The 140,233-nt window shown below is 43.6% G+C and overlaps 10 protein-coding genes, 1 long non-coding RNA gene and 2 pseudogenes across 19 annotated transcripts; 5 read left to right on the plus strand and 8 right to left on the minus strand.

The window, feature by feature from the left end:
• The first annotated feature begins 14,676 nt into the window (after positions 1–14,676).
• Positions 14,677–15,940, plus strand: LOC143683232 (17S U2 SnRNP complex component HTATSF1 pseudogene; annotated as a pseudogene).
• A 7,199-nt stretch (positions 15,941–23,139) lies between these two features.
• LOC143684487 (uncharacterized) lies at positions 23,140–51,536 on the plus strand. The gene is made up of 3 exons (XR_013176046.1): positions 23,140–23,395; positions 24,370–24,674; positions 51,270–51,536. It is a non-coding gene; the product is annotated as an uncharacterized LOC143684487 (long non-coding RNA).
• Positions 25,139–59,759, minus strand: VPS52 (VPS52 subunit of GARP complex). Its single transcript, XM_077161481.1, has 20 exons — positions 59,382–59,759; positions 58,487–58,571; positions 58,271–58,323; positions 58,009–58,084; positions 57,753–57,820; positions 57,303–57,478; positions 56,795–56,945; positions 56,474–56,574; positions 56,228–56,360; positions 56,023–56,080; positions 55,526–55,659; positions 54,908–55,063; positions 54,322–54,440; positions 53,917–54,040; positions 53,523–53,618; positions 53,305–53,412; positions 53,013–53,078; positions 26,125–26,236; positions 25,791–25,909; positions 25,139–25,601 (listed from the first exon to the last, which is right to left on the minus strand). The coding sequence occupies exons 1-20, from the start codon at positions 59,469–59,471 to the stop codon at positions 25,455–25,457; spliced, it is 2,172 nt and encodes a 723-aa protein (XP_077017596.1). The 5' UTR covers positions 59,472–59,759; the 3' UTR covers positions 25,139–25,454.
• A 27-nt stretch (positions 59,760–59,786) lies between these two features.
• On the plus strand, positions 59,787–65,679 carry RPS18 (ribosomal protein S18). Its single transcript, XM_077161488.1, has 6 exons — positions 59,787–59,916; positions 60,377–60,475; positions 64,981–65,067; positions 65,148–65,249; positions 65,362–65,453; positions 65,564–65,679. Exons 1-6 carry the CDS (start codon positions 59,914–59,916, stop codon positions 65,637–65,639), a joined length of 459 nt encoding a protein of 152 aa, XP_077017603.1. The 5' UTR covers positions 59,787–59,913; the 3' UTR covers positions 65,640–65,679.
• Positions 65,680–66,091: 412 nt separating this feature from the next.
• B3GALT4 (beta-1,3-galactosyltransferase 4) lies at positions 66,092–68,172 on the plus strand. The gene is made up of 2 exons (XM_077161487.1): positions 66,092–66,357; positions 66,542–68,172. Exon 2 carries the CDS (start codon positions 66,565–66,567, stop codon positions 67,720–67,722), a length of 1,158 nt encoding a protein of 385 aa, XP_077017602.1. The 5' UTR covers positions 66,092–66,357; positions 66,542–66,564; the 3' UTR covers positions 67,723–68,172.
• Positions 68,173–68,290: 118 nt separating this feature from the next.
• WDR46 (WD repeat domain 46) lies at positions 68,291–78,787 on the minus strand. The gene is made up of 15 exons (XM_077161485.1): positions 78,339–78,787; positions 78,024–78,221; positions 77,834–77,914; positions 77,584–77,696; positions 77,374–77,461; positions 77,158–77,219; positions 76,785–76,889; positions 75,898–76,048; positions 75,640–75,775; positions 75,349–75,448; positions 69,444–69,757; positions 69,225–69,319; positions 68,957–69,052; positions 68,688–68,801; positions 68,291–68,569 (listed from the first exon to the last, which is right to left on the minus strand). The coding sequence occupies exons 1-15, from the start codon at positions 78,405–78,407 to the stop codon at positions 68,459–68,461; spliced, it is 1,833 nt and encodes a 610-aa protein (XP_077017600.1). The 5' UTR covers positions 78,408–78,787; the 3' UTR covers positions 68,291–68,458.
• PFDN6 (prefoldin subunit 6) lies at positions 78,551–80,313 on the plus strand. The gene is made up of 5 exons (XM_077161489.1): positions 78,551–78,867; positions 79,089–79,167; positions 79,425–79,495; positions 79,574–79,698; positions 79,931–80,313. The coding sequence occupies exons 2-5, from the start codon at positions 79,104–79,106 to the stop codon at positions 80,058–80,060; spliced, it is 390 nt and encodes a 129-aa protein (XP_077017604.1). The 5' UTR covers positions 78,551–78,867; positions 79,089–79,103; the 3' UTR covers positions 80,061–80,313.
• A 5,649-nt stretch (positions 80,314–85,962) lies between these two features.
• On the minus strand, positions 85,963–93,532 carry RGL2 (ral guanine nucleotide dissociation stimulator like 2). Of its 4 annotated transcripts, XM_077161476.1 has the most exons (18): positions 93,016–93,532; positions 92,583–92,784; positions 91,184–91,267; positions 90,773–90,951; positions 90,592–90,642; positions 90,207–90,504; positions 89,689–89,940; positions 89,486–89,589; positions 89,292–89,376; positions 89,136–89,204; positions 88,884–88,958; positions 88,256–88,288; positions 88,031–88,152; positions 87,838–87,933; positions 87,646–87,757; positions 87,253–87,543; positions 86,723–86,837; positions 85,963–86,611 (listed from the first exon to the last, which is right to left on the minus strand). In XM_077161476.1, exons 2-18 carry the CDS (start codon positions 92,742–92,744, stop codon positions 86,400–86,402), a joined length of 2,340 nt encoding a protein of 779 aa, XP_077017591.1. In that variant the 5' UTR covers positions 92,745–92,784; positions 93,016–93,532; the 3' UTR covers positions 85,963–86,399. The 4 variants fall into 4 exon arrangements, with proteins under 4 accessions (XP_077017591.1, XP_077017594.1, XP_077017592.1 ...); XM_077161479.1 differs by lacking the exons at positions 92,583–92,784; positions 93,016–93,532 and adding an exon at positions 92,131–92,164; XM_077161477.1 differs by lacking the exons at positions 92,583–92,784; positions 93,016–93,532 and adding an exon at positions 91,954–92,075.
• A 344-nt stretch (positions 93,533–93,876) lies between these two features.
• Positions 93,877–103,356, minus strand: TAPBP (TAP binding protein). The gene is made up of 8 exons (XM_077161486.1): positions 103,064–103,356; positions 102,743–102,907; positions 102,248–102,508; positions 96,675–97,070; positions 95,974–96,315; positions 95,810–95,899; positions 95,628–95,665; positions 93,877–94,916 (listed from the first exon to the last, which is right to left on the minus strand). The coding sequence occupies exons 1-8, from the start codon at positions 103,098–103,100 to the stop codon at positions 94,905–94,907; spliced, it is 1,341 nt and encodes a 446-aa protein (XP_077017601.1). The 5' UTR covers positions 103,101–103,356; the 3' UTR covers positions 93,877–94,904.
• ZBTB22 (zinc finger and BTB domain containing 22) lies at positions 103,101–107,107 on the minus strand. Of its 3 annotated transcripts, XM_077161483.1 has the most exons (3): positions 107,003–107,107; positions 104,092–106,016; positions 103,101–103,181 (listed from the first exon to the last, which is right to left on the minus strand). In XM_077161483.1, the coding sequence occupies exons 1-3, from the start codon at positions 107,037–107,039 to the stop codon at positions 103,152–103,154; spliced, it is 1,992 nt and encodes a 663-aa protein (XP_077017598.1). In that variant the 5' UTR covers positions 107,040–107,107; the 3' UTR covers positions 103,101–103,151. The 3 variants fall into 3 exon arrangements, with proteins under 3 accessions (XP_077017598.1, XP_077017597.1, XP_077017599.1); XM_077161482.1 differs by lacking the exon at positions 103,101–103,181 and having other exon boundaries at positions 103,438–106,016; XM_077161484.1 differs by lacking the exons at positions 103,101–103,181; positions 107,003–107,107 and adding an exon at positions 106,664–106,753 and having other exon boundaries at positions 103,438–106,016.
• Positions 107,108–107,377: 270 nt separating this feature from the next.
• DAXX (death domain associated protein) lies at positions 107,378–111,770 on the minus strand. Of its 4 annotated transcripts, none has more exons than XM_077161493.1 (8): positions 111,665–111,770; positions 110,542–110,800; positions 109,557–110,388; positions 109,216–109,430; positions 108,905–109,061; positions 108,229–108,700; positions 107,830–108,052; positions 107,378–107,618 (listed from the first exon to the last, which is right to left on the minus strand). In XM_077161493.1, the coding sequence occupies exons 2-8, from the start codon at positions 110,746–110,748 to the stop codon at positions 107,559–107,561; spliced, it is 2,166 nt and encodes a 721-aa protein (XP_077017608.1). In that variant the 5' UTR covers positions 110,749–110,800; positions 111,665–111,770; the 3' UTR covers positions 107,378–107,558. The 4 variants fall into 4 exon arrangements, with proteins under 4 accessions (XP_077017608.1, XP_077017605.1, XP_077017606.1 ...); XM_077161490.1 differs by having other exon boundaries at positions 108,866–109,061; XM_077161491.1 differs by having other exon boundaries at positions 108,866–109,061; positions 110,542–110,797; positions 111,665–111,755.
• A 2,284-nt stretch (positions 111,771–114,054) lies between these two features.
• Positions 114,055–114,297, minus strand: SMIM40 (small integral membrane protein 40). Its single transcript, XM_077159202.1, has one exon. The coding sequence runs from the start codon at positions 114,295–114,297 to the stop codon at positions 114,055–114,057; it is 243 nt and encodes an 80-aa protein (XP_077015317.1).
• Positions 114,298–132,486: 18,189 nt separating this feature from the next.
• LOC143682612 (6-pyruvoyl tetrahydrobiopterin synthase pseudogene) lies at positions 132,487–132,891 on the minus strand (annotated as a pseudogene).
• Between the last annotated feature and the right edge of the window lie 7,342 nt (positions 132,892–140,233).

The raw sequence follows: 140,233 nt of genomic DNA on the forward strand, positions 1-140,233 counted from the left end.
CAAGTTTTAATTTGCTAATGCTGCCATAAATGCAGTATACCAAAAATGGTTTGGCTTTTATAAAGGGAATTTGTTAAATTACAAGTTTACAGTTCCAAGGCTGTATCAAAATGTGCAATCTAAGGCATTCAGAGAAAGATACCTTGCTTGACTCAAGAAAGGGTGGATGATGTTCAGTGTTTTTCTATCAGCTAGGAAGGCACATGGTGCCTTTTGCTAGCTTTCTCTCCTGGCTTCTCCTTTTAAATGACTTCCTGGGGGCCTTTTCTTTCTGCATCTCCAAATGCCTTGGTCTTGTTTTGGCTCTGAAGCTTTTTCCAAAATGGTTCCTTCTTAAAAGACTCCAGTAAGTGGATTGACACCCACCTCAGGTTGATGGAGACACTTCTCCATGGAAACCACCTAATCAAAAGGTCTCAGCCACAATTGGGTGGGTCACAACTCCATGGAAACACCTTAATAAACAAGATACCCACCATGTATGAACTGTGTGTGTGTGTAGATCTGTCAATAAAAATATTTTAAAAATAAAAAAATTAAAAATTAAAAATAAATAATTTTTAAAAAAGATCCCACCCTACAATATTAAATCAAGATTAAACAACATAGCTTTTCTAGGGTACACAACAGTTTCAAACCAGCACAATGCCTAACTATGTGATTATACCAAGAGCCCCTGATTGTACACTTAGGATGGATTGTATGGTGTGTGACTAAATTGTTTTTAAAAAATAAATGGAAAATTACAAGTGCTGGAGAAGAAAAAAAAGTACAAATATAAATGAAAACATTGTCTATATAACAATCTTCTGTAAGACAGGAGACATTGTAAACAAACCAATGGAGAATATTTGCGACCCATGTAACCAACAAAGAATTGGTATCCAGGACTTATAAGGAACTCCTACAGACTAATAAGAAAAGGACACAGTGTGAGAAAAATAAGCGAAAGCTATGAACAGGCGAGTCACAAAAGAGGAAACCTGAATGACCAATACACTTTTGAAAAGATGAGAAACTTCATCAGTAATGGAGAAACCCAAAACAAAACCATGAGATACTATCTTTTTAACATTTTTATTGTAAAATATAACATATTTACAAGGCAAAGAAAGGAAAAAAAAGCAATACTTTTCAAAGTGCACTTCTGTAATTACAGAACAGATCCCAGAGTCTGTTGTGGGCTACCATTCCACTATCTCGGATTTTTTTTCTTCTAGTTACTCCAAAACACAGGAAGCTAGAAGGAATATTAATATAGTGATTCAGCAGTCATACTTGTTAAATTCTATTTTCTCTGTTATACTTCCTCCTTCTCCTTTGATTCTTCTCCCAATCCATAGGGATCTTTGGGCAATGCCCATTCTGACTTTTTCATGCTGAGAACAGGATCAATACTAAGGATAGAGGGATGTAATTAATTGATAATGTAGGAGAGGCTGGTCCCTCTAGGTTTCAGGATTTATTTGACCTAGAGCCCTCTGGGAATTACAGGTTCTAGGAAAGCAAACTTGGTCATGAAACCTTCATAGAATTTCAGTTCAAGCCCTAGGTGTTAAGAGTCAACAGGAATGATGTTGGTTGGGGGTTAGTAAACCAGGGCAATTAGCACTATCTAACTGAAGTTTGCATAATAGTAGCCTCCAGAATAGTCTCTGGACTCTCTGATCTCTCTTGGCCACTGATGCCTTATTTTATTATACTTCTTTTGCTCCTTTTGGTCCAGAAGGGGTTGTCGATCCCAAGGTGCCAGGACTAGGCTCAGCCCCAGAAGTCACGCTCCACATTGTCAGGGAAATGTTCATCCCCGAATGTCCTGTCCCACGTCAGGGGTGCGGTGGTGGTGGTAATGATTTTCCTTGCAAAGTTGGGCTTAGAGAGAGAAAGGCCACATCTGAGCAACAAAGAGGTTTCCTGGAAGCAACTTTTAGGCTTTGTTTTGGGGAGTCTTAGCTTCACCCCTACAGAAATAAGTTTCATAAGGGCAAGCCTCAAAATCAAGGACTTGACCTGTTTTCTTGGGAGTCACCAATGGTTGAGAGGGTACCCAGGTGTTTCCAGATGGGAAAGTTTAAAAGTTCCATATATATTTTTTTCCTTTTGGACTCTCAAGGGACTCTACATATATATATATATATATAACTTTTTTTTCTTTTTGCATGGGTAGGCACCGGAAATTGAACCCGAGTCTCTGGCATGGCAGGCAAGAACTCTGCCTACTGAACCACCACAGCCCGCCCTCTACCAATACTTTTAATTATCTGTCCACCATAGTCTGAGATGTATGCTGGTATTACATTAAGCTGTAGAGAATTACAAGGCCTTGTTCCCGTTCTGGACTTCAGGAGTTTGGGTTGTTAAATGAGCTATCCAGATAGGCTGATTTAGATTATGTGTTCCAGAAAAGTTAGGTTCTAGACATAATAAACTTCTCTGCCTTTGATCTCATATAGTAAGTGACTGTCTAGAGTAAATCCATTATCATCGTTGACCCTGTATTCTATTTTAGCTTAACTCGGTCAAATTGGCTTTGTTTTAACTCTAATTGACGTCTGATCTTTCTCAGTAACTTTTAATTGTTATTATATATAGCCATGCTAACTTTCAGGGCTGCAGCACTCCATTTATGGGTCTTAAGTGTCACAGAGTTACTCAAAGTCCCAGGGAAATACCAGGTGATACACATACAGCTCAGGGTCTCAGAATCCAGAAATACATTTACAACTTCAGACTAAGTGTAGCTGCTATAAGGGTTTACAATCTCGGCTCCTATTTTCTTATACGTATTATATGAGAGAGACCCTAGCATATGTGTTCTTTTGTTTCTGGCTTACTTTGCACAGCACGTTGTCCCCAAGGTTTATCTAGTTCATTGCATGTCTCTAGACGTCCTTCTTTTTTGTAGCTGCACCATATTCTATCATATAAATGCATCACAATTTACCATTCTGCTTCTCAGTCATTGTATCCTGTGGTTCCCTCCATGAGATACTATTTTACACATTTAAAAATTAAAATAATTCTGATAACACCAAGTGCGGACAAAAATGTGGTACAATAAGAAGTCATACTTTGTTGATTAAAGTTTGAACAGATACAACAAAATCAAAGAATTATTTAGCTGTACTTAATGCTGAAAATGCACATACCCTATGTTTTAGCAATCCTGCTCCCAGATATGTACCTCAGAAAAATACTTCCACATGTGAACAAGGAGATAAGGATAAGAACGATCATTGCAACATCATTTGAGTGTGAACAAAAGTGGAAATGACCTAACTGTTGGAATGGATAAATAAGGTATGGTTTATTCTTCCAATGGAATACAGTACAGCAGTTAAAATAAATGAACTACAGCCATCTTTATCAATGTAATGAGTAAAAGAAAGTGGCAAAAATGGATGCTGTAAGATATAATTTATATAAATTTCAAAAGACACAAAGCAATGGTATATATTGTTAGGAAAATGAACATGTTCGTTAAAGTATAAAAAAAATGCATGGAAATAATTCACAACTTCAAAATCATTATTACCTCTGAAGAAAGAGAGAAATGGGATGCCTTAGCTATATCTGTAATGCCTTGAAAGAAAGAAAAAAAGAAAGAAAGAAGTGGAGCGGGGCGGGGGGGGGAGGGAGGAAGTAAGGAAAAGAAAGAGAGAAATGTGGGAGGGAAGGAGGGAGAGAGAGAAGAACCACAAAGCAAAAGAGGTGATAAAAAGGTGAGGATTCCAGGGCGGGCCAGGGTGGCTCAGCAGGCAAGAATGCTTGCCTGCCATGCCAGAGGACCCAGGTTCAGTTCCCGGTGACTGCCCACGTAAAAAAAAAGAAAAGAAAAAAGTATTATTATTTCACATTGTGAAATATCAGAAACAAATGACAAGTATCATGCCACACTCATATAGACTAACTATAATATACAAACTTGGAAAACTGAAATCAAGAACATGGGTTATCAGGTTGGGGCCTATTGTAAAGGGTCCTAGATTATAAGCTTTTTACGCAGTCACATGTATTCTGGAGTTGTAATGGTTATTTCTAAATTCTGAGATGCCGAGCTATTTCTGTATAACCTAGTCATTACCTGGAACTTCAGGTATTTGTGTGACACCTGAGACTCAGAGTTAGAGCCCTGAAGCTATGAAAGCCAGCAGTACCCAACACAGGAACTATTAAAAAAGTTGAAAAGTGATCAGACTTCAAGTAGAGACATGAATAAAGCTGATCTGGATAGGACTAAGGTAAATCAGAATACAGGGTAAAGGATGATCTGGTTTATATTTTAAAACTTTAACTTCTGTGTGAGCCCAAAGGAAGAGATGTTTATTTAGTGCAATTTTTTGTCTTTGGTAGTACAATATCCACTTTAACTTGCATGGTCAGTTTATTCGGACATCATAATTACATGGAATCTTGAATAGGGAGTGAGATCTTGTTGGTTTGTCCAGGCTAGTGTGACGCCCCGCCTGATATATCCCACAGTAGTTTGGGTAGAGAATAAAAAAGTATTTGCAAAGCCCTCCTGGAGGAACTGGGGAGAAAAGAGGAAATATTAAACTTCTTCACCTGGGGAATTCCTGATATTCTCACAAGCATTGGGGACAACATGTTTAATAGGCTGAGTCCTCGATCTTGGGGCCTGCCCCTATGAAACTCATTACTGCAAGAAAGCTATGCCCACTTATACTTATACCTAAGAGTTACTCCAGAGAACCTCTTTTGTTGCTCAGATGTGGCCTCTCTCTAAGCCAACTTGGCAGGTGAACTCACTAGCTTAACACCCCCCCCCCCCCAATGTGGGACATGATTCCCAGGAGTATAAATCTCCCTGGCAATATAGGACTGAAATCCTGGGATAAGCCAGGACCCAGCATCATGGGATTGAAAAAGCCTTCTTAAGCAAAAGGGGGAAGAGAGAAATGAGGCAAAATAAAGTTTCAGTGACTGAGAGATTTCAAACAGAGTCAAAAGATTATCCTGGAGGCTTTTCTTATCCAGAATATAAATATCCCTTTTTAGTTTATGGTGTATTGGAGTGGCTGGAGGGAAATACCTGAAATTGTTGAGCTGTGTTCCAGTAGCCTTGATCCTTGAAGATGATTGTTTAGAGATAAGCTTTTACAATGTGACTGTGTGATTGTGAAAATTTTGTGTCTGCTGCTCCTTTTCTCCAGGATATGGACAGATGACTAAAAAAAGTAAGGATAAAAAAATAAATACATAATGGGGGGAATAAAGGGTAAAAAAAATGAGTAGATTGAAATATTAGTGGTCTGATAGAACATGGGTTATCAGGTTGGGGCCTATTGTAAAGGGTCCTAGATTATAAGCTTTTTACGCAGTCACATGTATTCTGGAGTTGTAATGGTTATTTCTAAATTCTGAGATGCTGAGCTATTTCTGTATAACCTAGTCATTACCTGGAACTTCAGGTATTTGTGTGACACCTGAGACTCAGAGTTAGAGCCCTGAAGCTATGAAAGCCAGCAGTACCCCATACAGGAACTGTTCAAAAAGTTGAAAAAGTGATCAGACTTCAAGTAGAGCTATGAATAAAGCTGATCTGGATAGGACTAAGGTAAATCAGAATACAGGGTAAAGGACGGTTAAGGGGTATGGGATATATGAATTTTTTCTTTTTTTCTGGAGGGATGCAAATGTTCTTTAAAAATGCTCATGGTGATGAATATACAGCTATGTCATGATATTGTGGGCCATTGATTGTACACCTTGTATGGACTGTATGTGTGGGAAGATTTCCAAATAAAAATATTTAAAAAAAAGATTCTGCCCTAAGAGGTCTGTAGCTTCTACTTTTGCCACTTGGAACACCTGACCGCAGTCATCATGCTGTGAGAAAGCCCAAGCAGCCAGGCGAGAGGCCCCGACAGCAGCAGTGGCTGAACTTCCAGCTGGTAGCCAATATCAAAAGCCTGCCAAGAGGGTGAGGCTGTTTTGGACCATTCAACCATTCCAATGCCCTGGCCAACATTATGTGAAGCAGAGCTGCTAAGTCAACCTGCAAAATTGTGAGAAATAATAAATTGCTGCTATTTTGAGCAGTGATAGCTCACCACAACAGGCAGCATTAGTAAAAGGGTTCTTGTGCTACCTAGAAGAGTCAGAGGTAGTTTCATAGGAGTTCAGGTTTGGGCTGATTCTTGAAAAAGGTATACGTTGTTTTGTTTTTGTATTTTGGAGGGGAGTCATTAACTTTCCAGATGGAGTGAAAAATATGCACATAATATGGATAATGAAAAGTGTGATGTGCTCAAGGATCCCCAAGTCAGTCAATTTTGTCAATTGGAACCTGAAGTACAAAGATGGGAGGGCTGGGGGATAATCTCTAACATTTCTCATGTGCTTACTATGTGCTAGACACTGTGCCATATAAGCATATAAATTACTAATTCTCTGTCTCATTTTATGCATGAGAAAGCTGAGGGCCAGAGAAATTAAATAACTTGCCTAAGGTCACAAGCCAACGAATGGCAGAGCTGAGCTTTGAAGCAGCTCTGTAAGGCCTGTGCTCTTTCCACTATGTATAGTGACGTTACAGCTTCATATCCTGAAAAACCTTGTGTGCTGTGCAACAAGTGTAGATTTCCCCTGAAGGAAGAGGCAGCCATTAAGGAATTGTGACTTGGTGAGTGAGATGCTCTAATTTTCACTTCAGAAGCATCCTTCTGGTGGTTGTGAGGAACCTGGGCTGAAGAAGGGGCCATGAGATGAAGCAGAGGACCAGAAAGGAGGAGGCATCTCCAGAGGTCCAGGAAGGAGGTATCTGAGCAGTGCTGGGTTCGCTTCTCCTGGAAGCCAACACAGGTTTCCAAATGACCAGCACTGGGAGTTAGGTTCAGGGTTGAGAACCAGGATAAAGAGTCTCTCTGAAGTAGATGGAGCATTGAGAGCTGTGTCATATCCTGGCAGGAAAAACAGATTCCAACCTTAGGACCCAAAGGTCCAGAAACAAGATTCAGGTCAGGGTCATTGAACCAAGAATTGGGAGCTGGAAGGAAGCAGGACCACAAGAGGAGCTCGGGAATGCGGAGGATAGATCCTGGGCAATGGGTCAAAACACCGGGGAGGGTTTGTGGTTCGCTTTATGAAGTTGGTGGTGGGGACTGGGAGGAAAGGGTCAGAAGCATATGGGCAGGCAGCAGCAGCGAGGCTGGGGAAGGGTTCAGACATGGTAAGGAGCTGGAAAGTAAAATCTCCAGGATTTGGCCATTAGAGCTTGGGGGAAGAGCAAGAGAATGCCCTGGGATGGCTCCCACGTTTCCAGGTAGGGCAACTGTTTTGTAAGCCCATCACTGGAATCTGGAAGAGTGGGAAAGATGCAGGTTTGAGGGAAAGGATGAATTCAAATTTGGGAATAGTCATTGCTTACTTGATAGGTTTACATAGAAATATTACATTTGAAGTGGCTGAGGGACATTCAGCTGGAAAGATTCATGAAGCAGATTATCTGACAGTGGAGGTTAAGAGAGAAATACTACTAGAATTTAGGAGTCACCAGCCAGGAGACACATTTAGGAGTCACCAGCACAGCGTACCCAAGAAAAATGTGTGGGTGAGGAGCAGAGGTGCATGGACCTAATCAAGGATGCAGCCAATTTAAGAGCCTGAGAAGCATCAACCGGAGAAGTAGGAAGAGAAATGTGAGGGTGGCTTCACAAAACTCCAGAGAGAAAAGACCTTCAAAAGGGTAGTCAAAAGGGTCAAATGGGTGGGCCACGTGGCTCAGCAGGCAGAGTTGTCACCTGCCATGCCCGGGTTCGATTTCTAGTGCCTACTCGAAAAAAAGGGTCAAATGCTCCAGAGAAGAAAAGTGAAATGAAAACTAATAAGTGCTGTTCAAATATGGCAATAAGATCCACTCATATTTACTTTAGTGAGAGCAGTTCCACTGCAAAGAGTAGTTGAGACAGAGACTTGATTGCAGTGAATTTTGAATTGAGGAAGTGTTTTAGTTATCTGTTGCTGTGCAACAAACCAACCCAAACTTACTAGCTCAAAACAACTATTTACTATCTCATGGTTTCTGTAGGTTAGGAATTTAGGCAGGTCACAGCTAGGACCTCTTCTCTCTTCTCTACAATATCTATTGAAAATGAACCAGAAAATTATTTTTGCCAAATCTTGAACTTGAATAGGTTCAGTTAAATCTCTGCAACTTCATATTCTTCATTAATTTAACTCCTCTTCAAACCATTGAGAATGTATGTGGTCTCTGTTTATACTTTCCCCAGTTTTAAAAAAATTAAGTAGACTGTTTCTTTGAATATATTCTATTTCTTTTTTATTTTTAGCCTATTTCTTTGAGCCTATTTTCAATCTATTCTATGTTCCTATTTTCTATTTCTATCATGATCTCAATTTTTACTCATCCTTAATGATCTAGGATTAAATCATTGTAGTCAAAATGTACAAAAGTTAAGTGTTTTTTCACCAAAATATGTGAAGTAAATGTAAAAAAATTAAAACTTTAACAATTTTTCACATACATTTGCCCAGTTATTTCTCTTCTAAAATCTTCAGTTATCTATTAAAATTAAAAGGAAAAAATAAATTACAGTTAATAAATATTTTAAACCAAACTAATTAAAGAAAGCTGAAAGTTTTACTTAATTTTTGAAATTTTTATTAAATTTTGTTAGTTTTTAAAAAATCAAACTATTCTCAATTAGCATTCTACATCCATCTAATCACCAATACAGAAAATCAGTAACATACTTCAAGTTATGTCTAGACCTACACGCATACAAATTAGAAAAATTTTATTAGAGTGGTTGAAGGTTGAGAGAAAAATCGTGCAGAAAGTTCAGAGTTTCCATATACCTCCTGTTCTAGTTTGCCAGCTACCGGAATGCAAGATACCAGAAACAGAATGGCTTCTAAAAAGAGGAATTTAATAAGTTGCAAGTTTACAGTAGTTCTAAGACTGAAAAAAATGTCCAAGTTAAAGCAAGTCAATAAAAATGTCCAAATTAAGGCACCAAGAGGAGGTTACCTTTACTCAAAAAAGGCCAATGAAGTTCAGGGTTTCTGTCTCAACTGGAAAGGCTCATGGCGAACATGGCGGCATCTGCTAGCTTTCTCTCCTGGCTTCTGGTTTCATGAAGTTTCACCAAGGGTGTTTTCCTTCTTCATCTCCAAAGGTCTCTGGCTGTGTGGGCTCTGGTAGTTCTCGTGTCTATCTTGCCATTCTCAGGCTCTCTCCAAAATGCTTCCTCTTTTAAAGGATTCCAGTAAACTAATCAAGACCCACCTGGAATGAGTGGAGTCACATCTCCCTCTAATGAAATGTTAATACCCACAAGTGGGTGAGTCGCATCTCTGTGGAGATAACTTAAATTCCCAACCTACATTATTGAATAGGGATTAAAAGGAAAGACTGCTTCTACAAATGGATCAGGATTAAAACATTGTTTTTCTATGGTACATGATCCTTTCAAACCAGCACACCTCCCTACATACAGTAATAGGAATGTAATAGTAATAAGAATTATTTAATGTTGAAAAATGTTTTCTCAACCATCATGTGCAACTGTTGTGAATGCAGCACTAATTTCTAAGTATTTGGGGATCATGAAATGATACCTCTAGAACATGAATAGAAGCTGTACGAAAAATGGATATTCAACAGTATTGGGAAATGATGCTTTATCATGCTACTATGAGGTAAGTATTTTCTCTTACCTAAACGCTTTCATTGCTTAAATCCTCCTCACACTCCAAAGCAGTGGGTGGCTCAGAAGTTGGCAGAAACACAACTTCAAACTTTCACGGCATTAGATTGTAGTCACTTTTGTTTCCAAGATACAGGGCAAGGGATGGCAAAATATTTTCCCCTGGGGCTTGAGTGGTGTTAATGATGAGAGCAGATGTTTAGGGTTTCAGGTTGTGCTGTGCCAGTACTGAGGGCTAGATCCCAGGTGGCATAAGCACCCAGGTGTCCCTTAATAAATGTGCATGACAAGCTGTTTTGCGATAGATGGAGCCCCCCAAGCATGTGGACCTGGCCAGCGCCTCCCCCATCCATATCATCAGAGGATGAGAGTGCTTATGAAGGGAGATCATGATGTCAGTTTTAAATATGCTAAGTTTGTGGCACCTTTGTGACACCCAAATAGGGATGCCTGGTAGGTGGTTAGATATACAAATCTGTAGATTGGAGGAAAGACATAAATTTGAGAGCAATTAATGGATAGAAACTAAAGCCTTGATACAGGTGTGATCCCCTGAGGGGACTGTGGAGTGAGAAGAGGACGGTGTCAAGGCTAACCTTAATGAACTCCGTATGGCCTGATAGAGCAGGACGAGCCAATGAAGGAGAGATGGAGCAGCCAAAGGGTGGGGGAAAGCAGAGGCCGAGTCTCTGTGGCCAGAATAAGTGCTTCAAGAAAGAATAGTTCAACAACACTGACTATTGGTGGGAGGTCAAGTAAGAGTGGGGTCTAGACAAGAAGGCTGGGTTCTCCGGGGTCACTGAGAACCTCACTGCTGCATCTCAGGCCAGTTAGGGCTTCTCTAATGAGAGTGTGCCTCATTCTGCACCAAGAGCACAAGATGTCCATGCTAGGAATGCAGAGCAACCTCCACAGAGAACCCCCCTGAATCCACTGATTCCAGAAAGAGGGGAGAAAAAGGAAAGGCAGAATCAGGGTGTCTTCAAGTGGAGGAAGACAACATACAAATGCATATGTGTCCGGTTTGCCTCCAGACATTATGATGGATGAACTTACACAACCTATGACCAAATGTGGCGTTATTATGACAGATTTTCAGCCAGAAGAATTTAAGGTCAAGCTATACAGAGATAATCAAGGAAATCTTAAAGGAGATGGGATTTGTTCTTACTTGAAGAGAACTGTTGTCTGTGAATAATACACTTGAAGAGGGCTGTTATCTGTGAATCTTGCATTAAAACTTTTAGATGAAGATGAAATTAGAGGCTACAAGTTGCCACGTTGAGGTGGCAAAGTTTCAATTCAAGGGGGAACATGACACCTCCAAAAAAGAAGTGCAAAAGATCACAAGAAGCAGCTCTCTCTACAAGGAAAGAGTTGGATTGGAAATCTTACAGGAGAGCTGGGCCATCCCAAATGTGCTATGAGTGAGTTGTTATCATCAAACGTCTGTTTCATCCTATGGATTTTGAGGGGCAGGGAGTGGAGATATACATAGTTGGAAGTGAATCAGAGAGAGGCTTGCTTTTGCTTGTTTTTTTTAATTATTTTCTTATTTATTAATTTTTAAATTTTTTTAAAATTTAACAACAAACATAAACATTCGTAAAATATGATCATTCCATTCTACATATATAATCAGTAATTCACAATATCATTGCATAGTTGCATATTCATCAACATGATCATTTCTTAGGACATTTGCATCAATTCAGAAAAAGAAATAGAAAGAAAACAGAAAAAAATTCATACATACCATACCCCTTATCTGTCCCTTTCATTGATCACTAGCATTTCAAACTGCTGAATTTATTTCAACATTTGTTCCCCTATTGTTTATTTTTATTCCGTATGTTTTACTGGTCTGTCAAGAAGATAGATAAAAGGGGCATCAGACACAAGGTTTTCACAATCACACAGTCACATTGTGAAAGCTGTATCATTATACAATCATCTTCAAGAAACATGGCTACAGGAGCACAGCTCCACATTTTCAGGCAGTCCCCTGCAGCCTCTCCATTACACCTTAACTAAACAGTTGATATCTCTTTAACGCGTAAGAATAACTTCCAGGATAACCTCTTGACTCTGGAATCTCTCAGCCATTGACACTTTATTTTGTCTCATTTTGCTACTTTTGTTTTCCTTTGTTAAGAGGAAGAGGCTTGAATGGGCTTAAATATTGATGTCAAGAATATAGAGTGAGAGAGGAGGAGAAATGTTTATCAATCAAGTAAGTGTCTTGAGAAGGCAACAGGAAATGGGATGCAGAAAGTGGGTGGAGGGCCTGACCTCCGGCAGGAGGAGGGCAGTCTTCTACTTCAGAGGTTCTCTAAGTGGGGTCTCAAACCAGCAGCACCAGACGTCACCTAGAAAGTGGTTAGAAATGAAAATCCTTGGGTACCTCTCCAGACCTACTGAATCAAAAACTTGTTTTCGCACACCTTCTTGGCAATTATGATGCACACCAAAATCAGAGAACCATTTATTCTAGCATGAAGAAACAAAGAGAGGGTGAGCCCAGATGCAGACAGGGTGTGGATTTGGAGGTGGAGAAGGGAGGAGCTCCCCTCTGATGGCTTCAGTTTTCTCTGTGACATAAGAAATGAGATCATCAACTGCAGATGAGGGGAGAGGCAGAGAGAAGAGCCTCATAGCTGCAAGGATCATGCAGATTTAAAACAGCCATCAAGCAGAGTAATATGGTTGGATTGCTCAGCAATGCTGGGAGCCTTGTTAGGGCTGATGACCCAGAATGAGGAGTGGGAACCATTTCCTAGTTGTGTGACTTCCTCTAACTCATTTTAGATGTGAGAGCAAAATCGCACGAAAAAAAAAAAGATCATTGGGCTTATCCAAGATTGTGGTCTTGCCACATAGGTGCGAAAGATGAAAATACAGAGGGGTGCAGGAGTTTGGGATATCGTTGTTGAAATGAAGGACTAAGGAGTCGAAGTTGGCTAGAGAGGGGAGTAAACACAGGAAGGGGCAGGTGGGTGGGAAGAAGGGGGGCATCATTGTTCTGGAGGTCCCAGATCAGTCTAAACAATGGTTGTGAGGGGAGGATATAGACAGGTGGAAGATTAGGACACGGAACTAAGAGCAGGATGCTTGAATGAATGATTCTCGAGGAGGGGCAACTTCAGGTGACAAGGTTCAGGATGTGACAATGGAGTGGATGGCAGGGCCCTCCTGAAGTCATCAAGTTGCTGGGAGGGCAAGTGAGGAATGGGTCTCTTCCATGTGGACCATGAAGTCTCCCAGTGAGAGGACTCGCTGGGAAGAGAGAAAGTCAGCGGGTGCCAGGGTCCTCCTGGAGTGGTCTGACAGCAGCAATGAGAAAGGGAAATGATAGTCCATCCCCAATGGCCGACCCTTGGAGGAAGAGGGTTATTTGAAGCTAGAAATTGGGGATAGGGGAGAATAGTCTAGAAGCAGCAAGGAAAGAATCCTCACCTCTAAGAAAATAAACAGCTCTCATTTCAGAAGGCTGCAGGGGAGGGGTGCCCTCCAGGGAGAGTTGAATTTCAGTTAAGGCCGGGCAGTGAAGAGAGTGTTCCAAGAAGATGTTCCGGGGATGAGGGAGCTTGCAGTTCATTAGAGGGCATGAAGGCAGGTTAGGGAAGGGGCAAACGGAGGATTGGGGCAGGGTCAGAAATTACAAAGAGGGTGATGTGGGGACCACGGCGCAATAGAGTAGAAGCAATAGGGAGTTTCCATTTTCACCACTAAATGATAAAAACAGGGATGGGAGGCAGGCTGGATTTAGTTAGGTCTCTTGGAGACTGTCATGTAAAAAGTGGTGGTTAGGGCAGGCCACGGTGGCTCAGCAGGCAAGAATGCTTGCCTGCCATGCCAGAGGACCTGGGTTTGATTCCCGGTGCCTGCCCATGAAAAAAAAAAAAAAAAGTGTTGGTTAAGGATGTAGTCCCTGGCACCAGACCTGCCAAATTTAATCCCCTGTTTTTCATGTCTATAATCTTGGGCAAGAGTCTCAGGGCCTCAATTTCCTCTTCTGTAAAGGAGCATACTTATCTCATAGGTCTGCTGTGAGGATTCAATGACTTAGTGTGTTAAACATTTAATATGGAGCCTGAATAATCAACTCAGGTATGTGGCAGTGGCAGCCTGGACATAGCAGCAGCTCTGTGACCTGTGAGAGAGAACCAGTGCCACCTTGGCTCCTTTACTCCCCTGGATCCTGCCCCTGTGCTGGGCAGGACACACAAGCAGCAACAATTGGGATGGGAATAATAAGATTGATGGGCAGTTACAAATGCAAAAATTGTACAGAAACATCAAGGAACAAAACACCCAGGAAGAACCCGGTGGAGAATATGACTTTTTTTTTTTCAGGTTTTTTTTTATTAATTAAATAAAAAAAGAAATTAACACAACATTTAGAAATCATTCCATTCTACATATGCAATCAGTAATTCTTAACATCATCACATAGATGCATGATCATCATTTCTTAGTACATTTGCATCGATTTAGGAAAAGAACTAGCAAAACAACAGAAAAAGATATAGAATGTTAATATAGAGAAAAAGATAAAAATAATAATAATAGTAAAAAAAAGACACAAACAAACAAACAGACAAACAAACAAACAAAAAACCTATAGCTCAGATGCAGCTTCATTCAGTGTTTTAACATGATTACTTTACAATTAGGTATTATTGTGCTGTCCATTTTTGAGTTTTTGTATCTAGTCCTGTTGCACAGTCTGTATCCCTTCAGCTCCAATTACCTATTATCTTACCCTGTTTCTAACTCCTGCTGGTCTCTGTTACCAATGACATATTCCAAGTTTATTCTCTAATGTCGGTTCACATCAGTGGGACCATACAGTATTTGTCCTTTAGTTTTTGGCTAGACTCACTCAGCATAATGTTCTCTAGGTCCATCCATGTTATTACATCCTTCATAAGTTTATCCTGTCTTAAAGCTGCATAATATTCCATGAATATGACTTTTTGAGATGCAGGCGGCTGACACCTTCTACGAGAAGGATCTAGACAAGAAGGCTGGGTTCTCCAGGGTCACTGAGAATCTCATTGCTGCATCTCAGGCCAGTTAGGGCTTCTCTAATGAGAGTGTGCCTCACTCTGCACCAAGAGCACAAGATGTCCATGCTAGGAATGCAGAGCAACCTCCACAAAGAGAACCCCCCTGAACCCACTGATTCCAAAAAGAGGAGAGAAAAAAGAACGGCAGAATCGGGGTGTCTTCATGTGGAGGAAGACAACAGTACAAGTGCATTTGTGTCCAGTTTGCCTCCAGACATTATGATGGATGAACTTATACAACCTATGACCAAATGTGGCATTATTATGACAGATTTTCAGCCAGAAGAATTTAAGGTCCAGCTATACAAAGATAATTAGGACTGGGTTCCGGTGTCAAGATGAGGTATGAGATCTAGTTCATCCTCCAGAACAGCTAGGAAATAGCCAGGAAAGGTACAGGACAATTGCTGGGGCCACATCAGTGACCAAAGATAATCAAGGAAATCTTAAAAGAGATGGGTTTTGCTGTTACTTGAAGAGGGCTGTTATCTGTGAATCTTGCATTAAAACTTTTAGATGAAGATGAAATTAGAGGCTACAAATTGCACGTCAAGGTGGCAAAGTTTCAATTCAAGGGGGAACGTGACACCTCCAAAAAGAAGTGCAAAAGACCACAAGAAGCAGCTCTCTCTACAACAAAAGAGTTGGCTTAGAAGCCTGGTGGGAAAGCTGGGCCATCCAGAATGTGCTATGAGCACATCGAGTATCTGTTTCATCCTATGGATTTAGAGATATCCATTGGTACTGGATAAGATCAGAGAAGATGGATCTCATTTGAGTAGTGTGAAAGTTTGGACAAATCAGGAAGATCTTGCTCTGTGGTGCAGCCTCTGTGTCCTTTAGGAACACAGAAGCCTCTGATTATTGTATTCAACCCTCTGTGGAAGGTACTCTGGTGGTCATTAGATCACTGCCCAAGCATGAGGTGGAATTACAATGATCAGGTTGAGAAGACCTCAAGAGAAAGGGAGGAAAGGCTGAAAGGATAGGAGGCTTTCAGTGTCCCTGAGGCCTTGAGAGGTTTTCCACCTTCAAATTCCATCTGCACTTTATAAATGCTTCTAGAGGAAGACATTGACCACTGTTTCACCCTCAAAGCTGAAGTCTACTCTCTCTCTCCATAACTCTCCATTTATGTCACTCTTCCCAAGTCGGAAACACTCATCAGAGGTCAAACTCAAAGGACATGGCTTGGATCCGTTGACCTGAATTCAAGCAATGACTTTGGAAGGGAAGGATTCATTTGTAGGAGCATAACAACCTCTCTTATCACAGTTGGGAATATGGAGACTAGAGAATCACTGCCCTAGTTGATTTCTAACACATCCCCTCAGTTATTCAGCCAAACTCTAGCTTAGGTGCTGCTGTGAAGGGATTTTGCAGATGTAATTTAAGTCCCAAATTGGTTGGTCTTGAACTAAGTACAAGGTAGACTGGTGTGGGTCTGACGCATTCACATCTGAGGCCTATAACAATGGTTAACCCTCCACCTGGTACAGAGATTGCAAGATGTACAGAGGAAAAAACACATTTCTACAGTTGGAGACCGCTGTACTCACCAGAAATCCAGCAGCTTAGACTAAGTGCCAGCAGTCTGCAGACACTTTTTGCAAGAGAAAACTCAGAAATAAAAATGAAGATGGTAACACTTCAAAGCAAAATTATTAGAAGTCCTTGAAAAGTAAAGGAGGAAAAAGAAACTCAGGGCCCAGAGAAGCCTTCATGCCAGGTAATTAAACACTGGAGTGACCAAGAAATCCAGAGTTTTCTTGAAGAATGGGAATTCCTTAAGCATGCAGGGCATCTGGGGATGAGGAACAGGAATAATTACCAAAAGCAATTCTCAAGGTGCTGAAGCACATAACGCGTGAAGAGCTGGTGGCAATGACTACAGAGGCTAATAAGTTTGTAGAACTTATACTGAACTAGTAATGAGGCTTACTAGAGGCCAAGGAGCAAACCCTTGGCCTGACCTTACAGAAAGGGTCGATGCAACATCTTCCTGAGATGCCTCCCCTGTGCAGGTGTGGCAGGACCTCCCACCTCCTAATTACCAGCTGTAGGCATGGCTCATCCATCAGCCCTCTGAGGAGCTGCTGTGTATGCCCCCCACCTCCATGTCATCTACATTGAGGATCCTCAGGTACCTGGATGGGAGCCCTGGACCTGAGCCCTCCATGGACTCTATATCCTCCATGCCTGTCTGCTGCGTTTCTCCCACCAAACCCATCACCCAGCAGCAGTGGTCAACCTCCTCTGACTCCGATCCAGATCCTGAACTTAAAGTTGAAACCTGATCCTAATTCCATTTGAGAGACAAAGGTATATCGCATTTACATCTACTCATGACTCCTCATCCCCCAAACCAATGCAATATATATCCAAAATCATAGGTTAAAATATTCAAAACAGTTCTTCCCATAACCGGCCTGAGGTGATCGCTAAAAATGGTTAGCTATTCACTTGACCCAGAAAACCCTACAAAATCATGCAACTCAAGAGGTTCAAATCTTCGTGTTCACTTTAAGAACACCCGAGAAACTGCTCAGGCCATCGAAGGTATGCATATCCGAACAGCCACCAAGTATCTGAAACATGTCACTTTTTAGAAGCAACGTGTTCCATTCCGTTGTTACGATGGTGATGTTGGTAGGTGTGCTCAGGCCAAACAGTGGGGCTGGACGCAGGGTCAATGGACCAAAAAGAGTGCTGAATTTTTGTTGCACATGCTGAAAAATGCAGAGAGTAATGCTGAACTTAAGGGTTTAGATGTCGATTCTCTGGTCATTGAGCACATCCGGGTGAACAAAGCCCCTAAGATGCGCCGCAGGACGTACAGAGCTCGTGGTCGGATTAACCCACACATGAGCTCCCCTTGCCACACTGAGATGATCCTTCCTGAAAAAGAACAAATTGTTCCTAAACCAGAAGAGGAGGTTGCACAGAAGAAAAAGATATCCCCAAAGAAACTGAAGAAACAAAAACTTATGGCTCGGGAATAAATTCAGTTTAAAATAAATGCAAATGAAAGTTAAAAAAAAATTCAAAACAAAATTTGACAGAATTAAATGGCAAAGTAGAGAAATCCATATTCATAATGAACACTTTGACACACTTTTCTCAATAACTGATAATAAAAAAAAACAGGGAAAAATCAATAAGGTTATTGAGCATCTGAACATCTGAAGAAGACAATTAACAAACTTATCCTATTTAACAAATATAAAACACTGTCCTCACTAACAAATGTACCACACCAATATTGCAGGTCAATAATGGGGGGGGGGGGGGGAAGATAAGGAGTATGGGAGGATTGGGGCTTTATTTTTTATTTCTTTTCTGGAGTAATTAAATTGTTCTAAGATTGACCATGATCAATGTGATGAATAAATTTCTGATGATTCACTGGGAGGCAACTTTGGATGGTTTGTATGGTGTGTGAATATAGCTCAATAAAATTGCATTAAAAAAACACTGTGCTCAACATCAAAAGAATACACAAATTTTATTTGCTAGAATTAGCTTATGCTAAAAAAACAGGATAAAAAACAAAAAACTTAAAAAAAATTACCTTATGCTAGGGCACAGAACAAGCTTCAAAAATATTTCAAATTATTTAAACCATTTAGTGTATATTCTCTGAAAGCTAGAAATCAGTAATAAAATAATAAGAAAATATCGAATTCCTTGGATATCAAGGAATATATTTATAAATGATCCTTGGATTAAAGAAGATAGTACAATAGAAATTAGAAAATCTTCTGAACTGAATAATAATAGAGGTAAAATATCAAAATTTAATGATACACTTGAACAGTATTTTGAAGGAATTTTATACCATTAAATCCGTATGTTAGAAAGGGAAGCTGAAAATCAATGATTTGAGATTTATCTTGAGACACTAGGAAAAGTTTAGCATATCAAATTCAGTTAGAGCAAATAGGAGAAATGAGATTAAATCAATAAAATAGAAAAATAAATATTTAATGAAGTCAACAAAGTGTGTGCGTTTTGTGTGTATGGAGGGGGTGTACACAAATAAACGGAGCCTGAAATGGAGGAAATGCTCAAATGTGGCAGCTTCCTTGAGTAACAATAATGTAGCTGACTTAGGGAGTGTGGCTTGATGCTTTCTCTAGGGCAGCTGGTCTAGGAGCTCAGCAAACCCACCCTGGTTGGAATAAGGTGAGAACTGTGATGAGGAGCTGAGGAGGGGAAAGGGAAGTCCTGAGGGGCTACATGTATGTGTGTAAGCCACAAAAGGTTAACCCTCTGTGCTCAGTGGCATACCAAGCTGGGTGGGCTGGGGGGGACTAACTCCTTCTTCTACCCAAGGGAGGAGTATTTTATCACTGGCCTTGTTTAGAATTGCTGGTGCATGGTGACAACAAAAAGTTGGCCTTTGTATTGTTTTAAAGTTCTCTATAATGCATCCCCTGATTGCCTGTACCCAGGGCGACTCTCCCTGGGCCCTGACCTTGGTAAACCGCTCAGTGGGCCCATGTGAATAAATAGTCACGTTCCTTTACCAGATTATGAGGGGTTGGGGGGTGGTAAGGGCCCCAAAGTGAGGCTTATTTTGCACCTAGTAGCATAATTTTGTGCAACATAGCTTTGTACAAGATATGTCTCCTAAATATTTAGTGAATGAATAAATAATTGAATCGAGTAATAAATAAAGGAGGCCAGAAAATATTGGCAGAAATTCCACCAGCAAACATTTAGTTTAAACATGAATAGAGCCTTCCCAATGACCACGGCTGTAAATTAATGCAAAACAGGAAACTATACCCTCTCATTGGAGATCTAGAAGTTCTTAACCTTGTTATACTATGGCCCCCCTTGGGCAGTGTGGTGTAGCCCAGGGATCCACAGACAAAAGTTTTCAACTACATAAAATAAAACACATAGGATTACCAAGGAAAACGGTCCTACTGAAATAGTTTTTAAAATAAAAAACAAATTGGCGATGTAAGATCTAGTGGTGATTCTAACAACTATCATCATTACAAAGTAATTACAAAGCAGACAGGACATTTTAAAATTTCTGCAACAACTAGAAGGTGATACTAGTGAGTTTAGGGTCTACACTTATCATAGAAAGAAATGCTATATTTCATTTAGAGGTTAGTAAAAATAAAGTGTAATTTTTCCCCATCCTCATTCATAGACTCTTTGGCATCCTAGGTTTAGGGCTCTGAATTAGAGTGAGCGATGTCTCAGAGTGGAAAGGAAGCGATCAGGCTCCCTGTCTACAAGCCTTCTGGACAGTAGGAGGAACCTCTCCCAGCTTCATATTCAGACCTAACTTCCCCACCAGACTTTCCTCAAAAACCTTGTCTCAGGGTCAGGGAGTAGGAACTTCCCACACACCTCCTTTGCTGCCATCTGAACCACTACCAGAGGCTCTCCCACTATCCAAAGCCCCCCAAGAATGTGATACTTGAAGAAAGGATGGGGAGACAACCTGGTACTCAAGGACATCATTCTCCAACTATTTGGGTGGAAGCATCAAAGGATTCCACTGCCTGAAAGACTGGGTCAGTCTGGAAAGGAAAATTAATAGGCCTTCAGCACAGCTGTATCATCATTCCCTAGGCAGATGTTTGTCTTTCCTGGCTCATGAAGACAATGGCATCTTATGTGTTTAAGGTGAGAGAGCCCAAAGACAGAGAACATGGGTTGTGGTACAGGAACCTAGAAGACACGCTTCTTCAACGGGACACACAGCACTTAAATCAGGGAAGGCACCAGGAAGCAGTGCTTACTGTCAGACGCCCTTCAAGTCACAACATGGCAATAAAAAGGAACTAACGTTTCCTGAGGACTCCCTCTGTCAGGAGCTGTACATTTCTGATCTCATTTATTCATTACAGCTCCTCCTCCATTAGGCAGGTGCTTTGTTTTGCTTCTCAAAAAATATTTTTTACCAAATTAAACAAAAACAACAACAACAGAATGGAAACAAGAACAAGGGCTTGGCCTTTGCTTCAATACCATAATTTTTAAACTTGCATTTTCATAAACGTTCTCCAAAGGAGATGAAGGCCAACTGCTGCTCAGAGGAACATGGTCAGGACGTGCAGTTGGAGCAGGACACGTGTTCTCCAGCTCACACACACACACACACTCACACAGATGCTATTTTTCTCTAAGCCATACTTGGTCTTTCTCCAGCAACTTCTCTTAGACTTGTACTTAATATTACTATTTTGCACTTGGAATTTATTGAGGCAATAAACACTGTTGCTTCTTTATAAGAAACTGCTTAATCTTTATAGTCTTATGGGAAGACAAGCTAACTACATATTCCACAATGGTCAGAGAAGAAATTAGACATTAATCAAATTGATACACAGAGGGTTACATGGTTATAACTGATGAAATTGGGACTTGAGTACATAGACTTCCGTTGGATTTTGACATCTAGAATCTATTTCCCATTTTTCTAGTAGAGGGATCCCATTTTTACATGGGATCGAGGGGCCCTGCCCTCTCTCGGCCTAAGGTCTGCACACAACCAAAGCTAGGCCAACTGGAGTTCTCTCCCTGCAATTTGACCCAAGGTAACTGATTCTGATGGAAGCACTGACCATTGATCCCTGCCACCCAGATCCCAGAAATATCCTGGCTTCTGTCCTTTCCAAAGCCTGTCTGCTCAGCTTTCCTTCGGTTCTGTGTATCTTTCCAATAATTGACTCTTATTTGTTAGAGTGAATTTGTTGCTTCTGCATAGCCAGCTCCCTCCTCAGCTCCACAGCTCCCAATCTAAGTCATTGAACAAAGGGTGAATGTGGTGTTGAGCTCGTTATATATTCAAGCTTATGAAACAGGGTGAACATCTCCTTTTAGACCTGGAGCATAAATTCAGTGAGATGAATTATCTGCCCTATGAGACGAAAGGACTTTTATTCTCTACTGAATCCCTAGTGCCTGTGTATTAGTTAGGGTTCTCTAGAGAAACAGAATCAACAGGGAACACTTGCAAATATAAAATTTATGAAAGTGTCTCACATGACCACAGGAATGCAGAGTCCAAAATCCACAGGGCAGGCTGCGAAGCCGATGACTCCAATGGATGGCCTGGATGAACTCCACAGGAGAGGCTCACCAGCCAAAGCAGGAATGCAACCTGTCTCCTCTGAGTCCTCCTTAAAAGGCTTCCCATGATTGGATTTAGCATCACTAATTGCAGAAGACACTCCCCTTTGGCTGATTACAAATGGAATCAGCTGTGGATGTAGCTGACGTGATCATGACCTAATCCTATGAAATGTCCTCATTGCAACAGACAGGCCAGCGCTTGCCCAATCAGATGAACAGGTACCACAACTTGGCCAAGTTGACACCTGTCCCTAACCATGACAGCCTGTCATGGGACACAGAGAAGGGGATTAAGATGAGTGCTGAATAAGGTACCTGAAAACACTTTGTAAACTCTAACATGTGGCATGAATAGTTGTGTCGACTGTCCCCAGGATGAGGAGAGCTGATTTCTATTCTTCCACTCAAAGTTTTGTCTTGATCTTGCTTTCTCTATTTTTCCTTGAATCTCTTCACAGCATCTGACTACTTTATGTTGAAACCCAACCAACTCACCTGCTCTTCCTAATGCTTAATTTTCTTGAAATCAGAAAAGCCATCCTTAAATAGAGGGTAGGTGGCTCAATATTTATCTTTCTTTTGTCCTCATGGCATATAACCCCATTTAATAGCTCTGACAATGATGCTGAGGTGGGCTCCCCTGCAGAGACATACTGTTGAGCACTGAGTGTTTGCTAGAGAGCTCAGTTAAAAACCAGCTGAGGGAAGGCGAAGGCCTAGAGGAGGAGAAATAGAGGGAATGATATTTCTTTAAAGGATAGAACTCCTTGAATTGAGTTGGGTGACTGTTACAGCCCATGGGGACACTTTCAAGTCCTTCCTCCATGTCTCCAAGTACAGACAAGGAGGACCCTCTGTCCCAGATTGACACCAGTTTCAGGGACTAGCAGAAAGAAGGAGGATATTGGCACAGCTCTGTCCTAGGGAGTAATTTCAACTACTTCTGGATCTGTAAGTCAAGTATGTTGTCATCAGCAAAAAGAAAGAAGTTAGGTAGAAATTTGAAGGTCGTGCATTACGACGCCGCATCTAAAGCACAGGATTGAGGATATTTAGGCTAAAGGAAAAGTCCCGCAGCAGCTTCAGCCTAATGAGCGCGGGAGGTAGCTTTCTCCCGCCTTTTTGAGAAGAGAAGGTAGCGGACTCTCAAGGGTATGAGCAGACCGAGAACAGCTCCATTCGCTGAGTCATGCTGCCCCCTCGAGGTCAGTCTGGGCATCGCTGCTCGCTTTCACGCTCTGCGACCAGGATCTTCCAGTTGTGAGGGACCGTTGGGTCACACGGTGGGTATGGATTCTCGAGGGTAGTTAAACGCCCCCCCCCCAAAAAAAAAACTGTTTGCTCCAGTATAACCTGAATGCTGCCCACTGGGTTCCATAATCACCAGCGTCCGGAGCTCTAACCTCAGCCTTACCACTCATACACATTTCAGCACGACGCCTCTGTGAGGACTGCAAAATTCAGCCCTACGTTATCGGGCTTGGAGAAGAACACAGGAAGGAAAGGTCAAAGCTGCGAAGAACCAAGGTGCCAGCCCGCACAGTCTCCTTCCACTGGAACATTACTGACTTGCAGAGAACTCAGCTTTCAGCAGTCTCCCCAGCGGGGAGAAGGCACCCCTTCTCTGTGAACCCGCCCTCATACGCCTATCCTGTCCCAAGCCCCAAATCTTTAGTTTTCCCCGTCCACCTCAGGCTGGGCCTGAATAGGCCAAATACGAGAACATCTGGGAAGGGAAGGTGAACGGCTGCAGGATTCCCGGGGCAGGCGCCTGGGCGGAGCTCGCGGCCGGCCGTGCACAGGCCCGTAGGCAGGGCAGGCTTCCGTGGGTGTCTGGGGCTGAGAGTCAGGCGGGGTAAACCTGGAAGGACGCCGAGCCTCCGCGGGGAAGCGGGGAAGGAGGCGGTGGGGAGAGGCAAGGTCAGCTGGGGACAGTCTTGGCTCCACCCCAGAGAGTCTGGACCAGTCAGAAGCCACCCTCAGTCCCTAACATCCTCCTCTCCCGCGCCTCAGCTTCTAGCGCTAAAAACTGCGAGGCGCGAGCTCTGCGAGACGAGCGGATTCCGAAGCCAATCAGAGCGCGCTCTCGGAGACCCGGCGAAGCTGCAAAGGGCAGGACCCGCAGGAGCGGCCGCAGTCGGCCCCACCACCCCCATTCCCCCGCCCCGTCTCCGCGGCCCCCAGTCCCGAGAGCCCGCGGTCGCGGCTGCTCTAGCTCGCCCTCCCAGCCCGCGCGAAGCACCGTCGCAGACTCAGCGCTCCGACCACACACCGCGACCCCGAGGGTCCTTCCCCTCCCCGGCTCCGCGGGTTGGGGCCGCGACCTGGGGGCCTCAGTGGGAAATCAACTTCGCTTTCCTTCCATCACCCTCCCCGGGACCTGGGGAGGGAAAGTTTTGGCAGTGGGGTGATGGAGATCGGAAACACTCCCAAATTACCATTTTTCTCTGACAGCCCCGCCTTTCCCTTTAGGATTTAAAGGCGCCCTCCTGTCTCTCCAGGCTATTTTCTGAGTTCAAATGAGGTGTGTGGGCAGAGGCCGCAAGAAGACTCCAGATCAAAGTGGATAAAACGGACAAATAGCAAGTCTGGCCTACCCCTCTCTCAACGGTGTGGGTGCTGCAGTTCTCCAGCAAGAGACTATGACAGCCACAACCAAAGAAGCTAAGGGAGCTGATCCCGAAGGAGAGGAGGCAATCCCAGCGTTGGCATGAGGCTGAGAGACCAGTCGGGACAAGCCTGAGGCTGCATGTCCAGCCCTTGATGTTTCTGCTTATTTAACCAGAGGGCTACCTTCCTTTACCAGGTGGGTTACATGTAAAACGGTCCCCTCCCTAAAATAAATGCAGCCACTTCTTTGGCCTGAAGTAGTTGGAGGTTAGAGGTTACTATCTCAGGCCCTTTTTCTGGACACCTACCAGAAAGGATGTAAGTCTAGAAGGTAATTAGAGAGGGAAGGTGACCCTGGAACAGAAATGGGGCTAGCTGAAGGCCCCAGAAGAAAGGAGAAAGGAAATGAGGGAAGAATGTTATATATCATATTAAATATATATAGTTTTCTACAGACTGATCTTGGAATAACTCAGGCCAGGAAAGGTGCATGGTAGTGTTCAAGTTGCTGAGCTCTTAGGTCAGAAAGTTGGAGAAAAAGAAATCATTTTGAGTGAAAAAAATTAATGACTTGAGGAAGTCTCCCCTTGCCATGAATTTCAAGAGTTGAGGCTTCACACCTGAGGTCATGGTGACAAGAACTGAGGAAACCAGAGATTGAAGCAATGAAGATTTTTACTGAGGGAACAAAATAGCATTGGGGGGGGGGGGGAAGTGATGGCAGAATGACAAAACTGAGAAACTGATCGGGGTCCTTTTAGAAGCCTAAGGGAATGTGCTCTTGGGAAAACTAAAGACACTGGGAAATTCAGAAAGTTAAGGGGACACAGCTTATCCTGACATGGCAGGGTCCTAGGAATGAAGGCAGGAGAAGAAGGCAAGGAGAGACCTGGAAGAGGACCCCCTGGTGCAGAAGGGTATGGAATGGGGTGCAGAAGTCCCTGGAGAGGGCTGGCAGATCCCAGAATTCGGAACCTCAGAAGTTGGGCTTGTGCTTCTTGAGCTCCACCATAAGGTGATGGATGTTGATGAGTTCCGCCCGTGCAGGGAGGGCCCGGAGCTGGGGCTGGGACAGCACTCGGTGGAAGCGATGATAGAGCTGGATCAGCTGGGTCAGTGCTCCCTGGTCAGAGAAGATTGTGGAGGGATCAGACTGAGGAGTGGTGCTAATAATGATGATTAGAAATCAGGTTAAGGCCACAATTGGTGGTTGAAGGTCAAGGGTCAAGTGGATGATAATGAACCCAGGAGAAAGAAAGAAAAAAAAGTAGTGATGGGGAGGTGGGAGTGGAAGTTGGGAGATGCAGGTTACCTGGATGATACTGGTTCCATTTCGGAAGTTGGTGAAACTCCGCATTACATCCTGACTCAGGGACTCCACTGATGATTTCCAAGAACTACCAAAGCCACGGATCAGCTGAGTTACCCGGGCTGAGGAAAGACAATGTTGGAGAGGAACTGGGCATAGGGATATTTTACTCCACTAGGTCTCCCCAATAAACAGCCATCCTCACCATCCAACCCCTCTTTTTCTGATGTTTTCCCAACCCATTCTTACATGCTCTATCCCCTCTCTGTGAAATCTGCACCATATTATTTTTCTCCTCCACTCATGTTCCACTGCCAATACCACACCATCCTCATACCTTCTTCCCCCCGAAGTCGCTCAGCCTGTCCACGCTCAATCAAAACCTCAGCTTCCTTCACAAATGCCACCAGACCCCCAAAAGGGGGAGATAGTAACTCTTCAATGAACTCCTGGAGAGACACACATACACCCAGGGTTAGGTATCTTGGCATCAGAAGGTTTTCCCAATTCTCGCATCGTAGCAGAACAGCTAAATTCTGGAAAGGATATACACTTTACAACACTACTGCCTCAAAAGAGGTGGCAGAATTCTTACTTGCTGTTCCGCAGATCCGGGTTCGATTCCCGGTGCCCGCCCATGCCAAAAAAAAGAGGTAGTGGAAATCTCCAAGGATAACCTCTTCTTAAAAAAAAAACTAAACTTGAGCTGGGAGCAAAGTAACAGGAATGGGGTCAGGGCTGGAGCCAGAGGGGTGGGCTGCCAAAAGGCAAATGGCCATGGCAACACTGCTATCTGGACACCGAGCCTCATGCCAGGCTTGGATGCAGAAACTGAGTCTGGGTCTCACAAGACCCTCAGAGGTGTCAATGGAGACCCAGGTGAATGGCATCTTTTGGCTATTGCAGAAGGCGAGGCAAATTCTCTAGGGAGGGAAATATCCTCAAATCCAATTTAGGCACAAAGGTCTCCCCCCTTATTAAGATCAAGCAATGAACTCAAAGATCATCAGACATATAAGAAGTCAAGCTACCATGATAATCAGCAGAAGCAATAAGCAATGGATTTAAAAGACTTCTAAGGACTGCCAACATTAGAACTGTCAGACATACAACAGCTGTATAATATGTATATAATGTTTAAAGTTTGGGAAGCAAACACAAAGATGACCAATTAATAGGTACTATTAGGAATGAACAAACTTAATAAAAAGGAACGTTTTAGAAATGAAAATAACTAATTGTTGAAATTTTTGAAAGTCAACACATTAAGCAGCAGATACGAAATACCTGAAGAATGATCCAGTGAACCAGAACTTACAACTGAAGAAATGACTCAGAATGCAGCAGAGACAGATAAAGAGACGGAAAATTTTGAGACCTTTAAAAGTTATAGAAATCTAATTAATAGATCTAGGCTGTGATCACTGAAGGCTTCTGACAAAAGGAAAGCCAGGAAGGAACATTACACATGTCCTGATTAAAGTACATGTGCCGGTTTGAAAGGATGTATGTACCTAGAAAAACCATGTTTTTAAAATCCTAATCCCATTTTGTAAAGGCAGCCATTTCTTCTAATCCCTATTCAGCACCGTATGTGTGAAACTTTAATTAGATCATCTCCCTGGAGATGTGACTCGATCAAGAGTGGTTGTTAAGCTGGATTAGGTGGAGACTTATTTTTCCCCATTCTATGTGGGTCTCGATTAGTTGACTGGAATCCTATAAGAGGAAACATTTTGGAGAAAGGAGATTCAGAGAGAGCAGAGCAGAACGACACAGCCACAAGAAGCAGAAAGTCCACCAGCAACCTTTGGAGATGAAGAAGGAAAATGCCTCTCAGGGAGCTTCATGAAACAGGAAGCCAGGAGTGAAAGCTAGCAGATGACACCATGTTCACCATGTGCCCTTCCAGCCAAGAGAGAAACCCTGACTGTGTTCGCCATGTGCCTTCTCACTTAAGAGAGAGACCCTGAACTTCACTGGCCTTCTTCAACCAAGGGATCTTTCCCTGGATGCCTTTGATTGGACAGTTCTATAGACTTGTTTTAATTGGGACATTTTCTCAGCATTAGAACTATAAACTAGCAACTTATTAAATTCCCCTTTTAAAATGCCATTCCATTCCTGGTATATTGCATTGTGGCAGCTAGCAAACTAGAACAGTACATAACACTACTTCACAAATATTCTTGAAAAAAATCTAATTGGAATCCAATCAGGGCTTTCCATCTAACTACACATTTACAAGACAGAACAGTTTAGCTACACAATGTAATACAACGAGCATTTTCCAGACTATACAACATTCTACATGACAAATGACTCACCTTCCTTTACAAATAACCTGCAAGGCAGGGAGATTAATATAGAAAGAGAGCCTACAGATTATGGACTTCTGTGGGTCCTTATTTGAGTCATCAAAATCATTTATGAGATAGCTATTGGTATCAAAGAACTGTTAACTTTTTAAAGTGTATTAATGGTATTGTGATTATATTTTTTTAGACAAATCCTGATACAGATGAATTGATAATGATATATTAGGAATTTATTTAAAATAATGCAGGGACGGTGAGGGCAGGAGATGAGCAATGGATATTGGTAGAGAGGAAACAAAATTGCCCATGGTTTGTTATTGGTTAAAGCTCTGTGATGGGTATCTGGGAGGTTCATTAAGCTATTCTCTGCATCAGGGTATACAATAAAAAGTTAAAATTAAAAAAAAAAATGGAAGAGAGGAATTAAAAAATCAAAACAAAATAAACCCCAGATAATAACTAAATGAAACTATCATCCCATTTAAAAATAAACTTCTTAAATTTAGTAGATTGAAATGCCAGTGATCAATGAAAGGAGAGGGGTTAGGGGCATGGTATGTATGAAATTTTTTCTGTTGTCTTTTCATTTCTTTTTCTGAATCGATGCAAACGTCCTAAGAAATGATCATGATGATGAATATACACCTATGTGATATTGTGAATTACTGATTATATATGTAGAATGGAATGATATGTTAAGAATGTTTGTGTTTGTTGTTACATTTCTTAAAAATTTTTAAATTAAAAAAGTAATAAAAAAATAAAAATAACCTTCTTGGACTTTTTCCATTCTTCCCTAAAAATAAGCACTTAAATCTACTGGGGGTTGGCAGGCATGCAAGTGAGACCTGGAGACATTCCTGAGAACGGATCTTACTATAACATCTTTATTTGTGACGTGATTTTGGACTGAGATTAAATCATCAAATTCAACCTGTTACAGTTGCCTAAATGCAACAACCACCCCCCACCCCCCACCTTGAACAATACAACAGTATAGGGCACCAGGAGTGGACTGCAAAGAGAAGTTTAGTGAACAGAGATAACCTGCACCAGTCAACATGGCAGCAATGAGTCACATGTAGTTACTGAACCCGTGAAAAATGGCTATTCTGAATCAACTACGCTATAAGCAGAAAACATACATCAGGCTTCAAAGACTTTATATGGAAAAAAATCATTATTTTTAACTGAATACATGTTGAAATGATAATATTTAAGATACAGTGACTTTTTTCTTTTTTAATTAATTTTTTAATTTTTAAAAAATATAACAAATGCAAACATTCTTAACATTCTATTCTAAATATATAATCAGTAATTCACAATATCATCACATAGTTGCATATTCATCATCATGATCATTTCTTAGAACATTTGCATCAATTCAGAAAAAGAAAAAGATCAGAGAAAAAAAGTCATAAATACCATACCCCTTACCCCTCCCTTTCACTGATCACTAGCATTTTGACCTAAATTTATTTTAACATTTGTTCCCCCTATTATTTATTTTTATTCCGTATGTTTTACTCATCTGTTGATAAGGTAGATAAAAGGAGCATCGGACACAAGGTTTTCACAATCACACAGTCACATGATACAGTGAGTTTTAAAATATATTATTAAATTAATGTCAACTATTTCTGTTCACTGTTTTACATATAATTACCAGAAAATTTAGAATTTCTTAAATGGTTCACATTTGCGGCATGCATTATATTTCCCTTAGGACAACACTGATCTAGATATGGATAAAGTTTCTTTAAGTTTTCTATATAGAAAAAGTATGTATGAGAATATTTTGATGGCAAAGAAGTGACCAGAGGGAAACAGTGCATTGGGCTTTTGCTAAAGATATTTCCCATGGCAATAACAAGCAGCAGTTAACCAAAAAGACAGGCACCACTCATGACATCTGGCTCCCCACATCTGGAGAATCCCACAGCACCTCAGCTGACCTCAGCAGAGTCCACTGGTTAAGTGCTTCTTTGTAGGATCAGGGAGTCTAGAGAATTGCACTTCTGAAGACAGGACCAACATTCCCTCTGGCCACCTAACTGTCCAGATGAGTATTTCTTTTATCACCTAATTACATGTTTAATTTACTACTAAAAAAATGAGAGAACAAAATGGGAAAGTCTAATTTACAACTAATCAGACCTCAAAAGGAGAAAATAAAATAGAAGGGAGGAGAGGCAATGGTTAAAGAGATACTGACTGAACTGTCCGAAATTAATGAAAAACATAAATTCAAAGATCCAGGAAACATAATAGATGCCAAAAAACATAAATAAAGAAAAATCCACATCTAGGCACACTGTGGTAAAACTGCAGAATACCAAAGAGAAAAACAGATCTTTAAGAGCAGAGAGAACAAACTGCCTTCAAAGGAACAAAAATTAAAACATCAAACCTCTCCACAACAGTTTATGCCAGATAAGTGGGAAAACATCTAAATGTTAAGAGAAAATAACTGTTACCTAGATTTGACAATAAGTCATCAAAACTATCATCCCCTGACAAAGATGAAATTAAAAATTCTATATAAAAACAAAACCAGGGTTTACTATCACCAGACTTTCACCCAAGGAATTTCTAAAAGATTTATTTCAGAAGGAAGGAAATGACACCTAAAAGAAAATCTCAGCTTTAAGAAGGAATGGTGATGGGGATCCAAGAGGGCGTCTTAGTAAGGTACATGCGTCTTAGTTCCTCCGACTCCAAATCAACTAATAGGTGAACAGAAACAGTACAAAACAACTCCCGGGGCTACAGCAGGGAATGGACACACAGCGTAACCAAGTCTGGGCTGGCTAGTCTGACTGCGAAACTCAGCTGCGGTGAGTGAGAGCCCCGAGCGGCGGGCGATTTCCCGAGCAGCCGCAGCTGCGGCGGTCCGAGCTAACCCCTCCCTCCTTCCGGGGCTGGCTGAGAGACTCGGAGAGACAAGCTTCCCAGCCAAGGTGGCCGGCGCCACACTTCTGCGGGCGGCTTCGAGTCCGCGACTACAAGTCTCGGATCAGAGGGCTATCCAAAGTCTGGGCTGGCAAGTCTGATTCCGAGTCTTGGCTGCGGCGAGACCCCCGAGCGGCCGCAGCTGCGGCGGTCCGAGCTAATCCCTCCCTCCTTCCGGGGCTGGCTGAGAGACTCGGAGAGACAAGCTTCCCAGCCAAGGCGGCCGGCGCCACACTTTTGCGGGCGGCTTCGAGTCCGCGACTACAAGTCTCGGATCAGAGGGCTATCCAAAGTCTGGGCTGGCAAGTCTGATTCCGAGTCTTGGCTGCAGCGAGACCCCCGAGCGGCCGCAGCTGCGGCGGTCTGAGCTAATCCCTCCCTCCTTCCCGGGCCGGCTGAGAGTATCGGAGAAGTAAGTTCCCAAGCCGAGGCAGGCGGCGCCCTTCTTTTGCGGGCGGCTTCGAGTCTCGGCTTTAAGTCCGCGACTACGAGTCCCGGATCAGAGGGCTATCCAAAGTCTGGGCTGGCTAGACTGACTGCGAGACTCGGCTGCAGTGAGACCCCCGAGCGGCGTGCGATCTCCCGATCAGTGGCAGCTGCGGTGGTCCGAGCTACTCCCTCCCCCCTTTCCGGGCCGGCTGAGAGTATTGGAGAAGCAAGTTTCCCAAGCCGAGGCAGGTGGCATAGATTGGCAGAATGGATTAAAAAACAGGATCCTTTTATATGCTGTCTACAGGAAACACATCTTAGACCCAAAGATAAACATAGGTTGAAAGTGAAAGGTTGGGAAAAGATATTTCATGCAAATAACAACCAGAAAAGAGCAGGAGTGGCTATACTAATATCCAACAAATTAGACTTCAAATGTAAAGCAGTTAAAAGAGACAAAGAAGGACACTATATACTAATAAAAGGAACAATTAAACATGAAGACATAACAATCATAAATATTTACGCACCGAACCAGAATGCCCCAAAATACGTGAGGAATACACTGCAAACACTGAAAAGGGAAATAGACTCATATACTATAATAGTTGGAGACTTCAACTCACCACTCTCATCAAGGGACAGAACATCTAGACAGAAGATCAACAAAGAAATAGAGAATCTGAATATTACTATAAATGAACTAGACTTAATAGACATTTATAGGACATTGCATCCCACAACAGCAGGATACACCTTTTTCTCAAGTGCTCATGGATCATTCTCAAAAATAGACCATATGCTGGGTCACAAAGCAAGTCTTAACAAATTTAAAAAGATTGAAATCTTACACAACACTTTCTCGGACCATAAAGGAATGATGTTGGAAATCAATAATAGGCAGAGTGCCAGAAAATTCACAAATACGTGGAGGCTCAACAACACACTCCTAAACAACGAGTGGGTCAAAGAAGAAATTGCTAGAGAAATTAGTAAATACCTCGAGGCGAATGAAAATGAAAACACAACATATCAAAACTTATGGGACGCAGCAAAGGCAGTGCTAAGAGGGAAATTTATTGCTCTAAATGCCTATATCAGAAAAGAAGAAAAGGCAAAAATTCAGGAATTAACTATCCATTTGGAAGAACTGGAGAAAGAACAGCAAGCTAACCCCAAAGCAAGCAAAAGGAAAGAAATAACAAAGATTAGAGCACAAATAAATGAAATTGAAAACATGAAAACAATAGAGAAAATCAATAAGGCCAGAAGTTGGTTCTATGAGAAAATCAATAAGATTGATGGGCCCTTAGCAAGATTGACAAAAAGAAGAAGAGAGAGGATGCAAATAAATAAGATCAGAAATGGAAGAGGAGACATAACTACTGACCTCACAGAAATAAAGGAGGTAATAACAGGATACTATGAACAACTTTATGCTAATAAATACAACAATTTAGAGGAAATGGACGGGTTCCTGGAAAGACATGAACAACCAACTTTGACTCAAGAAGAGATAGATGATCTCAACAAACCAATCACAAGTAAAGAAATCGAAGCAGTCATTCAAAAGCTTCCTAAAAAGAAAAGTCCAGGACCAGACGGCTTCACATGTGAATTCTATCAAACATTCCAGAAAGAATTAGTACCAACTCTCCTCAAACTCTTCAAAAAAATCGAAGTGGAGGGAAAACTACCTAACTCATTCTATGAAGCCAACATTACCCTCATACCAAAACCAGGCAAAGATATTACAAGAAAAGAAAACTACAGGCCGATCTCTCTAATGAATATTGATGCAAAAATCCTCAATAAAATTCTAGCAAATCGTATCCAACAACACATTAAAAGAATTATTCATCATGACCAAGTAGGATTCATCCCAGGTATGCAAGGATGGTTCAACATAAGAAAATCAATTAATGTAATACACCATATCAACAAATTAAAGCAGAAAAATCACATGATCATCTCAATTGATGCAGAGAAGGCATTTGACAAGATTCAACATCCTTTCCTGTTGAAAACACTTCAAAGGATAGGAATACAAGGGAACTTCCTTAAAACGATAGAGGGAATATATGAAAAACCCACAGCTAATATCATCCTTAATGGGGAAAAATTGAAAACGTTCCCCCTAAGATCAGGAACAAGACAAGGATGTCCACTATCACCACTATTATTCAACCTTGTGTTGGAGGTTCTAGCCAGAGCAATTAGACAAGAAAAAGAAATACAAGGCATCAAAATTGGAAAGGAAGAAGTAAAACTATCACTGTTTGCAGACGATATGATACTATACGTCGAAAACCCGGAAAAATCCACAACAAAACTACTAGAACTAATAAATGAGTACAGCAAAGTAGCAGGTTTCAAGATCAACATTCAAAAATCTGTAGCATTTCTATACACTAGCAATGAACAAGCTGAGGGGGAAATCAAGAAACGAATCCCATTTACAATTGCAACTAAAAGAATAAAATACCTAGGAACAAATTTAACTAAAGAGACAAAAGACCTATACAAAGAAAACTACAAAAAACTGCTAAAAGAAATCACAGAAGACCTAAACAGATGGAAGGGCATACCGTGTTCATGGATTGGAAGACTAAATATAGTTAAGATGTCAATCCTACCTAAATTGATTTACAGATTCAATGCAATACCAATCAAAATCCCAACAACTTATTTTTCAGAAATAGAAAAACCAATAAGCAAATTTATCTGGAAAGGCAGGGTGCCCCGAATTGCTAAAAACATCTTGAGGAAAAAAAACGAAGCTGGAGGTCTTGTGCTGCCAGACTTTAAGGCATATTATGAAGCCACAGTGGTCAAAACAGCATGGTATTGGCATAAAGATAGATATATCGACCAATGGAATCGAATAGAGTGCTCAGATATAGACCCTCTCATCTATGGTCATTTGATCTTTGATAAGGGAGTCAAGCCAAGTCACCTGGGACAGAACAGTCTCTTCAATAAATGGTGCCTAGAGAACTGGATATCCATATGCAAAAGAATGAAAGAAGACCCATATCTCACACCCTATACAAAAGTTAACTCAAAATGGATCAAAGATCTAAACATTAGGTCTAAGACCATAGAACAGTTAGAGGAAAATGTAGGGAGATATCTTATGAATCTTACAATTGGAGGCGGTTTTATGGACCTTACACCTAAAGCAAGAGCACTGAAGAAGGAAATAAATAAATGGGAACTCCTCAAAATTAAACACTTTTGTGCATCAAAGAACTTCATCAAGAAAGTAGAAAGACAGCCTTCACAATGGGAGACAATATTTGGAAATGATATATCAGATAAAGGTCTAGTATCCAGAATTTATAAAGAGATTGTTCATCTCAACAACAAAAAGACAGCCAACCCAATTACAAAATGGGAAAAAGACTTGAACAGACACCTCTCAGAAGAGGAAATACGGATGGCCAAGAGGCACATGAAGAGATGCTCAATGTCCCTGGCCATTAGAGAAATGCAAATCAAAACCACAATGAGATATCATCTCACACCCACCAGAATGGCCATTATCAACAAAACAGAAAATGACAAGTGCTGGAGAGGATGCGGAGAAAGAGGCACACTTATCCACTGTTGGTGGGAATGTCAAAGGGTGCAACCACTGTGGAAGGCAGTTTGGCGGTTCCTCAAAAAGCTGAATATAGAATTGCCATACGACCCAGCAATACCATTGCTAGGTATCTACTCAAAGGACTTAAGGGCAAAGACACAAACGGACATTTGCACACCAATGTTTATAGCAGCATTATTTACAATTGCAAAGAGATGGAAACAGCCAAAATCTCCATCAACAGAAGAGTGGCTAAACAAACTGTGGTATATACATACGATGGAATATTATGCAGCTTTAAGACAAGATAAACTTATGAACCATGTAATAACATGGATGGACCTAGAGAATATTATGCTGAGTGAATCCAGCCAAAAACTAAAGGACAAATACTGTATGGTCCCACTGATGTGAACGGACATTCGAGAATAAACTTGAAATATGTCATTGGTAACAGAGTTCAGCAGGAGTTAGAAACAGGGTAAGACAATGGGTAATTGAAGCTGAAGGGATACAGACTGTGCAACAGGACTAGATACAAAAACTCAAAAATGGACAGCACAATAATACCTAATTGTAAAGTAATCATGTTAAAACACTGAATGAAGCTGCATCTGAGCTATAGGTGTTTGTTTTGTTTTGTTTTGTTTTGATTTTACTATTATTACTTTTATTTTTTCCTCTATATTAACATTCTATATCTTTTTCGGTTATGTTGCTAGTTCTTCTAAATCAATGCAAATGTACTAAGAAATGATGATCATGCATCTATGTGATGATGTTAAGAATTAATGATTGCATGTGTAGAATGGTATGATCTCTAAATGTTGGGTTAATTTCTTTTTTTCCGTTAATTAAAAAAAAAAAAAAAAGAGAAGGGATAATTGGAGATGAAGGGATACAGACTGTACAACGGGACTGGATATAAAAACTCAGAAATGGACAGCACAATACTACCCAATTGTAATGCAATTATGTTAAAACACTGAATGAAGCTGCATGTGAGGTATAGGTTTTTTGTTTTTGTTTTTTTTGGTTTTTTTTCTTTCTATTATTGTTTTAATTCTTATTCTGTTGTCTTTTTATTTCTTTTTCTAAATCGATGCAAATGTACTAAGAAATGATGAATATGCAACTATGTGATGTTATTAAGAATTACTGATTGTACATGTAGATTGGAATGATTTCTAATTGTTTTGTTAATTCTTTTTTTAATTAATAAAAAAAAAAATGCTAAAAAAAAAAAAAAAAAAAGAGATGCTCAATGTCCCTGGCCATTAGAGAAATGCAAATCAAAACCACAATGAGATATCATCTCACACCTACAAGAATGGCCATTATCAACAAAACAGAAAATAAAAAAAATAAAAAAATAAAAAAAAAAAAGTAGAAAGACAGCCTACACAATGGGAATCAATATTTGGAAACAACATATTAGATAAAGGTCTAATATCCAGAATTTATAATGAGATTGTTCAACTCAACAACAAAAAGATAGCCAACCCAATTACAAAATGGGAAAAAGACTTGAATAGACACCTCTCAGAGGAGGAAATACAAATGGCCAAAAGACACATGAAGAGATGCTCAATGTCCCTGGCCATTAGAGAAATGCAAATCAAAACCACAATGAGATATCATCTCACACCCACCAGAATGGCCATTATCAACAAAACAGAAAATGACAAGTGCTGGAGAGGATGCGGAGAAAGAGGCACACTTATCCACTGTTGGTGGGAATGTCAAATGGTGCAACCACTGTGGAAAGCAGTTTGGCGGTTCCTCAAAAAGCTGAATATAGAATTGCCATACGATCCAGCAATACCATTGCTGGGAATCTACTCAAAGGAATTAAGGGCAAAAACTCAAACAGACATTTGCACACCAATGTTTATAGCAGCGTTATTTACAATTGCAAAGAGATGGAAACAGCCAAAATGTCCATCAACAGACGAGTGGCTAAACAAACTGTGGTATATACGTACGATGGAATATTATGCAGCGTTAAGACAGGATAAACTTATGAAGCATGTAATAACATGGATGGACCTAGAAAACATTATGCTGAGTGAGTCTAGCCAAAAGCTAAAAGACAAATACTGTATGGTCCCAATGATATGAATCTACACTCGAGAATAAATTTGGAATATGTCATTGGTAACAGAGTTCAGCAGGAGTTAGAAACAGGGTAAGATAATGGGTAATCGGAGCTGATGGAATACAGACGGTGCAATAGGACTAGATACAAAAACTCAAAAATGGACAGTACAATAATACCTAATTGTAAAGTAATCATGTTAAAATACTGAACGAAGCTGCATCCGAGCTATAGGTTTTTGTTTTGTTTTGTTTTGTTTGTTTTGTTCTTATTATTATTACTTTTATTTTTTTTCTCTATATTAACATTCTATATCTTTTTCTGTTATAATGCTAGTTCTTCTAAACCGATGCAAATGTACTAAGAAACGATGATCATGCATCTATGTGATGATGTTAAGAATTACTGATTGCATATGTAGAATGGTATGACGTCTAAAAAAAAAAAAAAATGGTCAGCACAATACTGCCTAATTGTAATGTAATTATCTTGGAACGCTGAATGAAGCTGCATCTGATCTATAGTTTTTTTGTTTGTTTGTTTTGTTTTTTTTTCTCTTATATATTTTTGTACTTTTTATTTTTATTTGTGTTTTCTCTCTGTGTTATCACTTTATTTCTTTTTCTGTTGTAGTGCTATTTCTTTCTCTAAATCGATGCATATGTACTGAGAAATGATGACCATACACCTATGTGATGATATTAAGAATTACTGATTGCATATGTAGAATGGATTGATTTCTATTGTTGTGTTAGTTAATTTTTTTAATTAATAAAAAAAAAAAAAAAAAAAGAAGGAATGGTGAGGTGACAGTGCCAAGATGGTGGCTTAGCGAGGTCTGGGATTTAATTTATCCTCCAGAACAGCTACTAAATAGCCAGGAACAGTACAGGACAACTGCTGGGGCCACGTCAGTGACCGGACACACAGCGTACCCGAGTCTGGACCAGCTGGACCGGCTGCGAGCCCCCCAAGAAACTGTGAGTCCCCCAAGCCGTGGTGGCCAGCGCCCTGCCCCCACAGGCTGCTTCCCAGAGGGGAAAGGAAAGAGACTTTACCAGCAGCAGGGGCTGAGCACAACTAAGCCCCAATTGTGGAATTAATTCACAAATTCTGTCTACTAAAAATAGGCCCCCAGCTCAGATGATCCTCAACTCAAAGCAGAGGTCGCTGATTTTTGCCCCAGCACCAAGGAGGCAGGGCTGACGGAGAAAGAAAAAAGAAAAAAACAAATAGGTTTTTTGGATTGGATAGCACGTACTACTTGAAAGGGTCTGGGTCCTGAAGGAAGGAGAGGTCACACAGAATCTGAAGGTACACAAAGCAACAGACCAACTTATGCTCTTGATTGGCAAACCCAAGGAACAGGGGTCCTGCTCTGAGAACGATTTTTCTCTGTCTTTGTTGTGGCTGTGTCTCCACAAAGGCTTGACTGCCTTTGGATACAGCTGCAAGGTTTCTCAGGCTGCAACTGCCCCAGGCATAGGCAGAAACAAGCTTGTTTGAGAGCTTGTCTGGAGCTGGTACTTTCCCTAGGAGAGGGGTGGGGCTCAGCTCAGGTGGATTCCCTCCCTCAAGGAATTCGGACCCCTGGGTTTGGAAACTTGAAGAGATTAAAGCCAGCTTACACTCTCTCCTCTGTCTCTACCATGCCCCCAGCAGGGAGAGTTGGCAGAAGTTAAAGGTAACTCATCATCTTATGCTGGTGGGACCCGCAGGCATAAAAGTGCCACATATTGGGCCGGAGAGGAAAAACACAGAGTCCAGAGACTTCATAGGAAAGTCTTTCAACCTGCTGGGTCTCACCCTCAGGGGAAACTGATGCACGTGACTCAGGCCAGTTTGGTCTGAGAAAATTAGGCTGGGGTCTATAATAACTAAGTAGACCCTCCTAAGGGTGGTGGGAAAAAGGCACCATACAGACAGGGCAAGAAACAAGAAAACAAGAACTGAAAAATTCTGCTCTGTTAAACAAAACCTAAGCTAGTGGTCCAGAATAAGCTGAACTGAATGTCAAAGAACAGATAGAAAAAAAGTCAGCCAGCAAGAAAGTCCTAGGTAAAAGAAATGAAAACAATCTCCAGAATAAACTAACTAAGGTAATTAAATGCCTAGATCTGACAAGCAAAAGAAAATATAGGGAAAAGAATGGGAAGATATGAGCACGGACACAGGGAATTGAATGACAACATGAAGCGCATGAATATACGTGTTGTAGGTGTACCAGAAGGAGAAGAGAAGGGGAAAGAAGGAGAAAAACTAATGGAGGAAATTATCACTGAAAATTTCCAAACTCTTATGAAAGACTTAAAATGACAGATCCAAGAAATGCAACGTACCCCAAACAGAATAGATCCAAATAGATATACTCCAAGACACTTACTAATCAGAATGTCAGATGTCAAAGAGAAAGAATCTTGAAAGCAGCAAGAGAAAAGCAATCCTAAACATACAAGGGAAGCCCAATGAGACTATGCGTAGATTTTTCAGCAGAAACCATGGTGGCAAGAAGACAGCAGGATGATATATTTAAATTACTAAAAGAGAAAACTGTCAACCAAAAATTCGATATCCAGCAAAATCATCCTTCAAAAATGGGGGAGAAATTAAAACATTTTCAGACAAAAAAAATCACTGAGAGAATCTGTCACCAAAAGACTGGCTCTGCAAGAAATACTAAAGGGCACACTAGAGGCAGATACCAAAAGACAGGAGAGAGAAGTGTGGAGAACAGCATAGAAATGAAGACTATCAGTAAAGGTAAAAAGAAGAAAAATCAGATATGACATATAAAATCCAAAAGGCAAAATGGTAGAAGAAAGTACTACCCATACAGTAATAAAGTAAATGTTAATGGATTAAACTCCCCAATCAAAAGACATAGACTGGCAGAATGGATTAAAACAGGACCCATCTATATGCTGTCTACAGGAAACACATCTTAGACCCAAGGATAAACATAGGTTGAAAGTGAAAGATTGGGAAAAGATATTCCATGCAAATAACAATCAGAAAAGAGCAAGAGTAGCTATACTAATATCCAACAAATTAGACTTCAAATGCAAAACAGTTAAAAGAGACAAAGAAGGACACTTTGTATTAATAATGAATATGTATGTAGTAATAAAAGGAACAATTCAACAAGAAGACATAACAATCATAAGTATTTATGCACTGAGCCAGAATGCTCCAAAATACATGAGGAAAACACTGAAAAGAGAAATAGACACATCTACCATAATAGTTGGAGACTTCAATTCACCACTCTCATCAATGGACAGAACATCTAGACAGAGGATCAATAAAGAAACAGAGAATTTGAATAATATCATAAATGAGCTAGACTAAACAGACATTTATAGAACATTACACCCCACAACAGCAGGATACACCTTTTTCTCAAGTGTTCATGGATTATTCTCAAGGAGAGACCATATGCTGGGTCACAAAGCAAGTCTCAATAAATTTAAAAAGACTGAAATCATACAAAACACTTTCTCAGATCATAAAGGAATGAAATTGGAAATCAATAATAGGCAGAGTGCCAGAAAATTCACAAATATGTGGAGGCTCAACAACACACTCTTAAACAACCAGTGAGTCAAGGAAGAAATTATAAGAGAAGTCAGTAAATATCTCGAGGCAAATGAAAATGAAAACAAAACATATCAAAATTTATGGGATACAGCAAAGGCAATGCTAAGAAGGAAATTTATTGCCCTAAATGCCTATATCAAAAAAGAAGCAAAGGCAAAAATCAAGGAATTAACTGTCCACTTGGAAGAACTAGAGAAAGAACAGCAAATTAACCCCAAAGCAAGCAAAAAGAAAGAAATAATGAAGATTAGATCAGAAATAAATGAAATTGAGAATATGAAAACAATTGAGAAAATCAACAAAACCAGAAGTTGGTTCTATGAGAAAATCAATAAAATTGATGGACCCCTAGCAAGATTGACAAAAAGAAGAAGAGAGAGGATCCAAATAAATATATCAGAAAAGGAAGAGGAGACATAACCCCTGATCCCACAGAAATAAAGGAAGTAATGACAGGATACTATGACTAACGTTATGCTAATAAATTCAAAAACGTAGATGAAATGAACAACTTTCTAGAAAGGCATGAACAACCAACAGTGACTTGAGAAGAAATAGACAACCTCAACAGACCAATCACAAGTAAAGAAACTGAATCAGTTATTATGAAGCACCCCAAAAAGAAAAGTCCAGGACCTGATGGTTTCACATGTGAATTCTACCAAACTTTCCAGAAATAATTAGTACCAATCCTGCTCAAACTCTTCAAAAAAACTGAAGAGGAGGGAAAGCTACCTAATTCATTCTATGAAGCCAACATCACCCTCATACCAAAACCAGGCAAAGATATTACAAAAAAAAAAAAAAAAAAAAGAAAAGAAAACTACAGACCAATCTCTCTAATGAATATAGATGCAAAAATTCTCAACAAAATTCTAGCAAATCGAATCCTGCAGCACATTAAAAGAATTATACACCATGACCAAGTAGGATTCATCCCAGGTATGTAAGGATGGTTCAACATAAGAAAACACACCATATCAACAAATCAAAGCAGAAAAACCACACGATCATCCCAATTGATGCAGAAAAAGCATCTGACAAAATTCAACATCCTTTCCTGTTGAAAACACTTCAAGGGATAGGAATAGAAGGGAACTTCTTCAAAATGATAAAGGGAATATATGAAAAACCCACAGCTAACATCATCCTCAATGGGGAAAAACTGAAAACTTTCCCCCTAAGATCAGGAACAAGACAAGGAGGTCCACTATCACCACTGTTATTCAACATTGTGTTGGAAGTTCTAGCCAGAGCAATTAGACAAGAAAAAGAAATACAAGGAATCAAGATCAGAAAGGAAGAAGTAAAACTCTCACTGTCTGCAGATACACTATATGTTGAAAACCCCCCAAAATCCACAGCAAACTACTAGAACTAATAAATGAGTGCAGCAAAGCGGCAGATTACAAGATCAACACTCAAAAATTTGTACTGTTTCTAATCACTCGTAATGAACAATCTGAGGAGGAAATCAAGAAAAAAATTCCACTTACAATTGCAACCAAAAGAATAAAATATTTATAAATAAATTTAACTAAAGAGACAAAAGACCTATAGAAATAAAACTATAAGAAATTGCTACCAGAAATCACAGAAGATGTAAATAAATGGAAGGGCATACCATGTTCATGGACTGGAAAACAAAATATAGTTAAGATGTCAATTCTACCTAAACTGATTTACAGATTTAATGCCATACCAATTAAAATCCGAAAAACTTACTTTTCAGAAATAGAAAAACCAATAACAAAATTTATCTGGAAGGGCAGTGTGCCCTGAAGAGCGAAAAGCATCCTGAGAAAGAAAAATGAAGTCAGAGGTCTCATTCTACCTGACTTTAAGGTACCTTATGAAGCTACAGTGGTCAAAACAGCATGGTACAGGCATAAAGATGGATATACTGACCAATGATATAGAATAGAGTGTTCAGATATAGACCTTCTCATCTATAAACAATTGATCTTTGATAAGGCAGTCAAGCCAACTCACCTGGGACAGTACTGTCTCTTCAATAAATGGGGCATAGAGAACTGGATATCCACATGCAAAAGAATGAGAGAGGATCCATATTTCACACTCTATGCAAAATTAACTCAAAATGGATCAAAGACCTAAATACTAGATCTAAGACCATAAAACTGTTAGAAAACAATGCAGGGAAACATCTTATAAATCTTATAATAGGAGGCGGTTTCCTAGACTTTACAACCAAAGCATGAGGACTGAAGGAAAAAATAAATAAATGGGAACTCCTCAAAATTAAAAACTTTTGTGCATCAAAGAACTTCATCAAGAAAGTAAAAAGACAGCCTACACAATGGGAGACAATATTTGGAAATGATATATCAGATAAAGGTCTAGTATCCAGAATATATAAAGAGATTGTTTACCTCAACAACAAAAAGACAGATAACTCAATTACAAAATAGGTAAAAGACTTGAACAGACACTCCTCAGAAGAGGAAATACAAATGGGCAAAAGGCACATGAAGAGATACTCAAGTTCCCTGGCTATTAGGGAAATGCAAATCAAAACCACAATAAGATATCTTCTCTCACCCACCAGAATGGCCATTATCAATAAAACAGAAAACAACAAGTGCTGGAGAGGATGTGGAGAAAGAGGCACACTTATCCACTGTTGGTGGGAATGTCAAATGGTACAACCACTGTGGAAGGCAGTTTGGCGGTTCCTCAGGAAGCTAAGTATGGAATTGCCATATGACTTGGCAATACCATTGCTAGGTATCTACTCAGAGGACATGAGGGCAAGGACACAAACAGACATTTTCACACCAATGTTTATAGCAGCATTATTTACAATTGCCAAGAGATGGAAACAGCCAAAATATCCATCAACAGACGAGTGGCTAAACAAGCTGTGGTATATACATACGATGGAATATTATGCAGCTGTAAGACAGAATAAAGTTATGAAGTATGTAACAACATGGATGGACCTTAAGGACATTATGCTGAGTGAGATTAGCCAGAAACAAAAGGACAAATACTGTATGGTTTCACTGATATGAACTGACATTAGAGAATAAACTTGGAGAATTTCATTGGTAACAGAGACTATCAGGAGAAAGAAATTGGGTAAAATATTGGGTAATTGGAGCTGAAGGGATACAAATTGTGCAACAGGACTGATGCAAAAACTCAGAAATGGAAAGCATAATACTAACTAACTGTAATACAATTATGTTCGAACACTGAATGAAGCTGAATGTGAGAATGATAGAGGGAGGAAGGTTGCGGGCACAAGTGAATTCAGAAAGAAAGATAGATGATAAAGACTGAGATAGTATAATCTAGGAATGCCTAGAGTGTATAATGATAGTGGCTAAATGTACAAATTTAAAAATGTTTTTGCATGAACAACAAAGGAATGTCATTACTGCAGGTGTGGAAAATAGATGGTAATTAGTATTTTAAAATTTTAACTTATGTGTGAGACTAAAGCAAAAAATATTTATTTAGTACAAAATTTATATTTTGACTAGTGCATTTCCTAATATAACTTATGTGGACGGCTTAACTGAACACCATAAGTACATGGAACCTTGAGTAGGGCATAAGATTTTGTAGATTTGTCCAGAGTGATGCCCCAATAAATTCCAGAGTGATTTGAACAGTGAGTAAAAAAGTATTTGCAGAGTCCCATTGGGGGAATGGAGAGAAAGGGGGAAAACTTAACTTCCTCAAGTGGAGAATTCGTGATATTCTCACAAGCAGTGAGGACAACCAAAGCAATAGGCTGAGCCCCCAATCTTTTTTTTTTTAATTCATTTATTAATTAAAAAAGAAACAAAAAACAACAACATACATAATCAGTAATTCACAATATCATCACTTAGTTGCATATTCATCATTTCTTAGAACATTTGCATTAATTCAGAAAAAGAAATAAAAAGACAATAGAAAAAGAAATAAAACGAACACAGGAAAGAAAAAAAGAAAGATTATACCTACCATACCCCTTACCCCTCGCTTTCATTGATCACTAGCATTTCAAACCAAATTTATTTTAGCATTTGTTCCCCCTATTATTTATTTTTATTCCATATGTTCTACTCCTTTGTTGACAAGGTAGACAAAAGGAGCATCAGACACAAGGTTTTCACAATCACACAGTCACACTGTGACAGCTGTATCATAATTCAATCATCCTCAAGAAACATGGCTACTGGAACACAGCTCTACATTTTCAGGCAGTTCCCTCCAGCCTCTCCATTACATCTTGAATAACAAGATGATATCTACTTGATGCATAAAAATAATCTCCAGGATAACCTCTCGACTCTGTTTGGAATCTCTCAGCCATTGACACTTTGTCTCATTTCCCTCTTCCCCCTTTTGGTGAGGAAGGTTTTCTCAATCCCTTGATGTTAAGTCTCAGCTCATTCTAGGGTTTTTCTCAATCCCTTGATGCTGAGTCTCAGCTCATTCCAAGATCTCTGTCCCACGTTGCCAGGAAGGTCCACACTCCTGGGAATCATGTCCCATGTAGAGAGGGGTAGGGTGGTGAGACTGCTCGTTGTGTTGGCTGGAGAGAGAGGCCACATCTGAGCAACAAAAGAGGCTCTCTTGGGGGTGACTCTTAGACCTAAATTTTAAATAGACTTGACCTATCGTTTGCGGGCTTAAGTTTCATATGAACAAACCCCAAGACTGGGGGAGCCCCCAATCTTGGGGTTTGTTCATATTAAACTTAAACCATGAAGGATAGGTCAAGCCTACTTAAAATCAAGCCTAAGAGTCACCCCCAAGAGAACCTCTTTTGTTGCTCAGATGTGACCTCATTCTCCACCAACACAACAAGCAAACTCACCGCCCTCCCTGTCTACGTGGGACATGACTCCCAGGGGTGTGGACCTTCCTGGTAACGTGGGACAGAAATCCTAGTATGAGCTGGGACTCAGCATCAAGGAATTGAGAAAACCTTCTCAACCAAAAGGGGGAAGAGTTAAATGAGACAAAATAAAGTGTCAATGGCTGACAGATTCCAAACAGAATTGAGAGTTTATCCTGGAGGTTATTCTTATGCATTAAATAGATATCACCTTGTTAGTCAAGATGTAATGAAGAGGCCGGAAGGAGCTGCCTGAAAATGTAGAGCTGTGTTCCAATAACCATGTTTCTTGAAGATGATTGTACAATGAAATAGCTTTCACAAAGTGACTGTGTGAATGTGAAAATCTTGTGTCTGATGTTCCTTTTATCTACCTTATCAACAGATGAGTAAAAAATATGGAATAAAGATGAATAATAGGGGGAACAAATGTTAAAATACATTTAGTAGATTGAAATGCTAGTGATCAATGAAAGGGAGGGGTAAGGGGTATGGTATGTATGAATTTTTTTCTGTTGTCTTTTTATTTCTTTTTCTGAATTGATGCAAATGTTTTAAGAAATGATCATGATGATGAATATGCAACTATGTGATGATATTGTGAATTACTGATTATATACATAGAACGGAATGATATGTTAAGAATGTTTTTTGTTGTTATATTTAAAAAAAAGTAGTAAAAAAAAAAAAAGGAATGATGAGCAAAAAACTGGCAAACATGCATGGAAATCCAAAGAAGCTTTATCAATATAAAATAATAACAATTTAAAATGGAACAAAAAAAATAAAATAAATAAAATAAAATGGAACAAAAATAAAATACTGGTCAATGATTAGCACAAAAGGTAGGAGGGGAGTGATTGGATTTAAGATGTCTAAAGACCGTATGTTGTTTGGGAGGGGAGTTAAATACTAAGGTAACCCTGTAAGATAAATATGCAAGGCAAAATTTAAAGGGCAAATTCTAAAAGAATAGAGTACAAAGTCCAAACAATTAGAGAGAAAAAAATTAAAAAAAAAAAAACAGACATGAAGCACAGAAAATAAAGGACAAGTAGAAAACCAAAGATGGTAGAAAATAATCCAAATGTAACACTAATCACAGTAAACATAAATGGAATAAAATCACATATTAAAAGGCAAAGATACTCTGACTAGATTTTTTAAATTCCAGCTATATGCCATTTACAAAAGATAATTATATGAGAATGCAAGAATACTGAAAGCAAAAAAAGAAAAAATAGAAACATATATAACAAGCAAATATTAAGCAAAATGAAGCTGGCAGAATTGTTACTATCAGACAGCAGGCTCTAAGATAAAAACAGTATTAGGGATAGAGAGGGTCATTATATAATGACAAATGCTTTGAATCACCTATAAGATCTAATGATTCTAAACTTTTAGAATTTTGATAAAATCAGCTGAAACTATATAAAGCAAACTTTGATAGAACTGCTGAGAAAGTGACAAATCCACAGATATCAGTACATCTCTCTCACCTATTGATAAGCTAAAAAAACCTATTAAGGTACAGATGATGTGATCAACACAACTGAAAAACTTGATCTCTACACCCGACAATTAGAGAATACACATCCTTCTCAAACTCACACAGAACATTTACAAAAGTTTCATCATGTGGCAGGCCACAAGCAAATCTAAACAAATTAAAATCAGTACCAAAAAGACCATATTCTCTAACCACAATGTAATTATGTTATGTATTAATATAAAAAAGACAAGTTAGAAAAACTACATATGGAAAACTTGAAATAATCTTCCAAAAATGTCATGTTATCAATGAAGAAAGAACAATTGAAATAAAAATTCTTAGAACTGAACAATAATTAAAATGTTAAATATTTAAACCTGTAGAATACAATGAAAGCAGGACTCGGAGGGAATTTTATAGCTTTAAGTCTTCCCTGATGCTTTTGCTAGAAGTTCTATGAAACTTTCAAGGAAGAGATCATTTCAGTACTAAACAAACAAAGAATCAAGAAAAAGAAGAAAGAAATACTCCCTTCCCCCCACCTTCAAGTGTGACCTTGGTATTAAATTCATCCAAGGATAACATAAGAAAGGAAAATCACAGGCCAAGACAATCTCACCTATGCACAGACAAGCAAAAACCCTAAAGGAATCAGCAAACCAAATCCAGAGTGGTTTAGTATTCTAAAAGTCATACACCATGTAATATAAAACAAACAAGCATGACTATCTCAACAGTTGCAGAAAAAGCATCCAATTTTTAAAATTCAGTATTATTCACAATATTAAAAAATGATTTTAAAAAATTAGGAGTTGAAAGAAATTTTCTTAACCTGATAAAGTAATCTTCAAAAAGCTACAACATTATTCTTTTTTTATTATTTAAAAAAATTAACTAACACAACATTTAGAAATCATTCCATTCTACATATGCAATCAGTAATTCTTAATATCATCACATAGTTGTATGATCATCATTTCTTAGTACATTTGCATCGATTTAGAAAAAGAAATAGCAAGACAACAGAAAAAGAAATAAAATGATAATATAGAGAAAAAAATAAAAATAAAAAGTACAAAAAATATATATAAAACAACAACAACAAAAAAAAAAACTATAGCTCAGATGCAGCTTCATTCAGTGTTTTAAAATAATTACATTACAATTAGGTAGTATTGTGCTGTCCATTTTTGAGTTTTTGTATCCAGTCCTGTTGCACAGTCTGTATCCCTTCAGCTCCAATTACCCATTATCTTACCCTATTTCTAACTCCTGATGGTCTCTGTTACCAATGTCATATTCCAAGTTTATTCTCTAATGTCGGTTCACATCAGTGGGACCATACAGTATTTGTCCTTTAGTTTTTGGCTAGTCTCACTCAGCATAATGTTCTCTAGGTCCATCCATGTTATTACATGCTTCAAAAGTTTATCCTGTCTTAAAGCTGCATAATATTCCATCATATGTATATACCACAGTTTGTTTAGCCACTCGTCTGTTGATGGACATTTTGGCTGTTTCCATCTCTTTGCAATTGTAAATAATGCTGCTATAAACATTGGTGTGCAAATGTCCGTTTGTGTCTTTGCCCTTAAGTCCTTTGAGTAGATACCTAGCAATGGTATTGCTGGGTCGTATGGCAATTCTATATTCAGTTTTTTGAGGAACCGCCAAACTGCCTTCCACAGTGGTTGCACCATATGACATTCCCACCAACAGTGGATAAGTGTGCCTCTTTCTCCGCATCCTCTCCAGCACTTGTCATTTTTTGTTTAACAACATTATTCTTCATAGAGAAATGAGGAAAGTATTCCTCTTAAAATCACAGAAAGGATAAGAGTTCACATTATCACTATTTTTATTCACTATTGTTCTGGAAGTCCTAACCAACACAGTAAGAGATTAAAAACATAAGGATTAGAAATTATTTATTCCTAGTAATAAAACTACATACTTTACTACCTAGGAATAAATCTAACAAAAGATGTTAAAAGTCTTTGTGCAGAAAGTTAAAAAATTATTAAAGGACATTAAAGAATAACTAAACAAATGGTGGAGAAGTTATAATACCATAAAGTATCAATTTTTACAAATTGATCTATAGATTTAATGCAATACCATTCAAAATCCTTAGACTGTATTTGTGTGTGTGAAAGTCTACAAGCCAACTGTAAAATTTATATGGGAAATGAAAAAGCTAATAATGATCAAGACTGCTGAAAAAGAAGAGAGCTTTGCCCTATAAAGCATCAAAATTAAAATCTTTAGTGCCTCAAAGGACATTATCAAAAAAGTGAAAAGATAGCCTTCACAATAGGAGAAAACAGTTCCAAATCATACATGATATGAGGGTTTAGTATTCAGAATATATAAAGATCTCCTACAACTCAACAACAAAATGACAACCCAATTTAAAAATGGGCAAAGAACTTGAATAGACATTTCTGTAGAAAGGGTAGATAAATGACCAATACGTACAAGATAAGCTGCTCAACATCATTAACCATTAAGGAAATGCAAATCAGAAGCATAATGAGGAAGAAACAACCCAATTATAAAATGGACTAAAGATATGAATAGGCATTTTTCTGAAGAGCAAATACAGATGGCTTAAAAGTACATGAAAAGATGCTCATTTTCATTGGCTATAAGGCATATGCAGATCAAGACTACAATGAGATACCACCTCACACCTTATATGAATGGCTGCTATTAAACAAACAGGAAACTATAAATGTTGGAGAGGATGTGGAGAAACTGGGACACTTATACACTGCTGATGGGAATATATAATGGCGCAGTTACTGTGGAAGACTGTTTGGTGGTTCCTCGGGAAACTAAATATTGAGTTGCCCTATGACCAAGCAATAGCACTACTTGGTATATACCTAGAAGAGCTGAAAGCAATGACACAAACAGACATTTGCCCACCAATATTCATAGCAGCATTATTCACAATCCCTGAAAGATGCAAACAAACCAAATGCCCATCAACAGATGAGTGGATTAACAAAACGTGGCATATACCTACTATGGAATATTATGCAGCAGTGAGATGAAATGATGTCCTGGAGCACATGACAAGATGGATGAGCCTTGAAGATATAATGCTGAATGAAATAAGTCAGACAGCAAAGGATAGATACTGTATGATTCCACTTTTATGATCAGCATAAAGGTATAATCAGAGGTTTATAATACAGAGTACAGGGGACTTAGAGATACACAGAAGCTAGAGGTGGGTGAACCATTAGCTAATGAGGTTGAACTCCAATGTAAGGGAATAGATAGAGGTGAAGGCAGTTCTCTAGTAGGTCTATAAGTAATATTACCATATTAAAGATGAAAAGGATTAAAAGGGGTTGTATAGACCTACATGTCCCTCTGATGAACACTAGAAATATAGATTAGTTCTTGCAAGAACGACTTCAAAGGTATAATTCATGCACAAACAGTGCTTAACCCCAGTATACAGGGGGAAAACTGCTATTGCATGCTATAGGCTATGTTTAAAAGGAAAATATCAGCACTACCACAGCAACAGCAGAGGTAAGTAACTGGGGGGGGAGGGACAAGTGTAAGAGGAGGTTTAGATTTTCTATTTGGTGAGGGTATGTTTACTGGTTTTCTTTCTCTTGGGAACAGTGAAATTATCTAAAATTGAGAGTGTTGATGGAATGTGGACTCTGGGCACTATACATGATACCTGATGAATGCAGGTGGCTGAAGGATACACTGACTGAGAAGCTGATTGGTGATTTATTCCTAGGTAGTAAAGTATGTAGTTTTATTACTAGGAATAAATAATTTCTAATCCTTATGTTTTTAATCTTTTACTGTGTTGGTTAGGACTTCCAGAACAATAGTGAATAAAAATAGTGATAATGGGAACTCTTATCCTTTCTGTGATTTTAAGAGATGAGCTACCTACCGATGAGCTACCTACCAGAAAAAAAATGAGCTTTTACTTCTAGAGCAGCTAGAAGTAAAATTGTGGAATTGTAACCCACGCCAAACTCTGAAATATGTCCTACAACTAATTGTGGTGCTATGCTTTGAAATTTATTACTTTTTTGTAAATATGTTATTTTTCACAAAAAAGAAAAAAAGGCAATTGTGATGATAAAAATAATTTATGTCTTCTAGCCACCAATATTCTGGAGCAGCTAAAAGGAAAAATCTGAGAGGATCGTATAGTAGTCCATGACAAACACTGAGATCGGTCCTGTAACTACTTGCTGAAGAGTGCTTTGAAAACTATTGCTTTTTTCTTTCTTTGCTTTGTATATAGGTTATATTATACAATAAAAAACATTAAAAAAAAAAGTATAATGAGATACTACTTCACACCTTCTAAGATGGCTATTATTTTGAAAAATGGGAAAAAAGTGCCAGTGAGGCACTTTTCTTAATCTGGGCTCCCTGTGTTTCAGTTGTTCAAATGGGCTATACAGACAGGTTGAGTTAGATTATGTACTACAGAAAATTTTGGTTCCAGACCAAATAAACCTGTCTTCCTTTGGTCTCAAAGAGTATGTGTGGTTCTAAAATATAGACAGTATCTTTCTTATCCCTGTGTTCTGAATTACTTTAACCCCAACCTCATTTGGAAAATCTGAAACCCTTGTACATTGTTGGTGAGAATGTGAAATGGTACAGTCACTGTGGAAAACAGTTTGGCAGTTCTTCAAAAATTTAAATATAGCATTACCATATGACCTGGCAATTCTACCCCCAGATACATACCCATATGGGAAATTTTGTGATGTATATAGACATTATGTTTATACAATTTAAAATATAAATAAATAATATAAAGAAAGTAAAAAGCTAGGACACATACTGGAAGGTGACATTTATACAACCCAAATAATCACCAACCTATATAAATGCAGAATATATAAAGAACTCTTATAAATCAGAAAGAAAAAATACAAGCAGCCTAATTTTAAAAGGTCAAATACCATGCAGGCATTTTACAGAAAAAGAAAAAGTGGTATGGCTAATAAACATTTAGAAGGATGCTCAGTCTCATTAGTAATCAGGAAAATGCAAATCAAGACCCGATGAGCTACCTACCAGAAAAGCAAAGATAGTTTGATCATATCACATGTTGGAGAAAATGAAGCTTAATGAGAATTCTTAAATATTGCTGGTAAAGAAATTGGTACATTCACTTAGAAAAACAATTTGGCATAACTTCATTAAGTTAAATACAGGCATACCCTATAAGCTGGCAAGCCTACTCCTAGGTATATGCCCCAAAGAAACTTTCGGTAAAGTTTACCTACAACTATGTGCAAAGAGACACATAGAAGTCTGTTCATAAAACAATGCAAAAGTAGCAAAAAATGAAACAATTCAAATGTCTACTTACAGAAAAATACGGTATATTCACACAGTAATATACAGCAGTTGAAAAAAAATGAGCTTCAGCCATATGTAATAACATAATACTGGAAAAACTATGCATGAAGAAAATTCTATGATTCTGTTTTTTATGACACTCAAAAACAAAATGAAATAATATACTGCTTTGACACATCTAGCTACATTTTTAAAAGCAAGAACATGATAAATATAACACTTAGATCAACTGGTGCCCCTGCAGGACAGACAGGGGGATAAGATGAAGACGAACTCATGGTTAGATGTAGGTTAATTGCAAAAATGTTAGTTCTGAACTGTGCAGTGGGTTCATGGGCATTAATACCACTAAACAAAACAATACAAAGTAAAATAAACCAATGATGACAGCATGTTGTAAACCAAGAATGGTAATTCCAATTCTGTGTACCTGAGGTCTGTCAACTACCACTCACTACACACACACACATACACATACACGTGCACACAAGAATGTCCCTTTCCTATTCCCCACACCCTTACCTGTGTCCGAGCATTGAGCAGCTGCTGGAAACCTTCAACCTCTTTGCTATCATCTGCAGCCCGTTCCTAGGGGAAGAGAAAGGGAAATCTCAAGTTTGGAGAGAAGCAATCCTTCGTTTCAGGGTATCCCCTTAATCCCATACCTACTTTACTTAGCCAGCTACTGTGCCAGACTCCAAAAGAATTAGACACTGAACAAGACAGACATCTCTGTCTTCATGGTGCTAACAGAGCAGTGGCAGAAACCAAATCTCTGAGTAGGGAGGCAGGGAAGGAGGAGGGTCTCAGTTACCATCAGCACACCCAGCATCATGTCATAGTTGTTGATCAGAAACACAAGCTGCTCCTTCCTTGAGGAGAACTCAGCTGCCACTCGGAGAACAAAATTCTCTACCTCTACCTGAAAAAGAGGAGGTGATATGAGAAGTCAGGATCATCATGCCCCAACCCACCCCCTTGAGCCCACTGCAGCAGCCTGGCTGCGGGGAAGTCTCTTCTGCCTTTTCTCACCTGTAGTTGTCCCAGCAGCTGCATTGTCCGCTCATTGGGAATCGTCTGATTGATGCTTACAAGTGCAGAGGAGAACTCAGCATATCGGCGTGTGATCTGAGAGAAAGAATATGGAAAGAAAAATCATACCAGCCCCTTGCCCAACCAACACAACCTCCCAACTCCCTCGGTGCCAGCCAACTGACCAGCTTCCCCATGACTCCTACCTCTAATCCATCCTCCCAATAGTGCCCAACACCCCACGAAGAATGATCACACTCCTGAATTGCCCCTGCACATATATGGCTACATACCTAGCCAGACCCATTACACAACCATGACTTGGCCAACCCCTGCAATGAAGCTTAGAGCCCAGCCTCTCAGGAACCACTTTGTTACCCTTGCCCTCTCTCACATAGTGGGGCCGAGTATCCAGCCCCCCAAGGCGCTGAGGGTCAGTGCTTCGGACACTCTGAACATTCATCTCCAGGATCAGCTCAAACCGTGGCCACAGCAAGGCAAGCACTTGTTCCCAATACCTGCAGGATCAGAGGTCAGCTGGCAGGGAATGTCAGAGGGAGAAGGGAGAGAAGGCCTGTCCAATTCTGGGGCATCCCTCAGGTTAATGGTTGGTGGCTGGTGATGACTGATGGCTTGTGAGAGGTAAGTCAGAAAGCAGCAGTACTGCCTTTAAGGCAGATGAATGGGGGTGGGGGGTTCAATGATATCAGGTCAGGAGGAACCCAAGGGTTAGGGCAGAATTGTGTAAAAGACTGTAATTTCAAGGCCAGTAGGGGATCAAGGACCAGAACTCAGTGACCTGTCCAGGGCAGGAACATCCCTCTTTGCTGCAATGTTGCGAAATCGGAGGACGATGTGGATACAGAGAAAAACTGCAATGGCATCATAGCAGTCAGCTAGATAAGACTCCAGGTGTTTCTGTGATTTAAGGATAGGCAGAGGATTGGAAAAGAATGTTAGTTTGTTGTCCCAGTGGCTATGGAAAAACACATGTATTTCCCTGGAAATGAGGCACTGGCAGGAAAGGAAGGAAAAGATCTAAAAAGGAAATGCGCCCCTCCACTTCCCTATCCACTGGCCACGTGGTGCTGCTGCTTTGCAGGATCTATGATCATAAGCTGATAACAGCAGAAATTAGGGCTGAGGATGGGTTGGGGTTTAGGTAACCAAGGTTTAGGTGCCCTCTCAGTGTGAATCAGCAATGGGGTCGGTCTCAGGGACCCCAAACTTTGAGGGTTTCATGGGAGTCACAATGAATACAACGCTTAAATGTTCTAGAGTGAGGGAGTTTTGGTTTTAGTACTACCAGAGTTATGAGCCCACTAGACTGCTGATGAGAAACCGCAGACAAAGGAGTTTAAGAAACCAAGAGACAAGGGCCTTACCAGAGTCATGCTGAGCGTACGGCCCATGACAGTGTGGAAGAGATCGTGTGCAGCTGGGCCAGACACAGCAAAGAATTCACAGATGAAAAGATATTCACGACAGGAATTGTCTAGGAGGGCATAGTGTTGGCTGCGGAAGAGGGCCTCAAATGGATACTATGAGAGGACAGAAGACAGAAGGGATGGATCCCGACACTGTACCCCCACAGAAGCAGATATAAAATTGGCAAACCTGGGTAATGAGAGCTTAGGAGACTCTTCCCATTGGTCTGAGCCCCATCCAACCATGTAACAGCATTCCGAATGGGTGCTGAAGAAGTGGAGGAGGTAAGGGGCACAAGAAGAAAAGCCCACCCCAACCTGCTATTATTACTCCTGCATCTGCCTCATGACATGTCACTCCCCTTAGTACATCTCTGCTCTTTGTGTGCCCTTTTCCATGGTTTCCAATTTCACAGTACAGAACACTAGAGTACCTGGAGGTGGCCACTCCCAGGTCTAATGGGATTGACACACAAAGCATCCAGGTTGGGAAGCTTTGACCTTAGGGCAATCTACCCTCCTCCCACCATGCTCAAAACACTCCACTTTGTGGCTGAAGTTTATTCCTCCTCGTACCCTCTGCTCTCCCCGCTGGGCTGTGTGGGGCACCAGGATAGGAGCTTCGAGTTCAGTGGGGGAGATGACAGAGCCACGGGTCCCCAGGGTAAAGATGGTGTTCCTGCTGCGGAGGGATGGCTTCGAGAAGAATCGTGAGATGGGTCAGTCAGGGAAAACAATGAGCACAACTGGGCCCCAAGACTCAGTACCTCAAGAGTCCCAACAGCTGGCACAGCCTAAATGTCCCTTAGCACACTAGCCCTCTTTTCCAGCATGAGGCAGGGACCCACTACACTGGCATCTGTCAAAGAACTTCACAGGCTCTCTATATGTCCTGATATCATATCTGTAAGCATTATGTGTCCCTTTTTCTGGAACGGAGGACATAGTTTTTATCACATTCTCAAAGGTTTTGGTCCTACCAAAAAAAGGTAAGCAGCAGTGCTTTAGAAGCTAGAGCCAGAGCCCTCCTACTCTGAAGGTCCTGGTATAAGGGTCCCCCAGTTCCAGGATATCTTTCTTTGCTGTATCTTCCACACCCATTAGATCATCTTTCTCAGCAACTTCCTCATACTGGAGAAAAGACAAAAGGGAACAGGTAACCATTCTTCCCACAGCATGACATCCAACAAATCCCTCTTTTCACCATTCCTCTTTACCAGGGGTGTTCCCTCCTCCCAGTCCCTGTGCCCAAGAATGCCTCTCTCTCCTTGTCCTCACCTGCACCTTCATGAGCCGCCCCAGGTAAGAGCGGTAATAAGACAGGTAGATCTTACTCAGCGTCTCCACGTATTCATCCCTGATCTCCTTTGCTGTGGCTCGCTCATTGCCCAGCAAGAACTGATAGAAGAATCTGAAAGAGCCAGGGCCAAGTCAGTCACCCTGTCTGCCAAAAACCCCCAGACACCCACACTGTACTACTCAAAATCTCAGGGGCCATCCCATGTCCTTCCTTCAGGTGGTGACCTGTACTTCAGCAGGGCTGTCTGGGGTATCTGATAGTTGGTCATTGGTTTTCTGAAGGAATAAATCTTCTGGAGGATGAACTCTCGGATCTTCGTCACTGCCTAGATGTGGGGGACCAAACACAGGATATGAAGGCACAACTCTCTTTTTGGGAGGAATTGGGGAAGTGATAGATGCTAAACATAGGAGGAGGAATGGAGAATAGCACTTTAATATTTCTGAGGATTTTTAAGGGAACCCAGCCCTGCCAGGGAAATACAGAATGAAGGTCTTTGGGAGGCTGGTTCTAGCAGTCTCCAGGGAATCCACCCCAACTCCCACCTTGATCCGAAGCCGGTCAAGCACGCCTCTGACGTCTGCGCAGGCTGCCGTGCCCCTAGCCTCTTGCTCTCTGACTGCAGCTGCCTTGGCATCCAGTTCCTGCAGCTGCTCCAAGAACCTGGGCTCTGTCACTGGAGCCTCAAGAATTGCCCTGGACAGCAGGGAGAGGTGGGATGAGTTAGGAGGGAGACTCAGGAATCCCTAGACCAGATCCAGATTATAATCTTTATATCTAGCCTCTGTCTCATTTACCTTTTTATATGTACAAATTTTTCTGTTCCTGGATCCCCCATATAAGTCTTGGGCCTCCACACTACATATCTGACTTTGGACAACTCCCAATCTTTAAAGTCAAAACATGTATCAATATTAGAGTTGTCAACCTACACACCAACTTCTGATAGTCATTTGATGACCTAGATTGAGGAGACCTATTTGGTAAGTGGGTAGGTCATCCCAGCCCATCAACCTGCTATAGATACTGTGACCCTTGAAACTGGTGACTCACGTGACCAGAGTAGAAGGCACCACCAGACCATCGACAAGCTCCCCAAGTTTCCCTCGGACTGCCTGGCGGTTTCGAAGCCGAATGTTCATGGCTCCTGACTGTTCCTGCAGTGTCCGGATCTCAGAACTAATGGAGCTGAGGTCACTCTGAAAAGCTCCCAACATCTGTTCCATGCGCTAAGAGGGGGATGAAGATGTTTCTGGAGTGCCACAGGGTTTTAATTGGACAACCAGGACACTTAAGTCACTTGATGAAGTCCCCAGATGATGAAGAGGTACCCCAAAGGTCACAAAGAAAAAACATTAACTCTGACAGTAAGAACAAAAAAGGTTGTGGAGGTCATCCTGAAAGTAACTAACCTGTTCCCACCTGAGTCCAATAACCCAGGGAATGGCACCAGAGGCTATGGTCTAGTTTTGAGTTATGAGGAGTGAGGTCATGGTTACTAACCTCAAGAACAGCATCACAAGCCGTGATCTGGTTGTGCAGAGATGCTATGTTCTCACTCTCTTGAATATCTGACCCAGAAAAAGTCAAGGGTCCTCATGGAAAAGATGGAAAATCCTCAGACTTGCAGGACCTCTCCAATTTCCTCAAGGTGACAGAAACCTCAAGGAGAAGATCTCAGTCCTGGCTGGGCTGTCTGGAACACACCCTGCAAATCCCAATGTCAATAACACTACCCCTTAACTCTGCTGGAGGATACAATCTCGAATGGATTTCTGTTCAATCTGCTGTAGCTCCAGTTCAACCTGCTTTGAATAGTGACGGAGATCCACACCCTGGGAGAACATAAAGATAACTGGTCAGGAGAAAATCATATCAAAGGAACATTGGCACAAAATCAATGAAGAACTGGAGGGTGAGTCATCAGGGTGATGTTATGAGAGAAGAAGGGTTGTTTTCTTTTTCTTTTTTCTGGGGGAAGGGTAGGTAGAGGGGCAGATCAGTACAGTGGAAAGCCTCACCGTTTTAAGAGCTTCCTTTACTAACTCATCTTCCAGGTTTGCCTGAATGTGAACTGGAAACAGAAGTTTATCATAAAGGGCCTAACTCCATAGCTCCCTCTCCCAATCCTGAGAATCTGCGTACCAATCCTTGCCTTATTCCTTCCAGTCCCCATGCCTCTCAGGTTCTACACATGCTGACTTTCAGTTCCACATCCACCTCATGCCATCTCTTACCATCCACTTCATCCAGGATGAACTCATCCGAGGTAATGTCCAACTCCCCAAGTTGCAGTGGTTCCTGAAGCCCAGGACCACCCCCCTGGAGAGGGACAAGTTAACGGGAGATGGTACAGAAAGAAATATATATATAATACAAGTACATCCCCAACTCCCCATGTGGAGGGAAAAGCCTTCTACTGAAGAGCCATAAGTGCTGAGTCAAAGAATTTCAAGAGTCTAACACATTATCCCATCTATTACTTGGAGCTGATGGATCGGGAACATAACAAAGGAGGCAGACACATGACAGGCTGGAGGTGTCTGAGTGAACAAAATTAGGAGTTGCGGAGCACTCCTTGCAGATGAATTTAGATGGACCCCTGCCATCTCGGATATTCTATCACAACCCCTTTGGGGAGCCTCAGACTTTCTAAAAATGTCAGCAAGCAACATGCCAGATGCCACTGTTCATTGATCTAATCCTCCCGACAACCTATACCGTAGGTAACATTATTTTCTTCACTATATAGGTTTGGAAAGTAATAACACAGAGAAGCTAGTTAATTTGCCCACAGATACACAGCGTGTGTCAGAGCTGGAATTCGAACCCCGGTAGTCTGGCTCCCGAGATCACGCTCTTATCCTTTACACTATACACAAATTAGAATTGCTTCTCTATTTTGCCCCAAAATCTGAAAGGAAGTTGAAATTGTGCCCCCAAAACCAGAGTCTTGCCATTCTGTTCCCCGCTCAGGTCTGATCCCAGGTACTGGTTATAGGCAGCTGAATAGGTGGTGTCACCATTAGCAGCCAATATCCCACCCTTGTGCCTAAACCCACCCTAGGTCTTTCTGATGCGAGGGCAGCTGTAAGGCGCCCGGGAAGGGAAAACAGCCCCGAGCTCTCTCACCAGCAGGCCCTCCTCCTCCTCCGTATCCGCAGCACCCGCCCGCAAAACCAGTTCTCGGGCGGCTGCTGCCATGGTCGCAGCCGCGGCCATTCCGCGCAGCCTCACTTCCGGCAGCTGTCAGTCTCTGCAAGTCCGTTCCCGGGAACTGAACTACCAGTCGCAGAATGTCTGTCACAGCGCGAGACCGTTCCTAGATATTTAAGTTAAATTGTTTTACTCCAGCCTTCCCTTTCAGTTATAGTCACTTCAGCCATGCGTAAATGGGAGTGCGGAAGTCTTCAAGACAATCTCACTCCGGAACCTTCGCTACTGCCACAGCCAAAAACTTTACGGACTGTAAAGAGGAGACCGCACCGGAAGTTTTGACCCTCAAGCCAACCACTCAGAGGTCGAGTCTCCTGGTGCGGGGAAGTTTCCGGAAGTGTTTCTCCCAGTTAGCTCCACCCTTCCGCCTAATAGCTATATAAGTATATTGTGTCACTTCCGCTCTCTCTTCCACAGAGGCCTACACGCCGCTGTTTCTGTTGCAGCCATGGTAAGCTTGGAATTCGTGCCCGGATCCGATAACATCGGAACCAGGGCAGGGAAGATCTGCTCTCAGAGGACCGAGAACACCTCAACCTAGGGGACTGCAGCTTTGTGTGGAGCCTTGGATCGCTTCCCTGGGAAGGGACGACCAGAGACTTCCAATTCTAGAGAGCGGGGCCCAGTGAAGGGTCGCTCCCCGGGGGCACGAAAGCGGCGAAAAGCTTGGGCGTGTGGGTAACCTCCGTGTCCGCCACGCGGAGTGTACTTTTGGGAACGAGGAGGGGACCTGAACTTGTTCTTGTTTGCAGGACTGAGGAGTTTGCTGTGTTGTGAATCTGAATGGGGGAGGTCGTTGCTCCCTCTGTGACAATCTTAACATTTTTGTTTGAAGTTTTTCGTTCGTCTTAGGTGCCTTAATGTGATCCTAGTCATGGTGTCTGACTTCTCCCCCAATCTCTTTCAATCAGTCTCTAGTGATCCCTGAGAAGTTCCAGCACATTTTGCGAGTACTCAACACCAACATCGATGGGCGCCGGAAAATAGCCTTTGCCATCACTGCCATTAAGGTAAAGTAGGGTAAGGAGTAGGGAATATAAGTGCAACTTGGGTTGTTAGATCTCAGGAGGCATGGTTGAGGAGATCCAGATCATGCTGGCTGCTGGATTAAGAAAAGAAGCAGTTAAGTGAGGGACTAATACTCTTAGCAGGAACCAGCAATGTTAAGACAGGGTAGTTTGAGGTCAAGCCAGAATGTTTCACCTGGTGGATGGGGGTATGATTGTCTGCTTGAAATTGCTAGAGTTTCTTCAGGCATTTCCTGAGCTTTTGGCTAATGAGATCCATGCTAGATTTAGTTCACTTTTAATCCCCAACTGCATCATATCAACAACTGTTACTATTAAATAAGTGTGCTCTGAAAATTGGATAATTCTCATACATCTTGAGTGAGTAGAGATGTCAACAATGTCAAGTGTGAAGAAACCTAATTTAGGGGGCAGGAGAGGTGTCACTAGTCCTGAGAGGGACATTTTACAAAACTCAGATGCCAGAGGTAAAAATAAATGCTGCTTTTCAGCTCAGGTGGGAGGCGCAAGAAATGGTTAAGTACAAGCGGAGACATTCTGCCTATCATTTTCACTAAAATTTGTAATTGTGGAAATAGCTGAGTGTCTTCCTAGCCTACCAGTATATGTATACTCCATGGGGTCAGGGCACGGCCTGTGTTCACAATCCCCAGGTTCTAGGGTATTGCAGGTTCTCATTCAATATTAGGGAATGGGTGGTACTAGGGAAACTTGCCTGATTTCAAGGAATTTCAATTGGCTAATAATTCAAAGAGGGGATACAATTTAAAGTTGTGAGTCCTAGCTTTGACGTACAAAGTCCTGCAAGATCCCTTGATTTTTTTTTCCATCTTTCTTTCGATATTTGTAATAACTTTTTATTTGATATTTTGAGAATACACACAGTTTTGATAGTTAATAAAATGGTGTTCAAGATAGTGTTTAGTATTTAGAATTTAAGAAACTCTGATATCTGTATCCATAGATTCTTTTCCTCCCTTGCTTCAGTTTTAAATTGGGTTATGGAACACACTGTACAAACAGGCTTTAGAGTGATTACTTAATTTTTTTTTTAAATATGCCTATGGATAAGCTAACTAAGATATCCATTTTAGGTGGTTAAGATTTCCATATGTTAATTGTAAAAATATTTGTATCTTCTTATTTTCCTGAAATCATGAAAAGATTTAGTTACATAGGTTATTGCTATGGCAATATAGATATTTGTGAGAACTCTACTTGATACTTTGAGGACATTCACAGTTTTGACAGCTGATCAAATGGTAACTAAGTTAGTGTTTAATACTTAGAATTTAAGAACTTTGTTGTCTGAATTTGTAGTTCATTTGTTCTTTAATATAGAAGCTTAAGTTCTTTCTATTTGACATTCTGTGAAACTAGTAAGGCAGTGTTGGCTGCAGGAACTATTGCAGTTGCGGGGGCAGCTTAAGTGAGATAGTGAATGTGAGCGGGGGCAGCTTAAGTGAGATAGTGAATGTGAAAAGTGGGCGTGGTTGGCAGGAACACTGTTAGCCCTGTCCTCTGCCTCTTTGAAATTGACTGATACTGTATTTGTTACTTCTGTTAAATGTGTATCATAACGTTTGTAGTCGATTTAGATGCGTGGAAAAACTGAATTTAACCAAGGCAGTTTCAGTTACTTAGGAGAGCCTGTGATGAGATGGATCATGCTCAGTGAATACTGAGGAAAAGCATCTAGCCTTGTGAGAAAACTAAAGGTTCGAGGTGCTCCTTTACAGGTCTGGGAAGGGTGGTGTAATACTTGGAAACTGGAAAAAAAGGTTGAGTAAGAAAAGGGATGAGTATGGGGAAGAATTCCTCAGAGAAGTTAAAGAAAGGAGTAGAGAGCAAGATTAGCCAGGGAAGGGTGAAGAATGTAAATATTTAAATGTAAAGAGAACAAACTCCCACAGATGCACCATTTAGCTAAAAATTTTAAATCTTGTTTCATCTATACCCCTACCCATATTCCATGTTGAAGCAAGTCTCAGATAATAATCTTTTATTGGTAAATATTTCAGAAAATTTGAGAGTGACTTAAAGACCCTAAACTCTTGTGAAGCAACCTCTTGATAATTTGGTTTCCTCAGTCACTTAACAGAGAGGAAATATCCATTCGTTTCCTTGGACTGCCATAACAAATTACCTCAGATTGGTGGCTTGAAACAACCAATTCTCAACAGTTCTGGAGGTCAGAAGCCTGACATCGAGGTGTGTCAGGAGGACCATACTCCCTCTGAAGACTATAGAGAATGCTGCTTCCTCATAGTTTCTGGTGATTGCTGACAATCCTTGGCATTTCCTGGCCTATAGCTACAACTCTGAACTCTGCCTGTTACATGACTTTCCCTTGTGTCCTCTCACAGTAATCCAGTGTGAGCTCTTCTTAACTGATTATATCAGCAAATACCCTGTTTCCAAATAGGTCACATTTTGAGGTCTTGGGTGGGTGTAAATGTGGGGCCTGTGCTGTTAAAGCTGATACACCATCCTTCACTTTCTACATCTCTTGGTTCATGAATTGGGGTGGTGGGACACCTGTGCTGGTGTTGGTGTCATGGCACCAGTGTAAGCATTAGTTTCTTTTGAGTTTGATTTGAGTAGGTAGTTCCCAAGGGCCTGGTCATCTCTGGACAAATGACAATGGTGATGTTGGAAGACTTTGATCATGGGGATCCAGTGACCTGCAAAAAGAATTTTGTTTCTTTTTTTAATTCAAGAGTAATGTGACTTTATTTAGAATAACAATAATCATCTAATCAGTAATCATTGGCTCTGTAACAGGTCTAAAGATGTTCAAAACTTTGAAGTCCAAAAAATATATAGTAAGAATATACAAGGAAGCAAAAATAGAAAAACAGTAAGTTTGCCAAGTATTGGGAGTTATAACAGGAGGAACGGAATCCAAATTATAAAGCATATAGCAACAAGTTTGCTTTGTCTACTCTCTAGAAAATAAGTTGGTAACTTTAGTAACGTATCACCAACTTTAACTGTCACCATTTTGTCAACAGGACAAGCTTCCTGAAGGACACAAGGAGTAATTTGTTAGATTTTCTTTAATTTCTCTATTCACATCAATTTCTTTCATTTAAGATGGATTTGGTCTCACTGAAAAAATAATCTTATTTTTGTTAAATATAATACTGAAAAAATAAACAGAAATGGGTGGAAAATCCTAGGATTTACTGTGACCTAGCCAATCAAAAGTAGCCTCATTGTCTTTTTGGGTATCACTCCACCCATTTACTTGTGGAGTGAGCTATAAGGTTCCAGGATGAGAATCTGGTTTCCAGCAGTGTCCATGGCTGAAGGACAAACTCAGAAGGTATCCTCTTGGGAAACTGGAACACAATCTTTGAGTAGCCCTTTGCATACATTATCCTATAGAGCTCATAAGCCATACTACCCAGAAGGATTGCGTTCTTTGTGTTGTTGGTAGCAGAGTCTTGTGCTGCTTTCACATCCTTGACTATTAGTGTTGCTCCAAACCCACCCTTATAATTATTAGCCAAGGGAATTAGCCATCCATCACCCCAGGTATTGTATTGACAGTTTTGACACTGTTGCTTGACCAGCACTGTCTTAAGCTCATATTTAGAAGTTTAGCCATTAGTTTTGGGTCAAACCCTAGCCTGATTAAAAGATTCATAGCTTCAGTGGTTCCAGTCGTACTAATAGCCAGCAGCAAGAAGTTGCAGGTCTTTGCAGCCTGCCCAGTTCCAACACCTCCAAAGACACCACATTGGAGCCCATGCATCGTTATTCACTTTCCTCAGAATTCCATTAGCTCTAGAATAAATTTCAATTGCATTGATACCATGGGTAACACTGTAGTGATTCTATCAGCTTTTACAACTATATTTGCTGGAGAAGACACTACCTGAAACTGTATGCCTCAAGGAACATATCATAGATAATGAATAGATAGCCATGTTTCATGTGACTTTGCCATTGGGTGCTTTATGTTGTCCAGTCCAGTTAGAGTCCTAGAAGACACTGACCTACAATATACCACTGCATGGAGGGCAGCTTCAGTACTGGAAGCTGGAGGTGGTTCCTGGCAGTCATAAAGACGTTGCTGTGTTGTCCCTACCCCAGTTCCTGTTCACCAAGTGTGAATCTGGTCTTGTAGTTTTGATCCTGCACCAACTTTGAGAGCCAGGCTCTTTGTTCTTCACAGTGCAGGTATGGGAAGGTACCACTTAACGGGTGCTGCTGCATTGTCAGCCTATGTTGACAACTATGATATGTTGGGTATTGAGAGAAGAAAAGATCCTACTTTCAAGGTGTTATAATCGTCCACCCCATGTTCCCTATTTTGGCCCTGCCCTGCCCCTATACAAGATTATTTTTCTCCTTTATATTCAGTGGTCAGGCTTTATTTTTGTATCTGGAAATGGTGATCTAGGAAAACGTAAAGATTATCGCCAGCCCTTTGTGTACAAACCGAAATCAGACTTAACTCATGAAATTTGTCACCTTAGGGCGTGGGACGGAGGTATGCTCATGTGGTGTTGAGGAAAGCAGACATCGACCTCACCAAGAGGGCAGGAGAGCTCACTGAGGATGAGGTGAGGACAAGGAGGGGTCTGAGGAGCCAGTGCGGGCATCTGAGTCGTCCCTGGAATCTGACCCTTTTCCTACCTGGCAGGTGGAACGTGTAATCACCATTATGCAGAACCCACGCCAGTACAAGATCCCAGATTGGTTCTTGAACAGACAGAAGGATGTCAAAGATGGAAAATACAGTCAGGTGTGTGTTGAGGTGGGAGGGATTGGGGAAAAAGTTAGATGGATTCTGATTAGAAGCGAACATTAGGGGGTTGGGAGGTGAGCAGGCTTCTCTCATCCTTTCCTGAATTCAGGTCCTGGCCAATGGTCTGGACAACAAGCTCCGTGAAGATCTGGAGCGACTGAAGAAGATTCGGGCCCATAGAGGTCTGCGCCACTTCTGGGGGTGAGTGAGAGTGTTGCTCTGTCCTGTCCCCTCAGCCTGACCCTAATGCCTAATCTTCCTCTTCCCAAACCTTTGCACTGTGTGACCTGTGACCCTTTTCTCACCTGCAGACTTCGTGTCCGAGGCCAACACACCAAGACCACTGGCCGCCGTGGTCGCACTGTGGGTGTGTCCAAGAAGAAATGAGTCTAAAGGCCTTAATAAATAATAAATAGTTTATACATTATGGCTTCCTTTGTGATTCTTTTCTTTTTTAATGGCATCAGTACAGAATGTGGGCATCTTTTGCTGGTACCTGTTGGCATTCTCCCTTTCCGTTCACTGGAGGCATATACACCCAACAAACTACCTTGGTCTCTGTTAAAGCAGTCTTGCTGCTCCACCAGACAGAAGAAGGTGTAGGCTCTTTCTCGAGAGGAACAAGAAATACTCCCAGTATTGAGAGACCCCAGATGTCTTGTTTCAAGACAACCCATTCCATGTGGAGCATTTGTGGCTGAGTAAACAGTTACAACATGAGTGTTTGCAGCTTTTTCCCACCCCCTGTCTAGTCCGGAGGTCAGAACATTCGGGGAGGCGTGTTTATTGAGTCCCTTGCCGGTTCATCTGGGCAGCAACAATGGGCACCCATTTTGGTGAACCGGAAGAGCCGGCCTCCCCACGAGAACAGCCATTCCTAGCTCAGGGAGGCAAAACCAGTCCGGCTGCGTGCCGTGCCCCCACAACCTCTCGTTTCCGGGCCTGAATTCCGCTGCGCTGCTGGAGTGCTTCCGGCAGAGACCACGTAAACGCGCAGTGCGACCTTCCGGCAAAGGAAGCGGGAGAATGGCGGCAGGGCCGGCAGAGTACAGCAATTGGACAGCCATGGAGCAGGGATTTGGGGCTGTGGAGCCGCGGCAACAAGGTATTCCTTATCACAGTCCCAGCGGCGGCCGCCGCGGCGCCACCTGCCCATCTCCCGCGTCTCGGCAGGGTATTCTCTGCTGGCAGGCACGCTCGATCCCGACACGGCCGGGTGAGGTGGTGATCAAGGCAGGGTAAGGGGAGTTGGGCCCATGACTCTCTAACTGTCCTTCCTTTGTCTCTAGATCACCACTGACCGTGCCACACCATGCCCCTCAGCTTCTTTCACCGCCTTCTTCTGGCCGCCCTGCTGCTAGTGATCGTCTGGACCCTCTTTGGAGGAATTGGGGAGGAGCTGCTGAGCCTCTCGCTGCACTCGCTGCTGCCCGCCCCAGCCCCGGCCCCTCCAGGGCCACCCCTGGCCCTGCCGCGTCTACTGATCCCCAACATGGATGCGTGCAGCGGTACTGGTGCCCCTCCTCCCTTCTTGCTAATCCTGGTGTGCACAGCCCCAGAGAACGTGAACCAGAGAAATGCCATTCGAGCCTCCTGGGGTGGACTGCGTGAGGCTGGGGGGCTCAGAGTACAGACTCTCTTCCTGCTGGGGGAGCCCGGGAGACAGCGGCCCAACTGGGACATCCAAAGCAACAACCTGGCTTTGGAGTCTGCAGCCCAAGGGGACATCATGCAGGCGGCTTTCCAGGATTCCTACCGCAACCTTACCATCAAGACCCTCAGTGGGCTGAACTGGGCCTCCAAGCACTGCCCCACTGCCCGCTACATCCTCAAGACTGATGATGATGTCTATGTCAACGTCCCAGAACTGGTATCAGAGCTGGTCAAGCGAGGTGGCCATTGGGAGCAATGGGAGAAGGGCATGGAGCCCAAGAGAGGGACTGGGGTTGGAAATAAAGCACAGGAACAGAGAGGTCTGGCCTTTAGCAACAAGCCCGTACCTCTCCTGTACCTAGGCCGTGTGCACTGGCGGGTGTACCCCTCTCGGACACCAGGGGGCCGACATCAAGTATCTGACCAGCAGTGGCCTCCTACCTGGGGCCCCTTTCCACCCTATGCCTCTGGGACAGGGTATGTGCTGTCAGCTTCCGCGTTGCAGCTCGTCCTGAGGGTGGCCAGCCACACACCCCCTTTACCACTGGAGGATGTCTTTGTGGGGGTAAGTGCCCAAAGAGGAGGCCTTACCCCAACACACTGTGTCAGGCTAGCTGGTGCTACCAACTACCCCCTGGACCGGTGCTGCTATGGGAAATTCCTGCTGACATCCCACAAGTTGGACCCCTGGACAATGCAGCAGGTCTGGAAGCTGGTGGGTAGCCCTGATGGAGAAAGAACTGCACCTTTCTGCTCCTGGCTCCAGGGAGTCCTAGGCATCCTGCGGTGTCGGGTAATAGCTTGGCTTCACAGCTGAGCATGCCAGGGTCACAGGAGAGGAGGGAGGAGCTGCAGGTCCAGCCAGCACCCCAAGACCTTCTTTCTCCCAGACTCAAGGTTCTTAGGTGGCTGCAGCTGATCAGTTTTCTCACTCCAGCTCTTCAGTCTGGCATTATAAGACTCAGGGACGCAGCAGTAACCCAAGGAGCCTCGCCTGCCAGCCCCAAAACTGGTCATCAGGAATAGCAAAAAAATGCTGGGGTTATTCTCTCCAGCCAAAGGCAGGAAAGGGGTATGTGTTCAATAAACTTCTGTCTCTCCACCTCTTCAAGTGCAGTGTTGTTCTCACCAGGACCCCTAAACACAAGGCTAAGGAGTCCCAGAGGCTGCCAGACCCTGCTGGATGGCAAGGAGATATCTCCAGGGATATGGGAGAGGAAGGATAGACTCTGCAAGGAGGAGGGCCACTGAAAGGGAATAAGACAGAGCAACCACAAGTTGTAGGGTGGGGGAGGGAGGCAGGAACCATGATCCTAGAATAGTAGCACAGCTGCCTACAGGCAAAGGGGGAGGGGACCAAGGCTGCAGGGTGATCCAGACACATATTCAGGAAGAAATCACCCCCCTCTTTAATATCACTCAGGAGCCAGCTGTCCATTCCCAGTTGGAAAAGGGGGCACACTGTTCCCTTCCCATTCCAGGAAAATAGGGTCATTTCCCCAGAGGCAATCTTGGGAAGAGATTATTATTTCCAGGCCACCCCAGAGTTGGGCTCAGTGTATGAATCTGTCTAGGGCAGATGGCCGGGACCCCACAGGCTTGGCCACCTTCTGCTCCTGCTGCTGTTGCTGCTGCTGCTGCTCAAGGCTCTGCCGGACCTTGTCCTGGGGGTAGACACAGAGGCAAGGTGAGAAGTGGCAGGCTGGTAAGGCCAGAGACCCAAAGAGAAGCAGGAAGGGGGCAGCCTGTGTGGGCCTAGCCCACCCACCAGCGCTCTTTTACCCTGTGCTCCTCATCCATGACCTTCCTCTTCCTCTTCACCAGGCTGGCCGTCGAGCTGCGGCCCTTCTGTTTTGGCTTTGGCTGGAAGGGAGTCTTGGCTTCGGGGTCATAGCCCTGAGGAAGGGAACAGGAACTGGAGTGAAAATCTATAATGGCCTCAGAGCCACATTTCTGGGGACAGCCCAGGGTGGAGAGAGGATGTGTAGGTGGGGAAGTCCTGGACGTGTATGTGTCTGTTTCGGGTAGGCATGCAGGGCCCCACTCCGTACCAGCCTCTCTATCCGTTCCTTCTTTTCCTGCTCCAAAGATATGACATCCACCTCTGCCAGAGCCCGTGGGTCCAGACAAATGAGTTCTGCAGGTACCTGGAGGTGTCAAAGAAAGACATGAATAAGTAAGAGCCACAGAAGGGTAGCACCAAAGAGGGACAGAAGCCGGGAGGGTGCTGTAGCCCATTCTTCCGGGGCAGCACTTCACCTTAACAAGAGATCCCTGGAGGGCTTTCTCTAGCCCCGGCCCCATGCAAGCATATCTCACCTTCTCCAGCAGGGCCTTCACCTCCCACTCCTGGCGCTGCTTCCGGCTCCTGTATGGGTTACTCTCCAGGCCATCAAAGTTGGGCTCAGCAGCCCCTAGAGGGAGAGCAGACCATGGAGCCATAAGGAAGAATCCAACGAAACCCCTTACTCCCTGCTATCTAAGGAACAAACTTCCATCCAGTTCATTTACTCTGAGCCCAAGGCCTGATTCACTCACCAGGAACCAGCATGCTGGTGATGCCCCCACTGTGCCCCACTCCCAGCACGTCTTCAAAGGGGCAGAACTGAAGGCCATGAACATGGCCCGAGAGCCGGTGGGTAAGGTAGGGCAGCTCCAAGGAGGGCAGACTGGTCGCGCCTTGCCCTGCCCATATGTTGACCACATCACCCATTCCTGCCACCAGCAGCCCCCGCTGGGAATAGGCCAGTTGCCCTGCTCCCTGGGGCAGGGTTCGAGCACTCAGAGGCTGGAATGTCCCTCGCAAGTCAAAGATCTTCAGCTGGTGGTCCAGACCTGAAGTGGCCATGTACCTGGGGGCAGGGAGGGAGGGTGTGTCAGTCTGTCAGTGCGGGTTTACTGAGCAGTCTTACGGCCAACTCCAAAATCAACGAAGACACAGCTTCTGTCCTCTAGGCATAGAATCTGATTGGGGAAAAGACTAATAATAGCTACCACTGTCATGTTAAACACATTACAGGGATCCTCTAAGTTAAGCCTCATACTGACTCTACTATTCTTACTTCCCTTGTGAAAATGGAGGAATTGAAACTCAGAGAAAGGAAATCAGGGTTAGTGAGAATTAGAGCTGGAATTCAAGTCAGTCCTGTTTCTTTAGTGTCTGCCCTCTTACCCACTAACACCATAACCCTCTCAAGACATGTGAAATAAATGGGAAAAACATGAAATCTGTACCCACAAGTGACATTTCATTGCATAGACAGAGACAGCAAAGCAGCTCAGCAAAAGGAAATACCAAGTAAAAAAGTCCAGGAGGGCTTCATGGGAAATGTGGGTATAAATGAATTATATACCAGAGTGTGTAGAGAGTGAGATGGAAGTGGAAGTTTTTTTTCAAGATTAGTGGGAAATACAGTCAGGAAAATTGGGGACAAATTGCAGGTGCTCTCTCAGACTAAGGATTCATATTGCTTATTATCCCAACAGGACTCTCTAGCAATGACAAATCACAGGTTGAGGACTGTAGGAACTTGAGAAAATCTACTTAGGAAGCAATAAAGTAACTGCTTCACCTGTTTTTCCTCTCCCTGGAAGGAGGGAGGGCAAGATTGGTAACCAAATCCCCTCCAGCTATCTTGAGTAGCCGACTTGGAGAGAAGAGCATTTCTATGTTTAAGTTGTTCCTCAGAGGAGGAGGCTAAAGGAGAAGCAGCAGGGTATGTGTGTTTGCTAAGAGGGCAAGAACTGTTTTGCCTGGACTGCGAAGCCAGGAAGAGGGGACTGAAGAGTTCCTGTGATGGAGCCAAATAGAGGCCCGGCAGGTAACTTCTCTTGACAAGACCATTAGGGACCCAACACCATCAGAGAGAGACCAAAAATTTCTAAGGGCTCCTGGAACAGAGTCACACCCCTTGGTGAACCAACAACTCATGAGTATATTTTGACTCCTCTCTCCCTCACACACCCTTCTATGGGATCTGTTGGGTAGACACCAGCCACACTACTGTGCTACTTAACTTGCAAGCAGCAGCTCAGCTTTTAAGAATGCAATCCTCATTTAGGCTTCTAGAAGGCCTCTTGGTAAAGATGGTAGGCCTCAAATCTGAAGGCCCCATTACTTGTCTGAGGAGCTTCTCAGCAATAAAGAAATTTATCAGCACGGATGGGTATAAGATCAAGGACCAGAATTTGGCATCAAGGTGTTAACCTCAGGCCTCAGTGAACTAAGCCCCAAGCACAGGAGCAGCTGGCCCAGGTAGCCCAAGGAGGGCAAGTTACAGCTAAGGCCCTGTGGCCCAAGGGTCTTCCATCTTCCCAGAGCCAGGCTGGCAGCACCAAAATCACAGCACCAAATCACTTGTCCACAAAGACACAATTATGGAAGGCCAGGGGGGCCAAGCATCTGGAAGGCTTTCGCCACTGGCAGCCAATGGGCTTTTTCCTTTTCCTGTACATTTGCTTGTTGGTTTTCTTTAAAACAATTTGAAAACAATTAGGTTATGTAGTTTATAATGTAAAAGATTTACTGAGCAGAAGAATAAAAGGAGGAAAGGAACTCATGGGCAGCCAGAAGGAGGAAGAATTAGAGACTGAAAACTGACTGTGAATGCACTCATGTCCCAGGGTAACAGCATAGATGAAGACAGATAGACCCGGGAGAGACCTTCAGAGGAAAAGCAGTCAGGCCTTTGAAGTGAGGCTGCCCAAGCAAGCATCAAGTGCTTGGGGGTCCAGAAAGCACTCCATACGTGGTGCTTCTGACTCCTGCTCTTACTGATGGCTGAAGAACACAGAGGCTATGTAGGGAGCTAGGAGACAAAAAAGAAGTCAAATTCGGGGTGGCAGGACAATATAGGAGAAAAGGATTGGGCAAGGGGGAACACTTGCCCTACCCAGTGATGAACACATTAAGTCTGGGGTTAACAGAAGACAGCTGGGGTCAATCGTTCCCGCAGTCCAGGGGTGGAAATTGCCTGCCACTGGTTTTCGTAAAAAAATTTAATTAGACCACCACACCAGAGCAGGCTCAGTGGCTGATACATCTTTTTATTCCCAGGACCTTAGCACCCAGCCCAGCACACAGCAGAAGCCCAGTGAATGCCTGATAAATGAAACTGAATTAGAGAAAAACACACTGGAACTTGTGTGAAAAAAGGTCCCCCAGATCTAGACAAACAGACCAGCTGTAAAAATACAAATACTCTAATGAGACACACCACCACCCCCTCACATCACCATCCAGACTGTCTTTAATGATGATGATGATGATGACAGCAGCGCTTCCTATTTCCTAGGCATCCGCTAAACTCTTCATACGTATTATGTTGTGTAATGTCTATTTCAACAGCTTTCTGAGCTAGATCAGGGGTTGGCAAACTACCGCCCACAGGCCAAACATGTCCCATCACTTCTATCTGAACAGCCAAAAAGCCGAGAATGCATTTTTACGTTTTTAAATGTAGGGGGAAAAAAGTAAAAAGAACAGAATTTCAGGATGTGAAATTATATGCAATTCAAATGTCAGTGGCCACATATAAGTTTTTACTGAAACACAGCCATGTCCACTCATTTACAAAGGCACAGTTGATAACCTGTGACAGAGACTGTATATAGCAACCTCAGTGCTTCACACTGCTACTCAGGGGACTACAAGTTGCAGTGACAAGGTTATAATGACAGCATTTTGAGTGGCTCACATCCACCCATCACCTATCTCTGTGAAAAGATGTTTCCAAAGATGAAACACATAAAATCTTTTTACACATTAGCATTACCAGATGAACATTTGAAATCAAGTTTGAACACTAACTTTGAACCTCAATTCAACAAACTGTCATCCTCAAACAGATATTTCAATTTTCATTAGTGTATCTGTGTGCTGGTTTGAAAAGATTGTGTACCTTAGAAAAGCCATGTTTTAATCTTGATCCAATCTCGCAGGGGTAACCATTTCTTTTGATTAGATTATCTCCACGGAGATGTGAGATATGACTCCACCCATACCAGGTGGGTCTTGATTAGTTTACTGGAATCCTTTAAAAGAGGAAGCATTTTGGGAGAGGTCCAAGACGGCAGCTTAGTGAGGTATGGGATTTAGTTCGTCCTCCAGAGCAGCTAGTAAATAGCCAGGAACAGTACAGGACAACTGCTGGGGCCACATCAGTGACCGGACACACAGCGTACTCCAGTCTGGACCAGCTGGATGGGCTGCGAGCCCCCCCAGAACTGTGAGTCCCCCAAGCCATGGGGCTGGCACCCCTCCCCCACTGGCTGCTTTCCAGAGGGGAAAGGAAAGAGACTTTACTACTAGCAGGGGCTGAGCTCAACCAAACTCCAATTGTGGAATTAATTAACAAATTCTGACTACTAAAAATAGGCCCCCACATGAGATTTTGTAGGTTTGTCCAGAGTGATGCCCAGATAAATCCCAGAGCGATTCGAACAGTGAATAGGGAAGTATTTGCAGAGTCCCCTTGGGGAAATGGTAGAAAAGGGGGGAAAATTTAACTTCCCCAAGTGGAGAATTCTTGATATTCTCACAGGCAGTGGGGACAGCCAAAGCAACAGGCCAAGCCTCTAATCTTGGGGTTTATTCATATGAAACTTAATCCCACAAAGGATGGGCTAAGCCTACTTAAAATTAGGCCTAAGAATCACCCCCAAGAGAACCTCTTCCATTGCTCAGATGTGGCCTCTCTCGGTCGACACAACAAGCAAACTCACTGCCCTCCCCATCTCTACGTGGGACATGACAACCAGGGGTGTGGACCTTCCTGGCAACATGGGACAGAAATCCTAGAATGAGTTGGAACTCAGCATCAAGGGATTGAGAAAATCTTCTCAACCAAAAGGAAGAAGAGCTAAATGAGACAAAATAAAGTATCAGTGGCTGAGAGATTCCAAATGAGTCGAGAGGTTATCCTGGAGGTTATTCTTATGCATTAAATAGATATCACCTTGTTAGTCAAGATGTAATGGAGAGGCTGGAGGGAACTGCCTGAAAATGTGGAGCTATGCTCTAGTGGCCACGTTTCTTGAAGATAATTGCATGATGATATGGCTGTCGCAGTGTGATTGTGTGGTTATGAGAGCCTTGCGTCTGATGCTCCTTTTGTCTACCTTATTGATGGACAATTAAAACATATGGATTAAAAATAAATAAATAATAGGGGGAACAAATGTTAAAATAAATTTAGCAGATTGAAATGCTGGTGATCAGTGAAGGGGAGAGATAAGGGGTAGGGTATGCATTAATTTTTTTGTTTTATTTTTATTTCTTTTTCTGAATTGATACAGATGTTCTAAGAAATGATCATGATGATGATTATACAACTATGTGATGACAGTGTGAGTTACTGATTATATAACAAGAACTGAATGATCATATAAGAATGTTTGTGTCTGTATGTGGTTATGTATCATAAATAAAAAACAAGTTTAAAAAATTTAAAAAAAAAGAAAGTAAAAAGACGACCCATGGAATGGGAGAAAATATTTGTAAATCTGGTAAGAGACTTGTATACAGAATTTATAAAGAATTCTTACAACTCAACAATAAAAAAACAAATAATCAAATTAAAAAAAAAAATGAGGGGGAAAAAGAGGAAGCCTTTTGGAAAGAGAGACAGAGTCTTGAGAGAGCCACAAGGTCAAGAGCCCAGGTAGCCAGAGACCTCTGGAGATATAGGAAAACACCCCTAGGGGAGCTTCATGAAACAAGAAGCCTGGAGAGAAAGCTAGCAGACATCACCATTTTTGCCATGTGACTTTCCAGTTGAAAGGGAAACCCTGAACTTCATTGGCCTTTCTTGAGTGAAGGCAACCTCTTTTTGGCACCTTAATTTGGACATTCTTATAGATTTGCTTTAATTTGGACATTTCCACAGCCTTAGAATTGTAAACTAACAACTTATTAAACTCCCCCTTTTAAAAGCCATTCTGTTTCTGGTAATTGCATTTCAGCACCTAGCAAACTAAACAACCTGTATTACAAAGGTTAAGTGATTATCATATCTTGTATTCCATTGCTTGAAAATTTGTCACAATTTCTTTTCTTTCTTATTATTTAAATTTCTGCATATTACTCTCAATTTTGCCTACTAACCTACAAAACATAAAATATTTACCATCTGGGGTGGGTCACGGTGGCTCAGCAGGCAAGAATGCTTGCCTGCCATGCCAGAGGACCCGGTTCAATTCCCGGTGCCTGCCCATGTAAAAAAAAATTAAATTAAAAATAAAAAAAATTTTAAAAAAATATTTACCATCTGGCCCTTTCTGAAGTTCGCTTTTCTGTACCCGCAGTAACATGCTGCAAGTGGTAACACCAGGAATTAAACCCAAGCAATCTGTCTGCAGGGTCTGTGCTAAAAAGGCACATTCACTTCCTTACCCATGACCCCATCTGTGACCCCAGTATTTCATCCCCAAACAAGTGACTTACGTGCCTGTAGAATCTACTGTCACAGCCCGGACCCCACCACGGTGACAAAGAATCTTAGCCAGTGGTTCCTTCATGGCTGGACTCCATAAGGACACAGTACCTGAAAGTCACAGGAGCACAGCTAAAGTTACAGGTGAGGCGCTGAGGTTATTAAATCTAGGAAAAGTGGATACTCAAACCAAGAAGTACAAGACAAAAAGGTAAAAGTACAAGTTAAGGGACTTGTCAAGTATAAATACAGAAGAAAAACAAGTGAGAATAGCCAGAGTCAAAGCTAAGCCACGGACTGACCATTGCTGTGTCCAAGATGAATGATGGCATTGTAAGGGTTCTGAGTCATGATGTCAAGCCGTCCAGCCCGAGCATTTAAAGCTGCCACTATCTTCCCCACTGACACATCCAGGTAGGTCAGAAACCCTGTTTCTGACTGTAAAAGAGAGAAAGAATAACTGGTCCTGATTGCGCTCTGTCTTCCCCCAACCCCAGTCCCAAATGGGGCAGGATCCTGTCAAGGGCTGCCAACCCGGTTCTTATGCTCCAGCCACTCACAGCTGTGGCCAGTAGGAAGTGGAAGGGCAGGAACTCAAGCCGTGTGACGCGGTCACAGCGGCGGATGCAGTGGAGCTCGATGCCCTGGTTATCATAGATGTGAAGCCAGCGGTTCTGAGCAACAGCAAGCAGTGCCTCCGAGTGCAAAAATCTGATAGGTGATTCAGTGGGAAAACAGATCACAGACTGTCATTAAAAAAGGAATGGGGCTCTGGCACTGAGGGATTGACAATGCCTTCTGGACTAAAAGAGGAAAAAGAAATTTAACAAAATAAGGCATCAATGGCTAAGAGAGTTCAAATGGAGTCAAGAGGCTATTCTGGAGGCTACGCTTATGTAAGCCTCAGTGAGATAGTGCTCATTGTCATGGTCTGCCATACCCCAACAAACATCATTCCTATTAACCCTAAAGAACACTTAGGACTAGAGGGTTCGTAGGCCAGATAAGTCCTGAAACCCAGAGGGGTCAGCCTTCCAGAATGTCAACTAGTTCCATCCCCCTCCCATATTATCAACAGCCCCTTCCCACATGAAAAAGTTAGAATGGGCATAGCCCAAATACCCCTAAACATTGGGAGAAAGATCAAGGGAGAGAAAGAGTTATAACAGAAAAGATAGGCTTTAACAATGAGTACGATTGCTGAGTCACTATAATGATATTTATTTTAGCTTCCAGTGTTTTAAAGCAGCTAGAAGGAAAAACCTGAAAATGGGGAATTGCAACCTATACCAAACTTTGAAATCTGTTCTTCAAAGTTAAAACGTGCTTTGAAAATTATGGCTTTTTTTATAATTATTGTATATTTTACAGTAAAAAATGTTTTAAAAAACTTTTTAGAGGGATGGGGTGTCTCAGTCCCCATAAGCACTTATAGGAGGTCACTAACCGGATGTCCCGCACAGCCTCCATGACATTGATCTCACACATGAGCTTCTTTGTCACCCAGTCAAGGGCAGCCACATGACCCCGACGACCTCCGAAAGCCAAGTGTCTATTAGAAATGGGGAACAGGCAGGGTGTCAGTGTAGGAAAACACTGTGACTCAGACAATTCGAGGTCTGCCCCCAGGCCAGCTCTTCCTCTCCAAGTGAGAGGACAGATGTTGTTCAAGAGGGTCCACTCATATCTAGGCAAATCACAGGATCCTCCCTTCATCAACAACCCCAACATACACTGGATTGTTTGCTGAGGTGGGCACAACTGCAGTTTAGCAGACACTACCACATCTCAGTTCAAGAGTCCCTGGAATTCAACATTACCTCCCAGTTCGAGAGTAGTTCAGCCTATAGGGTCCAAACTGCCGCAGATTCAAGTCAAAGTGCTGCAAAGAGGAAGAGTTAAAAAATAAAATAAAATAAAATAAAAAGTCAACAGAGAACTAGCTCATTTCATCAACTCCCTCTTCTATTTCTCATATCCCTCTTGCTCTGAACAACCAATCAGTTTTGTGGCCCCTGCCCCAGGCTCAGGCTAACCTTGGCTGCACTGGCAATGTCCACAGCCTCCACAATGTCAGCCTGACGTATCTTGGCCGTGTCTTCTCCATCTTCCCCTTCCAGAAACCTGCAAAAAGGGTTATTGCAAAAAAAATCTTCTTAAGATGAAGCGGACATACCCACATAGAAATGAGAAAGAGGAGCCCCATAAAGCAAGGGCTGGGAATGCCCAGATCAGGGTCTACTCACCCAGGCTCCTCAGCAAGCAGCAGCTCAGAACGAGCAGCTCTGACACTTGCTTCCTCTTCTTCAGCTTCAGCGACCTCAAGTCTGTTTCGGGTTTTGGATTTAGCATGTAGTAACTATATCATTGGGAGAGCAAGGGTTGGGGGCAAAAAAATAGTGGACATGTGGAGGGGGTCACAGGAGAATCACCTGGCCCCACCTCCATCCAACCTCCCTGTCTCCAACCCCTCCCCACTCCCCGGCTAAGTCTCACCTTTTTGGATCTGTCAATACGACGGAACTTCTGGGTCGCTTCCACAGGGACGGGAGAAGGGCCTGGGAATGGGTCCTGGGCCTGGAGTAAAAAGGAGGAGACTAGCTAACAAGCTCGAGTTGACCTCAACCTTCGCACTCTCAAGGCACAAGATGCCTTGCCCTGCCACCCTATCAGGCCTCAGTCTCACCCCAGACAAGCTCCGTTCAGGCTCCGGATTCCTCCGAACCCGAGGCTTCTTGGTGACCCGAGACTTCTTTAGAATATGAGTCTTCTTTGGCTTCTGGGGGCGGAGATCCCTCTTTCTCTTCTTGCGACGAGGGGGCCCTGGAGAAACTCCGGCAGTAGTCGAAGCCACGTCTTCTCCCTCCCAGTATCGCCGAGGTTTCTGCCGGCAGATCAGAGGCCCTAAGGCTCCGCTGCCCGCTTCCCCGACCCGCCCCCTCCATCCCCTCCATCACCCCGCAATTAAACACTTTCCTTCCCGCCCCAAGGGGGTCTCTACCTTCTTCTGGACCTGAATTTTGTTCTTGTTGGGCGGAACATCCCCACCCGGCTTGGGGGCCGTCTCCATCAAGACCACAATGTTGATGACCCACGTGCAAACTCGGTTCAGCCGTCCCACTGTAGGCTTAGAAACTCCCGGAAGTCCTCTGGCCTTCACCCAATCAGGGCCGCGTCAGGTCTGAGGCCCTCTCGGCGCCATGTTGAAAGAGGGCGCCCTTTCTCCTGATGGGCGGGGCAGGCCTTGGCACCGCCTTCCAGAACAGCGGCTTTTGCCAGAGTAATGATGCCCTTGCGAAAGAAAAAGAGCCAAATCCAGGGCCAGAGCCGAAGTAACGGTGTAGTTTGGTTTCCAGGCTTTGTTTTCCCATCTTTTCCAAATCCTTCCGAGTGCGGACTTTTTAGGAGTGCGCTAGCGTTAAACGTGTCAGGACTACATTTCCCGGCTTGAATCAGAAGGCCACTTCCGGCACGCTCTTGACGCGGGTTGCCACAATTACTTCCGGGTTTAGTAATACTGAAGGGAGAACGTGAGTAGGGCAGGGCTTGGGCTGAGGGGTTTGGGGCTCTCATCTCTCCATAGCCCCTGCCCCGGGGCCTGGGTAGAACCGATATCCCAACCGGGAGAAACTGCGGTTTCCCGGCGGGCTGTCTCTCAAAAGTGCTGTAGTTTCCTCCGACCAGGCCAGCAAGGGGAGCTCGGGTGCCTTTCGGCGTGTGAAACCTAGTGCCCCTCTCCTGCTCCCCTCAGGTCTTCGACCCAGCTATGGCTGAGCTGATCCAAAAGAAACTACAGGGAGAAGTGGAGAAATATCAACAGCTACAGAAGGGTAAGGGAGCAGGGTTGGTGTGGCCCCGCCCCAATCCCTTCACTCACCCACAACCCAAAGCCATAATGAAGGTAAAGTCTTCTGTCCCACCGGGCCCCGCGTGCAGCCTCTTCCCTACCTCATTACTATCCTCCACCCGCTGACCCACGGCTCCCATCCTTGTCTACTTCGTCTGTTCTCTTCTGATTTTGGTTGTGGGGGGCGGGTAACACATTTGATGTCTCTAATCACATCTTTCCTCCCACCCCACCCCTCAGACTTGAGTAAGTCCATGTCAGGGCGACAGAAACTTGAGGCACAGCTGACAGAAAATAATATCGTGAAGGAGGTGAGGGCTTGGGATTTTGTGGGGTGAGGAGGGACCTGTTCTGACGGTGGTTCTGATGGTATATGTCCACTCCTTCAGGAACTGGCCCTGCTGGATGGATCCAACGTGGTCTTTAAACTTCTTGGTCCTGTGTTGGTCAAACAAGAGCTCGGGGAGGCCCAAGCCACAGTAGGGAAGAGGCTGGACTATATTACCGCTGAAATGTGAGTCTTTGCTTCACTTCCCTGTAATGTAACCAGTACCATTAGAGTAGAGTTGTTTTGGAAACACTGTAGAGCAGCTTTCCATAGAGGTGCCCAGTTGTCCAATTTTCTCATCCCGCTCCTCCCCTAGTTCTCAGCTTTTCCACCAATCTCTTTCTTGCCTTCAGCACCATCGCTACTAAGTCCCACTAATTTCTCATTTTCTGATCTTAGTTTCCTTTGTCTCCCTCAGTAAACGATATGAATCCCAACTCCGAGACCTTGAGCGGCAGTCAGAGCAACAGAGGGAGACGCTTGCTCAGCTGCAGCAGGAGTTCCAGCGGGCCCAGGCAGCAAAGGCAGGGGCTCCTGAGAAGGCCTGACCTCTTGGTGGGGGGGAGGGGAGGGGAGGGAGTGAGGCAGCTCTAGGATCTATACTGTAACTAATAAAATGTGAAAATACTGGCTCTGTTTTCTGACAATCTACTTCTGTCATGATTCTCTCCATCCGTTTTTCCACCCCTTCCACCTTGTACAACACCTGCAGTACTCCTGTAGGTCCAGATTCTAGAGTCTGTGTGGCAGGGTATCCTTTTGTCATTAAAGTCAGGAATGTCTTAAGCAAACGTGCATTTTGTCTGTATATACAACCCTGAACTCTCCCTTATCTTGGTTGACACAACTGTTTTGAAAACATAGGAATGGCATTTGTAATGCAGCTATTGTTGGGAATACCAATTTAGTTGAAGAAGTCGTGGTTATCTTAATCTGAGACCCCAAGGTGAACTGCAGTTACCCTCCTTCTAGTGAACCCTTGTCATCCTCTAAATTGCCCTGGCATCTCTTTTAGATCTTTTCAACCTCTGTGTTCCCAGAATTTACTGGAATGTAGTTTGAGCTAATTTAAAATTCCAGCACAAAATGCCTTACAGTATTATAATTCCTCTAAGCTGTGCAATGTCCACAATTTTTTTTTTTTTTTTACAAATTATAGCTAAGGGAGTTCCTGATACTGAGTGCTTTAATTTGATGACTACTACTTGACCTGGGTCTGATACCTGAGGAAGAAAACTTTAAAAGCAATAAAGGGAATGGGAATGGAGATGTTGCTGGAGAGGAATAAACCATTCTGAGGAATCCATTTAACCAACACTTCACTCTTAGTTCTTCAAGGGGATTGAAAACATCAGGCCCCTTCCTGTTCCATGGCTCCTACGTTCAACCAACTCCCCATCCCACCCCCGGCTGCCAGATCACACACACCAAAAGGACCAGGGATAGAGACTCTGATCAAGACGGTGGAGTGAGAGGCTTCAGGGCTCCTTCCCATCACCGGTTTGAACAACAAGCAAGAACTGGCGAAAACATCTTTCTCAAAGCTCCAGGAAACAAAACGCTGCAGTAACACAGTGAGCGCACAATCAATAAAAACACTACTTCAAAGCAGTAGGATCTTGTGATGCTGTGGCTAGACCTTCCTCCAATCTTTCACCAGCCCCATAAAGCCAGCCTGAGTTCCTGGTGTGGAGCCCTAGTTCAGGTTTCAGAGGGAGCACAGTAACCCCAGTGTATATCCTGGGAACTTTAATGTCTGGCCAACCCAGAACTTGCTCTATATATAGAAGGTGGTTCACCAAACTCTCCTACAGAAAGCTGTAGGAGAGCAGTCAAGTCAGGCTGTCTGGGATTGCTGGCTATAAGACAAACAGCTGTAGTTGTCTGGTACCCCATATGGTGAGGAAACTGATTCCTAAAGAAGAGAGGACAAAAGGAATTCCCAAGGCCACATGTGCATGCGCAAGACAAGACCCACTACAAAAAGGTTCTGAGCAGGTTCCTGCACTTGGCCTCAAGTTATTCTCTAAACCCAATTGTCTGGATAAGCCCTGAAGGAGAGCATTTACACAGATCAATCAGTCAAGACTAGGAAAGGTGTTTTCTATCTTTTGTTATTGTTAGTACCTGGCATTCAAGGAAAGCTCTATCATAACACTAGCTGGATACAAGCTTAAGGATCAGATGCTTCAGAGTCTGAATTCCAGAGGTAACGTTAAAATATAAAAATGTGCAGGTTTCAACAAAAGATTACAAAACAAAGTGTGGCGTATTTCTCAGGCTGAAGCTATCAGCGGCACAAAGAAACAGGAAGTGATGGCTCCGGCAAAGGAGAAAGTGAAACATTAGAAACTATCAGTGAGGAGGAAGAGACATGGACAGATCAGACAAAAACTTCACACACACACAAAAAAAAGGTCTTAAATATGGTCAAAGAGCTAAAGGAAAACAGGGACAAAGGACCAAAGGAAATCAGGAAAACAATAGATGAACACATAGTATCAATAAAGACATGGTTATTAAGAAAAAGGAACAAAACAGAGCTGAAGACCACAGTGACAAATTCAAAATTCCTTAAAGGATTCAACAGCAGATTGGATCTGGCAGAAGAAAGGATTGGTGAATTTGAAGATAAGACAATTGAAATTATCCAATCTGAGAAGCAGAAGAACGAATGAAGAAAAGCAAGCAGAGCCTGAGGAACTTGTGGGACCCCATAAAGTGTAACAATATATGCTTTGTGGGAATCCCAGGAGAAAAAAAGAAAAGAGCAAAGAAAATATTCAAAGAAATAATGACTGAAAACTTTTCAAATTTAACAAAAGACATGAACATACAAATCCAAGATAGGCAACAAACTCCAAACAGGCTGAACCCAAATAGAGCCATGCCATGGCATATTACAATCAAACTGTTGAATGGCAAAGATGAAGAGATCATTCTAAAAGCTGCAAGAGAGAAGTAACATGTCACATATAGGGGAGTCTCAATAAAATTAAACTGATTTCTCATTGGAAACTGCAGAGGCAAAAGGCAGTAAGATGACATATTTAAAGTGCTGAAAGTAAAAATTCTAACCAAAACTCATTTCAAAATGAGGCAGTGATTAAGGCATTCCCAGATAAACAAAAGCTGAGGAAGTTCATCACCACTACACCAGCCTTAACAAGAGATGTTAAAGAGAGTTTGGCAGATTGAAAGGAGAGGGCAATAAACAATAGGAATGAAGTTGCATGAAGAAATAGAAACCTTTGGTAAGGGTAAGACAAGGGTAAGTGTAAATGCCAGTACTATCCTATTTTTGATTTGTAACTTCACTTTTTACTTAGAGGATCTAAAAGGCAAATGTATAAAGTGTAAAAGAACCCAGCAGTCATACTCATTTGTTAAATCCTATCTTCTCTGTTATAACTCTTCCTTCTCGTAATTGAACATGTAATTTGGACAAGAACTACATAAAGGTAGGAGACAGAGGGGTATAGGAACATAGTTTATATGTACTACTAAAATGAATTTGGTATCGATCCCCCAATGAATCCCAGAATGATTTAATCAGTGACTGGAAAAGTATTTGCAAGCCCCCTTTGGGGAATGGTGAGAGTGGGGAGAAATTCAACTTCCCCAAATTGAATTCTTGATATTCTCACAAGCAGTGTGGACAACCAAAGCTATAGGCTGAGCCCCCAGTCTTGGGGTTTGTTCACGTGAAACTTAACCCCACAAAGGATAGGTCAAGTCTACTTAAAATTTAGGCCTAAGAGTCACCCCCAAGAGAACCTCTTTTGTTGCTCAGATGTGGCCTCTCTCTCCAGCCAATATGATGAGCAGTCTCACCACCCGCCCCCTCTCTGCGTGGGACATGACTCCCAGGGGTGTGGACCTTCCTAGCAACGTGGGACAAAGATCCTGGAATGAGCTGAGACTCAGCATCAAAGGACTGAGAAAAACCCTAGAATGAGCTGAGAACATCAAGGGATTGAGAGAACCTTCTCGACAAAAAGGGGGAAGAGTAAAATGAGACAAATTGTGAATGGCTGAGAGATTCCAAACAGAGTGGAGAGGTTATCCTGGAGGTTATTCTTACGCATTAAGTAGATATCACCTTGTTGTTCAAGATGTAGTGGAGAGGCTGGAGGGAATTGCCTGAAAATGTAGTGCTGTGTTCCAGTAGCCATGTTTCTTGATGACGATTGAACAATGATATAGCTTTCACAATGAGACTCTGTGAATGTGAAAACCTTATGTCTGATGCTCCTTTTAGCTACTATATCAACAGAAGAGTAGAACATATGGAATAAAAATAAATAATAGGGGGAACAAATGTTAAAATAAATTTAGTTTGAAATGCTAGTGGTAAATGAAAGCGAGGGGTAAGGGGTATGGTATGTATAGTCTTTTTTTCTCTATTATCATTTTATTTCTTTTTCTGTTGTCTTTTTATTTCTGTTTCTAAATCGATGCAAGTGTACTAAGAAATGATGAATATGCAACTATGTGATGATATTAAGAATTACTGATTGTATGTGTAGAATGGAATGATATCTAATGTTTTGTTTGTTAATTTTTTTTATTAACAAAAAAAAGTTTAAAAAAATGAATTTGGTATCAAAGCAAACAAGATAGCTGTAGATTTAGGGTGCTGAATTTAAGCTCCAAGGTAATTACAAAGAACATACCAGGGAATATGCCAGCATACAGAGACAGAAATTAGAGTACATGTTACTAGGGGCAGGGGGGAAATAGGGAGTTGATGCAAAATGAATGTAAGGTTTTTGTTTGGGGACATGGGAAAGTTTAAATCATGGAAGGTGACAAGGTTACGAACATAGTAAATGGGATTAATCCCACTGAATGGTATACTTGGAGTAGCTGAGATGGGAAAGTTTTATGTTGTATATATGCTCCTACAATAAAAGAAAAAGGGACAACTAAAGAGATGACAATTAAGTGCAATACATGATCTTAGACAGGATCTAATAAGGGAGGAGAAAAGCCTCAAAAGGACATCAGAAGGGATAAAGAATTGTAAAGAACTAAGGTATTAGTGGCTGAGAGAATTCAAATAGAGCCAAGAGGCTACTCTGGATACTCCTCTAACGCAAGCTTCAGCTATTGCTATTTACCATGGACTGTCTAACCTCAACCAAAACCATTCCCGCCAAACCTAAAGAACACCCAGGGCTTTATCTGAGATTCTATAAAGGTTCCATGCACTATAATTTTCCAGAAATCCATAACCTCCATTTGGGTTCCTAAGCCAGGTAAATCCTGAAACCTAGAGAGGCCAGCCTCTCCAGAACATCAACTAGTTCCATCCTCCTATCCCATATGACTGACAGCCTTTCCAATATGAAAAAGTTAGAATGGGCAGAGCCAAATACCCCTAAAGATTGCAGAAAAGATCAAAGAAGAAGGAAGAGTTGTAACAGAGAAAATAGGTTTTAACAAAGGAGTATGATTGCTGAATCATTACAATGATATTTCTTTTAGTTTCCTGTGTCTTGGAGCAGCTAGAAGTAAAAACCTAAAATTGTGGAGTTTTAACCCATACCAAACTCAAATCTGTTCTACAACTAATTGTTGCAGTATGCTTTGAGATTTATTGCTTTCTTCTATGTTACCTTTTTAATTTAAAAAAAAGACATTATTGGGACATATGGGAAAAAATGGAATATGGACTGTGCTTGTTTGAAGCTGTTATGTACCCCAGAAAAGGCCATGTTCTTTTAACTCATTCCTATGGGTGTAGACTAGTTATGGGTGGGAACTTCGGTTAGGTTATTTCAATTGAGATGTGACCCACCCCAGTCAAGGTGGGTCTTAATCTGTTACTCCCATATGAGGGTAAAAGACAGGAAAAAACCATAGAGCTCAGAGAGAAAAAGTCCCAGAGAAGCTAAGAGAAGACCCATAGAGGAAGCCAGAGCTGAAGGCAGCAAAATCTGGAAGTGAAGGACCAACAGACGTCAGCCATGTGCCCTCCCATGTGACAGATATCCCAGGTGCTGGTAACCTTTCTTTATAGTCCAGTATCATCTATTGATGCCTTAATTTAGACATTTTCAAAGCTTGAGAAGTAAGTTTGTAAGGTAATAAATTCCCATTGTAAAAGCCAGCCCATTTCTGGTAAATTGCATTCCAGCAGCTTTAGCAAACCAAAACATATATCAAGTTTAAATTTCTGATGCTTGATAACTGCACTTAAGGTGGTTACATAAGTGAATATCCTTAATCTTAGGAGATGTACATGGCATATTTAGGGTTCAAGGAGCATGATGTATGTAACCTATACTCCAGAAAATGGATTGAAAAATAGACAGATGGATAGATAGATGGATATACTGATGGATTAAATGATAGGGCAAATGTGGTAAATTGTTAAAATTGGTGGATCTGGGCAAGTATTTTTAAAAAAAAGTTCAAAAAATAAAAAAGGACAGGGGAGTAGAATTCAGGTAGTGTTTTGGTTTATTAGTGTCACAGTGACAGGAATCCCCACAGTGGTAAAGAAACTCCTACTAGAACCTTCTTCTTACCACAGTCCCCCTCCCCTGGAGCACAAAGCCTCTAGGCCTTTCCTCTCCTCTTCTAGGCCTTTCCTTGGCCCTCTGAATGCTAGGATGTGGTCAGGAATCAGAACTGATCCCTTTTTCCAGCACTAGCTATGTGGGGATTCGTGGAAGGTGGGGAGTCCAGCTTGGTTACCCAGATTACCAGTTCCAATGGGCAGTATCTCTTGGATATCTGGTAAGCCACTGGCACTTCACTGCCCCAGCGAACACCTCTCTGGAGTTCTGTTCCAATGTGACATGACTGGCACCATTCAAGATGGCTACCCACACTTGGTATGGCCACCAATATTTCTGTGCGCTAACAGGGTTAACTCTTCAGAACAGGGCCCGTGCAATCTTCCTCCCTGTGGCCTTGATCCTGGGAAAGGAGCCCCCTCCTCCCTCACTTGGAGGAGTTCCTGAGGCAGAGGGGCCACTAGCAAGACCCAGTGTGGCAGCAGAGGGTCTTCGCCGCTGCCGCAGGAGGAAATCATGTGATGCTCCATCCATAGCATAGAAGACGTTAGCAGAGGGTGGGATGGTCAGTTCTGTGGGTTCAGAGGATGGGTATCAAGCACAACAGTCAGTCAGTCCCTCCCAAGCTACCCAGACCTGGAAGCAGTCCCATCAATGGGCACCAATTTCTCGCGGTCTCTGACCTCGCTCCCCTGGTAGCAACTGTACTAGCTCATACTCTGAAGCCACTGCAGAATCACGGTTGTTTTTCTTAAGGACACGACTGATGACACTTGGAGCCTTGTCTTGGCTTGTAACCTGACAGGACAGACCAAAAGAGCAATAAATTGGCCCATGATGACCTCAGCTTCCCATGCTTCCAGCCCCAGCCACTGACCCAACCAAAAAAGGCTACCATGTCCGACACTCTAAAATGAAAAAGGAAATTGAATATAATGGTTTCCTGCACCCCACAAGCCTGCCCACATAGTGCCCAGTGAAATAGGGCTGTTTCCCTGTGGGGAAACTACTACTAGTTCTGAAAATCTAATATGCCCCCAAAAGTTCAAGGATAGCAGCTAATCCAAAGTGAACATCAAAATAAAACATGCTGCTAAAATCAAAAGTTTAAAACTAGAGTAATTCTCCCATTTGGCTGTCCAAACCTAAGACAACATCTGTAATCCAACAAGGCTTGTCCTTCACCCCACCTCCCAGCCCAAGGCTCCCTCACCAAGATGCTCTTATAGACACTGCCATCTTCCCCCAGCTCCATCTGGACTCGGATGATTCGGCAATCAGAAGCTCCTGGCCCAGGGCCCCCTCCTCCATACCCAGGCCCCTTGGAGGCCCCCTCTGCTCCCCCAGTGAGTGGGCAGCCACAGGAAGCTGAGCGGCGGTGACCACGAGAAGGCTTAGGGGAGGAGGCCGGTGGAGAGAGGTGGGTGGGGTCAGCAGGACTGTGTAAGGATGGAGTGCTTTCCAGGGCGGAGTCCAAAGACGAAACAGAAGGCCACTTCATGTGCTGGGGACAAACAATGGAGGCATGAAGGCAAGGAGGTTAAGGAAGACACACTCAGCAGAGACAGGGTCAGCATTGAGGTCAGAGGCCCAGGGCAGACCTCACCTGGGCCAGCCGGGTCAGCAGAGGAGCAGGGGTTCCAGGTACTTCGTCTCCCCCTATACTAGGCCGGTCAAAGGACATGAGGGGTGTAGGGCCCCCAACAGAGCCCAGAACCCTGGAGTGGCAAGAGATTCATAGGGTCAGAAGAAGGATGAAAGTTCCCAAGAGACTACCCCCAACCACTGACTCCCTCACTCTGTCCACTGCGAGATGACCAGCGTTGGCCGAAGCACCCGTGAGACAGGAGGGTCACTGGTACCAGGTGGCTCCACCTCACAGGACACACGGTGGCTAGGGAAAGGGGCAATGTGTGGATGTCCAGGCATGGCACACCACCCCCTCACACCCAGCCCAAGCCCTGGAGTCTCAACCTCACCCAGCCAGTCACCTCTGTGCCTCTGTCAGTGGCTGGAGCCCCTCGAGCCACCGCTGGATGTCAGGGTCAGGTCGGAGATCATAGCCCCGACATTCGTTCTGGAGCCGCCGCAGCTCAGAAAGGACAGCAAACTCCTAGGAAGGAATCCTTAGACTGCAGGAGCCAAGTCTCAGGCATCCCCAACATGCCCTCCCTCTCCCCTTCCTGGGTTACATCCAACCCATGCATTCCTCTCACCTTCCTCCGCTTGTCAAAATTGATGTAACCATTCTGTAAGGAGAAGGGAAATGGGGTGAGCATCCCAAAACTCCTCCCAGGCCACAGAGAGAAAATAGACCCCTCCCAAGCACACATGCATATCCCTACCAAGCATGCACACACATCCAAAGACACAGAAAACTCACAAATGCTTCACACTGGCCTCACTAATAGATCCACCTCACCCCTTGGGCCCCCTCACATCTAGCATGCCCTAAGCACTTTATGTTGAATATATTCATTCTACAGAAGAAAAAAATCAGGGCTCAGAGAGGATAAGACACTTTTGCCCAAGGTCCTAGTGTTTGTTTAACAAACCCTATGTAATGCTTTACATTCCAGGCATATTCTAAGCACTTGTCAAATAATAATTTATTAAACCCTCAAAATAACAGATTCCAATTTACAGATCACTAAGGCACAAAGGCACAAAGCGGTTGAACAACTTGCCGAAGTTCTGGGGCCAGAACCCTGGCAGTCCAGCTCCAGAGTCCACGCTCTCAAGCTGCTACATCCTCAGCCTCTGTCTGAGATCAGAAATCTGTCTGATCCCGAAGCCCACTTGATATCACTGCAGCACGCACACACATGCACACACCCCACTTACCTCCAGTTCATCCTTAGAGGCTGCATCCAGCATCACGAGGTCCTTCAGGAAGGTGCCAAGGTATGGGACTACACCCTGAGGTCAGGGGTCACCGTCAGACACCCCTGAGGGTTCTCTATCACCTCCCCACTTCCCTATCACACTGCCCAGAGAACAAATTTAATTTCCCTACCCCTCCCAAACTGCACCTCCCCTTCTCATCCCTCAGGCTGCTCCTCACTCCTTCATAACCATCCCCCACTAGTCACTCACCCTACCCCGGGAGCCAGACCTCGGGGACTTCTTGGAGTTTGGCTCCAGAGGAGACTTTAGCTTCACCTCCTGCTGGTGACAAAACAAGGAGATGTGGGGGTGGGGGGTGGAATGGAGAGCAGGGATGACTGGGGACACCAGGGGACAGGACCTCACCTGCAGGAGTAGCTCCCGGCTCTGGGAATAATTATCCTCCTCAGAGAAAATCTGGCAGAGGCTGGAGAAGACTCTGAGGCTGTCCCTGAGGAATGGAAAACAGCCACCCTGAACACAGGCCTGGCTTGGCCAACCCCTGCCGCCAGCCTTCTGAGGGGACCCTCACCCCCAACCCAAGGCCCTGTCCTCCCCACCTGGCTGCTTCCCCCCAGGCTGCCCGGAGCCTGTGGATGGGGCTGGACTGTAGGGCAGATACAACAGCATAAACTGAAGAGAAGTTTCGGAGCAGACGGCACTCCTGCAGGGGTTGGTTCACAAATCACGGAGAAAGGCCTTGGTTGTAAGTCCCCTTTCCATGCCATCATCTCCAACAGGGCCAATCCTTCCTCTCTCTTACCTCCGCCACACGGATCCATTTCTCCAGGAGCCGGGCCCTCTGGGGGGGTCGGAGTGGCCGTATGGTCACCTCCCCAGGTCCCTCTCCAATCGAAGTGGCCCCCAGAACAGAGCTGACCACTGCCCCTGCCACCTTGTTGAATTGTGTGATAGTGGCTCGGACAGATGGGCAGAGGTGGGAATGTCCCGGCCGGTCTCTGTGACCCCACAAGCCCCCCAGGCACTGTGAGGGAACTAGATTGAGGAACAGCTCCTGCAGGGCAGAGGTTAAAGTTCAGAGTCCACAAGGTCAGCCTTCCAATATCAGGGGTCTAAGGAACTCAGGTGGCCAAGGAATCAGAGGGGGCACAGGGTTTGAAAGGCAGCAACCAAGGGGAAAAGGGGAAAGGTCAAACTGGGCAGATGGAGAAGGAGGGTGGGAGCTGGATCAGGAAGGGTTGGAAGCAAGGAAAGGATCTGGTGTCAAGGAGAGGTTAGTAAGGGGTCAGAAGGCATGGGGGTCAGAGGTCAGGGTCTCACCGCATCTAGCATGGTCAGCTGTTCGGCCAAGTGGTCAGCGAGGAACACCAGGACATCCGTGGGGTCAGCAGGGGGATCGCCAGGGGGGGCCAGGGGCTTAGGAAGGTCGGGGGCCTGGGGGTCCACCCGGGACCGGAGGTTGCGGATGAGGTCAGCGCTGCCCCCCCCAACACCCTCCCCTGCTGCATACCCTGTCCGAAGCAAGAAGCTCTCAAGCCGGTCAAGCTGACCCTTGACCTCAGAGGCAAAATCCTCAGGGTAAGAGGCCAGCCAGGTTGACAGCACTGAGATGGCTACCCTGGGAGAAGGGGAATCAGCCAGGGGTCAGAGGTCAAGCTACAGGTTGGGTAGAGGAGACTGAGGTTAAGGGTCAGAAGTCACTCACCCTGTTGTCCTCTCTAGTTCATCACTTGGATGAGCTTCAAGGGCTTCCAACCTGGGAAAGGGAAGATAATCTATCTGTCCATTTTCCCTCAACTCCCTGTGGCTTTGGATATTTTGGTGGGATGCTTTGGCTTTAAGAGTTCCAGAACCTCCCATTCCCCTGGCCCATTATGACCCCTGACCTGTCAACAACAAGTCCCAACAGGGCAGGAGTGGAAGTAAAGGCCCGGTGGGTGGCCAGGAAGGCTGAAGTGAAGGTCATGTCAGTCCCTGATGTCCGAGAATCCAGCAGGTGTCTCACCAGGGCCTCCAGAGTGCCAGCTCGGAGTCGTCGGGAAGAACGGGGGGGTGGTGTGGGGGCCTGGGGGATACAGAGGGCCAGTCCTCACCCTTCCCTTAGGTCCCTGGAAATTATCTCAGGCCTAGGAGATGATCCAGGTACATTTTACTGAGATTCAGAGAGGGCAAAAGACTAGGCCTAAAGTCACACAGCAGAGTCCAGATCTCCAAAACATCAGGCTAGCATTCTGGCCAGAGGAAGAGGAACTGAGAGGTGATGGGTCAGAGGTAAGAAGCCAAAGTCATGATCTCACCAGGGGTTCAAGAGGCTGGTATTGGCGACTTGTGACAGTAAAGGTGGCACCATCCTCCTCTTCCTCCCAGACAGATACAGGGACCTGGAGGACCAAGGAAGGGGAGATCAGACAGTCCCACACCACCCCCAGCCTTCACACACCACTCCCAGGCCCTACCCCTTCCCTCAGTATCCCTCACCTGCGAAGGCAGGGGATAGTACCAGCGTGTGCGAGGGGTGGGGGGGGCTGGTGACCCCAGGTCTCCCCCACTGGGGCCCAGACAGCCCCCCCCCAACCGCCTCAGGGCCCGGTGGAATCGAGGGAGTTGGAGAGGAGGGGTGCTCGGAGTGCAGGAACCCTGATCCTGGAGACCACCAGAGCCCCTTCCCCCCAGCGCTAAACCCAAAACACAGCAGAGAAGCAGGATACCAAGTGCAGGCTGAGGGAAAGCGAAAGAGGCAGAGAGGCAGAGACCTAAAGAAGCTGAAACCTCAATCACAGGCACCACCACATGCCCCACCCTCCCCTTGTGAGGGAGCAGCCAAGCTCAGTCAGTCTTTCCTCCAGGTCCCCTTTTCCCCAGGTCTCTCAGGTGGGGCCTCCGCTCTCTTTCTCGCCCTGGGGACCCCCAACTCTAGTTGGCAGCTAGGATCTCAGTACAGGAAAGAGAAGGGGAAGTGAGGATGGGGGGGGCGCGTGCGCTCAAGGAGTCACGTGGCCCCAGTCCCTCCCCTCCCCCCCCCCCCTCAATCCCGAAAAACCAGCCCAGCCAGTCACCCGGCCCTCACCGAGCCTCTGAACTCAGGAGTCCTGGGCCTCCGGCCCCATATCCAACTCCTTGACCCTCCTGAGGCCCCAAATCCTGCTCCTGGTCACCACCATTAGTCCCTAAGGAAAGCCAGTGACCACCTCCTACCCAGCCTAGGATCAGTCGCTCCAGAACTTTGACTCCCAGGCCCTTTTACCTAACTCCTGCTCCGGGGAGGGGGGTGGGGGGCGGGGTCACGAAATCTGCGGGTAGGGTTCCCTCCCCAATCCCAGAGTCAGTGGAGCTGGTTACTGTGGAAACAAACCCCTCCCCACCAAACAAAAAAGGAGGAGGGAGACAGGGACCAAGACAAAGCTGCCGGGATAAGCAGCCGCACTCAGACATAGCCAGAGGCCCGCAGGTACAGCCAGCCAGTCGCTCCAGGCGGGGACAGTACAGCTTCCTGCGCGCAGGTCTGAGTCACACTGATACACAGAACCACAGAGGCGCCGGGACTCCCTGCGTAAGGGAGACGGGCAGACACCCAGCGAGAGGCGCGGAAATAAATTAAAGCAGGGAGAAAGAGATGCAGGGGCACAAAGACACCGAAAGGTGGAGAAGGACTTCGAAATATATACCGCCCTCTACCTCCCACCACCCACATCTCACCTCTTCTTCTTCCTCCTCCTCCTCCTCTTCCTCCTGCCCCCCGCCCACGCCCGGGCCACCCGAGCCCCCACCCTCTTCGGGGTCCCGGCTCCGGAAGCTGCTGAGCACGACTCCCTCGGGGGGACTCGCGTCCAAGAGCAGCCGCAGGGGCCGCGGGAGCATGGCCGAGCGAAGGAATCAGCGGGATCGGGCCATGGGGCGCCTGGGGAAGAGACAGGGGTGGGGTGTGAGGGTCAGGAGGTCACGAGGGGGCCGGGCAGGGTAGGACCGCGAGTGAGCATCTAGGTAACCGGAGGGGAGTCTTGGAGGGGAGGCTGGGGGAAGAAGGCAACACAGGGGAGGAATATGGGGATTCCTGGTGCATTTTGGGGATGAGGGGGGGTCACGAGTACCCGGACGGACAGGGAGGGTCACAGGGTGCTCAGGCTCTAACCTGCTCGGGAGGGGCGGGGGCAGCACAGGTCCTGGGCCGCTGTTCCAGTCGGTCTCCAGCCCCGGACCAAGTCCCCTCCCCGGCTTTTCCGTACCCCCTCGGATTCCCCTGCTGGGCTCCAGGGCCTCCCGCCCTTTCCGTCCTATCTCCCCACCCCACCCCACCCCCCCCGCCCCGTGTCCGCTCGCTCCTAGAGCAGGCGGGAGCCAAAAGGGGAAGGAAGTGAAGACAGGAGCCAGGGCCGCGGACTAGGGGAGCGCCGACTCCCAGGGTCCGGGACCCAGGAGCCCTGGCTTCCACCGTGGTCCTCCGGCCCCCCACTCCAGGATCCTGGAGCCCACGTCGTCCCGCAATGAATTGGGATAGATTCCAGTCTCCAGTCCCCGGGGAAGGCAGGAACCGAATTTGCCTCGCCACCAACACCACCACCAACAACAACAACAAGGCTAAGACCCCCGCAGGAAGCGTTTTAGGCGGAGACCCGGTTATTCCGCGCCAGCGGGGTTACACTTTCCACACCCACCCACGCATGCAGCGGACCAAAATCCTGTCCGGGATTTTTGAGTAGTCCTCGGTTCCCGCCCCCTCGTAAAGGGGCGGGGCAGGAAGCCGCCACTTCCGGCTCCAGGGTTTCCGCTGCTTGTGGCCGGGATCTCCGCAGCTTTTTGGTTACCCGGGACACCCCGCTTCTTGAAGGCCCCCTATTCGTCGTTAGTGGCGTCGGACCTCAAATTTTCTCGAGGAGAATGGGATTGGATAGTTCCCAGGCCTTTAAGAGGTCAGGGTGGTTAGGGCAAGGGTGACTGGAAGGGTCATTGTACTTGGAAAGGGGGGCCGCGAGGAGGAACTTGAGAAACCTCGTTAGAAGCACGGAAACACAACTTTATTCCTGCAGGGTTTGAGCCATTTCTCCCGCGGGCGACCTGCTCCCCCTAAGGTCCCTACGCCGAATCGCACCATCCGTCCTGCAGTATCCTGCAGCTATTTGATAAGCATTTTCCCATGAGCGCCAGACCCCGTGCTGGTGCGGGGAAAGAGCAGTGGACAGATAGGCTGAATTCGAGGAACCGACAGTTCGGGAGGGGATACACGCATTTAACAACAGCTCTCACAATCACTTAAATACAACCATGGTGAAACGTACAAGAGGGTCACTAGGCTGCCTGGGTAATGCCAGCGACCTGGTTTGGGGGCCCAAGAAGGGCAAGGATGGGCCTGGCAGGAGGAACAACGTCCTGGGACCCGGACATGGGCGGAAGACATTTGGCTCTTTAGAGGAAAGGAATGGCCGTGGGTATGATGAGCACTGAGAGTGGGTATGGAGAGCACCTAGTGGTGTTGGAGAGGTAGGCAGGTTCCCAAATGCTCCCGGGAGGCATGGGCTTGGGCAGGAAGGCTGGATTCAGCCCCTAGAGCAGCGATTCTCAAATTGTCTGGGCATCCCAGAGACTATTTGAGGAGTTATGCGAGGTTAAGACTATCTTCATAATATTTATTTTGTTATTTGCCTTTTTCACTCCTCTAAGTGTACAGTGGAGTTTTCCAGAGGCCGTATGATGTGCATTCACATCATTGCTTTCACTTATGTTATTGTGTTTTAAGTTCTGTTTTAATTCCTGGTATGGTAAATATCAATAGTTAATAACCCACATAAGCAAATGCTCTTTAGGGTCACTGATAATTTTGAAGAGGTCCAAATGCTAAAAAGTTTGAGAACCACTGCCCTAGAGCTCTAAGAAAATGACCATCATAAGATTTGTATCTTTTAAAAAAGCACTCCAGCTGCTCAGTGGAGAAAGAATTGGAGGGGGTAGGAACAGATGTCTTCTTCAGCAGCCTAGGTCAGAGAGGATGGTAACTTCAGCAAGGTAGTGGTGGGGAGGGTACCCTCACTGTGCTTTCTGGAAATAGAAGAAAGAAGGAGGTGAGGAATTCAGGGTTTGAAGGCAAGGAGAGGTGGTAAGGCTTAGTCCAGAAAAACATGAATCATCATGGATGCACAGAGGGTGGAGCTCATATTGTGTGTTTTCTGTCTGCCAGACACTGTGCTGAGTGCTATATATGCACCCTCTCCTTAAACAGCCCAGTAGCTCTCTGAGGCTGCACTGTCCAGAAACCACTACCCTCATGTGGCTAATAAGCATTTGAAACGTGGCCAATCCAAATGGAGATATGCTGAAAGTATAAAATAAACACTTGTTTTGGGAGATTTAGTACAGAAAAAAAAAAGACTATGATTCCTTATATTGATTACATATTGAAATAATGTTTTGGATATACGACATTAGACATTTTTAAAATTAATTTCACCTGTTTCCTTATACATTTTTTCAATGTAACAAATAGATTGATTAATTGGACAGCACTCCCTAAGTAATTTTTGTTATCCTGATGTTATAGACATCCAAGGAAACTGAGAGCTGAGCTCTAGGTTAGGTAACTTAGTAAAGGGGTCCTATAGTTCAAGATGTTAGTGGCAGAATTTAACCTAGGTCTGTGTGGATCTCAAGTCTGCATTCTGCTCACTACACTAGTAGCCTCCCTCCATGATGGGTTCAGGGGAGGGGATAAAATTAGAAGGGAAAGATAAGGAGAGGTGGGGATGTAGTTACCTTTTGTTTTGAATCCGTGGAAGTGGACCGACAGGCAACTGTGGAGAGAGTTTGAGGGGTGGGATGGAAAAGTGGTAGGGGGGGAAGAGCATGGGGGGGGGAGAAAGATGAGTGTTAGGCTTATGGTAGTGGGTGGGAGAGTCCGCGAGTCGGGGGTCACGGTCGGGGTGGGGCTTACTCACCGATCCAACCCAAAACCTTGAAAAGCCCGAGGAGGAGAAAGGCAGACAAGAAGAGGCCCACGCCGTCCTCCAGGGAGGGCCCGGAGAGGCCTGGCAGGCGGAAGGGATGAGAGTGAGCTCCCTGCTATCCCGGACCCCCGCCCCCAAGCGCTCCCAACTCTTACCTGCCACCTCCAAAGTGACCTCGGCGCTGCGCCCCAAGGCGGGCAGACTGGGGTGGTGGACGCGACAGGCGTAGCGTGCCCCATGCTGCTCGACAGTGGCCGGGGGCGGCAGCAGGTGCCCAGAGAGGCTGACAGAGCCATCCGAGTGGTGGCGCAGGGCAGAGAGCCACCTCTGGCCCTTGACCTTCCGAGAACCGCCCTCGGGGCCACCGCGGAGTTCCCACTCCAACTCCAGGCCATTGGAGGGGTAGAAGTGGGACACAAGGCAGACCAATTCAGGGGGTGCCTCCCCCGGAGCAGCCCATACCAGAGGTGTTGGCGTCAGGGACACTTTAGGGGGTTCTGGGGAGAGAGTAGAAAACTGGCATCGGAGTAATCAACCCACGCTATCCTCCCTCAGAGATCCTTAATTTGCCTTCACCCTCCCCAAACCTGAGAGGGTTTGGGTTTACTCCCCCAGGATGGGGAGCCCACTGTCTCCCCATATAATAATATGTATTATCCTTCACATAATTACCCATGCCAAAGCCCCCCAGATTCCTAGGGACTCCCATCCCTTCCCATTACCTCTCTGACTCCCAGGGATCCCTATCCATCTCCTCTCACCTAAGCACTCTTTTCTCCATCCTCCTCCTCTCGGTGGTCCCTTAATACCAGTGCCCACTCCCAACCATGGGAACACTTGCCTCCCTCCTACTCACTGTACACAGCAAGCTCCAAGGTGACCTGTCCTTGCAGATATGGCAGGTGAATGGTGGCCAGGTAGGTGCCCTCCTGGAAGGGTCGTACTGCAGGCAGCTGGAGGGTCCCATTTCCGGTCCATGGGCCCCACGGTTCATCGTCATCCCAAGCAGCAAATGCCACTGCCCCCTCTCGGGCCACTGAATTCTGCCCATCTAGCCCAGGGGTTGCAGTAAGGAGCAGTCGCCCCTTACCCAGGTGCTGGCGTCGCCACTCTAGCCCAAAGGGAGGGGGACCCCGGGTTGGGGATGTAGCCTCAGGGGTGGGGGGCATGTATGCGAAGCTCAGGTCCAGCATGACATCCTGGCCCAGTCGGACCTGAGGAGTGGGAGTGTGGGTGAGGACAGTCAGCACCACTGGGGAAGATGGGGGTGGGGTTCCGAGTGGGAGGACACATGGGAGAGAAAGGAGGGGAAAAAAAATAGAGAAATGGAATTACAGGGAGAACTGAGCTCCAGTTTACTCACCCCTCAAAGAATACCTTCTTTCCTGATGCACACCATTTCCCAGTCCTCCCTGCAAATCCCCTTAGCTCCACAGCTGGGACAATAGGGGCAGTACATGGGTGCAGCCCTTGAAGGCTGCTCTGTACATGCAGCCCACTCAAGCTTTCAGACAATGGGATCTGAGGGTACTTCCAACACCTCGTGAACCAGTCTCCACGTGCTACCCTTGAAGAGCTGAGCCTTTCTTGGTTGCTGTTGAAGACAGTGGTGACCCATGACCTGCAATCCTTTGGTGCTGGACGGAATATCTATTGACTCTGGAAGGTTCCAGCTCGAGCCTAGACCTGAGTACAGACCTCCATGTTCTACTAGGGCAGTGGAGAATGAGGGTTAAGTGCCTGGAACCTGGCTGCCTTGACTCAAATCCCAACTCTGCAGTTTATTTACATGGCCTCAGACCAGTTACTTTACCTTTTGGTGGTTCGGATTCCTTACTCACAAACAGGGATGATGATAATGACAATGATAACACCTACCTCATGAGGTTGCTGTGAGAGATAAAGTATTTAATACTTTTTGCTACCAAACCTATTCAGTTCCTGATACTGGATAACAAAGATGCCTATCTCTGAAAGGTGCTTATAAGGGTGCCTGGAACATTGTAGGAAGACTACAAAAGTTTGCTATGATTATGCCTAACCATCTGCCAGAAAAATGTAACCTGCCCCAACACCACAGCATCTCTGCAACATCCCCTACCATGCTTCAATGCCCATCTCCCCACTCGAGGTAAACATTTGGAGTCACTCATACTCCTTCCTCTCATTCATTCATTCAGCAAATATTTACTGAGTACCTAGAGCACATTCAAGGTGTAGTGCTAGAGGACAGAGTAGTGAACATGGCAGGAAGTGCCTACCCCCAAATCTAGTGAATGAGATAAGCAAACTGCCAAATACTATGTGCTACATACCATCTCTGCCAGGCCCTAATTCTTTCTCACAAATAAGATCTCACATCTGTTTCCAGCTCAGATTCTTTTGTTGTTGTTGTTGTTGTAAACGTTATATCTTTATACAATAATCTTCAAGAATCAAGGCTACTGGAACACATCTCAACAGTTTCAGTTATTTCCCTCCAGCCACTTCAATATATCATAAACTAAAAAGGAATATCTGTATAATGCATGAGCATAACCTCCAGGATAACCACTTGACACTGTTTGAAATCTCTCAGCTACTGAAACTTTATTTTGTCTCATTTCTCTCTTCCCCCTTTTGGTCAAGAAGGCTTTCTCAATCCCATGATGCCAGGTCCTGCCTCATCCCAGGATTTCTGTCCCACGTTGCCAGGGAGATTTACACCCTTGGAGTCATGTCCCAAGTAGGAAGGAGGGCAGTGAGTTCACCTGCTGAGTTGGCTTAGAGAGAAAGGGCATATCTGAGCAACAAAAGAGGTTCTCTGGGGGGTGGGGGTGGGGGGGAGGGTGACTCTTAGGCCTAATTTTAAGTACACTTAGCTTATTCTTTGCAGAAATAATTTTCATAGGGCAAACCCTAAGATAGAGGGCTCAGCCCATTGATTTGGTTGTCCTCACTCCAGCTCAGATTCTTAATCAACATATATTTGGACAATTACAACGGCCTACTCTCTTGTCTAACCTCAGTTTCTCTTTGAAGAATCCCAAGTACGTAGGAAGTCAGCAGCTAATGGCACAAGCTGGAGCCAGATGATCCAGATTTAATTCCTAGCTCTGTTTCTTACAAGCTGCATGTCCTTGGGCAAGTTACCTAACTAATCTGAGCCTCAGATTTCTTCATCTATAAAATGGAGATAATAGTAGCACCCATTTCCTGTGGTGTCAAGAAAAATAAATGAGATTTTGCATGTAAAGTCTTAGAACAGGGCTTAGCTCAAAGTTAGTTAATATTTTCATTACTATTGTCACTATCATGGACCGGCTGGGTACCTTGGGAAAGTGACACCCTTTATTTTCCTCATGAATCCAATGATCCTTGCCTATCTCTTATAATAATCAAGTAAAATAACAGAATTTTTTGAAAAATCACAAAAAGAATTTTCTGATGGTTCAACATCACTTATAGGATAAAGCCCAACTTTCAAGGTATGTGATAAACTAGCCTTCACGTTTCCAGACACCTCTCACACCCTAAGAACCTGTCACATAGAATCTATTTCTTGCTCCTGCTAGAAACTCTAGTCACTGGACGTCTCTTTGCTCTGGTCCTGAGGGTCCTTCAGTCTACAATGCCCTTTTCCATTTTCCCAAACATCTAAATACTCCATGTCCTTCAGTCAGTTCTACTGCTAACTTCTTCTCCAAAATGTCTGGGTCTTCTAGGTAGAAGAAATATTCTCCTCTGATTATGCCATTTTTAATCCTAGCGTCTGAGGCCTAAAAGGTTAAGCTTTTGTCATGGAAAAATTTTAATTAGTAGAGTAAAACAGTATATAATTTCACTTGGTTTATCAAAATCCAGAGACATACTTTAGAATTGTTAAAAACAATCCACTGTAAAGGTTTTATGGTTTAACTTTTAAGCCAACAGTGATTTTTATTATGAGATATTGGAAGCAGCTTTAGACCTGCATCCCATAAGCTGTACTCTGTGAACATACAGGAGTAAAAAGAATAGTAAGGAAAGTTTCTACCTCTATTTTTGTAACTTGTATACATAGCTTTTGCTTTTCTGTGCTTTGAAAAAGTGAATGGTAGTACCTATTATATAGTAACATTGAAGTAAAAATTTGAGCCCAAATCTAATCAAGGCTCTAGATCTAACTACCAGTTTATCGGAAACATAGAGGAAAGAAGAACAAGATAAATGTCAGCAAGCAGAAAAAAACTGGCTGAATATGGAATGTGGGAAAGTCTACAGGACAAATGACTAGGTTTCCCCAACAAACAATCGCATTAGGGTGGGGGAAGAGGAGTTGTGTGAGCAATTATAGAATGAAAGAGACAAGACAAAACAACCAAATACAATATATGGTTGTTTTTGAATCCTGATTTAAGCAAATCCACTGTAAAATTACATAATTAAGACAATCAGGAAAATGTTAATATGGGCTAGAAATGTGATGATATTAAGGAATTAATGTTTGTTTTGTTAGGGGTGATGATGGTATTGTGGTTATAAATATTAAATCCTTATGTAATAGAGATGCTCAGTGGAGAATTTAAGAGTAAAATAATATGATGTCTTGGATGTACTTTAAAATACTCTGGCAAAAAAAAAAGGTGGGTGAGAATGTGAAACAATTTGGTAAAGTGTGATAACTGTATAAGCGGGTGATGAATATGTGCAGCTTCATTATAGTATTTTCTCGACTGTTATGTATCTTTGAAATTTTCCATAATGTTTTTAAAAATAGTGAGAATTAAATACTATGAACACAAGATATAAGAAAAAATAGTTGCCAACAGACATTTCAAATTGTTAACTAATTTGAAAAGAAATAATACATAAATTTTTATAGCAAAATCATCAATGGTCTATGACCTAAAAATATTCTATTTTAATTTTTACATCAAAACTTTTTTCATAGTCTTGAACGCTTAATCTAGAAACACTTGAAAAGGAAGATAAAGCACAATGACTTGTTTTTACCAACTTGGTTTTACCCCAAGTGGCCTGTGAGCTGCAGATAATCTTCCTGCCCGAGCAATTCCATGGCTCCTTAACTGCACTTGTTTCAAAGCACAAATTGCTTTCTACTTCACATGAGAATTATTACAGATCTCATCCCCCTGTAACAGCCCAGAACCTCCTTGAGAGCTGAGTCTACCTGTGATCTCCTTTGTGATTCTTAGCAGTGCCCACTGCCATCCCTGAGATTCTGATTAATTGACCTGGGGTGGGACCCGGGGCTTCAGTATGTTTTTAAAGCTTCCCAGACGACTCTAATTTTTAGCCAGGACTGAGAACTAACTGGGCCACAACTTACTCTTGGTGCCAATAAATATTTATTGAATTGGTGAATCAGATTAACACAGAAAGTGCTAGTCACAGCAACAGAAAGACAGATGGGAAATAGTATCCACATTTTACAGTTTAAAAAACAGACTTTGAGAGAAAAGGACAGTCTCACGGGGTGCTGCAGTGAAGCCTGCAGGCCCGAGATATACTCTTTCCCACTGGAGAGGGCGCTGTCCCCACAGGAGCAGCTTGGGGACTAAGAATGGAGGGGTAGTCATTCTTACTGAGGGAGGGGCACTGAGGACATTTCCATCGCCCCTGTGTCACGGGACTCTTAGTGAGAGTGGTAGGGAGTGAGTACAGTGGAAGGGAGGGAACAGGGGTTCGGTTGAGGTTGATCTGATCGCAGAGACTGAGGGAAGCCGAGGACATTACCTGTGTCCTACCCACCCTCCTGGATGCTGGGGTCAGATCTTCCCCATTCTGACACTATCCGACCATGCTATCCCCTCGTCCCAGCCCTGGGCCTCAATCCGCATTGCACAACGCAGTAAGCGGTCAGGGCAGTGGGAACCAGTGGTTCTCCCGGCCCTCTCTGGCTCCCACTGGAGTCAGCCAATAGATGACCACAGAATCTGCGCATCCTCCCGCGCCAAAGAGAAGGCCGCAGAGGTACGCCCACCTGAAAGCAAGAGCTTTTGCTTTGCTGACTGCCGCAGGCACCTCGTGTGGGTGAGGGTGCGGCTCGAAGGTGGTTTCGAAAGAGGGTGAACTTCAAGGGTGGCGGTGCCCAGCAAGATATAGATCTGGGCGGAGAGGAGAAAGAAATTCCTGCTTCTAAGCCCCTCCCAATCCAATCACCTAGCATGTTTCTCAAAGCCAGTCCTGCAAGCCCCGCCTTTCTCCAAAGTTTCGCTCCTGGGAACGCTAAGAGGCTCCGCCCCAACTTCCAGCCGAGGTCGCTACTTTTTTTCTAGATGGGAGCTAGAAGGAATGGTAGAGATACTTTATCTAATTCTAGCCGGACTGCTTCTCTTTACAAATATGGAAGCTGAGCCCGATTGGGGAAATAACTCTGTCAAGTTACCGGTACACTTGGGACCCCTGGAATCTCCCCATCCTCCTCCACCTCCCCGCTCCAGCTACCTGTGGCCGGCGTGATGAAAACAGGCTTCTTTTGAGGCTCGGGCTGTGGCCGCAGCAGGATGGAGAGGCTGAGAACAGGGCTGGACATGCTGACCATGAACCAAGTCCCATCCAGAGCTCGCGGGCAGCTCTCATCCGGGGTCAGGCCACTGGCCCAATTGGCGGAAGCAGGGAACGGGACAAAGCGGCTCATCTCGCAGTGTGGCACCGGGGCGCCTCGGGGGTACCTCCTGAAGGCTGCCTGGAGGGCCCCCGTGGGGTCTGGAAGTGCAGAGAATGGTGGGGGCGCAGCTGTAGTCGCTGCCGGGAAAGGGACAGCGAGGGCAGCGTCCGGGGAATTTGACATTAACAAACCACCCGGGTAGTGAGAGGTTAGAGGTAATCCAGACTTTCATTTTACAGAGGGGGAAACTGAGGCCCAAGGTCATCACGCTACGTAAGGAGGGTCTGGTGGAGAGAGCCTACAGACTTGGGGGCGAGTCCCCGAAGACGCACCGTGAACGTTGAGGTAGAGTTGGGGGTCGAGGTCGGACCTGGGAGGCGGTTCCTCCGGGCCTTGGCGCAGAAGCAGGGCAGCGGGTTTCTTGGCCAGGCTGCCCCCATCCTCCACGAACCAGCACTCAAGCGCGGTGGGCCCGGCCGAGACGGCGGTCGCCAGGCCTGGGGGAGAAGGACGCGAGTGAGGGGGCGGCCGGGATATAGGGTGACCGGCCCTCCCCGCCCCCCCCCCCCCACGGCCCCGGGCTCCCGGCGGGATCACTCCGCCCCACCCCACCTCACCCCATCCCTGGGCGAGGAGTCGCAGGTTTCGCTCACCCAAAGCCACAGCGAGGAGCAGGGACAGGGGCTTCATGGCGCTGCGATCTCCTCAGCCCTGAAAGCCTCCTCTTCCCCCCTTTCACTTTCACTTTCCTCTAATGGCCAGCAGGAGGGGCTGAGGAAATCCCCGCTCTGGTTAGGTGAGGAGGTGCGCGTGGCGGCGGCGCGCCCCACTCGCGGAGCAGGGATCCGGGAACATCCTCACCAGTTCTCTATCGGGCACCTCAGGCCTGCCGCGCCCTCCTGGGCCGGCCAGCAAGTTCCAGTTCCAAAACCCTCCCCTTCCCCGGGCTCCCCCCCCCCCCCCCCCCCGGGAACTTTACACCACTTTCCCCCACCTGTGCCGGATCCCCAGCAAAGACACACAGGGGTTGTTGGGAAGCCAATTGCAATGACCAATAAATATTTTAATCACCATTTTAAAAAATTAAAATAAGACCCTTGTACTCCTACGACTTACTCCCTCCTTGTGTCCACCCCCTCCCCCCTGAGAACCGAACTGGAGAGATGAGGGGAGGAGGGGAGGCGTAGAAGTAGGGGTAGAAATAAGGGTGCAACCTGGGAAACAGGAGGGATAAGTTCTAGGACAAGGGCGGGGCTCGAAGACCTGGTCCCCACAAAACACAAACACAGACTTCAGGCACACACTACAGCCTTCGGACCCCTGACCCTGTGATTCCAGGATGCTCAACATTTCCCCCTCTCTCCTCCATGCACTCCCTACTGTGGAGCTGGGGCTTCAGTAGTGTATCTATCTGAGGAAAAGAAGAGAAGAGACACCCTCCCCCGCGGGAGGGGGTGAGTGGAGCTGAGGAATGGAATGGTCTGTAGACTGTGCTACTTGGTTCCTCCTCTCAAGTATATACAAGTCCAGAGAGATTAGGAAGACATTGCGTGTGATGGGAGAGCTCTCCGGGGCCAAATGCCCCCGAATTGTGTTCCCTATTCACTCTTCCCTTAAAGCTACCCTTAGTAGCTCTGCCCTCTCAGTTTGCCCCTCCGCCCCCACTAAAGCCCATTTCCACCTTGTGGACGCCAGATGGGGACCAGACCCTTCGGTTGGGCGGGGGCGTGGCTCCACTCGCCTCGTCTCCGCTGCCCCGGCCAGCTCCGGGGGACTCTCGCTTGGGCAGTACTGTGGGCCCCGTGGGCGCCCCGGGCCCCGCCCCGGCCCCACCCAGGCGGTGCCGGCGCTCACAGTGTCCCCGGTGGCGCATGAAGCTGTCTCGCCACATGAACTTCTTGGCGCAGACGCTGCACTCGTAGGGCTTGAGGCCTGTGTGTGTCTTCATGTGTTCCGTCAGGTGGTGCTTCATCTTGAACTTCTTGTTGCACACGGGGCAGTCAAATGGCCGCAGGTTGAGGTGCATGTTGACGTGCCGGTCCCGCATGCTCTTGTGCGAGAAGGCCTTCCCGCAGTGGCATAGAAAGATCTTATTCCCGTCTCCACCACCTGTCCCCCCAGGGGCCCCGCCAGTGCTCCCGGGCACACTTAGGCTCCCTGCCGTGCCCCCTAGGGTCACTGCCCCATGCTCAGCCTGGTTCCCCTGTGGGGGGCCTGGAGCCTGGGAGGAGGAGGAGGAGGTGGAGGAGGAAGATGGGAAGACCAGGATCTGGTTGCTCTGCATGTCCAGGGGAAGCAGGGGCCGTGGAGGGTGGGAGGGGGTGTAGGAGGAGGGGGTTGGCCCCCCTGAGTCATCCAGGCCTGCCCCAGGACCCCCACCCTCAAAAGGGCCATAGTCATTTGAAGACTCACAGAAGTTGACCTGCTCCTCCCCCTTATCTGGAGGCTCAGTCAGGGTCCTGACATCACTTATGCTAAGGGTAGCCTCAGGTCCTCCCCCCGCTGGGACCACTGAGCCACCCCCTAGCTCTTCATCTTCATCATCCTCACAGGTTAACACCAGGTCTTCCTCCTCCTCATCCTCCTCCAGGTCTGGGTCTTGGGGAACTAGGGGTGCTGGTGCGGGGCAGTTTCCACCCCGCTTCACATATACCCAGTGTTTCTGTGGCATGATGCTGGGTGGGGTGTATGTGGGACGCCGGAGTCCAGCCCCAGGGACCACTGCCCCCCTGCCATCCCCACCATCATCACACAGCTCATCAGCTTCCAGTAGCAGCTTCCCAGATGTGGCCCCCCCACTGCCAACCACAGGGGCTGGAAATACAGGGCCACCTCCACGCCGCTCCCCACTGCCCACTGCAGAAGCTGTAAAGGCCTCTTGAGAAGAAGAGAAATCAGTGGATTCGCGGGGACTGAAGTAATTGCTGCTGCTGGGGGACTGGTTCTCACTAGCACGGCTGGAAGCATGAGAGCGCACAGAGCCTACGGTGGCAGGTGCCATGGTGCCCCCACTTCCTGCCGGGCCCCCAGCAACAGGGACAGTGACCGAGGTGGCTGCAGCAGTGGTGATGGTGGCAGTGCCTGAGGCTCGGCCTTCGCGGAGGAGCTCAGTGCACTTGTCTACGATGTGCCACATTTGGAGCACAGACCCCACTGTGAGGAAGTTGACAATGTCGGCAGCAGCCATGCTGAGGCGGCCAGTGTAAGCTGAGGCCAGGACAGTCTCGAAGGCGCCTGGATCCATGACGTTGGGCAGCGAGATAGAGGTCATGCCCTTCAGCAGGACCTGGTCGTGGAAGTAAGGGGAGGAGGCCGCAAGGACAGCACGATGAGCCCGGAACTCCCGGCCCTGCACGCGGATGGACACATCGCACAGCTGCCCCTGCAGCCGCTGCTGATTGAGGGACTCCAAGAGGGCACTGGTCACCTCAGGAAAGGACACATGTACCACTGCAGCTGCTGGTAGGGGCAGTGGGGGTGGGGCCAGCGATAGGGGCAAGGGGAGTGCTGCCCCGCTGGGAGAGAGGGGAGATGGCTCCATGGTGAAGAGGGGGTACCCCCCCAGCCACAGGAACAAGGGAAGGAGGAGGGCGGCCGGGGGGGTCTCTGGGGAAAAAAAGAGAGAAGAATAACGATAGCATCTCATAACTACTACACAGTCCCTTAGTTTACAAACATGTTCAAACCCATTTTCTGAGTAACTTCCCACAGCATTGTAAGATCAGTATTTCTCTCAACCTCATTTGACAGATGAGAGCACAGGCTCGGAAAGATTAAGCAACTATTCAAGGTCATGCAGCCAGTAAGTGCCAATATCAGCAAATACAGGTCTCCTGACTCCAAATTCAGTGCTCTTTACTTGGTGTTAAAGAAATAAGGCACTTTAGTCTTTCGAAGGGTGCTTCCCCTCAAAATTACACCCTGTTTTCCATTTGTCTGAGTGACATTCCAAAATCTACCTCTTGGGTCTTTTGCACCCTGTTCTTGGGAAGGGGCAGGTCTGCTCTGGTACTGAAAACCATCCTTCTCTCTGCCCCCGGCTCTCTCGCGACCACGCCCCATTTGCCCCCAGTTTACGCCTAGCCACGCCCCCTGGAGGACCCACCCATGCCCCGCCCCTCGGTCCTTTCGACCACGCCTCTTGCTTACCCCCGCCCACAAGGACCCCGCCCCCTTCCGCTCCGCCCCAAGCGCTAACTCGGTCTTCTCTCCCACCCGGAAGGCGCCCCCCAACCCCGCGCGTCCCCGCTTACCGGGCCGCGCGCCCCCGGGCCCCCCCGCCCCTCACTCGGCGACCAGAGCCGCAGCCTGAGCCCCTCCCGCCGCCATCTTGCGCCGACTCCCTCCGCCCTCCGCCCCCGCTCCGCCTCCCGCCCCTCTAACTTTAAAGGCACAGGCGGGCACCCCACCCGTGCTGCTAGGCAATAGTCTGCCGACTCGGCCACTTCTCCTTTAAAGAATCATCGCCTCATTCTACGTTAAAGGTATCAGGTTCCTTCCTCCGCTGAGGACTCAGGACTTAGTTTGGCCAAAGCATTCATTCCCCTTTAATTCTGTAAGCCTGCCTCTTCCCATTGGCGGTGAGTACTGACCATCGCTAGCCAGGCTCCGCCCCTGAGCGGTGGCCATTAGTAGGTTTCCGAGGTCTAATAGCCCTCGCCCTCCAGTTTCTGACAGTTCCCTCTGAAGTCCCGCCCTCTTCCTCCCAGCCTGGATTGGCCAAGTAACCTTGAGCCGGCCTCTGATTGGCCTTTTTACTACGACCGCTCGAAGTGAAAAATAAATGCGTATTAAGGAGGCTGAAGTATGTTTTTTGGTGCCTGTCAGCGGGCTGTGGGCGCAGGGATGGTCGCAGCGCAAGGGGCAATTTCGGGGCTACTCCGGGGTTGGGCTAACTCTGAGCCGGGAGTAGGTGTGACGGAAGCGGGTGCCAATCTGTGACAGTACATATTCAAGGAAGACAGGGATACAGTAAGAAAAGAATTTTATTGTTTATTAATGTTTCTGTGTAAAACTTAAGCTTTTGTTTTTCTTAAAGAAACATCACCAAAAGGGGATTAGCTTAGTCCATTCCTTCCAGTCATCTACTGCCCATCATCCTCCAAATGCTATCTCTAAACATTTTGGAGTTGGAGAGAGGGGGACCAGCTAATCAGAGTCTGAGAGCACGATAATCTCCTCTGGATCACACTGTGTGGCCACACTCATCTGCAAGGGAGTGAGAGACAAAGGTGCAAGTGTCAGAACGGTTGGGGGAGTAGGGGTAGGAGAAGCAGAGGGAAAAACTTAGATTAAAAAAAAGAAAAGTTAGGGATGGGGAAAAAAAAGGAGGATGTGGAGGGTGCAATATTCACATTGGCTGAAACTGAACAATGAAAGAGAATGAACTGTTGGAGGCAAAATAGCCTCCCCCTCTTACCTTGTAAGTACTAGGGTGGGGGACTTGTGATTGGGAGGTTTGGGACAGCAAGGCTGGAGAAGGACTGCAGAGGGAGCTGGTCACCAGACCGTGGCTGGGAGAGTCCACCCTTGTCGAGGAATCAGCAACTGGGACCATGGAAGCCAAGGGGGAAGGTGGGCTGGGCAAAGTACATATCCTCTTCCCATTCTTCTCATGCACTGCTCTTTGCCTTTCCACATAGCTGGGGACAGAAACATAAATGTGTGGAAGGGTATGGGGAACGTGAATCTGGAGGTGGGGTAAGGCAGGAGAGCGGTGTATGATTTGACTCCCAGCAGACTCAGTTCCCCAACATTCCTCTCAGAAAGCCCCCTGCAATCCCTCCTTGGTTTCCCTCTTCCTCCTCCTAATTGTTACCTGTCTCTTAATGGCCCTGACCCTGTTTGCTCCTTCTCCTTCCGAGATTTCTTGCAGGGGGGGCTGGAATCTCCCCAGGTGTGAGGAGAGACACCTCCATTGAAGGAAGTGGAGGTGACCATGGCTGCCCCATTCTCCAAGACAGTGGTCAAGGGGTCCTCTGACTGCTTCCTGGAAATGTCCCTTTCTTCAGGGGAAGGGGTGGTATCCAGGGGCAAGGCCTCAATCTCTAGCTCAAAGAGCTGAGACATAGGGCTCTCTTCCTCCAGGGGCAACTCCTCAGGCTGTTCTCCATTGCTTTCCACATCTATGCTGGAGGGGCCCAGGGGCTCTTCTGACAGTGAAGATGGAGACACTGTGAGTCCTCTGTTTTGCTGTGCCCCTGAAGACCTGCTGATCCCTTTGCCAGGTTCCATGTTCTGTTCAATGGAGATCTGTGGTGGGGACACGGGGCTTTTGTCTCCATCCTTACCTAAGAAAGAAGAAAAGAGGAAGAATGACATGAGACCTAAGTGAAATAATACTGCTGAGGGGGTGCTAGGGGAAAAGAGGAGGAAGGGAAGGGTCTCAAACAGATAGCTTATGGCCAATAGAGTAGAGGAAACTAACATTTGGCGAGAATGTTTCCCTAACATACCTGTTTCCTCCTCCTCCTCCTCTTCATCATCCCCCTGACCTTCCTGCATCTGTTCCAGATCCTCCTCTTCAGAATCTGTAACCTCCTCCTCTTCTTCCTCTTCTTCCATCTCTTCATCACTTTCCTCATCTTCTTCCTCATCTGTCTCAGCCTTGGAGGTGGTAGGGCACTCCTGGGATGCTATTCCACTAGGGCCCTGGGGACGAAGGAGTTTCTCTAAGGAATCACTTGCCCCAGAGGTTCCAGTCTTTGATTTCCTTCTGCACTTTACCCCATCAATCACCCTGGACTTCTGGGTGGCTAGTACAAGGGTGGCTATAGCCTCTCTGGAGGGAATGTCCCTCCCATACCTCGCCAGAATCCAAGGAGGGTTTGGGGGAGTCTGCAGAGTGGGAAGAAGCGCCTTGGGGAAGCCGGGCTCTTCTCTTCTGTCTCTCACCCTCCTCGCTCTTTTCTTGCATCATTGCGTATTTGGAGATGACCTCATCTAGCCGGCTCATGGCCAAACTTCGGTTTTCCCGAAGGCGCCGGGCCAGGGCAGGATCTGACAGTGCGGGGTCAATGCCTATGTGGGAAAATATAAAGTCAGAGAACTAAACTCAAACACTAGAAGGAAGGACTAGAGAGTTGCCCCTTCGGCCACACACCTGACATATAAGGGTCACTGATAGGCATCCTGCTAACCTCCTACCTGGCCTATAGTCATCTGTGAGATGGCAGCCGAAGTTATAGATGAGATCGAGGTGACGTCGTTCCTGTAACCTGATGCCCACATCTCGGAAGGCATCCTGAGCCATGAGCTGGAGCTGCTGTCGGGGGAGGCCGAGACTGTGGCGAGCAGCTGCCTTCTCTACGGCCTTTAGTACATCTCCATAGTCAGGAAAAGTATCAGGCCCTGGTTTGTTGATGAGCCGCTCAATGCGCCTGTTAACCTCTGGGTAGCGGGTGCCACGGTAGGGGATGCGCTGCTCTATGACACGGCCTGTGAGTGAAGAGCAGTCTTTCAGTTCACATAAGCGCCCAAAGAGGCGGATCAGCTTACGCTTTAACCGAGATTCCTGCAGGTATGTGGAATCCGGGTCGTCCAGTTCTGAGAGATCCAGCTCCTTCTCCTGCAGCCGTCGGATCTCTGCCACATAGAGCGCCAGCAGCTGCTCCAAGCGCTGGATCTGCCGCCGGGAACCACGGGTCCTTGGGGCCTCAGAGGCAGAGGTCTCAGCATTTGTGGGTTCCGAAGAGGGGTTTGTGGCAGGGTTATCCCCAGAGGGCTCAACAGAGGTGGTGGTAGCAGGGGCCAGGTTCAGCTTCTTCTTGGATGAGTGAGCCTTGAGAACAGTGCAGAGCTCATTGATGTAGACATAGAGCTTAGCTGGCCGGCTCTGGGCCCGAGACAGGACCCGAGAGAGGATGTTGCAGAATTCCGCTGAGGCCAAAAACAGAGAATGGGCACGCTGCTGCCGGTTAGAGAGGAATGGGACCACCTCAGGGTGGTCCGCCGTCTGCTTCTTACACAGTTCAAGGAACTGGAGGGTACAGGGAGAGAGGGAAGGGGAAAGAGACAAGGGAGGGGGTTGAGAGAAAAAAGGGAGCGTGGGATTAATGGGAAAGAAAGGACAGATGAGCCAATCAGCCATCCCCCTCCCTGAGATACACGAATCTTCTCCCCTAAAGCTCACCTCTTCAAACAGCTTCTCATTCTCCAACTTGTAGCATTTCTTGCCGCCCGAACTACTGCTTCCTCCAGCCCCACGGGGCTCGGAGGAGCCAGGGGCTTCTGCCTGGCGTGAGGCCAGACTGGGGGGTGGGTGGGAGGGACCTGGCTGAGCAGCTGCTTCATCTTCGTCATCATCATCCAGCACGATGATGCTGTTAGCGGTGGCCATGGGGGATCAAATCCCCCGGAGGGTGGAAGTGTTGGGGATTTCGGAAATCCTGCTGGAAGGGGATGGGGCCTTAGAAAGAGCCCCTCCAGCACAGCCCCATCCCTTCATCTCACACATTTCCAATCTTCTTGGGTTTCAATTACACTCAGCCCTGCCCAACTCCTCACTGCTTATTTTCAGCAACCATTAGTTTCATATGCTTTTCATGTCCTTCACCTATTGGGGCCCCAAACCACCGCCAAACCTTAAGTCCCCACCCCCAGCTCCACCCCTCAAGCCGATTTCCGGTCTCTTCCTTGCATTTCTCCACTGTTTTCTCACAGTTGGCAAGTTGATTCTTCATCCCAGCCCCAGGACCACCTCCCACACTGGATCCCAGATTTCTTTGACACCACCTTGCTGATACCACACCCCCATCGGCGCCACCCCAGGTGTTTTTTCCCCTTTTGCCATCAAACACGTAAAATCTGTACCTCCACCCCATCCTGAATTATCAGCCTAACTCCCAGACCCTGCAGGTAAAAGATGGACCCTTCCAACAACCCTTTCTCCTCCTTGAATTATCTCTATATTTCAACCTCTAATAGGTCCCCTCGAACCCACAGGAGATATTTCACCACGAATCCCCTTCCTCTCACCCCACTCTAATTTCCCCCATTTTCTCTCAGTGACCCGTAACTGCTCGTGAGCCCCGCACTGGGCTCTCCCGATTCCTCTCATCCCAACCTTGGGTCGGGTCCTTCCCTGGGTGAGCTTCCCGCCAAGTCCCCCTCCCCCAGTTCAGCTCCTAGCCACCCCGCTCCCCCTCAAGCATAGGAAGGTACCACAGCTTGCCCTTCAGGTTCAGAGCCCGGGCCTCCCCACTACCTGTCCCCCGATATCCCCGCCCCCACTCCCCACACCGTCCGGCCCCCACCTCAGAAACGGTCTCTCGAGGCGACCCTCGCCGCGGATCTCAGAACCTCGCATGGTTCCCTCCGCCTTCCTTCCCCCTCCCACCGCGGGCCCCACTCAGGACCGGAAGCCGCCGAGTTTCCGCCTACATGCACCTAGTGGCGGCCATCTTGTCGTACGGAAACCTGTTTTCCTGTGGCCGGAAGTAACTGTACGCCTTCCACCCGGGACCTCCGAGTGCCGCCCAGGTTGTCTGCGGTTCCCTTTCCTGTGATCTGTAGGGGGCGGGGTTTTGTCCCTGCAGGGCGTCCTAAAGCACCCGGGAACTACCATTTTGCCGTACGGCGCTGGCTCAGCGCGGCCAGCTGATCTCTTTTCACCCGGTGCTTCTGCGACTCCGCCAATCAGAAACTTCCTGCCTCGGGCACAATCGGCAGCGAGTAGCGTGCAGGGAGGATTAAGCCACCTTTCCAACTGGGGGAGGGCACGCGGGGATGGAACAGGATGGATAAGGAGTTAAGTTCTTCAAGGCTGCTCAGGAGTCACGGAGGGATGGGGGTCTCTTAAGATGGAAATGAAACCTTTTCCTTCCGCTAGGCTATTAAGCCTTCCGGCCTTGCTTTCGTATCTCCCAGGTACCATGTGCACAGCATAATCAGCCGTGCCAGCCCCTCCCCTTCCAAGAGCTGAGCGCTCCCTTGCCGCTGTCCAGCAGCTACTTCTACATCAAGATGCCTACATCTCCCAATCGTGAGATCATAATACAAGCATACAAATGAGCACAACGCGCTATAGGATTGTTATTGTTATTATTGCTGTTGCTTTGCTTTTCAAGCTCCACAGAAATTAAGCAGATGGGACCTGGTGGTTCTCCGTCCCTCTCTTGGGGGTCCCCGAAGCGCGGGCGGTGCTGACCAGGAGGCTGTGCTTTGTGGAAGAGCCCCAGGGCCTGAGGATGAACGATGGTGCGGCAGCTTTGAGGGGAATCTGTGCAAATCCACTGTGAGGGTTGTGAGACGAAATGAGGCTTGTGAAAAACCTCGGGTCTAGTCTCCTTTTCCTCTGGGAGAGCTGAGGAAAGAACGAAGGAAAAGAAACCGCCTGTGACACCCACCTTACCCCCGCCCCAACCTCGCCCGGCGTTAGGAAGGCCTGAGAGACTGATGGAGCCAGGGCGGGGTCCAGAGTTGAATTTATGGGGAAACCAGATATTTTTCCTGGTTAAGTTAACATCGCCCCAGTCTCTGAACTTCCCACCTACATGCTTGCGCATTCCACAAGTGGGCATTTTTCCACTTTCCAGGACTGCAGAGGTCCTTACGTCCCCCGTGCCATCAGAATCCCAGAACTTTAAAGCCTCCGCCCATTAAAGAATCCCACATACTACTTATCTCCAGTTTTTTAAACCTATAGTCTTCAAAATGGGAAACTTGAAAACCCCCCAAAGGGTATTCAGAAATGGAAGATTTAAAGGGTTTAATGTCCAAATCCTCAACTTTCCCAAAACTAGTCTTCCTGAGTAAGCCCCTGCAATAGAGGTTTCCCTTCATCCCTTCTCCTTTTCAATACACTTTCTTCCTCAAAAGAAAAGGAAGTATAGCTTTCAATCATGAAATCACTTGGGGTAATATTACTCTGTCTCAAAGAGACAGGTAACCTATTTCCTTTATCAAAGCTGTAAATGCCACTTTGTCTATTCCATTAGACATGTATTTTTTTTACTTTTAATAATTATAAAAATTTGCAAAATCTTTATGTTGCTTTGATCAATTTTATTCTAATAATAATTGTAATAACCCAACCCAGAAGAAAAATTGTCAACATCTAGAGCTTATAGTCACAAGAAAGAAAAATATTTTTCATTTTAATTAATGTATATATACATGCATTAAAGTATATAGGTTGATCGATAAGAGACTTTCAAGTATAAAAATATAAAATTATCTGGGAATGGGGTAGTAGAATGGTAATAGTAGTTCATGGAGAAAAGGAGATAATGAAGAAAGGAAAAGCAGATTCTCAACTGCTAAAGAAAAACTTCTTAATGTATTTTTTAATGGGTGCTTGTGGGTTTCAAGTTGCTATGGTATTTCAATAATTTTGAAAAAGTTAATATTTCCTCACATACCTTTAAATAGGCAGCTAAAATTTTTCATTATAAATTAAAATTGTTTCAAGGATGTAATTCTTGGCATATTGGAAATATTTGCATTTTAAAATAAAAACAAAAGGGTGGTTTAATATGTGAGGAAGTATTGACTTTCAAAATTATTTCAGGGAGCGTAATGCAAATATTTTAAGACTGCTCTGAGCTATCCAAGTAGCCATTTTGCAGCCCCCTACACTCCCATTTCCCTCCTGTCTCCCCTCTCACCTCCGTGGCAGAGAAAAAGGATATTTATGGAAAGGTGGTCACAATTCCAGCTCCTCCTCCTTCTCAGGTGTGCCCAGGAGCCAGTCCCCAAATTTTGCCCAAGGTAGTGGCCACAGCAATTTATAGGCAGCCTCCAGCATCAGCAGTGCCAAAAAAAGGGCCAGGAAGATAAATAAAGCCTTGTCCAAGGCCCGACACACAGGACCCCTGGTTGGAGTTGGACCATGGGCAAATGCCAGGAACACATCTTCCTCATCCACATTGCCTTCTTCTTCTGCCATCCTGACCCACAGTCTGACAGCTGGCTGAATTAGGGAGTCTGGGATGGAAGCCTTGGCTCAGCACTCCCGGGATTAAGGCAGACTGTGGTGCTGGCCATGAGTTCTGCACCTGTCTACCATGACCCGAATTCCCTCACCCAAGAAGGAGAAAGGAAAGAAGAGGCTCTGAGCCTTTGGGAACAGTCATTTAATCATCCAGTGCAATGTGAACAGGAATCATCCAATGCAAACCACAGAATCATAGGACAGTAAAACTGGACAGCACTTTAGGGATCGTGTAGTCCAGATCCCTAAGTCCTGTCCAGTTTTATTGTCCTATGGTTCTGTGGTTTGGAAACTGAAGATCCAACATGCAAGCTGTAAAGAACAGGCAGCTGAACTGCCCAAATCATTCTGGATCTCTAGGCTCAGGGCCTTAGAACCCTACATATAGGAGGTAAGCAAGTGGACCTAATGAACTAATGTAAGCCTCTGACAGTCTAGGAAGGGACTAGATCTTTAGATGGCTTCTGCAGCCCCTTCCAGTTTAACAGTGTGTATGTGGGAGGGGCACAACTATCTGAGAAGGGTGGTGGCAAGCAGCCAGGTCTCTTCTGTACAGACATATCCTACACACACACACACACACACACACACACACACACACACACTCACGTCTCCAGTGGCTGACACGTTTAGTTAAAATGTAGAGCACTGTCTTCTGAACTTAAGGCCTCTGCAGTGTGAAAGAAGGGTTATGAATAGGCTTTATGGACCCAGGGCTACCTTACCCAAACCTCCTTTTTTTAAAAAATATTTTTATTATGAAATATAACAGATACAGAAAACAATAAATTTCAAAGTACATTGTAACAAGTAGCTAAAGAACAGATTTCAGAGTTTGGTATGGGTTACAATTCCACAATTTTAGAGTTTTATTCCTAGCTGCTCCAAGACACTGGAGACTGAAAGAAGCATCAGTATATAATTCATTTGTTAAATTCCATCTTCTTTGTTATAACTCTTTCTTCTCTTCTGATTCTTCTCCCAATCTTTAGGGGTATTTGGGCTATGCCTACTCTAACTTTTTCATGTTGGAAAGGAGTTTCAATAATATAGGATGGGAGATGGAACTACTTGCTGTTATTGGAGAAGCTGCTCTCTGGATTTCAGGACTTATCTGGCCTAGGAAACCATCTGGAGGTCGTAGATTTCTGGAAAATAATCTTAGAGTATGAAACTTTTGTAGAATCTCCACTAAAGCCCTAGGTGTTCTTTAGGTTTAACAGGAATGGTTTTGGTTGGGGTTTGGCAAACCCTGCTAATTAGCAATTTCTAGCTAAAGGTAGCATAAGAGTAGCCTCCAGAATAGCTTCTCAACTATATTTGAACTTTCTTATATACTATTATCTTATTTTGTAACATTTTTCCCCCCTTTTGGTCAGGAAGGCATTGTCAATCCTACAATGCCAGGGCCAGGCTCATCCCTAGGAGTCATGTCCCACATTCCCAGGGAAGCTTTGACCACTGGGTGTCATGGAGGGGGGAAGGTAATAATTTTCCATTACAGAGTTGGGCTTAGAGAAAGAAAGAGAGGCCACATCTGAGCAACAAAAGAGGTTTTCTGGAAGTAACTCTAAGGCATAACCATAGGTAGATTTAGTTTCTCCACTACAGAAATAGGCTTCATAAAAGCAAGCCTCAAGATCAAGGGTTTGCAGAAGGAAAGATAGACAATAAAGACTGAGGTGGTATAATCTAGGAATGCTTAGAATGTACAATGACAGTGGCTAAATGTAAAAATTAAATAATGTTTTTGCATGAGGAAGAACAATGGAATGTCAATATTGAGGGGTGTTGGGCGGGCCATGGTGGCTTCTCAGGCAGAGTTCTTGCCTGCCATGCTGGAGACCCAGGTTTGATTCTGGTGCCTGCCCATGCAAAAAAACAAAACACAAATATATATCTTGCAGGGTGTTGAAAATTGATGGTCACTCATATTTTAAAACTTTAACTTCTGTATGAGACTAAAGCAAGAAATATTTATTTGGTACAAAATTTATATTTTGACTAGTGAATTTCCTAGTTTAAATTATATGGACAGTTTAATTGAACACCATAATTACATGGAACTTTGAATAGGGCCTGAGATTTTGTAGGTTTATCTAGGTTAGTGTGATGCCCCAATAAATCCCAGAGTGATTTGAACAGTGAATAAAAGAAGTATTTGCAAAATCCCCTTGGAGGAATGGCGAAGAAGGGGGAAAATTAAATTTTCCCATTTGGAGTTTCCTGATATTCTCACAAGCAATGGGGACAACCAAATCAACAGGCCAAGCCCTCAGTCTGGGGGGTTGTTCCCATGAAACTTATCCCCTGCAAAGGATAGGCAAAGCCTACTTAAAATTAGGCCTAAGAGTCACCCCCAGAGAATCTCTTTTATTCCTCAGATGTGGCCTCTTTCTCTCTCAGTCAACACAGCAAGAGAACTCACTGCTCTCTCCCTCTCTTTGTGGAACATGACTCCCAGGAATGTAAACTTCCCTGGCAATGGGGAACAGAAATCCTGGCATGAGCTGGGACTCAGCATCAAGAGATTGAGAAAAACTTCTCAACTGAAAGGGAGAAGAGAGAAATGAGGCAAAATAGAGTGTCAGTGGCTTAGAGATTTCAAACAGAGTTGAGAGGTTATCCTGGAGGTTATTCTTACACATTATATAGATATCCCGTTTTTAGTTTATGGTGTATTAGAATGACTAGAAGGAAGTGCCTGAAACTGTAGAGCTGTGTTCCAGTATCCATGTTTCTTGAAGATGATTGTATAATGATACAGCTTTCGCAATGTGATGGTGTGATTATGAAAACCTTGTGTCTGATGCTCCTTTTAACTAGGGTATGGACAGGTGAATATAAAATATGGATACAAAATAAATATTAGGGAGAACAAAGGTTAAAATAAATTGAGTAGATTGAAATACTAGTGGTCAATGAAAGGGATTGGTAAGGGGTATTGCATGTATGAATTTTTCTTTGTTCTCTTCTGCTGGAGAGGTGCAAATGCTCAACAAAATGATCATGGTGATAAATACACAACTATGTGATGATATTGTGAGCCATTGATTGTAAACATGTCAACAATGTTTGTATATCAAGAATGTTTATATGTCTATTCATTATTTATAATAAAAATACTAAAAAAAGAAAAAAAGATCAAAGGTTTGGCCTGTTGACTTGGGAGTCCCTAATGTTTGAAACAGATTCAGGGGCTTCCCTGGTTGTAAAGCTTAGCATTTCCATGTTTTTTCTCCCATCCCTCAAGTGACTTTGCCAATACTTTTTTTTTTTTTGCATGGGAGACACCGGGAAGCCAACACTTTTTAATTATCTGCTCAACCTGCTCTGGGATATATCCGGGTATTACATTAGGCCGTACAGAATTACAAGCCCCATTCCCATTCTGGGCTCCATGTGTTTAGGTGTTTAAATAAGCTATCTGGACAGGTTGAGTTAGATAATGTGCTACAGAAAATTTAGGTTCCCTACCTTTGGTCTCATACAGTAGGTGAAGTTCTAAAATACCAACAATGTCATTCTTACCTTTGTATTTTGATTTACCTTAGTCCTGATACAGTCAGCTTCATTCTTATCTCTAATTGAAGGCTGATCTCTTTTCAGTTTCTCTAACAGCTATTGTATGTAGCATTGCTGACTTTCAGAGCTGCAGAACTCCAACTCTGAGTCTCAGGTGTCACACAGGTAGCTAAAGTTCTAAAGGGAGGAACCAGGCTATACAGATATAGCACAGCATCTCAAAATTTAGAAATAACATTTACAGCTCCAAGCTAAGTTTGACTGCTATAAGACCTTACAATCTAAGCCCATATTTTCTTTTAAGTATCTTACTTACAAATATTTCTTACAAGAACAATATTTATTCTTTTGTTTCTGGCTTATTTTGTACCACATAATGTCCCCAAGGTTCATTCACCTCATTGCATGCCTCAAATTTCATTCCTTTCTGTAAGCTGCATGTGCTGGTTTGAAAGCATGTATGGACCCTAGAAAAGCCATGCTTTAATCAAAATCCCATTTTGTAAAGGCAGAATAATCCCTATTCAATACTGTATGTCTGAATCTGTAATTAGATCATCTCCTTGGAGATGTAACCCATCAAGAGTGGTTGTTAAACTGGATTAAGGGAGATGCGTCTCCACCCATTTGGGTGGATCTTGATTAATTACTGGAGTCCTGTAAAAGAGGAAACATTTTGGAGAATAAGAGATTCAGAGAGAGCAGAGAATGCTGCAGCACCACGAAGCAGAGCGTCTGCGAGCCAGCAACCTTTGGAAATGAAGAAGGAAGATGCCTCCCTGGGAGCTTTATGAAACCGGAAGCCAGGAGAGAAAGCTAGCAGAAGATACCATGTTCACCATGTGCCTTCTCACTTGAGAGAGAAACCCTGAACTTCATCAGCCTTCTTGAAGCAAGGTATCTTTCCCTGGATGCCTTAGATTGGACATTTCCATAGACTTGTTTTAATTGGGACATTTTCTCAGCCTTAGAACTGTAAACTAGCAACTTATTAAATTTCCCTTTTTAAAGCGATTTTGTTACTGGTATATTGCATTCCAGCAGCTAGCAAACTAGAACACTGCACAATATTCCAACATGTATACACCACAGTTCACCATTCTGCTTCTCAGTCATTGTATTCTTCAGCCACTCTTTCCATTAGGCATCATGTATAATGTCCACAGTCAACAATCCGTGTCTCACATTATCCTCATTTGGTTGTACAATTATCAATTTTAGACAATTTGCACTGCTCCAAGGAGAAAATAACTGATAAACACACCCTCACCAAATAGAAAATCCAAAACTCCCCTTAACTCTCGTCCTTCTCCCCCCCACCCCAATTATTTACTCTGGTATTGCTGCTGTACTGTGGATGTCTTCCTGCTAAGTATAGACCATAGCTTAAAATGAGTTTCCTCCTACTCCTCTATCATTGGCTCTTTGTGTGAGATTCATACCTTTGAAGTAGTTCATGCAAGAGCTTATGTATATGTGTAATGTTATCGGTGGGATCCAAACTTGCTTTTGACCTTAATAGGAAAATCCTTGTTCTGGGGAGAAAGCAGGTCATTTCCAAAGGGTATAAATGATGTCATAGTTTTGTTTAGAGCCATTCCACATAATGATTTACTGCTGACCTAAGGGCGTTGCTTAAAGGGTCTAAAACCTAGATTAGAGTCCAGGCTGATGACTTACTGTGTGAAATTGGGCAAGTCCTCTGGCCTTTCTTTAATTTACTTTAAAATTGGGAAATTTGGTTCCCTCACAAGATTGTTCTGAGGGACAAATGAAATAAAGGTGTTTTTGTGTGTGTGCAAATTACAAAACACTATGTAAATGCAACTGTTAATATCTGATACCCTCACCTATGTATCAGACAAGTTTGCAATAAGGCCACACAAACAACTTTATCATTTTCTTACAGTTCCTTCCCCATGGTAGGTTTAGCACCAATATTGTATGTAATAATAATAATAATAATAATAAAATACAACTCAGTACATTATTATTTTTTTTAATTTTGAAATAATTTCAAACTTACAGACAAAATTTAAGAATAGTACAAAGAACTCTGGTATCCCTTTCATCCGGGTTCCCCAATTGCCAACATTTGGCAGATTTGCTCTACCTCTTTCTCTCTCAATCCCAATATAACCAATTTAATCAAGAAATGAACACTGCCATCCAATTCACAGATCTCATCAAGATTCACCAGCCATCGCAATGATATCTCTGTCCTTTCTGGGCCAGGATCATGTATTGAATTTGGTTCTCACATCTCTGTGGTCTCCTTCAATATAGATAGTTCCTCAATTTCTCCCTATCTCGTGTCTTTGACAGTTTTAAAGAGTTTAGATCTTTCATTTCGGCCAGCTGTTCCCCAAGCTAGGCCCTTATGAAGGCAAGAGCTAAATGAGGTTGTGTCCTTCTCATTGCATCACACCAGGAATTTGAGAAGTAAACCCATTTCAGCCCTGATACTTCAACCCAATCCACTATAAAATCACCCTATGTCCTTTTGTAATTCTAAGTATCTAGTACCTCATCAAACCTACACTTATCTGCCTTAGTATCCACCAATAACCACCATGTGGGTAAATGGTGATCTTCTATTTCCATCATTTCTTCTACAGTTTTTAGTTGACTTTCTACTACAAGGCAGAGCGTTCCATTCTCCCCATTTATTTATTCATTTATATCATGTGAACTCATGTATTTCTATTTTAGTCAAGAATTGCAATCCATTAGTATCATATTTACTTATATTGTATGGACCCATAGATTTCTATTTTATTGAATGAATTGCAATCAGTTATAATCATTTATTTTGATGCTCAAATTATCTCAGATTTGGTCAATGAGAAGAATCCCTTCAAGTTGGCTCCTGTGTTCATTGGAAATGTCGCCATCATTCTTTGAAGACTTCCTCACTGTGTGGTGCAGAAGGAAATCCAGACTCAATTTGAACTTTTCCTGCCCCAGCCCAGGAATCAAATATTTATACAAGGTTTTGGCTTTTTTTTTTTTTTTTTAACAGAGAGTGGTATTTGGAAGCCAAGATACAGAGGAAGGCGTACTCATTGCTACTTGATGACATTAGTTCCATGCCCTCTCAGCAGACAGAGTTAGGAAATATATGAATGTATATATACACGCATGCACACAAAGGAGACACATACGCTATTCAGTTACTATTGCTTCTAACATACCACCCCAAACTTAGTGGTATAAAACAACCATTTCATTATTCTCATGGATAATGTGGGTTAGGAAATCAAACAGGGCCCAGTAGGGACAATTTGTTTTTATTCAGTGGTGTTGTAATCAAGAAGCTACGATTTAACAAATGATTATGACTACTGAATCATATAGATATTTCTTTTTGCTTTCTAGTGTATTAGAATAGCCAGATGGAATTACCTGAAATTGCTGTGCTGTAATTCAGTTGCTTTGATCTTTGATAATGATTGTATAACTGTATAGCCTTTATCTTGTGACCTTGTGATTGTAAAACACCTTCTCACTGACACCCCCTTTATCAGGTTTTTCAATTTTAGAGTCTTATAATTACAAGGGCAAACACCTAATGTTAATGGAGAAACTTGAGTCAACTCAGAGCTAACCACTGACTTGTTCTTATAATGGTTAGCTTAATTCTAGCATAGCTCCACTCCTTTACATTTGTAAATTGTAGCTACTTATGCTTGTTATTGTAATGGTAACAGTTCCATCTTTCCTTGTTTGAAGGTTCAATAAAAACCTTGAACTCCTTAGACTCAGGGAGACAGATTTTTAGGCTGATAGGCCATCTGATCTCCTGCTTTGTGCCTAGCAGTAAATTCTTTGTCTTTGAAACCCTGGCATTCAGGAACTGGTTGAGTGCATTGAGCAAAGAACCCACCATTTTTTGATTGGTGTCTAGACAGGACCTAGACAGGACCAAAGTTCCTATGAAGGAGTCTACTCCTTAAAGTTCTGGAGGCCCAGTGGGACAGGTAAACAGGTCATCAAGCCTCTTACAGCCACTAGACTCTTACTTTACAGGCTTGGCACTGGGTTTTTCTCCATTCTGTCAGTACTCTAGACCCACGCACCTTAAAAAGTGATTAAGAGAGAAACCGTTCTAAGTCTGGACTTCAGAGTAGGTAAGTGGGTCATCAAGATAAACGTGGGCTGAACCCATACCAAACTCTGAAATCTGTTCTACAACAAATTACTGCAATGTGCTTTGAAATTCATTGCTTTTTTGTATATATGCTATTTTTCACAAAAAGAAAAAAAAGTTGATTGTGAGGATAAATGCACAGCTATATGTTGATATTGTGAACCATCGATTGTACACTTTGGTTCATTACATGGTATGTGAATATATTATATATATATATATATATATATATATATATATATATATATATAAAGGTAAAGGTGGGATGGGAATTCAGTATGATGGTTCAAATCCCCTGAACTTGGCTTTGAGGGCCAGTCCGATTTCCTTAGCTTTGATTCCTACCCCTTTCTGTTTCGCAGGTATTACTCTACACAGGGTTCAAGGCCCTGACCAGATCTTGTCTGTTGAGCATAATCCTGGAAAATAAGTAATTCAACAATTAATTGGTATTTAATGAAATTAAAACCACTAACAAACCACTGTGAAATGTCATTTACATGAGATATCCAGAAGTAGCAAATTGCCAGGAACAGAAGTAGATTAGAGGTCACCAGGGGATGAAAGGAGTCTAAATCATGATATGTCTGTTAATTGTTCCTTTCAAGTAAAAATGGTGTTATATGAAAAATAGCATCCAGTTCAGCCTGTCGTGCAAACAACTGCAAAAGTGTTTTTCTCTGAGACAATCATCATACATACTTCAATATGCAGCCACAGTGCTTTATGTGCACTTCCCGTTTTGCCACACAGAATACTAAAAAGATGTGTAACTGAAGGCTCAATAACTAACAAAATTAATAAATACTGCTGCATCATAAAAAAAAAAAAGTAAAGGGAGGAGATAAATTGAAATGAATAAAACTTTGTTATAGTAATATCCATCCCAAATGTGGATATTTGGAATTAATTAATCCATATATTTTGGTTGTATTTTCTTAAAAATAAAAGATTTTAGAGTGAAGTAACTGAGCAATTAAAAAAAGAAAGAAAACCCTCTAGGCACCAGGGTTCAAGTCGTTAGTATTTGTAGTTACTGTAAACAAACTTGGACATTGGAAAGAAACCACACCCTGGAATTTCACAAAGGCAGCAGAGGGATGCCTCAGGAAATGGCAAATATTTTTACAATTGTCCAGGTCATGGCTTTAGTTGAAAGAGATTTAATAACTGGAAGCAATTAAAAGAAGAGGGTAGGAAATCTCATCAACACTAAGGCCTCCTTAGGCGTCTTAAATCCCACCATTCTCACTTAAAACCAAGTTCAACAGACCAGGCCTCATTCCTTCATCTCACCTATCCCTGCCCTCAGGGCCTAAGCAGCTAAGGCAGCTATAGCGGAAGGGTGGGTGCAGAAAGATGGGGGAGGAGGTTTGGTTTAGAAATCTTGCTACTGGGCTTGCTACTGGGCTTGGAATGGCAGGCACAGAAGAAATGCTGAGGAACAGGCCATGTTGGTTCTGAAAGAATTCGCTACTTAAAATTAATTTATCTTCGCAGTGGTAACTGTAGTAAACAAATCAGCATTAAAATATAAATAAGCCTTGGGATAAAAGTAATTGAATAAGATCTAATTGCTGAATTTCAGTACTAAAAGAAAATGTCCTTGAGAGCTATAGAAAAGTTTAATTTGGACAAATTAAACAATTGTCGTATATTTTCCAGAGCGTGATAGTCACTATACTTTTTTCTGGTATGCTGTATGGTGAGGGTCACATTTTATTCTTTTTCTAGGTGAGTATCCCATTATTGCAGCATCATTTGTTGAATTTTTGTTGTTTTTTTTTTTTCCTTTGTTTTTGCTTGTTTGTTTCTTTTTTGGGCCAGGAATTTTTTGTGTGTGACTATTTTTAAATAGTTTTATTCACACATCATACAATCCACCCTAAGTGTACAGACATGCTTTTACCATCATACTCTATCTGAAGACACTTCCTTTTCTTCCACAAAGAATCCATACTCCTTTCCCAATCCCCACACCCCCAACCCCAATCTACCTGGTGACATTTAGTTTTGGCTTAAGGCCTTTGTTACATTCAGTGGAAGCATATTACAAAGTTACTGTTGACTATAGATCCTAACTTACATTGACTGTACTTTTTTCCCATATACCATCTATTTTCAACACCCTGGCATTCCTTTGTTCTTCCTTCTGCAAAGACATTTTTTAATTTGTGCAATTAATCACCATCACTGTACACTGTAGGCATTTCTATATTATTTTCTATATTATACAGTTACAGTCTTTATCCTCTATCTTACCTTCTCATTTCATACGTTTCCCCAACTCTTCTCCCTGAACCATATTCACATTCAGCTTCATTCAATGTATTTACATTGTTGTACTACAATCAATCCTGTTGCACAATCTATATTCCTTCAGCACCAATTGCCCAATCTCTACCCTATTTCTATCTCCCCATAATCTGTGTTCTTAACTGAAATTCTCCAAGTTCACTCATTAATGTTAGTTCCTATCAGTGAGATCATACAGTATTTATCCTTTTGTTTCTGGCTAATCTCACTCAGCATGATGTCCTTAAGGTCCATCCATGTTGTTACATACTTGATGACTTTATTCTGTTTTACAGCTGCACAATACTCCATCGTATGTATATACCACAACTTGTTTAGCCACTCGTCTGTTGATGGACTTTTTGGCTGTTTCCGTCTCTTCACAATTGTAAATAATGCTGCTATAAATATTGGTGTGCGAATGTCCGTTTGTGTCCTTGCCCTCCTGTCCTCTGAACAGATACCTAGCAATGGTATTGCCGGACCATATGGCATATTTTTAGAATATTATGAAAACAAAGAGATCCTTTTAACCTCCAACAGAAGGAATAAAAATACAAAATAGCTGCAAAAATGCAGTGGCAAACTCTAATTCTATTCTTGTCATGATCACCTTTTTTTTTTCTTTTTTACAGTTAAATACTTTGATAAGCTTGATGCTGGAAGCCCTGGGATTTCTCTGCTGGATGACAGGGAGCCTGAGAATTCTCAAAGAAGTCGAGACCTTGACCAGGGGCTGATGCCATGGAAGGTTCTTGATTCAGCCACGAAAAAGAACTCGAGGACTAGCCAGGTTGTGGAGCTCAAAAATTCTAACACATCGTGAAAGCACATGCTCAAAGGATGATGAGCACAGATGTTTGCTGAAACAGAAGCCCACACTACTGATTTTTGCATGTTGATCTTGTATACCACCACTTTGCTGAATTTGTCCATTAATTCTAGTTGCTTTTTTATTGATTTTTCTTTGCACTTTCTTTTCTTTTAATTAATTTATTTTTTATTTATGGTACATAACCACATACAAACACAAACATTCTTATCATGTGATCATTTCGTTCTTGTTATATAATCAATAACTCACAATATCATCACATAGTTGTATATTCATCATGATCATTTCTTAGAACATCTGCATCAATTCAGAAAAGGCAATGAAAAGAAAACAGAAAAAAATTCATACATACCATATCCCTTACCCCTCCCCTTCACCGATCACCAGCATTTGTCATGATCACTTTTTGAATCAAACATATACAATTTTATTCTACTTAAGTATGTCCTCAAGTTTACCAATAAAATAAGCTAGAATTGTATCTATTAGATCTTTATTATGGTAAAAAAAAATTATAGGTTTGTGCTTAATGAAATTGTTATCATACTGACAAACTTTATTTTTAAAATAATTATTATTTTTTTGTATACTGTATGGTAGGGGTCACATTTCACTCTTTTACCACGTTATTATCCCTTTATTGCAACACCATTTGTTGGATTTTTTCTTTTTTTGGTGGGGGGAAGTGCATGGGCTGAGAACTGAACCTAGTTCTCCTGCACGGCCGGTGAGAATTCCACCACTGAATACACTTGCACCCCGAATATTTATGTTTTGAAAGATATAAAGACACTATCAAAGATCTTTTTGGTAATTTAAAGTATATAAGTATGTAAAATATACAATAGTGTTTTGTTAAAGAAAAGTGTGCAGCTTTATCTTTGAGAATGTCTGGGACAAAGCCTGAGGGAATATGGAAAGTTGTAAATGTTTCTGAAGGTGAATTTTGTTAATTGTGGTCAATGCTGACCAAAAACTTGAGAGACTCCTTTATATTTTAAAGAGCTTTTGTGTCAAAACATGTATTCACACAAAACTGGAATTTCGTTTTATCGCTGATAAAATAATATAAATTGTTGGTCTGCTCCTAATGAAAAATTATAAAAAGTTTTTCTTAACCGTCTGAGTACACTGTCTAGAAGATAAAGATTCTATATCATATAAGAATAATATCCTCATTGATGTTTATGTTGACCTTTTTTTTATTTCAGAAGAGAAGTCTTCTTACTTTTAAAGGAAAATTGTTACAGAGGGTTTGTTCTTTCACCTTGTAAAAGTGAAGAGCTAAATAGTTTAATATATTACATAGACAGTGTTGAGGAGGTATTACAGTAATTAAAAGAAATTTCCTATCCTTCTGTTAGCTAAATTTCTATGAGTAAAATGTTATTCATATATTTAGATATTGCATAAAGTTCCTAAGACTTAAGAATGTCCCCACTGTCCGTGTTATATCCTGACGCTGATCTTCACGATGTTAGGCAACAGTGTGATGTTGTTAGTCATGGTTTCAGTTATTTTTAGAAAAAGGTTAGAGATCATGAAAACAACCAAACCTACTTGTCAGTTACACTACTATGCTCTAATGAGTCTCTAAAAATATAGGTGGTAGGCCATAAGTCAGGACTTCATCTTCAACAGAAAGGGGCTTTAAAAGAGAACAAGACAAGTATTTAAATTACGTTCTACCTGGTTAACTAACTTAACCCTGGTAAATGTGTAAAAATGAGATAGGACAAAACTTTTGTTATGGGTTGTTCCTGATAACCCCAATAAAAGTCAACTGTCAAATGTTTTCATTTCTGAAAATAGCTTCATTTAGAAAAGGCTGATAAGAAAAGTAGGGCCTAGGTTGTAAGCCTTTACAGCAGTCACAATCATTCTTTTTTTTCTTTTTTATTATTTATTTATTTTTAAATTTTTGTTAATAAAGCCAATCAAAATACAATATGAACTTTTTTTCATCACATAGTTGTATATTCATCATCATGATCATTTTTTAGAATATTTGCATCAATTCAGAAAAAGAAATAAAAAGAAAACAGAAAAAAAATTCATACATACCATACCCCTTACCCCTCCCTTTCATTGATCACAAGCATTTCAATCTACTAAATGTATTTTAACATTTGTTCCCCCTATTATTTATTTATTTTTAATCCATGTGTTTTACTCGTCTGTCAATAAGGTAGATAAAAGGAGCATCAGACACAAGGTTTTCACAATCACACAGTCACATTGTGAAAGCTATATCATTATACAATCATCTTCAAGAAACATGGCTACTGGAACACAGCTGTACATTTTCAGGCAGTTCCCTCCAGCCTCTCTGTTATGCCTTAACTAAAAAGGTGATATCTATTTAATGTATAGGAATAACCTCCAGGATAACCTCTCGACTCTATTTGGAATCTCTCAACCATTGACACTTTATTTTGTCTCATTTCTCTCTTCCCCTTTTTGGTTGAGAAGGTTTTCTCAATCCCTTGATGCTGAGTCCCAGCTCATTCTAGGATTTCTGTCCCATGTTGCCAGGAAGGTCCACACCCCTGGGAGTCATGTCCCACGTAGACAGGGAGAGGGCAGTGAGTTTGCTTGTTGTGTTGACTGGAGAGAGAGGTCACATCTGAGGAACAGAAAAGATTTCTCTTGGGGGTGACTCTTAGGCCTAATTTTTTTTTTCCATACCTTTTTTTTTAAATTTATTTATTAATTAAAAAAATAAAGAAACAAAATAAAACAACATACATAATCAGTAATTCACAATATCATCACTTAGTTGCATATTCATCATTTCTTAGAACATTGCATCGATTTAGAAAAAGAAACAAAAAGATAACAGAAAAAGAAATAAAACGATAACAGAGAAAAAAAAGTTATACATACCATACCCCTTACCCCTCGCTGTCATTGATCACTAGCATTTAAACTAAATTTATTTTAGCATTTGTTCCCCCTATTATTTGTTTTTATTCCATATGTTCTCCTTTGTTGACAAGGTAGATAAAAGGAGCATCAGACACAAGGTTTTCACAATCACACAGTCACATTGTGACAGCTGTATCATTATTTAATCACCCTCAAGAAACATGGCTACTGGAACACAGCTCTACATTTTCAGGCAGTTCCCTCTAGCCTCTCCATAACATCTTTTTTTTAATTTTTATTTTTTAATTTATTTATTAATTTAAAAAATAAGAAAAAATAAAACAACATACATAATCAGTAATTCACAATATCATCACCTAGGTGCATATTCATCATTTCTTAGAATATTTGCATCAATTCAGAAAAAGAAACAAAAAGACAATAGAAAAAGAAATAAAACGAACACAGGAAAGATAGAAAAAAAAAAAAGATTATACCTATCCTACCCCTCACCCCTTGCCTTCATTGATCACCAGCATTTCAAACTAAATTTATTTCAACATTTGTTCCCCCTATTATTTATTTTTATTCCGTATGTTCTACTCGCCTGTTGACAAGGTAGATAAAAGGAGCATCAGACACAAGGTTTTCACAATCACACAGTCACATTGTGACAGCTGTATCATTATTCAATCATCCTCAAGAAACATGGCTACTGGAACACAGCTCTATATTTCCAGGCAGTTCCCTCCAGCCTCTCCATTACATCTTGAATAACAAGATGATATCTACTTGATGCATAAGAATAACCTCCAGGATAACCTCTCGACTCTGTTTGGAATTTCTCAGTTTAGGCCTAATTTTAAGTAGACTTAGCGTCGTTAAGTTTCATATGAACAAACTCCAAGATTGGGGGCTCAGCCTATTGCTTTGGTTGTCCCCACTGCTTGTGAGAATATCAAGAATTCTCCACTTGGACTTGGAATCTCAGGTAGGACATGAGATTCTGTTGGTTTGTCCAGAGTGATGCCCTGATGAATCCCAGAGTGATTCAGTCAGTGAGCGGAAAAGTATTTGCAAAGCCTCTTTCCGGGAATGGTGTGATCGGGGAGAAGTTCAACTTCCCCAAGTTGAATTCTTGATATTCTCACAAGCAGTGTGGACAACCAAAGCTATAGGCTGAGCCCCCAGTCTTGGGGTTTGTTCATATGAAACTTAACCCCACAAAAGATAGGTCAAGCCTACTTAAAATCTAGGCCTAAGAGTCACCCCCAAGAGAGCCTCTCTTCTTGCTCAGATGTGGCCTCTCTCCCCAGCCAACAGGACAAGCAGTCTCACAACCCTCCCCCTCTCTGCATGGGACATGACTCCCAGGGGTGTGAACCTTCCTGGCAACGTGGGACAGAGATCCTGGAATGAGCTGAGACTCAGCATCAAGGGATTAAGAAAAACCCTAGAATGAGCTGAGAATTAACATCAAGGGATTGAGAGAACCTTCTCGACCAAAAGGGGGAAGAGTGAAATGAGACTAAGTGTCAGTGGCTGAGAGATTCCAAACAGAGTTGAGAGGTTATCCTGGAGGTTATTCTTATGCATTAAGTAGATATCACCTTGTTGTTCAAGATGTAGTGGAGAGGCTGGAGGGAACTGCCTGAAAATGTAGAGCTGTGTTCCAGTAGCCATATTTCTTGATGATGATTGAACAATGATGTAGCTTTCACAATGTGACTCTGTGATTGTGAAAACCTGTGTCTGATGCTCCTTTTACCTACCATATCAACAGACGAGTAGAACATATGGAATAAAAATAAATAATAGGGGGAACAAATGTTAAAATAAATTTAGTTTGAAATGCTAGTGATAAATGAAAATGAGGGTAAGGGGTATGGTATGTATAATCTCTTTTTTTCTGATATCGTTTTATTTCTTTTTCTGTTGTCTTTTTATTTCTTTTTCTAAACTGATGCAAATGTTCTAAGAAATGATGACTATGCAACTATGTGATGATATTGAGAATTGCTGATTGTATATGTAGAATGGAATGATATGTTAATATTTTTGTTTGTTTGTTGTTAATTTTTTAAATTAATAAATAAAAAAAATAAAATAAAATAAAAAGAATTCTCCACTTGGGAAAGTTGAATTTTCCCCCCTTCTCACCATTCCCCCAAGGGGACTTTGCAAATACTTTTCTATTCACTATTCAAACCCTTCTGGGATTTATTGGGGCATCACTCTGGACAATCCTACAAAATCTCATGCCCTACTCAAGGTTCCATGTACTTATGGTGTTCAATTAAGCTGTTCACATAAGTTATATTAGGAAATGTACTACTCAAAATTTAAATTTTGTACCAAATAAACATCTTTTGGTTTAGTCTCACACATAAGTTAAAGTTTTAAAATATTAATTACCCTCTGTTTTCAACACCCTGCAGTATTGACATTCCTGTGTTCTTCCTCATGTAAAACATTTTTAAATTTGTACATTTAGTCACTATCATTCTACACTCTAGGCATTCCTATATCATACCATCTCAGTCTTATCATCTATCTTTCCTTCTGATTTCATTTGAGTCACAATTATTCTTGAGTTTTAACTGTTATTTCTAAATTCTGAGATTATTTGCTCTTTGCGTATAACCTGGTAGTTTCCTGGAATTTTGGGTATCTGTGTGACACCTGAGACTCAGAGCTACAGTTTCGCATGCAGCAACTGTTAAGATGATAGGACATTGACTTCAATTACATATAGGAATGAAGCTGATCTGATTAGGACTAAGGTAACTCAGAGTACAGGGTAACGGATGATATTTTCTGTATTTAAAAATTTTACCTTCTGTGTGAGACCAAAGGAAGAGATGTTTATTTTGTCCAAAATTTAAATTTTCTGCAGCACATTATCTAACCTGTGTGGCCAGTTTATTTAAACAATCTAATTACATGGAACCTAGAATATGGAATGAGATCTTGATATTCAGTACAAGTTAATGTAATAGCCTGGTGCATTCCAGAGAACTTGAGGCAAAAAATGAAAAAGTATTTGCAAAGGCCCTTGAGGGACTGGAGAAAATATGTGGAACTATTAGACTTCCCCACCTGGGGAATTCCAACTATTTTCTTAAGCATAGGGTCCCAACGGAATAAGCCACGCGCTTGATCTTGAGGCTTGCCCTTATGAAATATTTCTGTAACTGTGATGCTAAGCCTACTTATAATTATCCCTAAGAGTCAGCCCCAGCGGACCTCTTGTTGCTCAGATGTGGCCTCTCTCTCTCTCTAAGCATATTCTACAGATAAACTCACTACCTGGTCCCCTACATGGGACATGACTCCCAGGAGTGAGCCTGGCCCAGGCATTGTGGGATTGGCAATGCTTTCTTGACATTGGGAAAAAGGGGGAAAATAAATATGACATAATAAAATTTCAATGGTTAAGAGATTTCAAATAGAGTCGAGAGGTCATTCTGGAGGTTATTCTTATGAAAATGTTTGCCAGATATTGCAAATTGCAACAGTAGGCCATGCCCAACCAACAGTATTCCTGAAGTCCTAAAGAATGTCCTGGGCTCTGTTTAAGACACTACAAATTATTATTATTATTATTATTATTATTTATGCAGGTAAGTTTAATGGGATCAATTAGGAAAAAGTATATATAGGAGATACTTTACACAGAATAATATATCCTTTCCATGTTGATTATTTTAACAGGGTTTAAAATCAGTGATTATTCTTCAGTCTTCTGAATTAAAAAATTGTTCAGATGGCCATAAACACAGATGAAATACGTAATAAATAGTTACTGATAATACACGCCATGTTCAATGTGTTCTTCCTCACTAACAATTCAGACTTCAATAAGTTGTATGAAATTGCAATGAACAATGTGCAGTAAAGCAGCATTTCCATCAATCCTTAAATATACATCTACAATGCATTACCTTAGATGATTTGTGTCTCTAATTTTCACTGAATAAATTTGTGCCTTTAGCATACATGAGAAGTAATCAAGGGAGTTCACTGTATTAAAAAATATATATTGCGTATGTTTCCAGACTTTGTGACCATCTGCATTTTATTTTTTTAAGAGTGATCTACTGTAAATTTTACAAACATTTTTTACCATTGATATATACCAAGAAAAAAAAATGGGTATCCATTATGAGATAATGGAGTAAACAGTAACAAAAATACATCTTCAAATAATTCTATATCAAAATATTTTGTTGAAAATGAAGTGATTTTTAATCTATAAATAAAAGATTCTCTGAATGATTTTTAGGATATATCACAAATTTGGTTTGAAAAAAGATTTATATTTAAAACAAGTGTTACAATAATCAGGCACTCCAGAAGACAACGTGGAGGTACAACAACTGTGTGATGGCTCCTTAATACTCTAAGGGGATAAAGATCTTTTTCAAATATAGAAAGAAATTAGGTCCTTCTACAATGCTAACCATAAGATCTATTTTCCTTTATAGTCTACAACATTATTGTCAGTTTCATATACTTTTACTTTATAAGGAACTCCCACAGGGAGAAATTTCTGAAGGTTTTCCCAGATATATACAGCCACGTTTTCTGTCGTGCTCATGACCTCAGTGAAATATGGCACATCCATATCCAGATTCTTGTGATCAAGAGGCTTCATAACTGCCTCCTCCATATATTCTTTGAGGTCAGTCAAATTTATAACCATCCTTGTAACAGGATCAATCTTTGTAACTGTGCCCATGGATTGTTGCATTTCCCTCAAACAGTTGCAAGTTTTCTTCATTACTCGGAGATCTGCAGAGCGGTGGCTCGCACTGAAGAAGGTGAGGTGGGACACCTGTGCACGGGGCCCACCGCCCGAGCGCACGGTGCTCATGGTCTTCCAAGCCCCGGCGCCTCAGCAGGCCCTCCTCCCGGGGCCCGTGGGCAGCGGGCACGACAAATGTTTTACTTATTAAGTTTATTTTTTCAGAAACTTAAAAACTCTGATTGTTCCTATGCCAGATAAGCCCTGAGACCCAGAGGTACCAGTCTGTTCAAGAATATCGATCAGTTTCATTCCTCTACCCCCCATAAGGTCAATGCCCCTTTTCAACATGAAAAAGTTAGAATAGCCATCACCCAGATATCACTGAAAATTGATAGAATGATCAAGTGAGAGGGAGGAGTTGTAGCTGAGAAGATAGGATTTAACAAATGCTTGTGACCACTGAAATATTATATAAATACTTTTTTTCTTTCTAGTATATTAGAGTATACTAGAAGGAAATACCTGAAATTGATGAACTGTAATCCAGTTACCTTGATCTTTGATGACTACATAACTCTATCGTTTTTATTTTTTATTTTTAGTCTTATTTATTTTTAATTTTTAATTAATTTTTAAATTAAAAAAATGACAAGAAAGAAACACAAACATTCTTAACATATGATCATTCCGTTCTACATGCACAATCAGTAATTCACAATATCATCACATAGTTGCATATTCATCACCATGATCATTTCTTAGAACATTTGCATCTATAATTTTTAAATTGTGATCTTGCGACTGTAAAATCTTGTGACTGACACTGCCTTTATCTGTTTGCTCAACTTTAGAGTCATAATTAGAAAGGCAAACCCCTAATATTAATGAAGGAACTTGAGTCAGCTCAGAACTAACCATTGACTTCATCTTGTAATGGTTAGTTTAGTTCTAGCATGGCTCCACTCCTTTACATTTGTAAATTGTAGCTACTTATACTTATTATTGTAATGGTAAAAACTCTATCTCCCCTTGTTTGGATCCATAAAAGTTTTGAACTCCTTAAATTCAAGGAGACAGAGTTTTAGGCTGACAGACCATCTGATCTCCTGCTTTGTGTATAGCAATAAACTCTTTCCATTTTTGAAACCTGGTTTCTTCGGGAATAGGTTATTTGAGAGCACTGGGCAGAGAACCCACTGCTTTTGATTGGTATCAGGGTCTGGGTCATTAGCTGGGAAGATGGAACTGCTGAGAGATGGAATCTTTGAAGAAGACTTCTCAAACATGCCTAGCATTTGATGCATTGTTGGATGTCTGCTGGGGCTGCCAGAACACCTACATGTCTTCCCCATGTTGTTAAAACTGGAGGACAGAAAAACCTTCCCCCACTTCGCAACACCAAGTCACCAACAGGATTGAAACCTATAGTCCTAGGTTCACCCCTGCAACCACAACTGGTCAGCCCCCTGAAAACAATGTAGAATTGAAACCCACAGTTCTAAGACCACCCTCTGTGACCACACATGGTCAGCCTGCCCTGAAAATGTCACATAGTGGAATAAAAACTTAACCTGCCAACTCCCCACACTCAAGCCATAAACACCGTACCCCACCACTCCCTCTGAGTACTACCTGGGTGGTTCTGTTTCTCCCTGAAATAAAACCTCTGCTTGAAGTCCTCCATTCCGGCCTCATTCTTTGTGACTTTGCCTTTCTACTCCTGCCAAAATCTGGGACCTGGCATAGGGTGAACCCCAGTCCCCAACCTTGCCACCTGGGAAGCAGTGGACAGTGGCAGCTCGCCCAGGCTTACTCCCAGATCCTGGTCAGTGGGCCTTGGGTTTGGTGAGGCCCCCGGACTAACTCCACCTGGTGAAGCGGCAGGCAGCAGTAGCTCATCCTGCACTTATTCTCCAACCCCGGTGGTCTGGTCCAGGGCATGGCCTGGTCCCTAAGTTTTTCAGATTCAACCTGCAAACTCCACCTCTAAGAACGGCCATGCCACCCATGAACAAACTGGAAACTTCACTCCATCCCACCTAAACCAAACAGTGAGTCCACATCACCTGCCCCTGCCACCACAGACCAACTACCGGCTTGTCAGCCTTCTCTTACTATGGTGGCATGCTGCAGGGCAGTCTCTTCCCTCGACAGCCACACCCTTGGGCTGCCTACTAAGGCAATACAAAGCATTAGGTTACCAAGATCAGTTTCCACCTAAGCATCTCATATTCTATTTTAATACAGCCTGACCCCAATATAAATTGGACAATAACTCACAATAGCCAGAAAACGGAACTTTTCATTACAAAGTACTACCTTGACAATTTCATACAAAGTACCAGAAAAATGGCGTGAGGTTCCCTATGTTCAGGCCTTATTTTTCCTTCATTTTCACCCCTCTCTCCGTCCTCACAGTCCGCACCTCCACCCCTCAGCTCACCTGCCATGCGACCTCCAACCTGCCGCTGCCTAAGACCCATTCAACACCACGCACAAATCATAGCGGCTCGGTGAGCTAAGGATTCTTCCACCGGAGAAGCCTCCTCTTTCTCTCTATCCTTTCTCCATTGTCCAGGACAACCTGGCGAAAACCCTAGCACTAGGTCAGTGATCTTCACTGTCCCCGAGGGCCACAGTGAGCCGGACACCCGCATCCTCGCGGGAAAGACCCCTTGACCCCTTGACCCCGGAGACTTCTGGTTCAAAGTGCGGTCTCCCATATCTTGGGTGATTTCTGACTGATTCGGGGACGCCTGTCTCACTCAGAATCTCCCCCGCCTTAAGATTCCTTAGTCTCACCCACACCACCTAAAATGGGGAGCTCAATTTCGGCCCTCCAAAAAACCACACCTTTAAATTGTCTCCTGCATAACCTTAAAACTCTGTACCCAAAGGAGACATCAAACCCCAAAAGCTCTTTTTCTATTTGATCTCTGTGTGGCCGCAATGCAAATTAGATCATGAAAGTCAATGGCCAGAAAATAGCACTTGATTTTCAATATCTCCGGGACTTAGAGAACTTCATTCAGCACAGCGGCAAGTGAAATTCCTCACGTTCAACCTTTCCTTTACCTTCATAACTGTCGCTCTCCTTTCCGATCCCGTTTCTCTTACCAAGTTCTCTTTTCCGTCGGATTGTGCTTCTCCTGCCCCTCTTCCTACATACGTCCGTGTCACTGCCAGACTCCCCTACACCCCACTACCTCCACCCCATCCTCAAGTCCGCCCCCTGCCCCCCTTTCTCCCCTCACCCCCGCTCACACTTGCAAGGACTAGTCCTCCCTCTTCCTCATCACCGCTCCCCCTCTGTCAACACAATAACAGATCCTAATTCCCCACCTCTTAACTCTATGCGGATGCCGGCTCCCCTCTTACCGCTCTGGGAAATAGCGGGAGCTGAAGGAATGAAGTACAAGTTCCTTTTGCCTCTCTGATTTAAGTCAAATAGAAAACCGACTAGAGTCATTCTCTGAAAACCCTGCCACATGCATTGAAGGATTCCAGTGCCCATCTACTTCTATGACCTCACCTATCCAGACACATGTTCCCATTACTTCCTCTTCTCCAGATTTAAAGGCCACATTTGGGCGGCTGTGACCACTTTCACAGATTCCATGCATACCCAAGATCCCAATAGGCACTGGGCAGGCCCCACAGCAGTTCCAGTCACTACTCCACCCTGGAATTACCCAACAGATTCCCCTGACCTTACCCACATGCCCTATTTTTTTTTTTTTAACTTTTTAAATTGTATAGCAATTGTTTTCAAAGCACTCTTCCACAAGTAGGTATAGGAGAGATCCAAGAGTTTCTCATGGGTTACCATACGATCCTCTCAGATTTTTCCTTCTAGCTGCTCCAGAACATTGGAGGCTAGAAGGAATAAATATTTTTTATCATCACAATCAACTTTTTTTTAATTTTTTGGTGAAAAATATCATATATACACAAAAGCAATAAATCTCAAAGCACAGTACAGCAATTAGTTGGTGAACACATTTCAGAGTTTGGTATGGGTTACAATTCCACCATTTTTACTTCTAGCTGCTCCAGGAAACTGGAGAGTAAAAGAAATATCAATAAAATGATTCAGCAATCATGCTCATTTGTTAAACCCTACCTTCCCTGTATACCTCCATCATCACCTTTCATCTTTCTATTCCACTCTTTAGGGGTATTTGGGCTATGGTCATTTTAACATTTTCATGTTGAAAGGGCTGTCAATAATATGGCATAGGGAGATGGAACTAGCTGAAGTTCTGGAGAGGCTGGGCTAGGTTTCAGGGCTTATCTTATCCATGGACCCATCTGGAGGTCATAGGTTTCTGGAAAGTTACCCTAGTGCACGGAACCTTTGTAGAATCTTATATATTGCCCTAGGTGTTCTTTAGGATTGGCTGGAATGGTTTGGGTTGGGATTGTGCATGGCCCACTTTTTAACCAGCATAAAAAAGGCTGGTTAACTCCCTTGAGGAACTTAATTATGACAAACTTAAAAAAATTTCACAAAAAACATAATAAAAATCCAGCTGCATTCATGACTATATTTACAGAGCCCCCAAATACACTAACTTAGACCCTGAATCAGACTCTGGTTGACTACCTACACACTCACTTCATTATACACTCTTATCCCGATATCAGGCAAAAGTTACAAAAATTAGAGGATGGTCATCAAACCCCTCAAAAAGAGGAGGAAGCCAAGTTAGAAAAAGACAAATGTGATCAGGCCAAAGCCTCCTCCCTAGCTGCTACCCTCAGGTTCAAATCTCAGAAACCTAACCCTCTTTTGCTCTTCAGCTGCCTCCCACCCTGACCCTGTTTCAAACATGGAAAAGACAGGCAGGCATTAGGCAGTTCCTGACCTAATTCTAACCCCTCACTAGGACCTTGCCCAGTGTGTCATCATGATGGTCATTGAAAATAGGGCTGTCCTGGCAGAGATCCTAGGCCGCCACTGGGAATGTGCCTGGTATGTTGCCATAGGGGTCACTGGAAGTCAAGCCATCCTGAAAACCCTGTTTCCAGGAAAGTTCCTCCAGCACACTCCAGACTCAGAGCTGGGATCTTCCTTTCCAGATCTCCTCAGATTGCTAGCAGAATACTGATGGGTCCCTGGTTTGAAATGGCCCCACATCTCCATCAGTAAGTTTGAACCAAGGGTTATCATCAAGGATGAAGGTAAGCTGATCTTTTTAATTGATACCGGGACCACATATTTGGTTCCCTTTAAACATTCAGGACTTTTATCCACTTCCTCAATCTATTTTAGGGGTTGACGGTATCCTCTCTTCCCCTTTAACTGCTGACCAAAGCATATGCTCAATAAAATATATCATATTCTTCCAACAATTCCTTATAATCCCTACCTGTCCCTCCCCACTCCTAGGCTGTGACATTTGATCCAAACTTTCACTCTTCCATTTCCTCACTGAAATCATCTCTCCATGTCCTCACCTTCCAGAGCCCTTAAAACAATAAATTCCTAGCATTCCTACTGTATGAGTTCCTTCAAGTCACCTTCTAGGACTTCCGGTGGCAACAAATCCGGTTCTTATTTTACCCATCTACCTCTACCTAAACTATGGCACTAACCCCCCTGTTTTTCCTACTGATCCTTCCCCTTATCCTATTCTCACAACATCTGCCCTCATATATCCACTCCATTCTCACCTTAGCCTGGCAACTTCTCAACCAAACTAACTCCTCCTATGTCCCAGGTTGCTGGTTTTGCCCCCACACATCTGGTCTCGCATCTGCTATACTTCCTGCTCCTGTCTCTCTCTGGGTTACCACCCAAGTCACTATCCACCTCAAGCACAATATCTGAGGACCGAATTTCTTTGATGGCCCTCAAAGCCCCCTTACCACCCTAGCTAAAAATCTCTTCTCGAAATATACAACCCGATTCACACAATCCCCCATTTCTCTCAAAGAACCTCCCATCTGGGGGTGAATTCATCAAAATCTACTCCTTGCCCAAGCACCTTTATGCATTATGTGCCCTTCCTTCCCTCAGGACAACCCAATGGGGAACCTCAATCCCTCTGACTGCAACACCACTCTTACTATCCAATCACCTATCAACCACATGTCAGAATATCTTGGGGGCATTTTCCCAAGACACCACACAAGATTTCCCTCTATCAATACAAGCACAATAACCAGAACTTGGGGTTCCCCTTTTTTGCCAAAGGCAGGGACAGATAAGCATAAAAATCCTAAATTTAAAACAAAATGGAAGTGAAAACAACCAAATCATTAGGCTGAGCCCAATCTTGGGGTTCACCTCTATGAAATTTATCCTTGCAAAGGATAGGCTAAGCCTACTTCAAATTAGGCCTAAGGTCAACCCCAGAGAACCTTTTTTGTTGCTCAGAGTGGCCTCTCTCTGTTTCTAAGCTGACATAGCAAACAAACTCACTGCCATCCTCCTTTACATGGAACATGAATTCCAAGGGTGTAAATCTCCCTGGCAACATGGGACATGACTCCCAAGGGTGAGCTGGGACTTGGCATCATGGGATTGAGAAAATCTTCTTAACCAAAAGGGGGAAGAGGGAAATGTGACAAAATAAAATGTCAGTGGCTGAGAGGTTTCAGAGTTGATAGGTTATCCTGGAAGTTATTCTTATGCATTTTATAAGTATCTCCTTTTTAGTTTATGGTGTATTAGAGTGACTAGAGGGAAGTACCTGAAACTGTAGAGCTGTGTTCCAGTAGCCATGTTTCTTGAAGATGAGTATATAATGATATAGCTTTTACAATGTGGCTGTGTGATTGTGAAAATCTTGTGTCTGATGCTTCTTTTACACAGGGTATGGACATATGAGTAAAAAAAATATGGATAAAAATAAACAAATAATAGGGGGAACAAAGGTTAAAATAAATTGAGTAGATTGAAATACTAGTGTTCAATGAGACAGAGGGGTAAGTGGTATGGTATGTATGCATTTTTTTCTTTTTTATTTCTTCTGCTGGAGAGATGCAAACATTAAAAAAATCATCATGGTGATGAATACACAACTATGTGATGATATTGTGAGCCAGTGATTGTAACCATGTCAAGAATGTTTGTATGTTTGCTTGTTAAGGTTTACAATAAAAATATTAAAAAAAAATAACTTGCAAAAAATGTAAGTAAAATTTACTGACCAAATTTTGTTAAACTATTTAAAAATAAAAATGATTTACAACCAGTAATGGCAGCTGTAACCACCTCCTCCATCATCTTCTAGGAACATAAAGAAGCATCCAGCCAGAACACTTCCACATTCTGGAATCTTCTTTCTCTGTGAATCCTCAGCCTTTCTATGTCTTCCCACCAAATGGATGGGAAACTGTACCCTAGCCCTCCTCACACCTTCTATATCTAGGCCTGAACCTCAATTCTACTAACTTATTCTCAAAGCCCCTGCACTTGGTGAGCTGCCCCTCTCCTAATCCTTCTCTTAGCTGGACTAAG

The sequence above is a fragment of the Tamandua tetradactyla genome, chromosome 5, assembly GCF_023851605.1.
Source record: "Tamandua tetradactyla isolate mTamTet1 chromosome 5, mTamTet1.pri, whole genome shotgun sequence".
In the NCBI taxonomy this organism is placed as follows: Eukaryota; Metazoa; Chordata; class Mammalia; order Pilosa; family Myrmecophagidae; genus Tamandua; species Tamandua tetradactyla.

What these genes read in the sequence shown, in the direction of transcription:
- VPS52 (XM_077161481.1), bottom strand. Translation starts at nt 59,471, where the DNA reads ATGGCCGCGGCTGCGACCATGGCAGCAGCCGCCCGAGAACTGGTTTTG. An exon ending in GGAAGATACAGCAAAGAAAG is followed by an intron (nt 55,660 to 56,022) that starts ATATCCTGGAAC and finishes GACCCATCTCAC; the next exon opens with GATTCTTCTCGAAGCCATCC. An exon ending in TGCTCAATGCTCGGACACAG is followed by an intron (nt 26,237 to 53,012) that starts GTAAGGGTGTGG and finishes GTGTCTCTCCAG; the next exon opens with GAGTTCATTGAAGAGTTACT.
- RPS18 (XM_077161488.1), top strand. An exon ending in TTGCCATCACTGCCATTAAG is followed by an intron (nt 60,476 to 64,980) that starts GTAAAGTAGGGT and finishes TTGTCACCTTAG; the next exon opens with GGCGTGGGACGGAGGTATGC. An exon ending in AAGATGGAAAATACAGTCAG is followed by an intron (nt 65,250 to 65,361) that starts GTGTGTGTTGAG and finishes TCCTGAATTCAG; the next exon opens with GTCCTGGCCAATGGTCTGGA.
- B3GALT4 (XM_077161487.1), top strand. Translation starts at nt 66,565, where the DNA reads ATGCCCCTCAGCTTCTTTCACCGCCTTCTTCTGGCCGCCCTGCTGCTA.
- WDR46 (XM_077161485.1), bottom strand. Translation starts at nt 78,407, where the DNA reads ATGGAGACGGCCCCCAAGCCGGGTGGGGATGTTCCGCCCAACAAGAAC. An exon ending in GAGGCTGTGCGGGACATCCG is followed by an intron (nt 76,049 to 76,784) that starts GTTAGTGACCTC and finishes ATCACCTATCAG; the next exon opens with ATTTTTGCACTCGGAGGCAC. An exon ending in TCATCTTGGACACAGCAATG is followed by an intron (nt 75,449 to 75,639) that starts GTCAGTCCGTGG and finishes TGTGACTTTCAG; the next exon opens with GTACTGTGTCCTTATGGAGT.
- PFDN6 (XM_077161489.1), top strand. Translation starts at nt 79,104, where the DNA reads ATGGCTGAGCTGATCCAAAAGAAACTACAGGGAGAAGTGGAGAAATAT. An exon ending in AAAATAATATCGTGAAGGAG is followed by an intron (nt 79,496 to 79,573) that starts GTGAGGGCTTGG and finishes CCACTCCTTCAG; the next exon opens with GAACTGGCCCTGCTGGATGG. An exon ending in GACTATATTACCGCTGAAAT is followed by an intron (nt 79,699 to 79,930) that starts GTGAGTCTTTGC and finishes TGTCTCCCTCAG; the next exon opens with TAAACGATATGAATCCCAAC.
- RGL2 (XM_077161476.1), bottom strand. Translation starts at nt 92,744, where the DNA reads ATGCTCCCGCGGCCCCTGCGGCTGCTCTTGGACGCGAGTCCCCCCGAG. An exon ending in AGCTGACCATGCTAGATGCG is followed by an intron (nt 89,941 to 90,206) that starts GTGAGACCCTGA and finishes TCTGCCCTGCAG; the next exon opens with GAGCTGTTCCTCAATCTAGT. An exon ending in GTTGCTACCAGGGGAGCGAG is followed by an intron (nt 86,612 to 86,722) that starts GTCAGAGACCGC and finishes CTGAACCCACAG; the next exon opens with AACTGACCATCCCACCCTCT.
- TAPBP (XM_077161486.1), bottom strand. Translation starts at nt 103,100, where the DNA reads ATGAAGCCCCTGTCCCTGCTCCTCGCTGTGGCTTTGG. An exon ending in ACTCTACCTCAACGTTCACG is followed by an intron (nt 102,509 to 102,742) that starts GTGCGTCTTCGG and finishes CTGCACTTCCAG; the next exon opens with ACCCCACGGGGGCCCTCCAG. An exon ending in CAAGGTTTTGGGTTGGATCG is followed by an intron (nt 95,666 to 95,809) that starts GTGAGTAAGCCC and finishes CTCTCTCCACAG; the next exon opens with TTGCCTGTCGGTCCACTTCC.
- ZBTB22 (XM_077161482.1), bottom strand. Translation starts at nt 107,039, where the DNA reads ATGGCCACCGCTCAGGGGCGGAGCCTGGCTAGCGATG. An exon ending in GCGGAGCCTGGCTAGCGATG is followed by an intron (nt 106,017 to 107,002) that starts GTCAGTACTCAC and finishes TTTTTTCCCCAG; the next exon opens with AGACCCCCCCGGCCGCCCTC.
- DAXX (XM_077161490.1), bottom strand. Translation starts at nt 110,748, where the DNA reads ATGGCCACCGCTAACAGCATCATCGTGCTGGATGATGATGACGAAGAT. An exon ending in ATGAGAAGCTGTTTGAAGAG is followed by an intron (nt 110,389 to 110,541) that starts GTGAGCTTTAGG and finishes TGTACCCTCCAG; the next exon opens with TTCCTTGAACTGTGTAAGAA. An exon ending in GGAGGAGGAGGAGGAAACAG is followed by an intron (nt 108,701 to 108,865) that starts GTATGTTAGGGA and finishes CTTCTTTCTTAG; the next exon opens with GTAAGGATGGAGACAAAAGC.
- SMIM40 (XM_077159202.1), bottom strand. Translation starts at nt 114,297, where the DNA reads ATGGCAGAAGAAGAAGGCAATGTGGATGAGGAAGATGTGTTCCTGGCA.